Consider the following 144,179-nt stretch of genomic DNA (forward strand, 5'->3'; position numbering starts at 1 on the left):
AGAAACACTATCCCAGAGGACACCACTGCCAACCTGATAGCAGACCTATGTAACTTTGTTCTCACCCACAATTATTTCCAGTTTGAGAACAACTTATACCTCCAGATCAGAGGAACATGCATGGCCCCACAGTATGCTAATATCTTTATGGCTGACCTAGAACAACGCTTCCTCAACTCCCGTCCCCTTTTGCCCCTTCTCTACTTACGCTACATCCAGGACATCTTTATGATCTGGACGCATAGCCAAGAAACACTGGAGACATTCCACAGAGATTTCAACAACCTACACCCCACCATCAACCTCAACCTGGACCATTCTACACAGGAGATCCATTTCCTGGACACCACTGTACAAATCAACAATGGAAAATTAGACACCACCCTCTACAGAAAACCCACTGACTCATTGTGACGGCACGTTGGGGTCCCCCGTCTCCTGCACCCCGAAATGGCACAAACAGACCGCACCAGCCGGTGGAGTAGAGGAAGTTTATTGCCTCTCCAGGATACAGCACAGCACAAATGTAATCTGGTCACAGAGCTGGGCTAGGATGCCTCAGGCCCCCTTGAGATGGGGGAGACTGGGCCCCTAAACTCCAGCCCCTTCCCTAGGCTGTCTCCTCCATGCTCCCAGACAGCCACCAACCAACTAACTAAATTCCCTTCCAGCCCTGCCCCCCAGCCAGGGCAGCATTCCACCTTCCTTTGTTCCTCTCCATGGGGGGTGTCTGGCCACTGGTTCAACAAGTTTGGCACTACCTTTGCATAGTGAGGTTTTCCCTGCTGGGTCTTGCTCCAGACAGCAGGGGTCACCACAGCCCAGCAAGTACCCCCACTACGTCACACTCATACAGTTACCTACATGCTCCCATCCAGCACACACCATATGATCCATCATCTATAGCCAAGCCCTTCGATACAACCACATCTGCTCTAATCCCACTGACAGAGACCAAAATCTTCAGGATCTCTTCCGAGCATTTATAAACTTCAACTGCCCACCCGGAGAAATAAAAAAGTAAATTGAAAGAGCCAGACGAATACCTAGAAACCATCTACTTCAAGACAGACCCAAGAAAACCAACAATAGAACACCACGTGTCATCACCTACAGCCCCCAACTTAAACCTGTCCAACACATTATCAATAAACTTCAGCCTATACTGGAACAGGATACTAAACTCCAAGAGGCTCTGGGAGACAGACCCATAGTCTCCTACAGCCAACCACCTATCCTCAAGATGATTCTTACCAACAACCACAGGACATACCACACTAATACCAACCCTGGTACCTTCCCTTGCAACAAACCCCGTTGCCAGCTTTGTCCACATATTCACTCTGCTGATACCATTATTGGACCTAACCAAGTGAGTTATAAGATCAAGAACACATATTCCTACGCATCCAGAAATATAATTTATGCTATCATGTGCCAAAAGTGTCCATCTGCTTTGTACATTGGACAAACGTCTCAGACACTTCGCCAAAGGATCAATGCCCACAAAACAGATATTAGACAGGAGCACAAAGAAAAAACAGTTTCTTGCCATTTCAACCAGAAAGGACACTGTCTCAACGACTTAATTACCTGCATCCTGCTTCAGAAGCCTTTTAAATCTGCACTTGAAAGGGAATCCTCTGAACTGTCATTCATGCTAAAATTCGACACTCTACATGGGGGTCTCAACAAAGACTCTAGCTATCTTACCCATTACAAAGATAGCTTCCCCAATTATCACCTCTAGTACCATTAGCTCACAGACATTTACCTTCCCCCCCACCCCCCCACCCCCCCGCATCCCCCTTCTGTTCTGAAATTTGATTTGTCCTTTTCACATGTGTTCATTTTTTTAAATTGTATCCTTTGGTATATATGGTTGTGACTATTTTCTTCCACTACTTGATCTGAGGAAGTGGGCCTGGCCCACGAAAGCTCATCATCTAATAAACCATCTTGTTAGTCTTTAAAGTGCTACATAGTCCTGTATTTTGTTTTAACTCTAAAATGGTGAGCAATAAATTAATACATAAGCTCTTAAATATGAATAAACTGCAACACCTGCTCAAAAGAATATGAACAGAACACCAGGCATTTAGATTTATTTCAAAATTAAAAGATTTGTATATTTCTAGCGTAAAACATACATGAGTTTAACATCACATTTTTATGTAAGTGATTGCTGGAACATGGATTAGAGCAGGGGTTCTCAAAATTTGTGATACCACCCCCTAAAATGCTAAATGAATTTGTGTGGCCACCCACCCTCACTGCCCTGGGTCGCTTCCTCCCCCCCTTCTCACCAGACTCCTTGCCCTCCTGGGGTTCCTTCATGGCACGCGCAGTCCTTAACGCCCTCCCCCCTGCAGGCTCCTTTCCCTATCTCTTTCTCCTCTGTGCCTCTTTTCTGCTCTGCATCCCTTTGCTTGGTTGGTCACTCTCCCGCTGCCTTGCCTCCTCCTGCAGCAGAGCCATGCTCCAGGAGTCCCTTGGTCCTGGCCACGCTGTGCGGCTTGCTGGCAGCTGCCTTCCGCCGCCCTGCCGCTCTTCACAACCTGGGGGAGAGGGGTCGCAAGTGAAAAGCCCAATCCAGCTGCAACCCCCCTCCCAAGTTGCTCACAACCCTCCTGGGGGTTGCGACCCAGTTTGAGAAACGCTGGATTATAGACTACAGTAAGAACTTCCAGTCCCCCTTAGTACTGGTGCCTGCAGGACTAAGTATTTGCTAGGTGATGCTTAGATATAAATTAAGGCAATAATGCAATGAGCCTGTAAGACAGTACTCGAGCCAAATAAAGACACAAGGCGTAAAAAGCCTTAAGCATATGTAGTAACTAAAAATAACCCTAGATAATACCGTCTTAAACAGTAAAATGCTGAAATGACTGAAGAGGTGACAGGGAGCCATGGGATGCTAGTTCAGAGCATCTGGAAATAAAAGAAAAAAAACAACAACAAATGGTCTGGTAGCACTTTATAGACTAACAAAACATGTAGATAGGATCGTGACCTTTCGTGGACTCATGATACCATCTACATAAGAATGGCCCTACTAGGTCAGACCAAAGGTTCATCTAGCCCAATAGCCTGTCTGCCAACAGTGGCCAGCACCAGATGCCCCAGAGAGGGCGGACCGAAGACAATGATCAAGCAATTTGTCTCCTGCCATCCTTCTCCAGCCTCTGACGAACAGAGGCCAGGGACACCATTTCTATCTCCTGGCTAATAGCCTTTTATGGACCTGACCTCCATGAAATTATCTACCTTCTCTTTAAACTCTGTTATAGTCCTAGCCTTCACAGCCTCCTCTGGCAAGGAGTTCCACAGGTTGACTACATGCTGTGTGAAGAACTTTCTTTTATTCGTTTTAAACCTGCTACCTCTTAATTTCATTTGGTGTCCTCTAGTTCTTCTATTATGGGAACTAATAAATAACTTTTCTTTTGGTGTCCTCTAATTCTTCTATTTAGGGAACTAATAAATAACTTTTCTGTATCTGCCCTCTCCACACCACTCATGATTTTATAGACCTCTATTATATCCCCCCTCGGTCTCCTCTTTTGTAAACTGAAAAGTCCCAGTCTCTTTAGCCTCTCCTCATATGGGACCCATTCCAAACCCCTAATCATTTTAGTTGCCCTTTTCTGAACCCTTTCCAAGGCCAAAATATCTTTTTTGAGGTGAGGAGACCACATCTGTACACAGTACTCAAGATGTGGGCGTACCATAGTTTTATACAGGGGCAGTAAGATATTCTGGGTCTTATTTTCTATCCCTTTCTTAATAATTCCTAGCATCCTATTTGCCTTTTTGACCGCCGCTGCACACTGCGTGGGAGTTTTCAGAGAACTGTCCACGATAACTCCAAGATCTCTTTCCTGATTTGTCAAATTAGCCCCCATCATACTGTACGTATAGTTGGGGTTATTTTTCCCAAAGTGCATTACTTTACACTTATCCACATTAAATTTCATTTGCCATTTTGTTGCCCAGTCACTCAGTTTGGAAGCACCAGGGGAGCGAAGCGGACAGGGGACTGCAGACAGGGGAGTTGACGAGGGAGTTGAGCAGAGGGAGTGACTGATGGTGATGAAGACCCGAAGCGCTTGTGCCAGTACTTCTCCTGTCTCCTCCACCTGTGCCTGTATCCAGACAGAGAACCTGAGCATGGATGCCTCTACCCAGGTCCTGGTGTGGTCTTGCTGTATTTGTGGCTTGCAATTCCCACTGAGTGATCTCCAGGCTGGGGGAGACAACCATTGTGAAAGGTGCCTGCTGGTGGAATCTCTCAGGCAGCAGGTGGGAGAGCTACAGGAGGAGGTGGCCAGGCTGAGGAGCATTCGAAGCCATGAGGAATTCCTGGACAGTATTCCTGTGGAGTCCACGGAGGTCACTGTCCTAGGATGTGGGACTGTTGACCAGCCACTTATGGAGGAGGCAGTGGTGCAGGGTGAGCACTGGCAGCTGGTTACTTCCGGCAGCAGGCAGTGTTCCACCCCTGCTCCTAACCCTCCCACTGTGTTGTTACATAACCGTTACACTTTACTTTCAGCAGGAGACAAGGAGTCACCCCCCACAGTGGAGGAGACCAGGCCTTGCACCACCAAGGTTGAGCAGTCTCCTGCCACCACTGCGAGGAGGAAACGTAGGGTAGTGGTGGTTGGAGACTCTCTTCTGAGGGGAACGGAGGCACCCATCTGTCGCCCTGACAGCTCATCTCGAGAGGTATGCTGTCTGCCAGGGGCCCGTATCCGAGATGTTACGGAGGCATTGTCGAGGATTATCCGGCCCTCTGACTACTACCCCATGCTACTCATCCACGTGGGCACAAATGATACTGCCAGGTGTGACACTGAGCGGATCAAGTGTGACTACAGGGCTTTGGGAGTACGGGTGAAGGAGTTTGGAGCGCAGGTGGTATTCTCTTCTATCCTTCCTGTCAAAGGTAGGGGCTCGGGCAGAGAGAGGTGCATCCTGGAGGTGAATGCCTGGCTGCGACGATGGTGTCACCAGGAGGGATTCGGCTTCCTTGATCACGGGGTGCTCTTCCAGGAAGGACTGCTTGGTGGAGATGGAGTTCACCTTTCCAGGAGCAGGAAGGCCTTGTTTGGACACAGACTGGCTAACCTTGTGAGGAGGGCTTTAAACTAGGTTTGTCGGGGGCAGGTGAGCAAAGCCCACAGGTAAGTGCTGCATGTGCGGGACTGGGAGATGGGTTGGAAATGGGGGGGACTATGGCCTATAATGGCAAGGAGAAAGGAGGGTCAGGGCACAACAGGGAGGCAAGATCAAATCAGTATCTTAGATGCCTATATACAAATGCGAGAAGTATGGGTAATAAGCAGGAAGAACTGGAATTGCTAACCAATAAATACAACTATGATATCATTGGTATTACAGAAACCTGGTGGGATGGGACGCATGATTGGAATGTTGGTATGGAAGGGTACGGCTTGCTCAGGAAGGACAGACAGGGAAAAAAGGGAGGAGGGGTTGCCTTGTATATTAAAAATGTACACACTTGGACTGAAGTGGAGATGAACGTAGGAGATAGCTGTGTAGAGAGTCTCTGGGTTAAGCTAAAAGGGGTAAAAAACGAGGGTGATATCATGCTAGGAGTCTACTACAGGCCACCTAGCCAGGTGGAAGAGGTGGATGAGGCCTTTTTTAAACAATTAACAAAACTATCCAAAGCCCAAGATTTGGTGGTGATGGGGGACTTCAACTATCCAGACATATGTTGGGAAACTAACACAGCGAGGCACAGGCTATCCAATAAGTTTCTGGACTGCATTGGAGACAACTTTCTGTTTCAGAAGGTTGAAAAAGCTACCAGAGGAGAAGCTGTTCTGGATTTGGTTTTAACAAATAGGGAGGAACTAGTTGAGAACTTGAAAGTGGAAGACAGCATAGGGGACAGTGATCATGAAATAATAGAGTTCATGATCTTAAGGAAAGGTAGAAGGGAGACCAGCACAATTGAGGTAATGGATTTCAGGAAGGCAGATTTTGATAAGCTCAGAGAACTTGTAGGTAAGGTCCCATGGGAAGCAAGACTGAAGGGAAAAACAACTGAGGAGAGTTGGAAGTATTTCAAAGGGACGTTGTTAAGGGCCCAAAAGCAAACAATTCCGCTGTGTAGGAAAGATAGAAAATATGGCAAAAGACCAGCTTGGCTTAACAAGGAGATCTTGCATGATCTCAAAATAAAAAAGGAGTCATATAAAAAATGGAAACTAGGACAACTAACAAAGGATGAATATAGGCAAGCAACACGGGAATGCAGGGGCAAGATTAGAAAGGCAAAGGCACAAAATGAGATCAAACTAGCTACAGGCATAAAGGGAAACAAGAAGACCTTTTATAAATACATTAAAAGCAAGAGGAAGACCAAGGACAGGGTAGGCCCACTGCTTAGTGAGGAGGGAGAAGCAGTAACAGGAAACTTGGAAATGGCGGAGATGCTCAATGACTTCTTTGTTTCGGTCTTCACCGAGAAGTCTGGAGGTGTGCCTAATGTAGTGAATACAAGCAGAGAGAGGGTAAGTTTAGAAGATAGGATACACAGAGAACAAGTTAAAAATCACTTAGGAAAGTTAGATGTCAGCAAGTCACCAGGTCCTGATGAAATGCATCCCAGGATACTCAAGGAGCTGATAGAGGAGGTATCTGAGCCTTTAGCTATCATCTTTGAAAAATCATGGCAGACAGGGGAGATTCCAGAAGACTGGAAAAGGGCAAATATTGTGCCCATCTATAAAAAGGGGAATAAGAACAACCCAGGAAACTATAGACCGGTCAGTTTAACGTCTGTCCCAGGGAAGATAATGGAGCAGGTAATTAAGGAAATCATATGCAAACACTTGGAAGGTAATAAAGTGATAGGGAATAGCCAGCATGGGTTTGTGAAGAACAAGTCATGCCAAACTAATCTGATAGCTTTCTTTGATAAGATAACGAGCCTTGTGGATAAGGGAGAAGCAGTGGATGTCATATACCTAGACTTTAGTAAGGCATTTGATACGGTCTCGCATGATATTCTTATTGGTAAACTAGGCAAATATAACTTAGATAGGGCCACGATAAGGTGGGTGCATAATTGGCTGGATAACCGTAGTCAGAGAGTTGTTGTTAACGGTTCTAAATCCTGCTGGAAAGGGATAACAAGTGGAGTTCCTCAAGGGTCTGTTTTGGGACCCGTACTGTTCAATATCTTCATCAATGATGTAGATATTGGGATAGAGAGTATGCTTATTAAGTTTGCAGATGATACCAAACTGGGTGGGGTTGCGACTTCTTTGGAGGATAGGGACATAATTCAAAATGACCTTAGCAAGTTAGAGAAATGGTCAGAGGTAAACAGGATGAGGTTTAATAAAGAGAAATGCAAAGTGCTCCACTTAGGAAGGAACAATCAGTTCCATACATACAAGATGGGAAGCGACTGTCTAGGAAGGAGCATGGCAGAAAGGGATCTAGGGGTCATAGTGGACCACAAGTTGAATATGAGTCAACAGTGTGATGCTGTTGCAAAAAAAGCAAATATGATTCTAGGTTGTATCAACAGGTGTGTTGTAAGCAAATCTCGTGAAGTCATTCTGCCGCTCTACTCTGCACTAGTTAGGCCTCAGCTGGAGTACTGTGTCCAGTTCTGGGCGCCACATTTCAAGAAAGATGTGGAGAAATTGGAAAGGGTACAGAGAAGAGCGACAAGAATGATTAAAGGTCTAGAGAACATGACCTATGAAGCCAGGCTTCATGAACTGGGCTTGTTTAGTTTGGAAAAAAGAAGATTAAGGGGGGACATGATAGCGGTTTTCAAATATCTAAAAGGGTGTCACAAGGAGGAAGGAGAAAATTTGTTCCTCTTGGTTTCTGAGGACAGGACAAGGAGTAATGGGCTTAAAGTGCAGCAGGGGAGGTTTAGATTGGACATTAGGAAAAAATTCCTAACTGTTAGGGTGGTCAAATATTGGAATAAATTGCCAAGGGAGGTGGTGGAATCTCCCTCTCTGGAGATATTTAAGAACAGGTTGGATAGACATCTGTCAGGGATGGTGTAGACGGAGCTTGGTCCTGCCTTGAGGGCGGGGGGCTGGACTCGATGACCTCTTGAGGTCCCTTCCAGTCCTATTATTCTATGATTCTATGATTAACCGTTGACAACAGAATTAGTCTGTCTCAAAAATTACTTTTTTTGGTGAAAAGTGAAAATATTAAAAAATACATTGATGAAAAGTTTCATCTTGGGAGCAACAGTCTCCATATATTTGGCATCTTTAAAAGAACTCATCCAAGACAAAGAACAACAGTTTTGTATCAAGCAATCCACACATTAAGATCCAAAGCCATTTTGCATAAACTTTATTTTGAAAAACAAGGAAATTAAAATATTGCTTCCATTCTCTTTTGGAGTTGATTAAGTTTCATATAAAATCCAAGAGCAAAAATATTTTGTACAAATATTCATAAAAGGGTAATGAAATCCACATGATATAGAACTATGAAATCTATCTACATTAGTCAGCAATTAAAAGAAATAAAGAGATTAAAAAGGATTTTTGGTCAAAAACATTGTTGTACATTGGGAATATTCATTCAGTTGTGTTATTAAACATTTAAATGCAGACAAAATAATTGTCACAGCATTTCTGAATTTTCAAAAGCTGCCAAGATCCTAAGTCAAAAAGACAAGTTCAGAAAAACCAAATCCTCTTCCTGAATTGAAGAGTTACAAAAAAGGAGAAGAGAGGTTTAACCAATAGAAAGCATAAGAAATGGCTCCATCCATAAAACCAAGCACACACATACTGTACCACAGAGATTAAGGAAAGAAGGCAGAGAAGAGCCTTTGAGTCCTTTTGACAGTTTGAAGGAGGCAGGGCTGTGGTTTCAGGGTACCCTATTTGTATCAGCTGCATTTGTTGCTACACATGAAAACAGCATGAGCAAGTATTCTCAGGTACAGATATAATCAGTTTGTCTTAATTTTACTGAGGTGACCAAGAAATGATGGAGGAACAATGTAGAGACAATGAGTCTGAAGGTGAGGTACAATCTCCTTCCCAGAGGGAGCTCTGAAGTCTGAACATTCTCAGTAAACATTTGACACTCATGTGCTCTCCTCAGATGATCTCAGTTGGTGTTTCTCTGAGGGAGAGGAAGGGTCTCATGAAGATACTTCATACTCCCATGCTCAGAGAAGTCAGAAACAACATGATTCTCCCCTTTCAGCAACCACTTTGTAGTTAATAGCCCCTCAATTCCTACTGGCCCACGGGCATGGATACGAGAAGTACTGATTCCAACCTCTGCACCTGCAACCAAGAGGGAGGTTTAGACATAAGATGATGAAAGGAAGTTTTGTGCAGTTAGCGCTTTGCTGGGACCATTTTCTACCATCAATTCTATCATTTAATTTCTTCTAAGAGGGAAACAGAAAAGCCAGTATCTTGTTTTCCCATGCCATTTTTGCAGGCCCCAGACCAGTATTGTTGAATTTACAGTTTAGAAATAACAGTCGTATTATTCTGCAGACATGTATCTTTATTCTTCCTACTTTTACCATCATGAAAGCATCGTTTCTTTAGTACTGTGGCAAGAACAATAGGAACATTTCATTTTCCAAAAAATGTCAAGTTCATAAATAGATCCCAAACTGGCTCTTAAGAAAAGAGAGAGAAACCCTAACTAGATAGAACAGACTAAGTTTGTGCTTTAGTATCTCTGCCATTCACAGTCTAGGGTAGCCTCAGCCAGGACATGAAGCAATGATTAGACCACAAAGCAGCAGTTGTGGCTAGGCAGTGTGACCAAGCAGCCAGGTAACAGAATTGGAGTGGCTCCAGAGGCAATCCTCTACAATTGTGCTCTAAACAAGAGTGCTTCCTTCACACTCTCTCTCTGCAAGTTCCAGAAGCTGCGTGGGAGGAGGCTGTTCTAAAGAACCTCTTTTTCTCTTCCCCTCACTGCATGCAGTTCTGACGTTTTAGTAGCTGGTAACAGTGCCTGCCAAAGTACAGGCAGTCCCCGACTTACGCGGATCCGACTTATGTCGGATCCGCAGTTACGAACGGGGCCGCCCCAGAGTACACGGACTGCGGGACCTCGCGGTCCTGCCGCCCGTGTACTCTGGGGCTTTCTCTGCGTCTCCCTGGTCTGCAGACCAGGAAGACGCAGAGCAAAGCCGCGGAGGGGCTCGGGCAGCGGGGCACCCCAGGCGCGCCTGGACTGCTCCGCTGCCGGCTTCCCCGCGGCTTTGCAAGACTGTGGGGGGGCTCGGGGAGCGAGGCAGCCCAGGCACGCCTGGACTGCTCCGCCGCCGGCTTCCCTGCGGCTTTGCAAAGCCGAGGGGGGGGGGGGCTCGGGCAGCGAGGCAGCCCAGGCGCGCCTGGACTGCTCCGCCGCTGGCTTCCCTGCGGCTTTGCAAAGCTGCGGGGGGGCTCGGGCAGCGGGGCACCCCAGGCGCGCCTGGGCTGCTCCGCTGCCGGCTTCCCTGAGGCTTTGCAAAGTCGCGGGGGAAGCCGGCAGCGGGACAGCCCAGATGCCCCGCGGCTGTCCCGCTGACGGCGTCCTCAGAGGCTTTGCTCCCCGTCTCCCTGGTCTGCTGGTCTCCAGGAGACCAGGGAGACTGGGAGCAAAGCCGCGGAGGACCCAGGCGGCGGGACCGCGGTGCGTCTCGGTCCGCCGCCCGTGTCTTCCTGGTCTGCTGGGGTGGGGGGAGCGCAGCTAGTCCCCCCCCCCCAGCAGACTAGGCTTTTCTCCGGACGCCTGTGGCAGAGCAGCTGGGGTGCTGCCGGTTGGTCCCGCAGCGCTGCTCTGGGCGCTACTGGTCCAACCCAGCAGCACCCCAGCTGCTCTGGTCCTGATTCAGCCGCTGCTGGTCAGTTTCAGCAGCGGCTGAATCAGGACGCCTGGGGCAGAGCAGATGGGGTGCTGCTGGCTTGGTCCAGTAGTGCCGAGGAGCGGCGCTACTGGAGCAACCCAGCAGCACCCCAGCTGCTCTGCCCCAGGCGTCCTGATTTAGCCGCTGCTGAAACTGACCTGCGCTGACTACAGGAAGCCCGAGGCAGAGTTGCTCTGACCCGGGCTTCCTGGAATCAGCTGCTGATCAGTTTCAGCAGCTGCTGACTTGGGGACGCTTGGGGTTCTTAAGTTGATTCTGTATGTAAGTCAGAACTGGCGGTCAGTTTCAGCAGCGGCTGAATCTGGACGCCAGTTCCGACTTACATACAGATTCAACTTAAGAACAAACCTACAGTCCCTATCTTGTACGTAACCCGGGGACTGCCTGTATGTGATGAGAATTGGGAGGGTGCAACACATTCACTTCTAGTTCTACCAACAGGATGGATAAAAATTGAGTTAAAAGTAAGATTTTGATTTAAAGAAGCTTCTTTTAAAAAGTATTTAAAATTAATGACAACCTGTGGTACTCGATTGTACTAAAGCCACTGAGCTTAGCAAATGACTTCCACTAGTTCCTGACACCAGAGTTCGTTGCAGTGCTCAACGAGCTATTGACAGCGGCAGCCTCTTCTGCAGATACTGAGAGAATATTTTCTATCTTTCTGTTTATTCAATCACTATAGCATAACAGCTATTTAATTCATAGTTAAAAAGCTAACAGGCAGATGAAAAGGCAGGAGACTGTTTTCTTCATTCAATCCATGAATAAAGAATGAGTTGTGAAGATTAGATTAACTATTTTTAAAATTTTCAAGGTCTTGATTACTAGAAACAATCAGTTCTATTCATTAACTATACACAACACTTGCTTTAATGAATGAGTTAGTTTTATATACAAAATATGTTTCGCTTTTTCTTCTGATGCAGCACATTTAAGATTGTTTTATTAAATAAACTAATTTTAAAAGGCTGTTTTTGTGCATTTTAATTCAATTCCAATTTCCATATCAATGGAATCTGACACAAATCATGAAAACTCATTCCGATTTCAAATCGGACTATAGCAATTCTTTAGAAAATGGCCAGTGAAACCATTCTGGAACTGAAACAAAGGAGAATGCAAAATGAAACCCAAATGTTGTGATTTTAGAATATGATCTCTCTTAGTATGTACATGTCCTGTGTTCAGAACAATGGAGCATCAATTTTGGTTGAAGGATCTAAATGCTACTGTAATTTAGCAACATTACATCTTATTTTATGATCTTGCTCCAGTTAATTCAACCCACCAGACTGTCTCCTAGTCCCATAGAGTAGAAGATCCAAGTTTCAACTTTTACTACAGTATGTTCTGTAAAACTTCTCTCATTGGCAGGCAGGCAATCAGAGACGGGACTATCCCATCCTACAGGATTCAGGTTGGCATTCTCTGTCATTCTTATGGGAAAACGTGAAAATCCCAAATTCAGATCCCCAGCTGCAAGCAGCACAAAATAATTCCACTCAACCCCTTACCAAGTCCAAACCGATATCCATCGGAGAATCGGGTGCTGGCATTCCAGAAGACACAGGCACTGTCCACATGCTGAAGAAAGAACTCTGCTGTTTTCTCTATAAGAAAGAGAAAAATCTGAATAGACACAGATGGAACAAGGCTCTCAAATCAAGTAATGGGTGCATTATGAAAACCTGAACAGATGTAATGCTATGTGAGACACTTAATTGAGCATCCATGACCAGAACAATGCTTACATGTCTCTTTCTCCACAGCACAGACTCAAAAATATAGATCTGCAAACAGAAGAATGAGACTAGGAGAAAGAGGAAAAACTACAAAGTTCCCCATTGCTTGTAAGGAGAAAAATTGTTCTCCTTGACCTCTGATGACTGGCCAAGAAGCAATGGACTTAAATTGCTGCAAAGAAGGTTTAGGTTGGACATTAGAAAAAACTTCCTACTTGTTTTGGTGTAATAAATTGCTAGGGAGATTGTGGAATCCCCATCACTGGAGATATTTAAGAGCAGGTTAGATAAACATTTATCAGGGATGATCTAGAATGGTGTTTGATCTTGCCGCAAGGGCAGGGGACTGGACTTGATGACCTCTTGAAGTCCCTTCCAGTTCTAGTGTTCTATGATTCTATGAGAGCAACTGGTGCAGGACAGGTAAAAGTACACTCTACATACTCAGGGTAGACTGAACAAAGCCATTCAGGTCACTAACCGTTCTCTGTGACGATAACATCTGTGTGTGAACTTCCGTACTTGTGGATATGATCAATTGCTTCCTGGACACTATCGACAACCTCAATGCAACACTCTAGATCACCATATTCTGTACGGAGAGATTTTACTTCTGAAGGACTGAAAGTCAAATATGAGGCAAATTTGGGACCAGCATGAATCTTCACCTGCAAGAACAGAGGATCTGATAACATCTATTTTCTATGCAGAATGGACACTTTTGAATTACATTCTTACTAGGCAGAAAGCCAGTTGCAGCATAAAGATCTTAGCTTATCTGGATTCCTGAATGGAGTTTTACATCATAAGATGTAGAAACAGTTTCAGGGAACTTGATGACAACTAGTAACAGGATACAGACTTAAGTCATGGTAGACCTGAATATCAACTCTCAGTATGACATTGTAGCTAAAAAGGGTTAAGACAATTAGACTCCTGTTCGCTTATCTCAAACAGGAGTAGGGAGGCAACATTACATCTAACACAACACTAGTGAAATCCTATTTGGGGTACTGTTCCCAGTTACATTGAAATCATGGAGTGGGAGTTCAGTGAAAAGCTACAAGGATCCGAAGTCTAGAAAGAGACACTGCACAAGAAACTTCAGGTACTAAGCCTATGTGGTTTACCAAAATGGAGATTAAAAGATTTCAAATCAGGGCCAGTGTCTCTCCGGAATATATGCTTTACGTCAAACATAAGTTACTAGGTTCACCACAGCAGTAAGTGAATGAAGTTCTCTGGCCTATATCGTAAAGGAGGTCAGACTGGATAATCTAATTATGCCTTCTCTCCTTAAGACTTAGTAGTTTAAGCACAACTTCCAACTACTTACAAAGAGAAACAAGAGAAGGTACTGGAGGACTAGTCCACAAACAGAGATGTGTGTCACGTTACTGGATTTTAAAGTGAGCAGACAGATCACTGTTGCACCCACAAGTGGTGTTTGCCCCAAATTCTGTACAAAGGGGGCCATGTGAGGTGTCAAATAAAAGCGTATGCTCTACGGATTCTATGTATGCTACTCATGTACTTGTATGATGTTTGTATATGAAGTTATGAATACGGGCTCTATTCTTGTACTGTAAATGTTCTGTCTGGGAAGGAGCAATGGACCTGGACTGCCTATTCTGAGGAATGATAGTTCAGTGAATACCTGTGCTAACTAGCTCTGCTTCTTGGACAATGGCTCTTGGGAGTGGCCAATACACACCTGAGAAATGTGTCTGGAAGCCTACCGACCGGCCAGTGCCTCATAGCTACTTGCATGTGAAACATAGATAGGTCACTTGATCATGTGACCAGTTTCAGTTTGGGAGACACCAGGAATATAAAAATCCCATGAGGCCATCTCCATCTTGTCTTCAGTCTTGCTACTGATTCCAGATGCATCCTTGCTAGGGACAGAGAGCCGGGAATGATTGCTGACCCATCCTAATACAGGATGTACACCAGAGACTTCTAAGCTAGCAGTTTGTAACATCTCTGCTAAAAGCCTGCATCAAGAACTTGGTGATTGATGTTTGTAATGTATTTTCCTTAACAATCTTACTCTCAACCTTTTATTAATAAACCTTCAGATTTTAGATTCTAAAGGATTGGCTCAGCACGCTCTTATGGGTAAGATCTAAAGTGTAAGTTGACCTGGGAGAGTGTGGCTCATTCTTTGGGACTGGGAGGATCTGTTCAGAGTAGGTGAGTTCGGGTTTTATAACCTCTCACCTGTGTGTAAGGTCCAGGGCTGATTGTGGCACACTGTGGGGTCTCTAAGGGTTTTTGCTCACGAGGCTTCCTGCTGGCCAGATTGGCAGCTGAAGTGCTCTGTGCAACTGGTTTGTGGCATATTTGGGAAAGGCCTCCAGTCAAGAGCTGTAAGTAGCCCAGGATTTGAGCAACTCGTCCTGAGCTAACGCCCTCAGTGGTGCTCAGACCCGACCAGGTCCGTCACTGGATGACACAATTCAAAGTCTGGAAGATGAAGCTACACAAATGTAAACGGAAAAGAACATTAACAAGAACCTGTGGCCAGACTGGGTTAAGGATATTAAATACCAGTTAATTTACTAGTTTAATAGTTGATGGAATTTCTAATACTCGACTAGTTGATAGGTACTCCTGCATTCCTCCTCTGAAATGTACAAGAGCCCTTGTACACTTCAAAGGAGGAATGCACAACTCCACGTGCAGCCCAGGGCCAGAGGGAAGTCCTGCTGACTCGGGGCACTATGAGAGCACTTCTGCTTTGAAATGCTTCCTGCTGGCTCCAGGCTGCACACAGTGTGACAGCTTTGAAATGTCCCCAGTGGGAGCTCTTGTACATTTCAAAGCAGAAGCGTCTGCATGGAGCCTGGGGTCAGAGTCCCTCACTGACCTTGGGTTCCATGCTGTGCTGCCGCTTTGAAATGCCACGTGGAGCCGGGGTCAAGCTCAGGACTCCTCAGCTGATCCTGGGCTCCATGGAAGTGCCGTGCAGAGGCCGGGGCGTTTCAAAGTGGCAGCACCACACGGAGGCTGGGGTATGGGCTCCGTGTGGCGCTGACGCTTTGAAGTATCCTCTCTTCCCGCCTCTTTGCTGTCTCTATCCAATAGAGGGAATGAACAGAATGGGGAATATCAAGTGATTCTTTCCCTGTCGCCTAGTCCCAGCTTCTAGCAAACAGAGGCTAGGGACACCATTCCTACTCATCCTAGCTAGTAGCCATTAATGGACCCAGCCTCCAGGAATTTATCTAGCTCTTTATCCTCTGGCAAGGAGTTCTGCAGGTGGACTGCACGCTGTGCGAAGAAAAACTTTCATTTGTTTATTTCAAACTTGCTACCTCTTCATTTCATTTGGTGACCCCTAGCTCTTCTGTTATGGAAACAAGTAAATAACTTTTCCTTATTCATTTTCTTCACACTAGTCATGATGTTATAGATCACTATCATTTCCCCCACCTTAATCTCCTCTTTTCTACTATGAAAAGTCCCAGTCTTCTTAATCTCTCTTCATGTGGGACCCCTTCCAAACCTCTCATCATTTTGTTGCCCTTTTCTGAACCTTTTCCAGTGCTAAGAGATTGTTTTTGACATGAGGCGACCACATCTGTACGCAGTATTTAAGATGTGAGCATCCCATTGATTTATACAGAGGCAATAAGTCAGCTATTCTCTGTCTTATTCACTATCCTTTTTAAATGATTCTTAACACTGCTTTTTTGACTGCTGCTGCCCATTCATTGGATATTTTCAGAGAACTATCAACAATGACTCCAAGATCTCCCTCGAGTGGTTATAGCTAAATTAGTCTCCATTTTATACGTATAGTTTGGATTTTTTTCCAATGTGCATTACTTTGCATTTATCGACATTAAAAATCATTAACTATTTTGTTACCCAGTCTCCTAGTTTTGTAAGATTCTTTTGAACCTCTTTACAGTGCACTTTGGTCTTAACTATCTTCAGCAGTTTAATATCATCTACAAATTTTGCCACCCATGTGTGTACCCATTTTTTCTAGATCGTTAATGAATATGTTGAATAGAACTGGTCCCAGTACTGGTCCTGAGGTGATGTGTACCCAGTTAATATCTGTTCTAGAAATTGTTCTAGATTTGATCCTAACAAATAGGGAGGAACTGATTGAGAATTTGAAAGTGGAAGGCAGCTTGGGTGAAAGTGATCATGAAATCATAGAGTTCATAATACTAAGGAAGGGTAGAAGGGAGAACAGCAAAATAGAGAAATGGATTTCAGGAAGGCGGATTTTAGTAAGCTCAGAGAGCTGATAGGTAAGGTCTCATGGGAATCAAGGCTGAGGGGAACAACAACTGAGAAGAGTTGGCAGTTTTTCAAAGGGACATTATTAAGGGCCCAAAAGCAAGCTATTCTGCTGTGTCGGAAAGATAGAAAATATGGCAAAAGATCGCCTCGGCTTAACCACGAGATCTTGCATGATCTAAAAATAAAAAAGGACCCTTCCCCTCCCCAGCTTCTGCCTTCCAGTTTGTGGGGCTGCCAGAGCCTTTTTGAATCTGGTGGTCGCTGGCCGTGACGTCACAACGCCACGTCACACCAGCATCCTGGCATCTGCTGGCATCCCGCCCTCCGGCTCACGCCCTGCCTCCTCGCGCTGGAGCTGCATGCAGGCAGCCCGACAGCGAGAATCACTGCATTTCCCCCTCCCCAGCAGCGTTCCGCTCCTCTGCCCAGCCGGAGGATGAGATGGGGCTGCGCTGCCCGTACTCGGCACGGGCCGCACAGTGAGCCCCTGCGGGCTGCATGCGGCCTTCGGGCCATATGTTGTGCAGGCCTGATCCAGAGTGTTCCCAGATGAGCTTGCTCCTGCACTCTACCTCCCACCCAGATTCTGCAACCCTAACCCTATCACACTCACTGGCAGCTCTGTCCCACACATTGGACTCCTCATTTTTGGCTCCACCCCAGAGCCTGGTGGGGGGGCCCACAAAATCCACTAACCTTGGAACCCCAGTCCTCCCTGTCCTTCCCCCTCCTCATGGCGCTGGAGTACCAGAGGAATGAGATGTCTCAGTTGGGAGCCACATCAGAGAGTGTTGAAGGGGCTGGTTTTTTTGCTTCTTACTTGTGTGGTCCCCAACTGATTTTTCTGTGGGTCAGTGGCCTGACCCACAAAAAAATTCCCACCCCTGCCACACAAAGACAATGTTGAAACCTTCTATGTTGGACATTAATATTTTACTTCCTTTAAAAATGAAGCCTAGCCAAAAAGCCCCCAATTGGGACCCAGCCCCCATCTGGCCTCAACATCATAACACTCCTGCAACTCCCCCCCCAACCCTAAGCCCTTCATACACCTGAACACTCTGCTCTGAGCATCTCATACCTCTACATCCCGAAACTCCTGCACCTCCACATCCCCTGTGCCATAAGATTGAGAGAAGGCAGCCTGAATGCATGCATGAAGCTGGATTTGACTAATTATGATGTAAACTTCAAAGAAATGTGCAAAAAGAAGTCCCATTAAATAAAGTCTGAGAGTACTTTTCATTTCTGCTATGATTAATCATGTCAATTATCAATAATATTACGTTATATATTTTCAGTCACACAAATGAGCACTCTTACACGGTTCTTTGTTAACCACTTGTTCTGAATTTTGATGTAATTTGGCTTTTTGGTTTCAAAAGGTTGCCAACGTAGAGGTAGTCATAGCCCTTGGCAGGCACCAATTATTTCCTTTCTGCTCTCTTGGAGATGAGCCGAATCAAAGAGGGTGTCTGCACAGCACCCTAGGGATCTTAGTCACCCCTTCATTCAAGGGTAAGGCCAAGGATTGTCAAGAGGGAGTCGCAGACCTCCTGGGACAGGTGGTGGGGCTACAATTGCCTCATCCCGCAATGCGGACCAAGAAGCAGTGGCCCCCCCCAATGGATAGTGGTTGATCCATTGACCTTTCCCTCAACCCGGGGGTGAGACAATCCCCCATCTCCAGTGCCGGAACCTGGCTTCCTGGAGGCACCGAGGATGGGTCCGAGGCTCCGGTTACTGAGCCTGCCACCTGCAGCCGAACCTGGAAGCCCCAGGGAGTCCAAGGGCACCACTGCACCTGCCATTGCTGAGGCCAGGGCTCTGAGAGGCCATCTGCGGAACCATGTAACATTTTGACCATGGGGCAGAGGGCTGCACCAGTGGCAGGGAGGCCGAGTCTGAGGCTGCACCTGTTGATCGGACACTGGCAGAATCCCAAGATCTGGAGCGTAATAAACACTCCTTACGGTGCTGAGAACGATCTCAGTGACCACGTGCAGGGCCTGCAGCGTTTAGTTGGCAGGCTCCTGTGGTCCCAAAAGGAGCTCTGAGAGCTCAAGTGACAGTGTTGAGACAGTGATCTCCAGCGCCGTGAGGCTGACTGCAACCTGCGGGAGTGGGCTCAGAGACCCGAGATACTTGATACTGGTGAGTATCAGGCTTGAGGAGAGCAGCAGTGTGGAGACAGTGAATAGTGCCTGGCGTGGTGCAAACTGTACGGAGCAGCACTCTCTCTACGGTACTGTTATGGCCACTGAGCGCATGCGTCCACAGGTCTGCGCTCCAATGTCCGGGGTGCCAGAGTCGATGACGTTGCATCAATACCTGTACTGACCTGGTGGGACTATGGCGAGCCCTCTGATCCGGGCACACCGGAGATTGTAAGTGTCGAATGCTTGGCAACTGGGTAGCGAGCGGCAGCTTTCCCCAATGCCTGGGCCCAGGCAGCCCCATCGATGATGGCACTGGCATACAGAGTATGTCCTGTGTCACTTAAAGGCCTCCTGTATGCGCATGTGGGGCAGAGGGGGGTGCTGAATGTCAACAGCCACGAGCGGCCACTGAGTTGGACTGGGGCTGGCCGCTTGCATTGGGGACTTGTCCTTGGCGCAGTCTGACGGACAATCCCCCTTGGCTTTCCCCTTACAGTCAGGAGAGCTGTCTTTGGCCAACTTCTTCAGCCCTGTTCGACTGGGCCAAAGACCCCCGGTGCTCCATAGGAGGTGCCAGCAGTGCACTTTGCACTGAGGCTGTGGTACTCAGCACTGAATTGGAGTGTAGCTCCTGCAGTGCTAATGGCAACTCCATTAGTAGCACCTTTAAATGAATTCCCCTTTCTTTTATGGTCCCAGGAGGGAAGAAGTGCAAACCCAGCGCTTAGCAGAGACATGGGATTCACCTAAGTCACGAAGACAGTCAGCACGAGAGTCGCTAATGCATAGGCCTGCGGCACACAGCACGGGGTTTAAAACCGGGAAAACGAGGCATGCTTGACCCCAGGTAAAGTCCCAGCAGGGACTAACTCACTGTTAATGACTTTATTACAGCACAAAAGAAACTATTGACAAGCGAGGGAATAAGAACACTAAGGCCAACGCTGGAGCAGCAAAAAGGAACTAAGGAGGGAGGGGCCTGGGAGTGTCCTATATAATGCAGCGTGTCTGCCATTCCAGAGGGTGTTGAGACCCAGGCCCCTATGGGTACTGCTCTGAGTAAAACTTCTGGCTTGGTCCTGCCTTGAGGGCGGGGGGCTGGACTCGATGACCTCTTGAGGTCCCTTCCAGTCCTATGATTCTATGAGTAGGGATACTAAATATCGGTTAACCTCATGAACTCTTACTGGTTAGTCAACTATTCTATAGTTTCTGGGGGTAGGGCCAGAAGCCAGCATACTTCAGTCGCACTCCCGGCAAGCCCCCTGCAACTCCACACTGCTGCCTCTGTATCAGACGGCAGCAGCCCTTATCCAGGGGAGGGGCTGAGCTCCCGGACCCGGCATGAGCCAGAACTGAACCAGGCTGCCTGCCTGCCTTGCTCCTAATACACTTTAAATGAAGAGACGTGGGGTTAGGTCCTGGACCTGGCATGAGCCAGGACTAAGCTGGGCTGCTGGCTAGCCTGCTAAAAAAGTTACTGGCAGGTGGAGGGGTGGGGAGAGGGAGGAGGAGAGAAATGTGTTTAGTCTATAGAATTAACATATAAGCATTTGCATATTGGTTAATCGACTACACTATTACATCCCTAGTGGTGAGCACGCCCCTAAGTTGAATGGACATGAATAAGCACTCAAAGAACTGCAAATATTGATCACCAACTAGCTATCCTGGTTCACATTATTGTTAACCACCAAGACTGATAGATCAGTTTTCTGTTTATTGTTTTCTTAATACTTATTTTGGAATTTGTTATCAGGAGACATGGCTCACTTTCTATTTAACCATGTATTTCTTGTGTTAATAACCACAGCCTGAACATACAACTAGCATAACAGGTCATATCATGTAATGTTCATCCATATGAAAGGTCTAACTTGGGTGTAAAAGCGACGAGGAGTCCTGGGGCACCTTATAGACTAACTGAAGTGTAGGAGCATAAGCTTTCGTGGGCAAAGACCCACTTCGTCAGATGCATGTAGTGGAAATTTCCAGAGGCAGGAAATTTCCACTACATGCATCTGACGAAGTGGGTCTTTGCCCACGAAAGCTTATGCTCCTACACTTCAGTTAGTCTATAAGGTGCCACAGGACTCCTCGTCGCTTTTGCAGATTCAGACTAACACGGCTACCCCTCTGATACTTAACTTGGGTGTAGAATCCTGCCTCTCTCTGCAACTCACAGGATTTTAACAACGTCCCTGTCCAGAGCCTATTCTAGTAGCAGACGCTGGAAGTGCAGTACCAGGTCTGAAATTTAGGAAATCATGTATTAGCATTGCTTTGTTGTTTTGGCTGAGATCCTAGAGGAGCAAGAAAGGAAGGAACAAAGGCATATTGTATGTGGAGGTCAAATGAATGAGAGAGCAGGTGCAAGAGGAAGGAATGGGAGTGTTGTAGAAGAAAACTGAAAAAATTGGGTGAGAATAAGACAAAGAAAAGGGACTCCAAAGAATTGGTGCTGATGGGAAAGTTCCCTCTAAGCAGCATGGCCATGCAGAATCCTATTCAGGCCTGCACACTGGCTATTAAGCTCTGTGTAGAGGCTCAAGGCTGCAGCAGGGAAGCTGCCATGGTTGGGGGAGCGTGGGCCCTTCCCCACCAGCCCCAGGATGGAACCACAATGGCTGGACAGCTCTGTGCTGGGGCTGGCAGGGAAGTGGCCAGCAACAGGTCCAGCTCCCAGACAGGTGCCAGAGGGCCACGAGCACTGCTCCCACCCTGAACACCAGCTCCGCACTTCCACTGGCCAGCTCCCAGTCAATCGGAGCTGGGCGGCAGTAGTGGTGGGCAACAGCAGCATGCAATGGCATGCCACAGACACTCCTGCACCCTCCAATCAGAAGCCAGACCTGCTGGCTACTTCCTGGGCTAAGTGCCATGCCCCAGGTCACACAGACATCAAACAACCTGCCTTTGTGTAGCTAACCAGAAGCAGCCAAGGTAAGCCCAAAATCCAACCCTTCCCCATCCTGAAACTCTCAAATCTAGATCCACCTCCTACACCACAAACTCCTCATTGCCAGCTCCTCTCCAGAGCCCACGCTTCCAGCTGGAGCCATCATCTCCCCTCCCTTACAGCCCTTACCACAGCTACCTGGCTCCACCTGCACCACACACTGTCCATATGCAGAAAGACAGCTGTCGTCTGATACATCACCTCCATATTGGTGCACATAACAAGTCTGTTCACACATTAACATAAAAAACTAGCGAGAACACTGCTGGTGGGCCAGCACAGCTTATGGAAGAGGTTAGGACAAAGAGGGTCCCTTGCTCCTAGTTCCAGGAGATGAAAAGAAGAGAACATATGTAGCCCAAGGGAAGGAACAAGATTCGTTATTCACAAGGGAACTCCTCAGGCTCAGCAGCAGCATGAGTTCAGAAGGAACTGCTTCTAGGGTCACTTCTCTGCAGCACCTTGGGTGGCAGGGAGCTCCAAAGCTTATATCTTAACATGGGATGGTATTTGCTATACTCACATTCGATTATTAGCTGCTGAAGAGAGGTTCTGCACATCACTGCTTCACACAGTCCCACTGTCTGCCAAGCTAAGTTACTAACTGAACATGATTCTCTTTATTAAGTGAGCCGTGCTTGACTAACCTGTTCGACTCTCAACATGTCGATGATCTGGTCAAATAAAGGGGTTCGCAGCAAGTCCCGGTGAATTAATAGCGTTTCCAGAGCATTACAGGCAGCAGGATATTCACATTTTGAATCTCTGACTGGGGTTAAAGAATGGACAATTGGTTACGTACCACTCCATATGAGAAGGTATTAAAAAGCAGAGGAGGTACAGATCTAAGAGAACATATCCAGTATTTCATATCAACCTCCGTCAACCTCTCAGAATGAAAAGGCCTCTCCCATCTTACCTATTCTGGTGACCTTCTCTACACTGGCGTCCGAATCCACATATACATGGCAGATCCCTTCACTGTGCCCCATAACCGGGATTCCTTTAGCAGCTTTTTGGATATCCCTAACCAGCTGAGAGGAGCCACGCGGAATGATCAGATCTATCAGCTTATCCAGACGGCAAAGATCTTCTACTTCCTCCCTGGTGTTCACCTGGAGCAATCAACCCAAGAAGCTATTACCGACTGTGATGGACTTAGAGCAAGGTGTTCTTCAGAAAGTCTTGTATGCGCAGTGCACGCATATGGCAACAAATCCTAGATTCACATCTAGGCACTCACCAGCTGCACTGCATCCTTGACCCCATGGATGGAAAGTGCTTCTTGTGTTAGATGGTGAAGGATTTGATTGCTATGCGCTGCCTCCTTCCCTCCTTTAAGTAACAAGCCATTTCCACTGGCAATAGCCAAAGCGGACACCTGTGAGAAAAAGAGAGAACCCATTAGTATCACAGAAATGATCTACTACATTTGCTGGCTATGGATATATTTCCAGGGGGACATTCTGCTCTCTTCCTGCCAGGCTGGCTATACTGCTATTTTGATCTTTAAGCCTAGATCTCCCTGGGTCCTTTGTCTGGCGTTAGACAAGATGGGTGAAGTAATCTCTTTCATTGGACCAACTTCTGTTAAGTCAAAGAGAAAACCTTTTGATCTACAAAAAGCTCTTCTGCTGGTATTGTGCATCAAGAGTATATTTATTAAATGTGTGGATGATACCAAGCTGGTAGGGGATTGCAACTATGGAAAAGGATGGGGGGAGGCAGGGCAGTCACAGCAGATCACAAGCTAAATACAAATCAATTGTGTAACATTATTGCAAAAAAAGCAAACATCATTTTATGATGTGTTATATTGTAGGTTGAACCTCTCTAGTCCAGCACCCTCAGGATATGACTAAGGACGTTAACATGCAGGTAATTAACTAACTGAGTTGGGGCGGGGGTACGCTCGCTACCCCCGCTGCTGCTCTGCAGTTTTAATGTAGTAGGAGTCGGACTGTCGCCTGGCTCCTACTACATTTGAACTACAGAACAGCAGTGGAGTTAGTCCCCAGAACAGCGTGAGCAGGGACTAAGCAGTCCCTGCTCGCACCATCCCAGGAGCTAACCCCGCTGTGGCTCTGCCTTTTAAATGTAGAAAGCCACCTGGCAAAGGTGCAGTGGGAGACTGGTCGTGAGGTGGGAATCAGTGGCTCTTTTTACATTTAAAAATCAGAAGTGCAGCGTCTGGGAATGGGTGAGAGCAGGGAATCAACTGATTCCTGGCTTGCGACCGGTCCCCCGCTACACCTCTGCCTTCTAACTCTAGTAAGAGCCAGGCAGCTCTTACTACATTTAAAAAAAGAGGCACAGCATCTGGGACCAGGTATGAGCTAGGACAGCTGATGCCCAACTTGTGCCTGGTCCCCCACTGTGTGTCTGCCTCCCTTGGCCGCCTGCAGAGATGGTGCTGGGGGTAACCAGCTTTTAAGATGGCTCCTGCTCCTCACCCTTTGCTAGAGGCAGCTGGGGGGGGGCAGAGGGGGGCGGGCAGCAGCACAGGGAAGCGACTAGCTGAATATTGACTTGACTAGTCACTTACATTCCCTAGACCAGACTGGTGCCAAAACAGAATTTGCCAAACCACGGGATGTCAATATTTTCTAGCAGCCTTACCAACACTTCCACTGCTTACTGGGCTCTTTGAACATATTTAGGGGTAAATTAGAGCTAAACAACAACACAGAACACAGAGCCAGGACTAGTGGCTGTAAAAAAACTTTATGGGACTGCGAGAAACTTGGCCACACCCACAAGTGGACATCCAGCTAACTAAAATTATGCTGGACCACGGATGTTGCCAGACCAGAGAGCTGGACTAGAGAGGTTAGAACGTAAGACCGTAAGCACAGCCATACTGGTCTAGCCCAGTACCCTGATTTCTGACAGTGGCCAATATCAGATGCCCCAGAGGGAGTGAGCAGAACAGGGAATCATCAAATGAGCCCTCCCCTATTCCCAGCCTCTGACAGGCTAGGTTCAACCTGTAGTAGAAGTAGTAATTCTTCCACTCTACTCCTTGCCCATTAGGCCTTATCTGGAATATTTTGTCCTGTTCTGGGAGCCACATTTTGGGATAACTGTGGACAAACAGGAAAGAATTCAGAGAACAAAAAAAAAAAAAAAAGATTAATGGTTTATGCCAGGGCTCCTAGCCTGACAATTGAAGAGGGGTCAATGGAACTGGCTTATCCTACCAGTGGTCACATGTGGGGAATGGCATCTAGATCCTTCCCTTGATGGCATTTGATACCGTTGGTATGGAGAGCCAATGGCACTAAGCATGGGCCTGCCCCTAGAGCGAGGAGTCACAGAGGCCTGGGTGACTGTCACTGGCAGAGTCATTATCTCTTGAGCAGCCTGCAGGGCCTCTGGCATGGAGGGCACCTGAATGAGGCTCAGGGTCCTACTCATGTCCAGGAAGGCAGGCACAGAGTGGGCTGAGGTGCACTGCTCTATCTGAGCTAGGCCCCATGAGCCCAAGGTGGACTGAGAGCTGTCCAATGTGGATCTATGCTCACCTGTAGATTTATCCTGATGTTTCCAGGATGGTGGTGAACAACCCCTTGCCATCCTCTTTGACTGTTTCGCTAAAGCCAGAGAGGGGAGCAATACAGGCTGATGGGCAGTACTACAGGGGAACTGTGCACTGAGGCCTTGGTGCTCGGCACAGGGTCTGATTGGTGTGCCGGTGCTGGAGTCAGGCCCAACTCTGTAAGGAAGGCCTGGCTCATTCAATTTGTGATACTCTAACTCCCAGATATTTTTGCTATACTTCTCCCTCACCAGTTAATCCCTATCTTGCATTTCATTTTTCTTTCTTAAGTCAATCACTTTGCATTTGTCTTCATTGAATTTCATCTTGTGGCTAAACTAGAGAACTGGTCTGAAATAAAGTCTTTTGAATTCTAATCCACTTCCAAAGTGCATGAAACTCCTTTCACTTTGGTTCTCATCCACAAATTTTATAAGCATGCTCTCTGCTCCATTATACAATTCATTAATAACAATACTGGGTAGCATCCAACTCAGGACAGACCCCTTGGGAGACCACACTATATACACTGTCAGACTCTGACATGTGTCTAAGGCTAGGAATAAGTAGTTAGAGGAGCATTTAATATTGGCATTAAATAGTGCTCAGATGTCCAACCAGGCCCCATTGTGCTCATTGAGCATCTATGTATCCGGTGTTCCCTCCAACGAAGAGCTAGCAACTTGAGCAAACATATCATATGGGAAAGTGCTCGGGGCTAGCCTGGCCCTGCACACGTGGCACATGCGCTGTGCCGGAGCCGGGCCCGGGAGCGCGGCGAAGTGGCCGCCCGTGCTCCAGGTGCGCAGCACACGGGGAGCGCCGACCCCGGGTGCACGGCTATCGGGGGTGGGGGCGCCGGCCCCAGGCGCGCAGTGAACTGGCCGCCCTCGCTCCAGGCGTGCGGCTATTTGGGGGGGTGTCGGTCCCGGGCGCGCGGCTATGGGAAGGGGGGGACGAGGGGTGCCAGCCCTGGGCGTGCGGCTATTGGGGGGGGTGTTGGTCCCGGGCGCGCGGCTATGGGAAGGGGAGGACGAGGGGTGCCAGCCCCGGGCGCGCGGCTATGGGAAGGGGGGGACGAGGGGTGCCAGCCCCGGGCGTGCGGCGAAGTGGCCGCTCGTGCTCCGGGAACGCAGCGCATGGGGCGCGCCGGTCCCGGGCACGCGGCTATGGGGAGGGAGGGGCGCTGTCCCTGGGCACGCGGCAAAGCGGCCGTCAGTGCTCCAGGCGCGCGGCGCATGGGGGGCGCTGGCCCCTGGTGTGCGGCTATGGGGGGCGCCGGCCCCAGGCTCGTGGGGGTGTGGCCTATACCCGGCCCTGCCCCCTGGTGAGCAAGTATCCCCGCCCTCTGGTGCCCGGCAGGCGAACGGCCACACCCCCTGGCGCCCGGCGACGTCAAATGGTTGGGGACCACTGGTCTAGACAGTACTTGGTCCTGCCATGAGGGCAGGAGACTGGACTCGATGACTCTCGAGGTCCCTTCCAGTCCTAGGATTCAATGATGCTGTGACTGTACATTCAAATAGGTACAATTCTTGAATACATTTGCAATTCATTAAGTGAAAAAACTCTCCCATCTGCGTATTAAGCCATCACAAACTAGCTGATTACCCTAAACAAAGTAGAAGCGAGAGGAGAAATCTGATGGAGAGGGTAGTATGCCAATAAAATCCAGTTTAAGACAAGACAGTCCTTTGGAAATTAAGAATTGAATGCAGTTTCACTTCGCACTGCACCAATAAGACTATTTTTCCTTTTGCTGCCTGCAGTGCAGAGGACTACACCCAAGAGGTCTCAAACAAACAAGTTTTATTTCCCCTCATCCCGTACCTGTGGGAGGCAATCAGGACGGGATTCGAAGATCACCAGCAGGACTCCAATAGGCACAGTCACCTGCTCCAGCTCTAAGTCTTTTGCTATTCGTGTTTTGCGAATGACCCGGCCAACACTCTCCTGTGAGGATGCTGCAATCTGACGAAGTCCTATGGCCAAGCTATTCAGCTTGGATGTAGACAGACTCAGTCGTTTCATCAAAGGAAGTGCCAATCTCCCTGAAATAAGAGATGATTACATCAGTGGTTTTCAAACAACAGGTCATGACCTAGTACCGGGTCATGGAATGTCAGGCCCTGGTATCACTGCTGCAGGGCAATCAGGTGACAGTGGGGGTGCTAAGACAGCTTCCTGCATTTCTTGGCATAGGCTTGGCTCCTAGATGGGGGACAGAGTGCACAGGGCTCTGTGCACTGCCCCTGTCCTGAGCCCTAGCTCCACACTTACCTTGACTGGGAACCTGCTGCTAGCTGCTTTTGGGGCACAGCATGGTCTGCAGTACCAGAAGTGGCATAAAGCTGCTTAGCATTCCCACTGCACTCGTGACCAGGAGCTGCTCAAGGTAAGCCCCTCTGCCCCAGCCCTGACTTCCACCCAAAGCTGGAGCTCCCTCCTGCGCCCCAAAGCTCTCACACTCAGCCCCGCTCCAGAGCTCACTAGTCAAATGATGCTGAGTCACAGGCAACAATTTTCTTCAACTGGGTCATAAGAAAAAAAAAAAGTGTGAAAACCACTGGATTATATCATAAGAACGGCCATAATGGGTCAGACCCACAGTTTATCCAGCCCAGTATCCTGTCAGCCGACAGTGGCCAATACCAGATGTTCCAGAGGGAGGGAACACAACAAGGAATCCTCACATGATCCTACTTCTGTTATCCATTTCCAGAGAAACCGAGGCTAGGGACATCATTCCTACCAATCCTGACTAATAGCCATTGATGGGCCTAATCCCCATGAATCTAGCTAGCTCTTTTTTGAACCCTGTTAAGTCCTGGTCTTCACCACATCCTCTGGCAAGGAGTTCCACAGGTTGACTGTGCTGGATGAAGAAAAACTTCTGTTTGTTTTAAAACTGCTGCCTATTAATTTAATTTGGTGATCCTTAGTTCTTATATTATGGGAATAAGTAAATAACTTTTCCTTATTCACTTTTTCCACACAAATCATGATTTTATAGACCTCTATCATATCCCCCATTAGTGTACTCTTCTCTAAGGTGAAAAGCCCCAGTCTTTTTAATCTCTTTTCATATGGGCCCATTTCAAACCCCTCATCATTTTTGTTGCCCTTTTCTGAACCTTTTCCAGTGGTTAGGTATCTTTTTTTAAATGAGGCAACCACACTTGTACACAGTATTCTAGATGTGGGTGTACCATGGTTTTATATAGAGGAAATAAGGTATTTTCTGGTCTTATTCTCTATCCCCTTTTTAATTACTCCTAACATTGTATTTGCTTTTTAGACTGCCGCTGCACACTGAGTGGATGTTTTCAGAGAACTATCCACAATGACTCCAAGAGCTGACAGTAAACCTTAAAGAAACCTTATTAAAGGCATAGGAAGAATCCATCCTGATGCACAGTAAGAAAAACAAATACGGTAGGCCACCAGATTGGCTTACTGGGGAAATCCTTGATGAGCTTAAACACAAAAAGGAAGCTGACAAGAAGTGGAAACTTGGACAGATGACTAGGGAGGAGTATAAATATATTGCTCAAGAATGTAGGAGAGTTATCAGGAAGGTGAAAGCGCAATTGGAATTGCAGCTGGCAAGGGATGTGAAGGGTAACAAGAAAGGTTTCTACTGGCATGTTAGCAATAAGAGGGTGATCAGAGAGGGTGTGGGGCACTTACTGGATGAGGGAGGTAACCTAGTGACAGATGATGTGGGAAAAGCTCAAGTACTCAATGCTTTCTTTGCCTGTCTTCACAGACAAGGTCAGCTCCCAGACTACTGCACTAGGCAATGCAGTATGGGAAGGAGGTGGGCAGCCCTTGGTGGAGAAAGAACAGGTTAGGGACTATTTAGAAAAGCTAAACATACACAAATCCATGGATCCAGATTTAAGGCATCCGAGGGTACTGAGGGAGTTGGCAAATGTTATTGTGGAGCCTTTGACTATTATCTTTGAAAACTTGTGGAGATCCCGGATGATTGTAAAAAGGCAAATGTAGTGCGCATCTTTAAAAAAAAAAAAAAAAAAAAAAAAAAGGGAAGAAAGACAATCCAGGGAATTACAGCCCAGTCAGTCTTACCTCAGTCCCCCCCAAAAAATGTAGGGGATCCTCAAGGAATCCATTTTGAAGCACTTGGAAGAGGAGAAAGTGATCAGGGTTAGTCAACATGGATTCACCAAGGACAAGTCCTTCCTGAGCAACCTGATTAGCTTCTACGATGAGGTAACTGGCTCTGTGGACATGGGAAAGTCAGTGGATGGGATAGACCTTGACTTTAGCAAAGCTTTTGATACGGTCTCCCACAATATTCTTGCCAGCAAGTTAAGGAAGTATGGATTGGATAAATAGACTAAGATTGATAGAAAGCTAGCTAGACTGTCAGGCCCAAAGGGTAATGATTAATGGCTCGATGTCAGGTTGGCAGTCGGTTTCTAGCGGAGTGCCCCAAGGATCGATTCTAGGGCCAGTTTTGTTCAACAGCTTTATTAATGATGAGGGGATGGATTTCACCCTCGGCAAGTTTGCGGATGACACTAAGCTAGGGGGAGAGGTAGATACGCTGGAGGGCAGGGATAGGGTCCAGAGTGACCTAGACAAATTGGAGGACTGGACCAAAAGATATCTGATGAGGTTCAACAAGCACAAGTGCAAAATCCTGCACTTGGGATGGAAGAATCCCAAGCACTGTTACACAGTGGATGAGAAGCTAGATATGAGTCAACACTGTGCCCTTGTAGCCAGAAAGCTAATATTCGGTTGCATTAGGAGGAGCATTGCCAGCAGATCTAGAGAAGTGATTATTCCCCTTTATTAAGCTCTGGTGAGGCCACACCTGGAGTATTGTGTACAGTTCTTGGCCCCCCACTATAGAAAGTATGTGGACGCATTGGAGAGGGTCCAGAGGAGGGTGACCAAATTGACTAGGGGGCTGGAGCACATGACCTATGAGGAGAGACTGAGGGATTTGGGTTTGTTTAGTCTGCAGAAGAGAAGAGTTGATAGCAGCCTTCAACCTACCTGAAGGGAGGTTCCAACGAGGATGGAGAGAGGCTGTTCTCAGTAGTGACGGATGGCAGAACAAGGAGCAATGGTCTCAAGTTATGGTGGGATATTAGGTCCAGGTTGGATATTAGGAAAAACTATTTCACTAGGAGGGTAGTGAAGCACTGGAATGGGTTACCTAGGAAAGTAGTGGAGTCTCCATCCCTAGAGGTGTTTAAGTCCCGGCTTGACAAAGCCCTGGCCGGGTTGATTTAGATGGGATTGGTCCTGCCTAGAGCAGGGGGCTGGACTTGATGACCTTCTGATGTCTCTTCCAGTTCTATGATTCTATGATAAGGGGATGGTTTGAGAACATGATCTTGGTAACTAATTGACCATTCATTATCAGTGGGAAATAGGTCAATGGAGGGATGATAGGAGTTACTATGGAGAACTTTCTGGGTGTCTGGCTGGTGAGTCTTGCCCACATGATCAGGGTTTAGCTGATCGCCATATTTGGGGTCAGGAAGGAATTTTCCTCCAGGGTAGATTGGCAGAGACCCTGGAGGTTTTTCGCCTTCCTCTATAGCATGGGGCACAGATCACAGCTGGAGGATTCTCTGCATCTTGGGGCCTTCAAAGTATTTGAAGGCTTCAATATCTGAGGCATAGGTGAGAGGATTATTCTAAGAGGGGTGGGTGAGATTCTGTGGCCTGCACTGTGCAGGGGGTCAGACTAGATGATCATAACGGTCCCTTCTGACCTTAAAGTCTATGGCTACGTCTACACTGGCACCTTTTTCCGGAAATGCTTAGAACGGAACAGTTTTCCGTTATAAGTATTTCCGGAAAAAGAGTGTCTACATTGGCAGGATGCTTTTCCAGAAAAGCCCTTTTTCCGGAAAAGCGTCCGTGGCCAATGTAGACGCGCTTTTCCGGAAAAAAGCCATGATCATCATTTTCGCGATTGGGGCTTTTTTGTGGAAAAGACTACTGGGCTGTCTTCACTGGTCCTTTTCCGGAACAGTTTTCCGGAAAAAGGACTTTTGCCCTAGAGGGAGCAGCATAATTTTTCCGGAAAAGCAGCTGATTTCTTACAGTAAATCGTCACTGCTTTTCCGGAAATTCAAGCGGCCAGTGTAGACAGCTCACAGCTTATTCCAGAAAAGCGGCTGCCTATGAGTCTATGAGTTAACTATCTTGAGCAGTTCGGTAGGATCTGTAAATTTTGTCACCTCACTGTTTACTCCGTTCTCTAGATCATTTATAAAGAAGTTGAATAGGATGGGTCCCAGGACAGATCCTTGGGGGATCCCACCAGTTACCTCTCTCCACTCTGAAAACTGACCCTTTATTCCTACCTATTGTTTCCTGTCTTTTGACCCGGTTAATCTATAAAAAGACTTTCCCTCTTATCATGCTGGAGATACTTCAGAGATGCTTGAGATTAGATATCGAGGCTCCATCCACCTCCTTACTTCAGCCTAAGGAATTATACAGGCACTGTTCCACTCAAAAAGATCTGCCCTGAAATGAACTATACAGGCAACCAGCCATAGCAAAGCTGTCTGGATCACATATGTAAAACCAATCATGTCACCTCATGTATGTTTTTCTTGGGCCAGAGCAACCGAAATGCTGACTAATCAGACATCTCTCCTTTGAATGAGGCATACTTGCAGCTCTTCTAATTAACAATGGCCATACTGATTCTGACCCGTGATCCATCTAGTCCAGTATCCTGTCCTCTGACAGCGACCAATGCCAGATACTTCAGAGAGAATGAACAGAACAAACAATCATGGAGTGAGCATTCCCAGCTTCTGGCAACCAGAGGCTAAGGATATCCAGATCATGGAGACACATCCCTGACAGTGCTGCCTCTAAGATTTTCCACCCATGAGCGGAGTAAGTTGTGTCTTCTGCACCAATATTGAGGTCATGCACACTTGTTCATATGTGCGCCTCTATGGCACCCAAGATATTCTCTCTCTCACACACACACACACACACACACACACACACACACACACACACACACACACACACACACGTTATGAAAGAAAGAACACTAAAACTAGGGGTAATTAACAAGGTTCATGACTTTAAATGTTTATTTAATATTAAGTCAAATAAAAAGAAAATTAATACTGCAAAGTTTTCAGTATGTTAGATTAGCCTCATTATTTTTCTATTCCACTCAGGCTCCACTGAAGTTTTCTTACTGGCTTTCTACACAGGAGCCTTTCCTGCTCCTGCAGAGTTCGTCCTCCGACTCCAGATCATTACAAACTCAGGAAAAACAACATGATTTCAGTTTCTGTCCTTCTACAGTAAGTTCTCAAAATCAATATTCTACTTTCATTATTCTGCTGTTTAGCTGTTGTTTTCAGTTGGACTGTTTATTATCCAGGAAGGGGGCTGAACTCTTTGACTAAGCTGGAGGGCTGAGCCTCTCAAAGCCTGACAAGAGACAAATAGTCAGTAAGAGGCTCCACAGAGCCTTCTAATATTCCCTACTAATATTGGTTACTTTGATTTGCTGACAAAATGGGAATTTTTGTGCGTTGTTAAAATCTGTTACAATTTTTCATAAAGTAGATGTAGGGCAGAGATGGAAGGTGGAGGGAGGAGAGTGGTGTAAGATAACCTGACAAAATTCCTCTGCTTTTTTGTGTATCTATTTGACATTTGCAGATTGTTCCGTATACATCCTTGTAGAACACACCCTCTGAATTGCTGACTATGCCAGATATACCCTAAAATTGTATAGCTTGTTCAATATTTCCCACTGTATTCAGTTATATTTGCCTTTTTCTGTTCAGAATTGTATGCAAATAAATGTCATCCTTCTCAATTTTTTTTGTTCACGATTTGCCATGTATTTTATAAATAAATACTTCTCTATCATCAGATCATTGACGAATGCATAACAAACATTTAGTGTTCAAAACATGCATTATAGGCTATTTTTGTTCCCTGATCAACCCTCTGTATAATTGCCCATTAAACCAAATTCTTCATGTCAGACTATAAAAGTAGAATATTGTTTTGAGAACTTAGTGTAGAAGGACAATTTACTGAAATCATGTTGTTTTTCTTGAGTTTGTAATGATCTGGAAGTCAGCTTGCTGTTCTTATGCAAAATATCTCTTGGATATGAAAAGTTTTGAAGGGATTCATTAGAGGAGCTCTATCAAAAGAGCACCAGCCTCTAAATTGGCAAGCCCTTGGAAAGGTCAATCAAAATTCAGTGAGTCTCTCACTCCTATCAATAGAACATAAACATTATCTTCAACAGATCTTGACATCTCATGAAAATGACACACCACTGATCTCATAGATACAACTGTACCCTTGGTATCCTGATACAATCAAGATAAACCCCAATCTTTAATAAAGTGGTTGCAAAACAGTTATTCAATACTATGGGTCCAACAGGATACAATTTCTTCAAAGATGTTATATAGGAGAGATTTAGACTTCAGATTACATGTGTAGACCAGCAAAACCATTGTCTCTAAAAATGCAGGGATTAATCCACATTAAAGGCTAACCTCTTGAAATTTGAAAAAACAAAATAAAATGGTTTTTAAAGCACAGAACTAAAGAAAGGGGTATTAAAGTATCAAGATGAAGTTTGTTTTTGTTTTCCTCTCTAATACCTAAATGGATATCTTTTTTTCCCAAAATCTGTAATATAATTTGTTGTTTCCCAAGTTCCAGCTAAAGCATTGCTATAACTCAGCTCTGTACGTTCTAGAATGCCTCCCTTTCCTCCCTTCAAATAATCTTTTCTTTGTTTAAAGGGGACATGTTATATATTTACTCTGTTTCAGCTTTGCTGACATATTACGAAGTTTTGTTGTTCTTAACTGATTATTGAAAGCAATTTTGTTTTTATATTTTTGGGGGTATAATAAAAATTGTTCTGTAAAGGAGTTTTGTGTTGAGGTTTTTTTTTAAACGGACTTCTCACATCCTAGAGAAGAGGAGAGGCTTGCACATGGCTTTGCAGTTTGTACTGATAATCTCTGGTGCTAGCTGTTCTAACCTGTGCTACAATGATACAGTTCAACCCGGAGGATCAGAAAAACACAACTCTCTAATACTTTTGGCAGGCAGAACTCAGCATAGGAAAGAGCCTTAGGGTTCCCTTTCTTATTCTTTATATGGGTCATTATTATTTTAAAATTAAGTGTGTCAAAGAAGAGATAATCATGTTGTAATTTACAATTTGAGAGCCAGGAGAATTAACAATGACATTAGAAAACCCTTGACAGCAGCCGTCCGCCTGCCAGCCTAAGGCCCCAACTCCCAGCAGCCTTCGTCTTCAGCAGCAACGACAGACACCTTCCACACAGCCCCAAAGCCTGGTGGCCTTGGCTCCCGGCGGCAGCGGCTGCTGCCTGCCAAACATGCCATGAGGCTGCAACTTTGGCTCCCAGTCACCTGCCGAGCCTGCCATAGGCTCATGGTGCAGTAAAAGTTGTGTTATCCGGCCTGTACCACCCAAAAAGCTCTATAAACCGGTATTTTTAATCTTTATGAAAAGTCAGTTTTATAGTCTGGTTGGCCCAAGAGCAGCAGGCTCCCTACCTGGCTCCACAGAAGCAGCGACCTGTCCCTCCTGCTCCTGGTGAGGGGAACCAAAGCCATTGAGAACTGTGGGGGCAGTACCAACAGGTAGAAGCAGTGTGCAAAGCTGCCTACCTGCACATTCTCCAAGAGCAGCAGGGTCTAGAGAGCAATCTGAGGTGAGCTCCTCCCTGATCTCACACCCCGAAACTCCCCCATATCCCAGCCCTCCCTCCACATCAAGCTCCCTCCCAGGGCTTGCATCCCGCACCATCCCATGTCCCTACATCTCCTCCCGCACCTCAACTCCATCTTTTAGTTAACCAGAATGTTTCAATTTCCCCAGCATGCCAACTAAAAACAGCATTTACTGTATGTACATATATGTAAGCTCTATTAGTATGTTACCTTTACTTTCAGCTTCTTCCAAGTCTTTTTTATTGGCCAACAGAATTTCTTCTCTCTGGTCAGTTAGTAGATCCGCTATGTGATAGATTATCTCTGCTCTCTACAGAGAGAGAAAAATCCTGTACTGTTATCATAGAAGCCAAGTGACTCGGGTATTCAGGCTCCGGGTCTCCTCAACCCCACTTCTTATCTACATACCTCTGGACCCTTTCTCCTCTGGCTCCTGAACTTGACTTCCAGCATACCTCAGACAGTTTACCCCTTGCAAGTAGTGGGACTACACAATTAAGCCTGCAGGCCCTGCTTCTGGCCTTTCCTGCATTTTGCCTGGTAGGTCTCTGTTCTTCCGTACCAACAAGGTGCAAGTGCCATGCTGTACACAGTGCCTTCCTGTACTCAGCCCAGCTGCAATGCAGTGGCACACTGAACAGTAGATTGCATGCAGCTGCTCCCTTTTGAGCAGTTTAAGGATCCTTTCAGTAAGAGCTATTGGGGCAGCTATTCTTTGGCATCCTCTACATGCAAATAGCTGCATTTGAAATAATTAGATCCATATAAAAATGCTGTTTCAAATGTACATAATTTCGTAATTACAGCTCGGTAGACCACATCCTTCTTCATCTCTCCCTCTCCCTCTCATGCAGGACATTATAATCTAAATGGTGGCCTTCAAAACAAGTGAGAATATGAGCTATTTGAGGCAGGGACCTGTCTTAAGTGTCTACTACTGTGACACGAGCAGTATACCCGTCAGTTCTAATAAATAAATGAAGCCACACTGGCATGTTACCTGGTCAGGCTGCAATGCTGCTAGGGACCTGCCTCCAGCTCGAGCCATTTCACCTTGTTGCTCTACCGTAGGGCCTGCGAAACACAAGAATTGGTGCTGTTCATAGCATGCATGTCTCAAGCTCAGAGAATGTTAAAGTCTCACACACACAGCCAAAAATATGAGAAAATAACTATCAAACTCCCCTCAGGAGCAGCCTGAGGCAGGCTGTGGCAGCTGGAGCCCCCGCCTGCACGGTGTCAGGCTCGTGGGGACAAAAGATCTATCTGGTTTCAAGATTAAACTAGATGGGTTTATGAAGGGGATGGTTTGATGAGATAACATGATCTTGGTAAATAATTGACCATTCATTATCAGTGGGAAATAGGTCAATGGAGGGATGATAGGAGTTACGATAGAGAACTTTCTGGGTGTCTGGCTGGTGAGTCTTGCCCACATGCTCAGGGTTTAGCTGATCGCCATATTTGGGGTCGGGAAGGAATTTTCCTCCAGGGTAGATTGGCAGAGGCCCTGGAGGTTTTTCGCCTTCCTGTGTAGCGTGGGGTACAGATCACAGCTGGAGGATTCTCTGCATCTTGGGGTCTTCAATGTATTTGAAGGCTTCAATATCTGAGATATAGGTGAGAGGATTATTCTAGGAGGGGTGGGTGAGATTCTGTGGCCTGCACTGTGCAGGGGGTCAGACTAGATGATCATAATGGTCCCTTCTGACCTTAAAGTCTATGAGTCAGTGGAGTGACATCATCATTGGGCACCCCGTGACATCATCGTCGGGTGCCCCATTGAAGGCGGTGCCCCAGACGACGGCTGAGTCGGCCTATAGTCACGGGCTGCCCCGACTCCTTTGCTTTATCTCACTACCCAGGAGATAGTAAGCATGTGATTCACACACGTTCAGGTAAAAATGCACATTCACAAAGCAAATTCATATTTCCATGAAAAACATTTCTATCAGGAAAGTACATTCCCCTTTCCCCCTACCCCAGATAAATCTGTGCAAAAATAAAAAGTCAGAAAATGATTTATAAGTAAATCCAGTACCAAAAGCCTAACCAAAACTCACAACAACCCAACAGCAGATATAACACAGTCATCCCGATCAATAACAGTTTCACAGCCCAGCAACCAACTTGCTCAGGAACTATATGTTCGAATACTGAAACTGTATTTTGCAACCTACCTAGTTAACCTTCTTTGCTCCACAAAGCACCTCTTTTCTTCACTTATGCTAATTTCTATAATTCCTAATCAGATGTAACAAACCAGATTGTGGAATGGAGGTTGGTGCAAGGAGACCATCAGGACTCCTGGAATTGATTCTCAGTACTAGGAGAGGAGCACGTTCTAGTGGCAGGCAATCTGGACTCCTGGTTTCTCTTGACAATTAGTGTAAGTTAAAAGTTAAGAAATGCAGGCAACGGTTGAGATGCTAAAGATACTGACCAACTGTTCCAGTCAACAGAGTGAAAAACAATAAGGAATTATATATATAAATTATAGAATTACAAAAAGGAATCTTAATCACAAGGTAAATCTAGTGGGAGATGGTAAAGTATTTGGTAAATACTTCTGCTCACATCTGGAACCAACCTGGATATATTTAATAGCAGAAGACTTATCCAGCCTTGCCCATTTCCTTCAGGGTAGGGGGCTAGTGGGGTGAGGGATGCAGGAGACAGGGCAGGACCCTGGAGATCTGGGTGGCAGGGCAGGCAGCTTGGGGTGGGAGACTGAGGGTCGGGGGGAGGAGCTCGGGGTGGGGGTCCCATCCAACGAGGCCTTCCCTCCCCCTCCCAGTCTCACCCCAGGCCACCGAGGCCTTCTCCCTCACTCACTCAGCCTCCAGGGGCCTTTTCTCGCCCCACAGCTCGAAGCCTTTTCTCTTCCCTCCCAGTGCTGTGGCTAAGGACCAGGGAGCAAAGGGGCAGGGGAGCTACTTACCCGGCCTGGTGGCAGGCAAGATGGTGAGCCCCAACCCTGCTGGCCACTCACTTGCTGGTGCAGCTGCTCCCAGTGGTCTCTCTACAGCAGAGGTGGGCAATAATTTCTGGAACCCCCTATCCTGAACCTCTCATCCCCAAACTCCTACATCCCCACATCCTCAGTCTTCTGCCACAACAGTCCTGCACCATCCACACACCGTAATCTGTGTCCTGAGCCCATCATACTCCCAACCTCTCTGCCCTGAGCCCTCACATACCCAACCCAAACTCCTGCACCCTCACATCCACAAGCCTGTGGCTTGTTCAATACCCTAACCCTACACCTGACCCCAACTCTCCCCAGCCAGGAGCCCCCTCCCCAAGCCAGCATCCCCTTCTCCACATCCTCCTGCATCCAAATTGCCTTGGTATAATATGCACCTCTCACCCTTTCCCACACCTGTGCTTGGTATAATATTCTTTACCTTAGTAAAGGAAATCATCTGCAAACACTTGGAAGATAAGAATGTGATAGGGAACAGCCAGCATGGATTTGTAAAGAACAAATCATGTCAAACCGATCTGATAGCTTTCGATAGGATAACGAGTCTTATGGATAAAGGGAGAAGCGGTGGATGTGGTATACCTAGACTTTAGTATGGCATTTGATATGATCTCGCATGATATTCTTATCAATAAACTAGGCAAATACAACTTAGATGGGGCTACTATAAGGTGGGTGCATAACTGGCTGGATAATAAATACTCTCTACGAATGGTTAACAGTTCACAATCCTGCTGGAAAGGTATAACAAGTGGGGTTCCACAGGGGTCTGTTTTGGGACCGGTTCTGTTCAATATCTTCATCAACAAATTTAGATATTGTCATAGAGAGTACACCTATTAAGTTTGCAGATGATACCAAGCTGGGAGGGGTTGCAACTAATCTGCAGGATAGGGTCATAATTCAAAATGATCTGGACAAATTGGAGAAATGGTCTGAGGTGAACAGGATGAAGTTTAATAAAGACAAATGCAAAGTGCTCCACTTAGGAAGGAACAATCAGTTTCACACATACAGAATGGGAAGTAACTGTCTAGGAAGGAGTACGGCAGAAAAGGATCTAGGTGTTATAGTGAACCACAAGGATCTAGGGGTTATAGTGAACCACAAGCTAAATATGAGTCAACAGTGTGACGCTGTTGCAAAAAAAAGCAAACATGATTCTAGGATGCATTAACAGATGTGTTGTAAGCAAGACACGAGAAGTCATTCTTCTGCTCTACTCTGCGCTGGTTAGGCCTCAGTTGGCGTAGTGTGTCCAGTTCTGGGCACCACATTTCAAGAAAGATGTGGAGGAGCTGGAGAAGATCCAGAGAAGAGCAACAAGAATGATTAAAGGTCTAGAGAAAGCGAAGTTACTCACCTCGGTGCAGTAACTGTCATTCTTCGAGATGATGTCCCCGTGGGTGCTCCACTGTTGGTGCTGGGCTTGACCCGGCGCTACAGAACGGAGATTTTTCCAGAAGCAGTACCCCGCTGGACCGCGCATGCGCCACGGTGTCTCATGGCATTAGTGCTCCTTTGACTAAATGCACGGTCTGGCCAGTTCCTTGAGGCCACCTCAGAATCTGTAACACAAGAGAAAAACGGACTCCGAAGCAGGGAGGAGGGCGAGTAGGGGAGCACCCATGGGGACACCATCTTGAAGAACGACAGTTACTGCACTGAGGTGAGTAACTTCGCTTTCTTCTTCGAGGATGTCCCCGTGGGTGCTCCACTCTTGGTGACTGAAGAGCAGTAGTTGCCAAATCGGAAGGCAGGAAAACAGAGTCACTATCTTTCTGTTGTGGAAAGCACTGCTGATGCCACCACAGAGTCCAACTGCCTCCTCAGAAGGAAGAAGTAGTGTTTAATAAAGGTGTCATGTGTGGACCACGTGGCTGCTCTACAAATATTTATCAGGGGAACTCCCTTAAGGAAGGCCACAGAGGTTGCCATAGCCCTAGTGCAAGGGTGCGCTGGGAGCGGAATATTCTTGGAGGCATAGGCCTCTGTTATGCAAGTAGTTATCAGTTTAGAAATTTGCTGCGATGATAAGGGCTGGCCTTTAGATCTATCAGCTAGGGATAGAATTAGCCGATCAGTTGGTCTAAAAGGTCTGGTATGGTCTAAATAGAAGGCCAAGGCTCTTCGGACGTTGAGTGTGTGAAAGGCCATGTCTCGCAGAGAGGCATGAGGTTTCGGGTAGAATACCGGAAGAATAATTGGTTCATTCATGTGAAAACTCGATACTATCTTAGGAATGAATCTGGGATAGAGTCTGAGGACTACCCCCTCTTTATTAAAAACGGTGTATGGGGGCATTGCCATTATGGCTGATAACTCGCCCACTCGACGTGCTGATGCAATGGCTAATAAAAAGACCATTTTCATCATCAAAATTCGTAGAGATATGGTGGCGAGTGATTCAAATGAGGGAGCCATCAAGGCTTCTAGGATGGTATCCAAGTTCCATACCGGAGGAGTGGGATTGCGTGGTGGGCTCACGTTTGTAAGGCTCCTGAAAAAATGTTTAATGGTTGGGTGGGCAAAGAGGGAGGTGTCATCAAACGGTTGCCTGAATGCAGAGATCGCTGCCTGGTGGACTCAGAGATGCTATCGAGAGTCCTGTTTGTTTTAGGTGGAATAAGTAATCAAGGATGTTTGGAAGAGCCATTGACTCAGGGAGCTGACGGTTGGCGGTACACCAGGATGCGAACCTGTGCCATTTGGAAAGGTAAGTTTTCCTGGTTGTTAGTCGTCTACTATGGATGAAGATACGTTTCACCTGCTCAGAGCGTAAGGATTTGGACGGATTCAGCCAGTTAGGAGCCATGCTGTAAGTTTGAGGGTGTGAATCTGGGGGTGTCGCAGAGAACTGTCATTCTGAGTAAGGAGATCCGGAAGTAATGGAAACTGGATCGGCCTGCGAACGACATGTGATGGAGGAATGGAAACCAATGCTGGCGAGCCCATGCTGGAGCTATCAATATGATCGTGGCTCTGTCTGATTTCAGTTTCTGTAGAACTTTGGGGATGAGGACTATGGGAGGAAAGGCGTATAGAAGAGATACTCTCCAGTTGGTAAGGAACGTGTCTCCTAGGGATCCGGGGCTTAGACTGGCTCTGGAACAGTATTTGGAGCACTTCCTGTTGCGGTAGGTCGCAAAGAGATCTATGGTGGGGAAATCCCCATTGTCGAAAGAGGTTGTGGAGAATGCTGTCGTGTAGTTCCCACTTGTGTTCCGTGGCAAAGTGACTGCTGAGAAAATCCGCAATGACATTCGTGGTCCCTGGTAAGTAGGACGCCACAGGTATTATGTCATGGTGAATGCACCATTTTCAAAATCGGACAGGAATATGCTCTCAGACTTCTGGGTGTAGCTCCTATTTGTGCTGTTGTGCAAAATGTCGCCTGAGCGTGTCTGCTGTCGTGTTGTCGTCCCCCGGGATATATGCCGCCATAATTATGATCAGGGCTTGACAAATAGTGTAATCTACTCGCCCATGCTGGAAGAGCCGGCGTGGAGCAATCTGTGCATGCCCAGAACGATCTGTGCATGCGCAGAACTGCACAGTTGGCCCTGATTATGATGTTGTGTCGAATGCACCAGTTCCACAGATGCACAGCTTCCCTGCGCAGAGTGCGGGAGCGGGCTCTGCCTTGTTTGTTTATATAATAGACTGTTGTCATATTGTCTGTAAGAATTTGTACCCTCTGGTTGCGTATCCAGGTGAGGAAGTGGTTGCAAGCATTGTACACGACTCATAACTTGAGCAGATTTGTATGGCAGAGCAATTCTTGTGGCGACGAATGGCCTTGCACTTGTTTGTCCTGCATATGGGCCCCCCAGCCAAGCAGGGAGGTGCCTGTAGTCACCTGGATGGTAGGCTGGGGGTGTGGAACGGGATACCCGCTAACATGTTGTGGGGGATTATACACCACTTCAAAGATCTCCTGACTGCTTTTGGTATGGTGCCCATTCTGTGCACATTGTGTTTGTCAGCTGTGTATACAGTCGATATCCATTGTTGCAGGCTTCTGAAATGTAGGCGTGCATGGGCGATGACATAAGTTGCGGCTGCCATATGCCCTATCAGTTGCAGGCAGGTGAGCACCAGAACTGTAGGGCTTGTAGTAAGGACCTGAACAAGATCTTGGATCATGCTGAGTCTGGCGTTGGGAAGGTAGACGTGTTCCGTAACAGAGTAGAGATGAATGCCTATAAAGTCTATAATCTGTTGAGGGATGATTTCTGGACATTGATTATCAGGCCTAGGTTGTTGTGGAGACTGCGATCGGGCCTCGTTGAAGGATCGGGCTCTGAGGAGGCAATCATCCAGTTAAGGGAAGATTATGATTCCTAGACGACGCAGGAAGGCCGCTACTACAGCAAGTGTCTTGGAAAACACCCTTGGGGATGAAAGGCCGAATGGCAGTACTTTGTATTGGTAATGTTCGGAGCCTACCAGGAAGCGGAGAAAGCGCCTGTGGGCAGGGTGCACTGTGATGTGAAAGTAAGTATCTTGTAAATCGAGGGATGCAAACCAGTCTTCTTGCTGCAACGCCGGTATGATGGTGGCGAGAGTAACCATCTTGAATCGTTGCCTTCGCACGTATCGGTTAAGACCACGGAGGTCCAGTATGGGTCTCCAACCACTGGACTTTTTCCTGTGTCAGAAAATAGCAGGAGTAATACCTCTCCACTGAAAGGGTTGCGGCACTCTCTCTCTGTGGCTCCTATACTGAGGAGGTGTTCTATCTCTTACTTGAGGAGGAGCTCATGAGATAGGTCCCTGAAAAGGGATGGGAAGGGAGGGGTGTTCGTGGGACAGGATGTGAAGGGGATAACATAGCCCGTTGTTATTGTGGCCCAATGGTGTTGGAAGGGCCACAGGTGGTGGTGAAAGTGTGGTATCGGCATTTGAGGCAGAAAGAGTTGGCAATCCCTCGAGCAACACAGCAAACTTGTTGTTTGGATTGTGGCTGAATTGTAGGTCTGGAGGCCTGTGGGTATTGTCTTTGAGGACATTGTTTAGGGCATTGTTGTTTGTACTGTTGTTGCTGTGCATAAGGGGACGGTCTGTCTCTGATAGGGTGTATACTTTTTGCGTCTATAAGGCGGCATAAACATATCTAAGGTTCTTAAGGTGGTACGCGAGTCCTTGCCAGAATGGAGTAGCTGGTCTGTTTTCTCTACAAACAGGCCTTGTGTCAAAGGGCAAGTCCTCTACCTTAGACTGAAGTTCCCTGGGGACCGCCAACATATGGAGCCACAAGGTACTGTGCATAATGACAGTTGTTGCTGTCGTTCTAGCCTCAGCGTCGGCCGTGTCAAGGGCGATGTTCAACGCTGAACGGGAAGCGGTATAGCCCTCACGAATAATGGCCTTGAGCAACTGGCATTGTGTGTCCGGCAGGTGTTCGAGTAGCTGGACTAACTTCGCACAATTGTTGAAGTTATGGTTGGCTAGCAATGCAGAGTAGTTGGCCATTCGAAGTATGGACGTGGTCGAGGAGTAAACTTTTCGTCCGAGCAGGTCAAGACGTTTGTTATCCTTTTCCCCAGCAGTTTTGTACTGGGGGGCTTTTGCGCGTTGCTGTGATGCGTCAATGACCAGCGAATTCAGCTGGGGATGGGTGAACAGGAACTCCACCCCCGTAGCCGGGACGTAATATTTCTTATCGGCCTTTTTATTTGTTGGCGGGGCCATGGCAGGAGTTTGCCAGATGGCGCTGGCGATCTCAAATATAGCCTCATCCAGAAACAGCGCAACTTTGGAAGCATGGGAAGAAGGATGTAGCTTTCGCAACAGATGGTGCTGTTTCTGTTGGATTTCCGTGAGCTTCACGTTCGGCGTATCAACTACCCGGCGAAAGAGGTCTTGGAATTCCTTAAGGTCATCGGAAGGTAACATCTCCGGTGAGGATGGCATCATCCAGAGAAGAGGAAGCTACAACTGTGGGAGAGGCTTGGTGTGGTGCCTCTATCTCTACGACTTGTGGTAGTTCTACGATGGGTTGTTCCACAGAAGGTACGTCAGTGGACGGAGTCGGTGGTCTGGCTGCTGCCGGAGTGGAGGATCCACTCCTGCCATGAGTGAACCGTGATGGAGCTGGTGATGGTGAAGAGCGGATCGATCGGGAGTAACGGTCTCAATAGTCATGATGTGCTTGCCAGCGGTCATCATAATGAGAGTGGTATGAGTGCCTGTAGTTGTATCTATACCTGGAACCTCGAAAATAGGAGGGAGACGTTGGTGACCTGGCTCTACGGTGAGAGCAGCAAGAAAATGGCGATAGTTATATCTGTGGTAATAGGGTCTTGGTGGAGGCATTTACTTTCTCCACGCCACTCATGATTTTATATACCTCTATCATATCCCCCCTTAGTCTCCTCTTTTCCAAGCTGAAAAGTCCCAGTCTCTTTAATCTTTCCTCATATGGGACCCCGTTCCAAACTCCTAATCATTTTAGTTGCCCTTCTCTGAACCTTTTCTAATGCTAGTATATCTTTTTGAGATGAGGAGACCACATCAGTACACAGTATTAAAGATGTGGGCATACCATGGATTTATATAAGGGCAATAAGATATTCTCCTTCTTATTCTCTATCCCTTTTTTAATGATTCCTAACATCCTGTTTGCTTTTTTGACTGCCACTGCACACTGCGTGGACATCGTCAGAGAACTATCCACAATGACTCCAAGATCTCTTTCCTGATTAGTTGTAGCTAAATTAGCCCCCATCATATTATATGTATAGTTGTAAGTAATGGCTCTAGGCATTTCTTAAAGCCGGATGAACCCGGCATTGCGCCTTCTGTCAGGGTCACAGTGAGAGTTCTATTAGTGGTTGTCCCTGTGACCGTTACTGCTATTAAAGCTCTGTTATAATTGTTTTTCTGGTTTTCTTACCTTTTTTTATTATTATTATTATTATTAAAAGGAGTGGCTGGCTTAGTAGCTGTGGGCAGGTGCCCGCCAAAGTGAGGACTCCATGAGACGCTGACAGAAATTATTTAGTTAGTTAGTTAGAGAAACAGGATGAAGCAAAGTGTCAACACATGGCGAAGAGATAGGGAAAGCAAAACCGGACGGTTTCTCACTCTCCCTCAGAAGAAGCTGAGAAGAACGAAGAGCTCTGTCCGTAACAGAGGACGGTAAAATAGGAACTGAAGGGGGGGGGCGCCAAGCTGAGCACAGCGTTGAGAGGAGCCTCGTGCATGTGCAGCTCACAGACACTGCCTGAAAAGCTCTACTCCATGACTCCAGGACATCCCTACACCTTGCATGGAGCACCCACTGGGACATCACTGGAAGAAGAAATGCTGACTTGCACTTGGAGCAGAAAGAAATGAGGTTTCTGAGGGTCCTTAGTTTCTGGAGAAATTCATTCCACAGAATCAAATCATCCTGCAGAAAGTTGTCTTCTGCACAGATGAGCTTTACTCTTATTAAGGAGAGAGTAAGTACTAGGACCTTAAACCTGATTTGCTAGAATACGAGAAATGACAATAGGGAGTGAAAAACAGGTTTGATATGCTCCCAGTAGCCTGAGGCAATGCACTGCAGTTTTCTGTACAAGTTGGAGTTTTTTAAATGCTGAAGGCTTTATGCCCAGGAATGCTGCACTGCTGTAATCCAGCCAAGAGGTGATGAGGGCATGAATAAACGAGGCAAGGTTTTTGTTCACCAGCGTGAGAGTCTCCTAACCAAGGATAAATTTTAGAAAACTACTTGTGGATGATGCTGTGTGAGACCACAGCTTCAGCAAGGAGTCCAAGATTACTCCTAAACTACAGCATAAATTGCTTACTGTTGATGAGTGCCATTGTGTCTCAGAAGCCCACAGGTGTTCACTTCTCTGTGTCAGCAACTTTAGTAAGGCTTGACATAGTCAGTGAACCCCCAAACTCCCTGTAGTCTAAATCTGTACCACAAGGTGTTGTGTGAAGTATTCTACACACACTGGCAACAAGCTAGTCTCATTCATTGTGCGGTGTATGACTCGAATGTGTAAAAAAGGTAATAAATATGTGCTAGAATTATTTTTTTCCTGTGTTTGGCAAGCCTGTACCAGGCAATGGAATGTGGCTCTGCCTAACTGTATTGCTGATGTTTGTCTGTTTGGTTGAAGGAGTGTATGCTGTGCCCAGCAGTTGCAAGCTGTGAGCTTCTAAACAAGGTTTGAAATCCAGAAGCCTCTGTTCACTGACTGAGCCTTAATCAGAGGGCAGGGCTATCGGGAAGAACAGGGCTTTATAAAGCAGTGAGTCAGTCATCAGGGAGCTTTGCGGCCAGGGAACTTTGAAAACAGGGAGTTTCAAGAGGGAATTTAGAAGGGTAGTGGGAAGGAGATGAGGCACACTCACCATTGTTCAAAATCTTTAAACTAAACTATAATCAAAACTTCCTGATTTAAATAAAAACCCTATCAATAACCTAGGTAGCTGTAGGAGACAATGCAGGCAGAAGCCCACCACCAGAGTGGGGGCTATCCTGTTTATTGCACTCAGTGTAGCACGTATGATTATCTGCCCTGTGGGCGGCTGGCGTACGTGTGCATTCAGTGCAAGGAGCTCCTCGCCCTCAGACACTGTGTACGGGCTTTGGAGGCCAGGGTGGCTGAACTGCAGGAGCTAAGTGAGGCAGAGAGGTATGTTGACGAGGCTTTCTGGGACACTGTAGAATTGTCTGACCTCCAGTCAGCCAGCCCCTGCACTGTTAAGGAGGATGAAAGGCTAGGGAAGGAGAACAGTCAACAAGAGCAGAGGAAAACCTTCCCATAGTTGGACTCTCCTTCCAGATGATGTTAGGGTATCCTCTCGCACTGAGGTTACCTCTCCAGGGAAGGAAACACCAGTCATTAGGAAAAGGCAGGTGTTAGTAATGGGGGATTTGATCATTAGAAACCTAGAAAGCTGGGTTTGCGATGACTGGGAGAATAATATGGTGATTTGCCTGCCTGGTGTGAAGGTTTCAGATTTCTCGAGGCATCTAGATAGACTTATGTGCTGTGCTAGGGAGAAGCCGGTGGTTGTGGTATATGTAGGTACCAATGACATAGGGAAGGATAGGAGAAACATTCTGGAGGCCAAATTTAGGCTGCTAGGAAAGAGACTGAAATCCAGGACCTCTATGGTGGCTCTCTCAGAAATGCTTCCAGTTCCATGTACAGGGCCAGGTAGACAGGCAGAGCTTTAGAGTCTCAATGCATGGATGAGATGATGGTGTAGAGAGGAAGGGTTTCGATTTATAAGGAACTGGGGAAACTTTTGGGATGGGGAGCCTACACAGGAAGGATGGACTCCACCTAAACCGAAGTGGATCCAGACTGCTGGCACTTAGTTTAAAAACTGCTCTGCGACCTTTTTAATGTTAAGGGAGGAGGGAAAGCAGAGGAGCAAATGGATCGGACAGAGACATCTCTTAGAGGAGAGTCTATTGATAGAGATTCTCTACGTTTTAGTCAGGAGAAGAGGGTGGAATAGGATAAAGTATGGGCCAGATCAGACGAGAAACATTCACAGAAAGAATCTGACGCTTCAGAAAAGGGCAGACAAATAAACAGTGACAAGGTTTTAAAGTGCTTGTACACAAATGCTAGAAGTCTAAATAATAAGATGGGTGAACTAGAGTACCTCGTGTTAAAGGAGGATATTGATATAATAAACATCACATAAACCTGGTGCAGTGAGGACAATCAATGGGACACATTCATACCGGGGTACAAAATATATCGGAAGGACAGAACAGGTCATGCGGGGGGTAGAGTGGCACTATATGTGAAAGAAAATATAGAATCAAATGAAGTAAAAATCTTAAATGAATCAACATGTTCCACAGAATCTCTATGGATAATAATTCCATGCACTAATAAGAATGCAACAGTAGGGATCTATTATCGACCACCTGACCAGGACAACAATAGTGATTATTAAATGCTAAGGGAGATTAGAGAGGCTATCAAAATAAAAAAAACTCAATAACAGTAGGGGATTTCAATTATCCCCATATTGACCGGGCACATGTCGCCTCAGGATGAAATGCAGAGACAAAATTTCTCAATATTGTACCTTAAATGACTGCTTCTTGGAGCAGCTGGTACAGGAACCCACAAGGGGAGAGGTGATTCTCGATTTAGTCCTGAGTGGCGCACAGGATCTGGTCCAAGAGGTAACTATAACAGGACTGCTGGGAAATAGTGACCATAATATAACAACATTTAACATTCCTGTGGTGGGAAGAACACCTCAGCAGCCCAACCTATGGCATTTAATTTCAGAAAGAGAAACTATACAAAAATGAGGAGATTAGTCAAACAGAAATTAAAAGGTACAGTGACTAAAGTAAAATCCTTGTAAGCTGCATGGACACTTTTCAAAGGCACCATAATAGATGCCCAACTTAAATGTATAGCCCAAATTAACACACACAGTAAAAGAACTAAAATAGAGCCATCGCGGCTTAACAACCATGCAAAAGAAGCAGTGACAGATAAAAAGGCATCTTTTAAAAAGTAGAAGTCAAATCCTAGTGAGGAAAATAGAAAGAAGCATAAACACTGCTGTGACGGGGTGGGCTGCCTCCACCCCGCGGACGCGGACCCACCCCGCATTGAACCCGCGGTCACCCTAACACTCCTCGGGACGGCGCGAAAGGTCTGCTGCCGGCAGGGAGCTGGGGGACGAGGGAAGAGGCCGAGCTAACGTGCGCGGCGGCTGACGTCACCACGTCGGAATGCCGGCGCGGACATTTAAATCTAGCTGGGCCAGGAGTGCGGGAGGAGGTAGGCGGAGGATGCCGGAGTGGAGGAGGTAGAGGAAACAGACTAGGGAGGAGAGAAGATGGACTCACGCGGCTGGGACCGAGACTGGTAGGGGAGTCACGGGGGAGACGGAGGGTCTGAACGGGGAGAGGGAAATAGGAAGCAGCCCAGGGCAGGGCAAGGAGCTTGCGTGCTGGTGAGTTTTGGGCAAGCGCCCCACCAGCAGGACAGGACCCAGTGATCCTATCCTTAGGGCCCTGGGCTGGGGTCCGGGAGAGAGGGTGGGCCCGGACCCCCCTATTCCCCATTTGGCGAGGAAATCGAGAGTGCCACAATGAACAAAGGGGAGCGGTGGAGAAACAGAGAAACGGAGGGTGGGCTAGCCACCTCCATTACAACTGCCAACTGAAGTGTAAAAATGTAATAAGAAAAGCCAAAGAGGAGTTTGAAGAACAGCTAGCCAAAAACTGAAAAGATAATAACAAAATGTTTTTTAAGTACATCAGAAGTAAGAAGCCTGCTAAAGAGCCAGTGGGGCCCCTGGACAATCGAGATATAAAAGGAGCACTTAAAGATGATAAAGTCATTGCGGAGAAACTAACTGATTTCTTTGCTTCAGTCTTCACAGCTGAGGATGTTAGAGAGATTCCCAAACCTGAGCTGTCCTTCGTAGGTGACAAATCTGAGGACTTATCACAGACTGAAGTGTCATTAGAGGAGGTTTTGGAATGAATTGATAAACTTAACAGTAACAAGTCACCGGGACCAGATGGCATTCACCCAAGAGTTCTGAAAGAGCTCAAATGGGAAACTGCGGAACTATTAACTATGGTTTGTAACCTATCCTTTAAATCAGCTTCTGTACCCAATGACTGGAAGATAGTTAACATAACGCCAATATTTAAAAAGGGCTCTAGAAGCAATCCTGGCAATTACAGACTGGTAAGTCTAACGTCAGTACCGGGGAAATTAGTAGAAACAATAGTAAAGAATAAAATTGTCAGACACATAGAAGAACGTAATTTGCTGGGCAAAAGTCAACATGGTTTCTGTAAAGAAATCATATCTTACTATTTATTACAGTTCTTTGAAGGGGTCAGCAAACATGTGGACAAGAGGGATCCAGTAGATATAGGGTACTTAGATTTCCAGAAAGCCTTTGACAAGGTCCCTCACCAAAGGCTCTTACGTAAATTAAGTTGTCATGGGATAAGAGGGAAGATCCTTCCATGGATTGAGAACTGGTTAAAAGACAGGAAACAAAGGGTAGGACTAAATGGTACATGGAGAGGAGTAACTAGCGGTGTTCCCCAAGGGTCAGTCCTAGGACCAATCCTATTCAACTTATTCATAAATGATCTATAGAAAGGGGTAAACAGTGAGGTGGCAAAGTTTGCAGATGATACTAAACTGCTCAAGGTAGTTAAGACCAAAGCAGACTGTGAAGAACTTCAAAAATATCTCACCAAACTAAGTGATTGGGCAACAAAATGGCAAATGAAATGTAATGTGGATAAATGTAAATAATGCACATTGGAAAAAATAACCCCAACTATACATACAATGAAGGGAACTAATTTAGCTACAACTAATCAGCGATAAAACTTCTTACAGGGTTTGAAGCCCTGATGGCCAGGCATGCCCTGCTGCAGGCGAGTGGAGCACTGCATCGGGGTGAAAGGGAGGAGCACAAAGGAGAGTCTTTAAAGTATGTTTGCAGGTACTTAACTGAAGCACAGAGATAACCAGACAAGGAATTAGCAAGTGAAAAACACAACTTGAAGGGAGCAGAAGGCTGTTCCAACGACTGTCACGGTGGTAAGAAGGAACTGAGTGGGGAAGGGGCCAGCAAGGGTATATATGCACTAATATACTGGCACCACTGCAGGGGGCTCCCTGCTGGCCCTAAGGGTACTGCTGAGGGACAATCTTCCAACAATGCATGCACGCTGTGCGCACACACCTATATTGGAATGCACATGAACAATCACATGAAGACGACGCCTACCTTACTATTATCCTTCATCCAGTTCCCATCTCAAATTTTCAAATACTAACTTACCTGCAGGTTTTACCTCTGAAAAAAAAGTGCCAACTTTTTTCCCCTCCACAATATCTGTGATGACGTGTCCGGAGATCTTTGGATGGGTTCCATTTGCGATCACTACAGAGGTGCCACCTTGGAGGGCCCATAAAGCTGCCTTCACCTACAAGGGAGGATAAAAGCTAGTCTTGAGGAAAAATCTCAATGCTTCATAAGCATTCTCCTGGCTCTCGAACTCTGTTCTTAGTAATCACCTCTATCTTACTTGCCTTTGGTCTTTTAGATTGTAAATTGTAAGTAGGGACCATCTTCACTTAATATGTTTGGAAACACATGAGAGCTACTCCAATCTAAGTAATTAATTTTGAAACAAGACTTATTCCTGCTTTGTATTCTGTTCTTTGGCTAGTTTCTAACTCATGGCTATATTTTAAGCTTCCTTAACAGTTGACTGTGAGAAATTTTGTCAAAGGCTTTTTGAAAATACAAAAATAGGCATATTGTATTCTCCCGCATCCACTCTTATTACCATGCTTAAAGTATTCTAGTAGATTGAAGAGCTTAGTTTTCATTGGCTAAAACTATCCTGGCTTGTCTCTATTATGTCATGATCTAGATTTTTATAAGTTTTCTAATTTATAAATATGTTTTCATATGATAGTTTCAACTAGTTTTCCTGGTACTGGTAAGAGAATCATTTGTATTTAATTCTCAGAAATGCTGCTTGTGCATTTTTAATGGAAAAGGCAAAAAACCTGCTATTTTCCAGTACGTTATTTTAAAGAGAGATTACACATTTGTGAACCAGCTCAGCCACTTCATTCTTGAACTTCTTAAGGAGTCTTGAATATTTACCATCTTGGCACCTTATAGTTGGAAAGCTTATTTCATCTCTACAGCCATGAATGGCAAGCTTTTTTGGACAATGACCACTACTCTGTTTGCCTAGAACAACTGAGGTCTGGTTCTTGGTTGGGCCCCAGTGTAGTTCAGTGTATCCAACAATTCTCTCATGGGCCTCCAGCTTCAAAATTTCCTGCTGTTTCTATGCCTTTGGTAATTGCTATTCAAAATGTGTTATGGCCCTTAGATTTTTATACTGTGTTTCACCTGTTGTAGGTTCATGCTGTTTGTCCCACTAGTGCTAAGTTTTCATTTTTTTCTTGCCCTCCTCCTCCCTTTTCTGCTCAGAGGGATGCATGCGGTTTGATATACGGTCTGCTTAAGAAGGTGCCAATGCTAAGTCTGAAGACTTCCAATTTCCTCACTTTTTAAAGGCTATTCTGATGTGGTTCCTAAATTTGTGTTTTGTTTTAAGTTCCCTTTCTGAAGTTAGTGTCACTGTGCTGGATTTTGTATGATCCCTCTCAAGTAATTAATTTAGTCATACAGAAGTCAATGTTAAATTATGGGTCAATTATAATTTCTACTTGTACCTGCTCCTGCCTTCTGCTTAGGACTAAGCCAAGAATAGCCTCTCCTCAGGTTCTCGAGAGAGTCGGGATATACATTCCCATTTAATTAGTTAACCAGTTTAACGTTCAGTTTAACCAGTTAACTGATTAAATGGGGCAGGCAGGGAAGTCACCATCTGCCATGACCAGGATGGAACAGCCCAGCTGCTTCTGAACCCAAACTGGGCTGAGAGCTGGCACATGGCCGGAAACCACTCGTTTACCTGTTCACATCCCTACTAGACAGCAATCATTTAAGTTATCAAAAAAATTGATTCTCAATCCACAGTGCACTGTCACATTTGACCTGTTCACCTATGGCAAAAAATCCAAAGAGCCGCACCAGAATGGTCAAGGGGGAAAAAAAAAATGGAGGCTGCCCCTTTAAGAAACAAGCGTAGGCTTTTTGGCCATATCAGGCTCCCATTGACAGCCACCAACTTGGGCGACATTTTGAATTGCACCCCAGTGAGCTGCACTTTTGGGGGAGAAGAGCAGCATGCGACTCGCAAGTCGTGGGTTGGTCACCCCGACCTATGGTATCTGAATCACCTATTATTCTTTTATACTCAGTTGCCGCTGATTGTCCTCTTTCTCTTCCTGATTAGAATACAAGTAGCATAAAGGTACCAGTATGTTTGTACTATTACTTGGTATTTGCAGCCCAACAGATTGTGATGTATGGCCAGGGCTTGACAAATTAGCCAATCTACTCACCCATGGCGAGTAGATTTTAGCCTGATGGGGCTGTGCAGCGTGGTCAGTGCATGCGCAGCGTGCGCTTCAGCACGGCTGGCAAGCAGGGCTCACCACCGCTTGGCAAGCCCTATGTATGGTCATCCTCATTGAAGAAACTCTGATTTTATGGAATCTTTCAGAGACAGGGTTGCTTTCTTCCTCTGTCACTTTCCTGAATAATTTACAGGCCAGGATTACAGTGCCCCCTTTGACTTGGATTCCACAGTTCAGATATGCCTATGTCAAGTTCCTTTTCCACTTTCCAGCCTGTCTAATTTGCTTATTTTTGTTTTTAAGCTTTTCACATTACTATACCAACATGTATAATGTTGTTTTGATCGTCTACTTTTATTTAACCCATCTGTCTGGCACGATATAGCTTTCCCAGAATATACCTCTGATCTCTATTCATCTAGTCGTTTTAGGTATAAAGTCCAATCCTGTACTAGGAGATTCAGACTTTCCTTTTTAAATAAAATATCCTCAACTGGTGCTCTTGTACTCCAGGGCTGTGTCTACATTGGCACCCCTTTCCGGAAAAGGGATGCTAATGTAGCACTTTGGAATAGGCAAATCCGCGGGGGATTTAAATATCCCCCGCGGTATTTGCATTAACATGGCTGCCGCTTTTTTCCGGCTTGGAGATAAGCCGGAGAAAAGCGCCAGTCTAGACGTGATTCTCCGGAAAATAAAGTCTTTTCCGGAGGATCTCTTATTCCTACTTGAAAGGAATAAGATATTTAAATCCCCCGCGGATTTGCCTATTCCAAAGTGCTATATTAGCATCCCTTTTCCAGAAGGGATGCCAGTGTAGACACAGCCCTGGAGTGCTTCTTTGCACCTGCGAGCTTTCTCCATGCTACTAATTTAAATTCTATGCAAGGGGACACAGCTTCACTTTAGTTAAAGATCTAATTCATTTTTGTATAAGCTCTCATTTCTCCCCAAAGTTTGCATTAAAGTTGAAACCCTCCTCTCTACATGCCATGAGACACTGAACTTCATCGTATTTAGCCAGCCCTTCATATGGAACTGTACCATTTTAGACAGTGATACTGTAGAAGCATTGCCTCTTTCCCAATAATCAACATTTATGGTAGATTTTAAGTCATCTTCCCCAACAATTAACTAGCTAGTATTAATATAAACCACAACAGTGGACTCCCTTCCCACATTCATTCTAAGTTTGTCCAGATGTCTTATGAAAACCATCACTTTCATACATTAATAATAATGGATATTTTAGTGTCATGTGTGTATGGCACTCAGAAGCAAAAACAAGTCCCTGCCCCAAGGATCCTGCAATACACTTATTTCCAGTGCAGGGGCAGGAAGGTGGCTTAGGAGGTGGTCCTCACCCCCAGCAAGGGCAAGATGTGGGTAGGTATTTAATCCCTCTGAACTATAATATAAATATGTATAAACAAACTAAAACTCCCAATTTATTTCTTCAGGAGCAGGCAATATGCACACTCCCCCTTCCCCTCCCCCCCAAAAGACTGGGGCACATGTAATTGGACAAATTTAATATATGATGCAAGAGAACAGAGTAAAATACATTTTTATTCAAATGTGCCAAAAACAACAGGGCTCAAGAAAAAGGCATACGGAGCCTCATATTATTGCAGACCACTGACTTCTCCCTATGATGGACAAAGCATCACAGGCTCCAAACTTCTCCTACCTTGGCCTCCATTCCTCCCATCCCTACACGGGATTTGGTTCCAAATGTCACAGACTGCTGATCTCCAGGGTAAAATATGTCAATGAGCTTCGCATCATCTGACCCTGGGGGGCTGTCAAAGAGCCCTGAAATGGAAATTTGTTAAGTTAGTTCCATATATTCTGGGATTCTGAAATTCAGGAGAAAGGAACTCAGGAGAAGTTGGAAATACTTCCTTAGATTTGGGCAATGAACATTCTCCACCGCAAGGGAGCATTTGTGTGCTTCCCAATTAACTCATCTTATAAAGCTGTATGCTTTAATTAATAGTAGTGTTATTCCCAAGAATGCCAATACATAGGAGTTAAACACGACAAAGTTAAACTTAAGGAAGAGCCAGCATAAATTTGTAAAGAACAATTCATGTCAAACCAATCTGATAGCTTTCTTTGATAAGATAAGTCTTGTGCATAAAGGAGAAGTGGTGGATGTGGTATACTTAGACTTTAGTAAAGCATTTGATAAGGTCTTGCATGACCTTCTTATCAGTGAACTAGAGAAATACAACCTAGATGGGGCTACTGTAAAGATGGGTGCATAACTGACTGGATAACCATACTCAGAGAGTAGTTACTAATGGTTCAGAGTCATACAGCAAGGACATAATAAATGGGAGTTCCGCAGGGGTCTGTTCTGGGACTGGTTCTGTTCAATATCTTCATCAACGATTTAGACACTGGCATAGAGAGTACGCTTATTGGCTAAGTCTACACTGGCATGATTTTCCGGAAATGCTTTTAACGGAAAAGTTTTCCGTTAAAAGCGTTTTCGGAAAAGCGCGTCTAGATTGGCAGGACGCTTTTCCGGAAAAGCACTTTTTCCGGAAAAGCGTCCGTGGCCAATCTAGACGCGCTTTTCCACAAAAAAGCCCTGATCGTCATTTTCGCGATCGGGGCTTTTTTGTGGAAAACACTACTGTGCTGTCTACACTGGCCCTTTTCCGGAACAGTTTTCCAGAAAAAGACTTTTGCCCAAACGGGAGCAGCATAGTTTTTCCGGAAAAGCACTGATGATTTTACATGAGATTGTCAGTGCTTTTCCGGAAATTCAAGCGGCCAGTGTAGACAGCAAGCAAGTTTTTCTGGAAAAGCTGATGATTTTCCAGAATAACTTGCCAGTGTAGACACAGCCATTAAGTTTGCAGATGATACCAAGCTGGGAGGGGTTGCAAGTGCTTTGGAGGATAGGGTCATAATCCAAAATGAACTGAACAAACTGGAGAAATGGTCTGAGGTAAATAGGACGAAGTTTAATAAGGACAAAATGCAAAGTGCTCCATTTAAGAAGGAACAATCCTTTTCACACATACAGAATGGAAAGCAACTGTCTAGGAAGGAGTCCTGCAGAAAGGGATCTAGGGGTCAGAGTGGACTGCAAGGTAAATATGAGTCAACAGTGTGATGCTGTTGCAAATAAGCAAACATGATTCTGGGATGCATTAACAGGAATGTTTGTGAACAAGACACAAGAAGTCATTTTTCCGCTCTACTCTGTGCTGATTAGGCCTCGATTGGCGTAGTGTGTCCAGTTCTGGGCACCACATTTCAAGAAAGATGTGTAGAAATTGGAGAAAGTCCAGAGAAGAGCAACAAAAATGATTAAAGGGCTGGAAAACATGACCTGTGAGGGAAGCCTGAAACAACTGGGCTCGTTTAGTTTAGAAAAAAGAGAAGGCTGAGAAGGGACATGATAGCTGTTTTCAAGTATCTAAAAAGGTGCTACAAGGAAGAGGGAGAAAAATTGTTCTCCTTGGCTTCTGAGGATAGGACAAGAAGCAATGGGCTTAAACTGCAGCAAGGGAGTTTGAGGTTGGATATTAGGACAAACTTCCTAACTTTCGGGGATGTTAAATACTGGAATACATTGCCTAAGGAAGTTGTGGAATCTCCATCATTGGAGAGATTTAAGAGCAGGTTAGACAGACATCTGTCAGGGATGATATAAATGGTGCTTGGTTCTGCCGAGAGGGCAGGGGACTGGACTTGATGATCTCTCAAGGTCCCCTCCAGTTCTAGTATTCTAGGATTCTATGACCGTGTTAACAGTGCCTGAGAGCCTCACTGCCCCTGATTTTCTAGGTCAGTCTGTACTGCACAACAGAGCTGGGAGGGGGAAAGAGACCCTTCTAGGTACCGTGATTCACAGCTTCCTGCTGGTTCTGCGGTAAGCAGTCATGCCGAGGTTGCAGCTCTGGGGAAACCCCTCTGGCTGCTAATCACTCAGTGCCAAGGTGGCAATTCTGGGAACACGCCACTGGCAGGCCAGCCACTCGGAGTTGGCTTTTCTGTTGGTGACAAGGTGGCTGCTCTGGGGAAACCCCTTTGGCTGCTAATGACTTGCAGCTTGCAGGAGGAGTCTGCTGTGGATTTTTAACAACTCTACCCTCGTTGAAGTTAAAGGCGCGGGGGATAATCCATCAGCCGTCTCCAGGAGATGGAAGTGCCTTCACTCTAAGGGTACATCTAGACTACATGCCTCTGTCGCCAGAGGCATGTAGATTAGGCTACCTGTAGTCGGTTTGCCTGTCCGGAGGGGTTCCCCACTGCGCTGCCCCTTTAAGGCCAGCCCCGTTAGTTCACCGGGCGCAGTCCAGCCCTTAGTTCAGGGTGTGACAGTAACAAACCACTGTCCGTTTATAAGGGGTGGTCAGGCCCTTGATGCTGGGTGTGGCAGTAACCCAACACAGTCAGTTTATACCCGGTGGCCAGGCCCTTAGTTCAGGGCGTGGCAACAGACACTCGGTTTGTAGAGAGAGCCGCCAGGCCCTCAGTTCAGGGCGTGGCAGCAAACAAACACAGTCAGTTTGTAAAGAGTGGCCAGGCCCTCAGTTCAGGGCGTGACAACCAACAACCACAGTCAGTTTATAAAGCCGGGGCCAGACCCTCAGTTCAGGGCGTGGCCACAAACCCAGTCAGGGAGCTCCTTGTTCAGGAGGGGTGCAGGCGGATCGCCTGTGGCAGTGGTGAAGGGGGAGGCTGCCACCCAATACGTGGGTGACAGGGGGGGCGCAGGCCCACCCACTCCACTGCGCCCCGGCCCAGGGCCCTAGGGCAGCAGTGCAGGCTGCTTTGGCTCGGCGGGGGCTCCAGCCCGAAACGCGCCAGCCTGGGGGCCTTTAACAGCCCCCCACTATCCCTGGGCCACTTCCGTTCTCCCCCTCGGGCGGTACCTGGGTGTCCAGCGGTGGAGGCAGGGAGTCCAGGAGAGTCTCGTCCCATCGGGGCGGTCCGGTCCAGTCTGTGGCCGCTTGCAGGTCACTGGGACTCAACTGGGCTCCAGGTGCGGGCAGGGTTGGGCGGTTGAGGCAGGCCTATGGTTCAGGGTCTGTGGAACTCCCCGGCGGCACCTCCGGTTGAGGTAGCTGAGGCCGTGGCTGGGGCCGCTTCTCCCGGTCCCGGGGCAGGTGCTGGGGCACAGGTTCGGGCTGGCCCTGTGGCTCCGCCGTTGCGTCCGGGCGGGTAGGCTGGCTGTGCGGGGCCTCCGCTTCCCAGGCAGGGAGCCAGTAGTCTGCCTCTGGGCCCCGGCAGGTAGGAGGCCCAGGCCAGGCCTCAGTCCCCACTCCCCAGGCTGGGAGTCCCGGAGAGGCCTTTAGCCGCTTGGCAGGCTCAGCCCTGAGTGAGGCTGATGCCTGGGCTTTTATAGCCCTGGGCCCGCCCCTTGGCTTCCGGTCAGGTGACAGGGCGGGGTTAGCCTCAGCCCAACATGGCGTCCGGAGGGGTTTCTCCTCCTCCGGCTCAGTGGGCGGCCAGTCCGCCCCACTACACTACCCAACACAGTAAAATGAAGCGGCGATTTAAATAATCGCCGCTTCATTTAAATATACATGGCTGCCGCGCTGAGCCGACAAACAGCTGATCAGCTGTTTGTTGGCTCAGCGCGATAGTCTGGACGCTCCCCTGCTGACATCAAAGGTATTTGTCGACCACCCAGGTAAACTTCATCCTGGGAGCGCGGCAGCCATGTAAATTTAAATGAAGCGGAGATTATTTAAATCGCCGCTTCATTTTACTGTGTCGGGTAGCCTAATCTACATGCCTCTGGTGACAGAGGCATGTAGTCTAGACGTACCCCAAGTGTTTTAAATTTCAGCTCCCAGTTCCTGCCAGGCATCAGACACCATGAGAGTGCCTGGCGGTTTTAGAAACTGCTTACAGAAGAGGCACCCCTCCAAGCTGGTAGACCCAAGAATGCCCGAGTGGGGGTTGGAAGCAGATCAATCTCTAGCAATGAGGAATGCAGAAATAAGTAGATCATCTTTACTCCCCTTCTTTTCCTTTCTTTACTTTTACCAGAAGGGGGGAAATTGAGGTGGGGGGAGTTTCCCGCAAACAAGATTTTTTTTTAAAAGGCATTTCTTCTCCTTTTTTAAGGGAGTTTAAAAAAAGGTAACACTATTAGGGAGAACACAAGAAACAAAACAGCTACTAATTATGGTAATGATACACATATGGAGGAGACCACTGCTCTCGCCATGTGAGGCCAAAGGCAACTGAGTAGGTGGTGAGAGGCTCTCACTAGCACAGCACTAGATAGCATCCTCAAGGTACATCATGTACATCATGAGCAACGGAGAGCACAAGTGAGGGCTCAACAGGCGCAGGAGAGCATATACACCTATAGTGGAGCACCCATAAGGACACTGCTTGTAGAAGAAGAGCGAGTTACTCACCTTGTGCAGTAACGTCTGTTCTTCGAGATGTGTCCCCCCCATAGGTGCTCCACTCGAGGTGCTGGGCTCGTCCTGGTGCTGTAAACCGGAGGATTTTCAGTAGCAGTAGCCCCCCCGCACTGGACCACGCATGTGCGACTGCTGCTTCGCGCCTCTCAGCTGAGCGCGGTCTGGCTAGTCAGCTTCCTCCCAACCGGAAGCATCTGAAAAATACAAACAGAAAACTCCAAAGCAGGGAGGAGGGTGGGATGTGGAGCACCCACGGGGACACACATCTCGAAGAACAGACATTACTGCACATGGTGAGTAACTCGCTCTTCTTCATCGAGTAGTGTCCCCGAGGGTGCTCCACTCAAGGTGAGTCCACAGCAGTGGCCCAATGGTAGACGTGTGCTTCAGACTCATCGTTTCTGCGCTGCAGACAAGACCGCCCGGGCTACCGCTGAGTCGGTCTTTAGTGTATTCGCAAGAGTGTAATGTCTAGCAAAAGTAAGAGTAGAGGACCAGGTCACTGCACGGCATATGTCCTGCAATGGTACCCAGCGAAAATAGGCAGTGGAAGCCGCCATGCCCCTGGTAGAGTGGGCCCAAGGTCGGCCTGGAAGTGGTTTGTTACATAGAGTGTAACAACATCTGATGCAAGCGACGATCAAGTGGAGATGTGCTGTGCAGAGAGCTGTTTGCCTTTGGAGCATTCGGCTGTAGACAGGAACAGTCGTTGAGACTTTCGAAAGACATATGTTCTTTCAAGATAAAATGCCAGCACTCGTCTGACATCTAGGGTGTGCAAACGGGACTCTTCCAGCAAGGAATGAGGCTTTGGGTAGAACGTCGTCAAACACATGGGTTTGTTTATATGAAAAGCAGAGTTGATCTTTGGTAGAAAGGCCGGGTGTACACGAAGTACCACAGCACCGTTGGAGAACTGTGTGTACGGCGGGTCCGCCGACAGAGCCGCTAATTCGCTTACTTGACGCGCAGACGTAATGGCAAGCAGGAACACCACCTTCATCGTAAGCATCTGTAAATCACACGTTGCTAGTGGTTCGAAGAGAGGGTGAATGATAGTGTCCAATACTAAAAGCAAGTCCCAAGGCTCCGGTGGGATCCTGTGAGCTGGATATAGGCTGTCGAGCCCCTTCAAAAACCTTTTGTTGAGGGGGTGTGCACATATTGAATGGTTGTTAATAGGTGGACGGAAAGCGGAAATTGCCGCTAAATGTACTCTGAGGAAAGAAATTGCCAATCCCACCGTCTTTAGGTGCATAATATAATCCAGCACCTGCTGGACAGGCACCGAGAGAGAGTCGAGATTTCTTGCTGCGTACCATGACTGAAAGCGATGCCACTTCTGAAGGTAAGTCTTGCGTGTGGTATGCCGCCTTCTGTTAATCAGTACGTGTCTCACCTCCTGAGAACAAAACTGCGACGCTTGGAGCCAGCTAGGATCCACACTGTCAGGTGAATGTGCTTGATGCACAGATGGATCATTGTACCGTGCTGCTGAGATAGTAAATTGAACAGTTCCGGTAGTCATCGTGGTTTGGCAACCGACATCCTCAACAACTGTGTTAGCCACGTCTGCTGAGGCCAAAAGGGTGCTATAAAAATTATTGTTGCACGCTCTATCTTCTCCAGCACCCTTGGGATGAGCGGGAGAGGGGGAAAGGCATACAGCAATTTGTGACGACTCCAGTCCAGTAGGAAGGCATCCCCCAAGGAGCCTGTGCCGACGCCCTCTCATGAACAGTATTGATGGCACTTCCTGTTGCGGCGAGTGGCCTACCCCAGCATTGGAAGAGGTTGCAGACGACTTTGGTGTGCAACTCCCATTCGTGTTGGGAGAAGAACTGCCTGCTAAGGGCGTCAGTAATCACATTATCCTTGCCAGGAAGGTAAGCTGCAGTCAGGGTGATACCATGCTGGATCGCCCAATTCCAGAGACGAACTGCCTCTGCACAAAGTGGGCGGGAACGCGCACCTCCTTGTCAGTTGACATAATACACCGTGCAAATGTTGTCGGTGAGAATCTGTATTGACTGACCTCAAATGATGTGGAGGAAATTCCTGCAAGCACTGAAAACCATTTGAAGTTCAAGAAAGTTTATGTGTTGCAGCGATTCTTGGGGTGTCCAGACCTTGAGCTCAGCTGTCCTGTAGATGGGTGCCCCAGCCGAGCAGGGAGGCATCTGTCATGATCTGCAATGATGGCCTCTGGGCTTGGACTCCCAATTAACGTGTTTTTGGGGTTGCCCGGACATGCTTGGGAATAGAAACTGTCCTGTTTGTGCTGTGTACACAGTGAATAGCCAATGCTGAAGACTGCGCAGATGAAGCCTCGAATGCAGAACCACATATGTGGAAGCCGCCATATATTCCAGGAGCTGCAGACAGGTAAGTATGCGGGATTTGGGAGAAATTGATACAGTCTGTACCAAATCCCAGATTAGATGGAACCTTTTTATGGGTAAGTATGCTCTTGGGGTTGCGGAATCGAGCCTCACCCTGATGAACTCTAGGTCATGAGTCAGTGTGAGAAAAGACTTCTCGAAACTGATTACGAGACCAAGGGCTTTGAATATCGTGGTAGTAGTGGTAACTGCCCACATAGCTTCATCAAGGGTAGGGGCCTTTAGTAGACAATCGTCCAGGTAGGGGAAGATGGTAATGTCGAGGCGCCGAAGGTAGGCCGCCACCACCGCGAGGGTCTTGGAAAAAACTCGGGGAGCCACCAAAGTCCGAAAGGTAGTATCTGGTATTGATAATGGTCGGCTCCCACTACGAACCGAAGGAATCTCCTGTGAGCAGGATGTATCGTTATATGGAAGTAGGCATCCTGTAGGTCAAGGGACACGAACCAATCCCCTTTGTCGAGAGCCAGAATGATGGAAGACAACGTGACCATTTTAAATTTCTGCTTTTGCAGGTAATGGTTGAGCCGACGTAGGTCCAGGATAGGCCTCCAACCCCCTGACTCCTTCTGGGTGAGGAATTAATGAGAATAAAACCCTCTCCTCCAAAACTGGGTTGGTACCCTCTCTACCACTCCTATGGTGAGCAGATGGGAAACCTCTTGTTGTAGAAGGGTCTTGTGAGGGGGGTCCCTGAAAAGGGATGGGAAAGGAGGGAAGGAAGAGAGTTGAAGGGAATGGCGTATCCTGAAGTGACTATGTCGAGGACCAACCAGTTGGTGGATATACAAGACCAGCGATGTTGATGAGGTCTCTGGTGATGATGGAACAAGGCTTGCACATTGTTCAGAGCCTTTGTCAAGGGGGTGGCACACAGTCCCTCTTGTGTAACTGCCTTCAAAATTTGATGTTTAGAGTCCGACAAGTGCTCAAATAGAGGGACCAGTTTCGAATAATTATCGAAATCATGGTTTGCTAATTGCGCCACATAATTGCACATCCTTAGAGTCAAATATACCTTCCTGCCTAGGACATCGAGGTGCTTGGCTTCCTTGTCACTCACGGTGTTTTTGGCCTGAGACATCTTCGTTCTCTGCTGCGCAGCGTCTATAATAAGGGAGTTGGGCTGAGGGTGTGTAAATAAAAAGTCCATACCCTTCTGGCTTATGAAGTACTTCTTGTCTGACCTCTTATTAGTTGTCAACGAAGTGGCTGGAGGCTGCCAGATGTCATCGGCAATCTCCAAGATAGCTTCATCAAATGGGAATGCCAGCTTCGATTTCTGGGAAGGTTGCAGGTTCTTTAACAACCGATGTTGTTTTTGCTGCACATCCGTCGTCTGAATCTCTTGGGATTGGGCAACCCTCTTGAAGAGCTCCTGGAACTGCTTGTGGTCTTCCGTGGGAGACAAGTCACCAGGGACCACCGCGTCATCTGGTGAGGAAGAAGAGTGATGAGTCAACGAATCAGGGCTCTGATGTTCTTGGTGAGGAGTGCGTTCATCCTCCTGATAGATGGAGGCTGTGTCCTCCGCAGGAGCTAGTGGAGCAGCAGAAGGTGGAGATTGCACTGGTACATGTGGAGATAGGGTCTGACTGGACCGCGGCGATCGCGGACGTCCTCTATCGAGAGGAGAAGGGTGGTCATAACAACATCGTTCATAATGATGTCTGCAGTATGGACTCGGGGAACATCTGGAAGAGTGCCTCCTCAGGATGTCATACTGACGAGAATATCCCAAGGGTCTTGGGGACCTTGGTGAAAAGGATCTCCTGGAATGGTGAGAGGGAGATCAAGAGTTACGCTCTCGGTGATACCGTCTTGGCGGTGAGTGGCGAAATGATTGGTAGTAATGGTCTCTGGCCGATGCATAATGATGAGGAGTGTGGTGACGACCACCAGAATAAAACAAGGCAGGTGACATCAGTCCTGGTGAAAACATGACATGGTCCAGTGTCAAAGATGGTGTCCGGACTCGTGCAGACTTGTGCTGTGCTTTGGTCAGCACCGAGGAGTTGAGGGTAGGCAACGGTGCGGAGCATAGCGGGCTGACAATGAAGTAACCTCCACAGCCTGGCTGCTTATTGGCTGACCCAGTGCCGTTGGCTGCAGGACAAGTGCTGATAATGCCGGTGCCAAGGGCTCTGAACTGAAAGCTCCGTCCTGCGGCGCCAATCCCGGTGCCGCTGACTTCGGCACCTGGGAGAATGAAGTCGCAACAGCTGGGGAAAACACCGGCACTGCTGCTGTTACGGCTGCGCTCATCCACGGGAAAAGCTGGTGCCGGGGTGTCCGTTGCTGGCCTCAGAGCGGCCGTTGGAGCCGTTGCCGGCACCGACTCTGCCCGTGAGCCTTCAGCTTGTGCCGAGATAGGGTCCTTGCCATGGAATCGGGTGGAGACCGAGGAGCTTCGGCCTTTGCCTGTCTTGTCCGCGGGATACCTCGGTGAACAGCCAGAGGCTCCCGGTCTGTCCCTGCTGCTCACCCTGCCTGCCGTGCAGTGGGGGGTTCTCGACCCAGTCAATCCTCAAGCTGCCCCGAGGGGAGCGACTCCCACATCTCCAGAGCCTGGAGAGCTTTATTGAACAGAAGAACTCTCAGTCGGAGTTCTCGGTCCCACCTGGCGCGCGCCATTAATTTAGCGCAGTAGCTGCACTTCACTGGGACATGTCCGTCCCCGAGGCACTTTCGGCACTGAGTGCGCCCATCTGATGCCGGCATGGCATCCTGGCACTGGGTGCACTTTTTAAAACCAGGTGATCCTGGCATTGTTATTGCAACCAGAGGCGTGACAGAACAAGCACAGGAAAAACATTTTTTTTTAAAACTTATCGGGAACTATAACAACTACACTAACACTAATAACTTTTGAAAGAAACACAAGAACTAGCTAAACTAGCTAATCTCCCTCACTCCTCAGACAGGAGTGGGGAGCATAAGCTAACTCCATCTGCGGCAGCGGACGGCTGGAAGGAAAGTGACTAGCCAGGCCGTGCTCAGCTGAGAGGCGTGAAGCAGCAGTCACGCATGCGTGGTCCAGTGGGGGTGCTACTGCTACTGAAAATCCTCCGGTTTGCGGCGCCGGGACGAGCCCAGCACCTCGAGTGGAGCACCCACAGGGACACTACTCGACGAAGAAATAACAGTATGCGAAGAACCTGAACATTACAAAGCAAACTTGTGTGTGTTAAGGCTGTCAGTTAAGTTTGCATGATTTCCAAGCTCTAACTACACAATCACCTCATTCACTGCTCAGTGGACAGTGGATAATGAACAGTCTATAGCAGCCTTCTGCTAGTCTGTAACAACAAACTGTTTAAATATAGCAAATTCACTGAAGTCAATGGAATGATATAAAGTTTGAGGGGTAGCCATGTTAGTCTAACTGAAACAAAATTAAAAATCAGTGAATAGTCCTGCAGCACCTTAGAAACTAACAAAAAAATGTAGATGGTATCGTGAGCATAAACCAATTCTTCAGATGAATGGAGTTAAGGGGTCCAGGGTACCAATAAATAGCAGAGAAAGAGGTGATGGGAAAGGAAAGAGAAAGGGAAAAATATTGTCTGAGTGTCCATGCTAAATGAGACTAATAGAGTGGCTCTAAGTATCTGGTGCTTGGCTTTTTATGTCATTAGGGTGTGGAATGCAGCAGCTCATCCAGGTCAGGTCTTTGTTTAAACCTCTATTCAAGGTTTCAGAGCCAAGTTGGTATGCAAGTAGAAAAAGTTAAAAAACAATGAATAGTGTTGCAACACATTTAGAGACTAACAGTTTTTCCTCTATTCAGGGTGTCAGCTTGAGGACACTTGAGGAATAGAGGTTTAAACAAAGACCTGACCTGGATAAGCTGCTACATTCCACACCCTAATGAAATAACTTAACCTAGGAGGGCACAGGCTAGTAGATTGTGTGTGCTCCAACCCCACAGGGAAATGATGAGGGGACTGGAGCACGAGTGTGGGCTACCCAATGCTGGGGGAAAAGGGGAGGAAGAGTTCCGGCCCCCTGAGGCTCAGATCCAGGCAAGCCAGGAGCCACACCCGGCCCCCAGGCCTTAGGTCCCTTGCCCCGCCTTAGAACATTAAGAACTAAGTTGAGGTCCCATTGTGGGGCTGGATCTTTAGCAGGATAGAAGCAGATCTGCTCTAGGATACAGACTCATCAAGTAGCCACGCCTGGAATGTGAAGTGGCAACAGACTTCGATGGGCGACTGATCCCAACTCCTGGATGAAGAGAGTCAGAGTCAGGGAAGACAGAACTGAGAATGCAGAGACATGCAAACCAACTCTGGGAGCCACACCCCTCAGCCACAAATCGCTACAAAGAGGGGTACTAGTTCCTCTTTAACAACTCAAGCAGTAAAATTCAGAGGGGTAGCCAAGTTAGTCTGTAACTGGAAAAACTTGAAACACAACGAATAGTCTAGTGGCACCTTAGAGACTAACAACATGTAGATGGTATCATGAGCTTTCATGGGTACCACCCACTTCAGATGACATTTGTGGGTTGTGGCTGCGAAAGCTCATGATACCATCTACATGTTTTGTTAGTCTTTAAAGTTCTGCCAGACAATTAATTGTTTTTTAAGTTTTTCCAGTTACAGACTTACTCGGCTACCTCTTGTAGTAAGTTGAGGGTCGGTAACCACAGGCCTGGAATCTAGTGAGCAAGACTTTGGTTCAGTAACACGGCAGCCAGGAAAGAGGCCCTATTGATAACTGTGTAAGTTAGGTGGAGCATGGACGGAATAGGGAGGCACCAGGTACAGATTGTAAGCCAGAGGGGAGTAGTGAAACATCTTAATAAGAAACGTCTTGGTACCAAAGACTCCCCAAAAACTAATGTACGTACCAACCTAGGTTCAGGACCAGGTCGAAGTTGACAGCATGAAGGACAGTAAGTAAGCCCTCCTGTAAGGTGAGGGGTGGTAACTAGGTAACAGAGGGTGGCAACCTGGTACATAAAGAAGCAATGTAAGTTGTTTGTACATGTCTATAAAAGGGCACTGGAAACAGCGAGCCCTGATGGACTATGGAGGGTTGCATTAGGCACCTGTAACGGCAGGTGTCATTGCCGAGACTTACAGAATGCACAGTGGCTTAGCATTGAGACTTTCTGCTGACAACTGTTAATGCATAGCATTTGGCAATAAACCTGCTTTGGTTTCATCCTGTTGTATCCTGGGGCTCTCAGAGATCTACTGTGATGGCCCAAGTGCATGGGGTTTAACGCTTTAGATAAAGAGAGCACACACACACATGCAGGCGAAAGTTTATCATCACTGACGGAGTAGAGGACCTCTCAGGAACCCACCGAGACAACCCAGAAACCCTGACTGATGATACCCCTCTGAACCTAATGAAATAAAAAGCCAAGCACCAGGTACATCGAGTACTTAGAGCCCACCCTATTAGCTTCATTTAGCATGGACACTAACAGACAATATTTTTTCTCAATTTTTTCCCCTTCTTTCCCTCCCCATCTCTTCTCTTTCTCTGCTATTTATTGGTACCCTGGACTCCTTAACTCCATTCATCTGAAGAAGGGGGTTGAGCTCACGAAAGCTCATACCACCATCTATATTTTTTGTTCGTCTCCAAGGGGCTACAGGACACGGATATAAAGGTATACAGCAACAGAAAAATGCATCCCTCACGCTAGAGGCTAAACAACATGCAGTGAATGAGACAGAAGCTAGGGTTGAGTACAGCGACGTGCAGCAGATGACATAAAGGATGTTATTTTTAATTTTAGTTGATTGACAGAAATGTTAACAACCCTACCTCTTCTGTTTACTTCTAGTCTCACGAGCACAGAACTCAATGCTGGGTCAAGCAGCTCCTTATGAAGGCAGCAGAAGTCTGAAATCCCACTCCTTTTTCATTCTAGGCCAAAACCCTTTTCAAATCCTGAACCTGTCCATCTGATGCACTTCCCCAGACACTTTAGACAAGTGCCCATTGGCACAGGCTTCTTGCAGGTTTTGAACACCTGGAACTTAGGCATGCTCTGAGACCCCCACAGAGAATGTAGTCAGAGGGAATGGGGAAACCACTCACTATCAACATTAAAATACACTAATAATAAACGTAACTAACTAGGGAAGACAAACACTAATGTATACAGCAGTTAAGCAACCTGGAGAGCTTGCTAAGCAAGACACCACAGTTCCAACAACTGTCACTGGCAATAGGAATGAACTGAGGGGGTGCTGTGTCTGCAGGGTCATATATGGAGTGCCATGGAGACACACTCGAGGGGATTTCACAGCCAACCCAATGGATGCTGCTAGGGAAAAAAACTTTCTGACTATGCATGAGGCATCCCCCCCAATGCAACTGGAGACAATAAAAGCAATCACTTGAAGAATCCACCATATGAGGCACAATAGTCCAAAGATGATAAATATGAGCTATGTAAGCATACAGTGGGCCCTGTTGCATCAGAGCTCCCATTCGATCTTCAGCTGCTTCTGCATTCATGGACAGAACATGGAGCCAAAAGTGCCACTCATCTAAACTTGGAAAGTACAGTCACGTACAACTAAGTACTAACCCATTTAAGAGAAATCGCTAAACCTCTATAGCAGGAGTGGGGGCGAACCTCAGGCCCAGGGGCCAAATGCAGACCCTGGCTTGCCTGGATCCAGTCCTCAAGGCTTAGGGCTCTCCCACACCATTAGGGAGCTTGTGCTGTAGCTCCAGTCTCCACCCCCGACATCCCAACCTGGGACTAGAACACACAAAATCTACTTGCCTGTGGCCCCCATGCTCTGGTGTGCAAGGCGAATGCAGGAAGGAGTGTCTTTCTGCTTCTCAGTCAGGCGACACATCAATGAGGGTGTGGTGTTTTGGGGTTGTTGGGGTTTTTTTTTTTTTTTTTTGCTTTTCACTTGTGTGTGGCCCCTGATTCATTTTTCTGGGGGGTCAGCAGCCCCCGACCCAAAAAAGGTTCCCTACCCCTGCTCTACAAGATGATAGAATGATAAATGACAGGAAGTAGTGGGGACTTACTAAAAATGTCTTGCTACATTTGATTGCTATTTCAGAGTTACAAAATTAGAATGTAGGTTGGCACCACTGTCTGTGACACATGAAGATGGAAAAACAAAAATTAAAAAATTGTATCCAGTGCCTACGTTTTATTTTGCAGCTCCTGTAAGTTTTTGTCTTAACTCTGAAGAGTTTACACTCTAAATGAGACCATATGCAGCCAAAATAAGATGGAAAAATATGATATGCAAGTAAGGTAAATGAGTAGGTCTTAGGCAGGACTGCTGGTACATTTTGCAGGGTCCTGCGCAAGGTTGGGTGGCACCTGGCTCTGGACCCACAGAAGGGGGGAGGCCTCAGGCAGAAGAGATGATGCTGGGGCTAGCCCTCCCTAGCCCAGTGTTTCTCAAGCAGTGGTACGAGTACCCTTGGGGCACTTAAGAGAAGTCTGCCGAGTACGTCAACACAACTGAAATTTGGAGAAAACTGAATTTTTGTTTTAAGTTTTACAGCGCTTTATTATTTTTGTATTTTTTACACCCCAAAGTTTCATTGCCCGCCCAGCTACAATTAAGTTGTTTAAACAAATGTGTTGCAATGGTAGAAAAAAACATTGTGTGTCTGAAAACGGTAGGTAGAAGGGGTACTTATAATTTTTTAAGAGGTACTTTATATAAAATGGTTGAGAAACACTGCCCTAGCCAGTGCTTTAGTGCTGCCCGGGGCTCCAACCATGGCTGAAAGAGCATGAGTCTCTGGCCACTGCAGCAGCAACCAGTAAACATGAGGCAGCCGTCCCTTTTGTGCCTCCTCCCATTGGCGGGCCTCGTCTTGGACATTTTCCTCACTGGCTTTAGGGGGATAGAAATTGTTAATGTAACCACAGGCAAAGAAGTCAGTCACATACCTTCTACATCTGAAAGAATAATCAGGAGATCAGTTTTCATTTCTACAGCCAGACGTGCTGCCAGACTATCATTATCCTTAACGCTAATAACCTGAAATATAGAGAGTCAGCAACACAGCAGAGAAGAGAAGGCAGCAAACACTGACTGCACCATACAGCAAACAATAAATGTAAGTATACCATTTCGCTCTGCACTGCTTTGTCCATACTATACTGTGTGCTGTGTGTTGAACTGAGCCTAATGTTAGCATTCGGTAAATAAGTAGCAATATCCTATCCAAATCAATCTGTGCCCTGCAAAAAGCAAGCCATGCAAATATTTGCTCCCCATCCAAATCACAACCTCTTGTCAAAAGCGAGCCATGTCAGTACCCATTCCCCAATATCTCTGTCCATATCATATCTCTTAACTGCATTTCTCTTTTAGCTTCCAGCATTACTGTGGCTGTTCTGTTCTTACATATCCCATTCCCCTTCTGCTCACTCCAGGATATCCAGACTATTACAGTGTTAGTCATGCATTCATGCTTTAGCAAGTCCAATAGCAGGATCCACCCACTGCAATACTTTACCCACATTTACCCCCTGAAGATCACTGTTTGGTTCTGGAGGTGGAACAACCGCATCATTGGTGTTAATAATAGGGACAATATTCATCCGCAGCAGCTCATGCAATGTTCCATTTAAATTCCGACGCTTCTGCTCATCGTGGAAATCCAAATTGGTAACTAAAATCTGAAAAGGAGAAAGACTGAACAGGAATTTGATCTGCACCCACCAAGCATACAAATAAAGAGACATTGAAAGCAGGTCAGTCATGGCCCTCTAGGCCACCAGGGCAGCAAGACGGATTAGTAAAGGGTGCAAGGATAGCTGAGAAAGCCCATGTTCTGATTATTTTGTGAAAAGGCCTGGCTAAATCTCTACGAAACAAGCTGAGAAATTCAAGTGCACATTATGGTTGTGATTTTTAAAAATCACACTTCCTTTCATCCCATACAATACCTCCACAACTACAATACACAGACAGCATCCTTAGATTTAGAGCATCCTTCCTCTAAACACTACTGTAAAGCTGACAAGTTATTTATTCTCTGTTCCTTCAGCTCCAAAATTCTCTCTCCTCCATCTGCCAGAACCTAGCTCAACTCAACCTGGAGATGCTGCAAACAGCATCTTTTCTTTCTGACATTTGGGGAGGCAGACAGTTAAAGAAAGTGATGGGAGTTATCCATGGCTGGGGAAGCTATTTTTCCCCATCTCTATTTTGCCATTGGGTATTTATATGAACTGAGTACAATTGAGTCCTCTGTGCAGCACTGGAACAATTTTTGACTGTTAATTTAGGATCCCAATGATTTTAACAGTTTAATTTAATCCTTATAAATACACAGTGGAACAATTGTGTTCATATTCACGATAGATTAGAATCCAGTTCACTCTTTTGTAGCCTTACTAGTGCTACAGAGTAAAGATGAGTATATTTTAATCAGTGAATTCAGTAGATATTGTATGATGGAACGCATACAGGAAACAGTTATACTGAGACAGCGACCTGAAGCTCTCTGGTACCATGGTGAGGAATAAGAAACGAGAGAGGGGTTTATAGGCAGAATATAATTGCACTTCAGAGCAAGATCTTCTTCACGTATCTTTGAGTACAACCATTAAAACAATAATGCTATCACGAGTTTAAAAAAAGACTCATGGCTAAGTGTATACATTATCAATGGTCCACATTTGAGGACTCACTTTTTACATTTCTCTTTCTTGTAAGCTTTATATTCAGTATGACCATTCTAATTTTCAGAGAGGTAGCTGAATTAGTCTGTAACTGGAAACACTTAAAAAACATGACGATATGTAAAGAAGTGAATTTTTCCCACAAAAGCTCACGATACCATTTACACGTTTTGTTAGTCTTTAAGGTGCAGTTAAGACTATTAGTTGTTTTTAAATTTTCCACTCTAATTTTGTTTGCAGTAGAGCAGCAAAACTATTAAAAAGTTACATGCAACTAATTGGGACATTAAAAAAATACTTGTGATAAATCGAAGTTTAATCACACTGTTTTATAACAGAATGCCATTTATTTAAAAATTCTGGATAGTTATACATTTTCAACTATATTGTTTTCAATAAAAACACAGACACATACAGTGTTCACTATTTTATAACGTTTCCACTGTAAAAAACCAAAAGAACTGTATTTTTTATAGTACAGGTTGGACCTTCCAAAACTGGGACTCCCTCATCCAATGTCATCTGTGGTTCGGCAGGTGTTCCTGGACCAGGGAATCAGTGGCAAGAGGACGGACGACTCGGAGACCGGTGGGGCTAAAGCTGGGACTGGCACCAGAGCCCCAGTAGCAGAGCAGGGGCTGCAGCAGCCCCAGTATCAGGGCCGGGGATGTGGCAGTCCTGGAAGCCGCAGTAGTGGGGCTGAAGCCGGGGCCATAGCAGCCCGGCAGGGAGGGTGACTGGGGCCAGCAGCAGGGAGGGAAGGTAGTCTGGGGAGCCAGTAGCAGGGGACATCCTCTGGTCTAGCAAATTCCCTCATTTGGGACCAGTCAGGTCCCAAGGGTGCTGGACCGGAGAGATCCAATTTGTACTTGTATGCATCTCTATCATGAAAGTGCAACTTAAATGTAGAATTATTTTTACATACCTGCCCTGCTCTCAAAAATAAAACCATGTCAAACTTTAGTGCTCAATCCTACTCTTGTTCAGCCAATCAGAAGTAAGGGTTACATGATATATGGTGTATTGCTACTTTACCTCTGCTGCAGCTCATGGTGCCTAGCACTTGGTCTGCAGCTCAAGATGGATTCTATTCTATCATGTGGGGGCCGCCTCCCGCTGGAGCCCTTAGGCAGCTCCTGGCTCATCTTGGGTTCTATTTCAGATTTTTGTTTGAGTGTGAGCGTGTAGCACTGTCTCTTCAAGCTGAGCGCTCAGGAGCCTGAACACTTTTTCAGCGAACAGCACTTGCTGTTGGCAGCAGTGACCCCCGACTTCAGCTCAGCAGCGACTGCATACACCAGTGGTCTTCAACCTTTTTTTGCCCAAGATAACTTTTTAAATGTCAGAACAAGCCAAGGTCTACCCCATCCTGCCTCCAAGACTCCACTCCTTCCCTGAAGCCCCGCCCTCTCTGTTCTCCTCCTCTCCATCACTTGCTATCCCCAGCCCTTATCAACTCTCAGGGCATGGCTATGCTGCCGCCTTTTTTTCAATTCTTCTATAGGAAGAGGTTTTTCCAAAATTTGGCCTGTCTAGACTGGGCCAAATGTCAGAAAAAAACCCTTCTTTCGGAAGCCCCCTTATTCCTCGTGCAATGAGGAATACAGGGGTTGCCGAAAGAGCATGTTTGCTCTTCCGCTAAAAAAAAAGCGGAAGAACAATCCCATCCCTGGACACAGAAGAGTTTTTTCCAGGATACCTCTGGTATCCCAGGAAAAACTCTTGTAGTCTAGCCATACTCTCACTGGGCTGAGACAGGATGTGTGGGCTCTGAGGTGGGAATGAAGGATTTGGGTGTGGGAAGGGGTGAGAGGTGCAAGCTCTGGGAGGGAATTTGGATGCAGGAAAATGTGGAGAAGGGGATGCTGGCTTGGGGAGGGGGCTCCAAGCTGGGGAGTGTTGGGGTGTTGAGCAATCCACAGGCTTGTGGATGTGAGGGTGCAGGAGTTTGGGTTGGGCTGTGTGAGCAGCTCAGGGCAGGGAGATTGGGAGTATGATGGGCTCAGGACACAGATTTGCAGTGTATAGGTGGTGCAGAAGTGTTGGACAGAAGAATGAGGATGTGGAAGTGCAGGAGTTGGGGGTCGAGAGGCTCAGGACAGGGAGTTCCAATGTATGATAGACTCAGTTTTGGGGTCGGGGGATGGTACAGGAGTGTCATGATGCTGCAGCCAGATAGGGGATTGGTTCCAATTGGGGGTTTGTTGGCCAGGCTTCATTTTTAAATAAAATACTATATCCAACCCAAAAAGTTTCCGCATTGTCTTTATTTATGAGAAGGGCAAGGAACCTGTTTTGAGTCAGGAGTCACTGACCCTCAGAAAAGTCAGCTGGGGCAACACACGTGAAATGCAAAAAACAAACAAACAAAAACCACCACCTCCTCTAAAACCCCCCAAGCCTCACTAATGTGGCCCCAACTGTTCTGGTGGGAGCAGGGCTCATGGTACTGGGGAAGGGGGCTAGTGGGTGCTGGAGTGGGGACAGGGTGCCAGAGGGTACTAGAGCAGGGAACAGGGTGCTGTGGCAGGAGACAGGGTGTTGGTGGGGGTAGGGGACGGGGTGATGGGGCAGGTGGCAGGCTTATGGGGGCAGGAAGCAGGCTGCCGGTGAGTGCTGGGGCAGGGAACAGGGAGTCCCCAGCACACGCCTCCTCCGGGAACTCTTACCCCCCTTCCCCTCCTGCAGGGGAAGGATGTCTCGGCACACACCTCCTCCAGGGACTCCTACTCTCTCCCCTCCCCCGCAGAGGAGGAAAGTCCGCGCACACCTCCTCCAGGGACTTCTATCCGCCCAGCAGGGGAAGGACGTTCCAGCAAGAACCTCCTCCAGGGACTCCTACCCTGTCCCCCACCTCGCAGAGGAGGGAAGTCTGCATGCGCCTCCTCTGGGGTCTCCTACTCCCCGCAGGGGAAGGATGTCCCCGGCACGCCACAGACATGGCCTTTCAGATACCGCGCTGGCTGTTTGGGGGAGGGGGAGCAGCCAGTGCACTTCCTGAAACCCCGGAAGTGGCACGCAGCTGCCAGACTTTCATCCACCCCGCAGAAAGCCGGCACTACCTGCGACGGCGAGTTGGGGTTCCCCTGTCTCCTGCACCCCCAAAATGGCACGAACAGACTCCACCAGCCGGTGGAATAGAGGGAGTTTATTGCCTCTCCAGGATACAGCACAGCACAGATGTCATCTGGTTCCAGGGCAGGCCTAGGATGCCTCAGCCCCCCTTGATATGGGGGGAGGGGAGGTCTCAGCTCCTAAACCCCAGCCTGTTGCCTAGGCTGCTTCCTCCATGATACCAGACAGAGACTGACTAACTCTCTTCCAGCCCTGCTCCCAGCCAAGGGCGGCATCCACCTTCCTTTGTTTCTCTCCCTGGGGGTTAGGTGGTCAGACAGGCTTGGAGCCCCCTTTGCATAATGACTCACCCCCTGCCCTGCTGGGTCCTGCTACAGACAGCAGAGGTCGCTCCCAGCCCCAGCCAGGTACCCCCACTACGTCACAGTTCTCCCCCCTCGGAGAGCGAACTGAGCAGGGTCACTCCGCTCGTGACCTAGGGAAGTTCGGGTCCTCTGCGAGGGAACCCGCCCTGGGGACATGGGTTTTCCCCGAGCAGTTTTCCTCTTGTCTTGGGCCTTCCCGCCCCTCTGGCAGGAGTCACATGACCGGCAGTACCGCTGCACGGTTGCAAATATCCCCGGCCAGTAGAAGTGTTGGAGCAGCCTCAGCTGGGTGCTCCAGATCCCCCGGTGGCCCGCAACAGGGACATCGTGGGCCAAATACAGCAGCTTGAGGCGATGCTTTTGGGGGACTACCAGCTGCCGCAGGACCCCCCCAAGCCCTTACCTTCCTGGGGGGAAGCCATTCCCGGAACAGGAATCCCCACTTCCACAGGAATCTCTCCTGGCCACCTCTCCCCAGGGGCTGAGCTGCACGGAGACCAGCCTGGTCCCTCAGCCTCTGCAAGGAGGGGTCTGCCTGCACCTCAGCCTGGAATTCAGCCGCTGAGGCAGGGATCGGGACCTGTTCCCCACCTTTGCCTAGGTCCAGCGTCCCAGCCTGGCTGGATCCTGTGTCCACTGGGATGGGACCCTGAGGACTCTGCCGGGAGTCCTTCTCTGGATCCAGGTTGCCGGCCCCTCGTTGGCTCTGGCTCCGGGTAGTGACTAGAGCCCGCTGGGATTCATGGGGCCACTCCTCTAGGTCATTCCCCATCAGCACCCCACTTCCTTGAGACCTTCCTTGTCTCCCCATTTCAGATGCACCCTGGCTACAGGCACCTTAAACGGGGACCCGTCTATGCCCTTCAGGGTCAGCTGGGTATGGGGTAGTATCCGCTCTGGGGCCACTATGTCTGATCGGGCCAGCGTCACCTCCGCCCCCGTGTCCCAGAAACCCATCACCTTCCTACCATCCGCCTCCAGAGGTATGAGGCAGTCGCTCCGCAGGGGCCGTCCTGCCCCCACCCGGTACATGGAGAAATCCGCCTCCCCAGGATCAGACATCCCAGGGGTGGTGCACTGAGCATCCTTCCCCCCCAACTCTGAGCTGAGGTTTGCCGGCCAGCCCCTGCCTCTGGGGCAGCCTGCCCTTCCTCCAGCCCCAGCCAGTTAACCCTGGAACGTCCCAGGTCATGGGACCTGGTGCACTGAGCCTTCTTGTGGCCTTTTTGCCCACAGCGATGGTAAGTTAGGCTTTGGGCTCTCTCTGTCCAGGCCCTGGCTGGTTCTCTGGGGCGCAGATGACTCGTCTCTAGGGCTCGCCTCATAGGTGACTCTCTCCGTCGCTCAGCTGAGAACCGGTCTCTGCGCGATTCCTTTTCTCTCCGGGACTCCCATTCACACCCGGACCGGCTCTCCGTGAACTCATCCGCCAGTCTCCCGGCCTCCTGGGGGTTCTCTGGTCTTCGGTCCCTGAGCCACAGCCTCAGTCTGGGTGGGCATGCTTCACAGAACTGCTCCATCATGACCAGCTTGAGCAGCTCCTCTGGGCTCCGACTCCAGACACCCACTTGCGGCAGTATTGCACCAGGCAGGAGGCCAGGTCCACATAGGTCTCCCGTGGCTCCTTCTGTACCCCCAGAACTTCTTCCTGTACATCTTGGGGGTCAGCCCAAACTTGTGCAGCATAGCCTCGACTCGGTTGTAATCCCCTGGCTGGAGGTCCTCCAGCTGACTGAGCACTCCGGCCGCCTCCTGGTTCAGTGCGGGGATGAGCTCCTGCAGCCAGTCAGCTGGGGGGACCCGTTGCAGTCCACAGGCCCTCTCAAAGGAGCTGAGGAACCCGTCTATGTCGCCTATGTCCTTCAATTGGGCCACCATGAGCCTCTGCAAGCGTCTGGCAGTCCCGGGACCCTGGGGCCCATCCACTCTTGGCGCAGCCGGTGCCCCGCCGGTTCTCCGCTCTGCCATGGCCAACTCATGCTGTCGCTGCCTCTCTCGGTCCTGGCGGTCCCTCTCTCGGTCCTCTACTTCCAATTCCTTCATCCGCGGCTGGATCTCCAGGCGCCGCAGCTCTGCTGGGCTGGCCCCTGCCCTAGGTGGGCTACGGCTTGCAGACCCGGGGGAAGCTGTCCCGTCTCTTCGGCAGGCTCCAGTGCTCTGCCCACCCTCAGCGCCTGACACGCTCCCAGGGGAGGTCTGGCTGCTTCCCCTGTGGACAGATTCCTGGCCCTGTGGCTGGTCATTCTCTTCCAGCTGGGCAATCAGCTGGGCCTTGGTTGCTTTCCGCACAGGCAAGCCCCTCTCTCTACACAGCTTCACCAGCTCTGCCTTCAAGAGTCGGGCATAGGCCATCTGCCCGCTGGTCCCCTCGGTGCAGACTCACCAGTCTAGCGCTGCAGCGGCCCACAATTCCCAGGAACCGCTTCGCTCTGTCCCCAGCATGCCTGGCTCCAGGGCTCTTGCTTCTACTGCGCCTTGTTGCTCGCCGCTGGAAGCTCCATCCACAGGGTACAGTGCATCCCACTCCTGACACCTGTGTGATGGCGCGTTGGGGTTCCCCCGTCTCCTGCACCCCCGTAATGGCATGAACAGACTCCACCAGCCAGTAGAATAGAGGGAATTTATTGCCTTTCCAGGATACAGCACAGCACAGATGTAATCTGGTTCCAGGGCAGGCCTAAGATGCCTCAGCCCCCCTTGATATGGGGGGGGGGGTCTCGGCTCCTAAACCCAAGCCTATGGCCTAGGCTGCTTCCTCCAGGATACCAGACAGAGACTAACCAACTCTCTTCAAGCCCTGCCCCCAGCCAGGGGCGGCATCCACCTTCCTTTGTTTCTCTCCCTGGGGGTTAGGTGGTCAGACAGGTTTGGAGCCCCCTTTGCATAATGACTCACCCCATGCCCTGCTGGGTCGTGCTACAGACAGCAGAGGTCGCTCCCAGCCCCAGCAAGGTCCCAACACTACGTCACACTACCTCCACTGTCGCTGGAGGTAAGTAGTGGGGCTTCTTGGGGGGGGAGGGAGGAAATTGGGGGGGGGGCCCTGAATGCCTCGTGATCGACTGGTCGGGCCCTCCCGATCGACCAGTCAATCGCGACTGATGGGTTGGTGATCACGGGCATACACTGTCAGGGATAGGGAGACACCCTGACATCAGCCTCCCCAGTCCCGACTCGGCATAGTAGGTAAGAGTAAGGATCCTAGTTGAGAGCAGCTCCATGGCCTGGGCAGGGACAGCCGTGATGGAGCAGGGCAGCAAAAGGAGGGGCACCCATACCTGAGCACAGCGCCCTGAGCAATTGCCTTCCCTTGCCACTATTACATCTAGCCCTGTCCAGAAGTGAGTGGATGGTCAAGGCAGTGGGGGAGGCTGGTCTCCCCTCTCTCCCAGAACTTGTGGAAGGGGGTGAAGGGAAACTGCTGGAATCACCTAGAGCAGTGGTTCCCAACCTTTTTTATACAAGGGACCAGACCAGCAAACCCAGTCACAAACTTTTGGAGGACCGGTAACATTTCCCCCTCAGTGCCAGCCTCCCGCCCTCAGAGCTCCCCAGTGCAAGTCCCTCATCCCAAACGCCTCAGTACCAGCCCCCTGCCCCTTAGAGCCCCATACCAGACTGCCCCAGTGCCAGCCTCCTGTTTTCAGAGCCCTACTGCACCCAATTCCCCAGAGTCTCCCACCAGCGCCAGCCCCCAATATTAGCCCCATTCAGAGCCCCTCACAATGCCAGCCCTGCCCCTATAGCCCCCCCACTCCCAAAGCCACCCAGACCCAGATCCCCACCCCAGTACTCCTCAGTGTCAGGCCCACGCCTCTTAGAACCCCCCATTCCCAGAGCCCCTTAGCATCTGCCCCACACCCCTCACCTAGCCCGGCGCTGCCTCCCAGCTGCCAGCTAAGTGCTGCTGCCCATGTTATGGCTGCTCTACACATGCCAGGCTCCGTGTGGCTCTCCTGCTGCACAGCAAAGCACTCTTCCGCGTCCAGGAAGAGACCCCACCCCTGGCCAGCTCTGCTTGGCTGAGAGGTGGAGCAGACCATGCCCCTCTCAATAACCGCAACAGGAGGGGAGGCACTGGGCTGTGTATCCCAGTCCCGACCCGCACCGTCACCACAGCCAGAGGTCTGCACCCCAGCAGTTGAGAACCGCTGACCTAGAGGGTGGGGGCTTGCAGCAGCAGTGGCTCTTGCATCATCATGGCTGCTGGCAATTGCCTTTACCCTTCCTCTCACATAAAACCAATCAATAGATTATTGAGGGAGTGGGGGCAGGAGACTGGCATTTCTGGACTCTGTACATCTGAGGTGGATATTCCAGAACCTCTTGTCCCCAGCCGCCCCGTTTCCTACAGCCCTTCCTACCCGGGCATTGCTGAGTCCCATCTCCTGAGGTGCATGATTAATGCTCATAAAGAACAATAATGATGTGTTTGGTTTTTTAACTTAATCGCATGCATTAACTGCAATCGACAGCCCTAGTTCACTGTTCTCAGAGATTCGCTCCTGATCATCAGCCCCATCTCTGTGGCCTATCCTAGGGCCATTTACCTGGAGTACACAATTGTTTAAAAGAATGTCCAAAGCCAGCCAAAAGGTATGTTTGTTCTTTAACTAGAACATAAAAATCTAGTTAAGTGACATTTACCAGAACAATTTCCTTTGTGGGATATCACTCACACCAGGTTCTAAACCCTTTGGAAAAGGAATTACAATGGCAATAGGAAGTCAGTGAACAGAATGGAACAGGGCCCTCTAGAATTAATAAGACACGTAACAAGAGATGGACTGAAGTACTGAATCCCACCCAAGTGCAAATGCAATTCCTTACCTGAGCTGCACAAATGCTGTACTGTGTAAACATGGCCTCATAAAGAGCCATCAGTCCACTCTGCCCAGCTGCTGCACACGCTCGTGCCTCCAAGACTGGAATAGCCTTCAAAAATTAGAGAACATAGCTCTCAGCTAATTGACAGGCAGGAATATAAGCAGCCTCAGCCCAACGTCTAAGAGAACAGCAGTGGACTACCTCAGCCACTCACCATGTCCTTTAGCTGGTTCTGTCCTGAATGGAGGGCCTGCCTCACACTTTGAGAGAGTAGGATCTCATGGCGTAATCGCTGTTTTCCAAAAGCTACAGCACCACTGGTAACTATCATCATTTCCCGACCTTGATTCTGCAGCATTGACACCTACAGGTATGGAGAATAAAAATCAGGCCCTAAAGCAGGAAAGTTATGAGCTTACTGATTCCATTCCCCCTCAAACTCATCAAGTACACACTAGATCTGTCCTCGTTACAGGTATGGCTGTCCTCTCTATAGCCTCTACACTCCATTTCATTTTAGGCAACACAAGCAAACTACTATATGGCTTCCATTCATTCCTGGAGCATGTAAAAAAACCAAAACGGTTACTTATCTCATAGCTGTCGTTCTTCAAGATGTGTTGCTCATGTCCATTCCAATTAGGTGTGCCTAAGCCGTGTGCATAGATTTCCCTTAGCAGTATCTGTTGGGCCAGCCACGGAGCCCACTGGAGTGGTGCCACTATATTGGCACATAATGCTGGCCCTCCACCCCCAGTTCCTTCTTGCTGGAATCCTCCAACTAAGGAGGGGTGGGCGGGATTTGGAATGGACATGGGCAACACATCTCGAAGAACAACAGTTATGAGGTAAGTAACCGTTTTTCTTCTTTGAGTGCTTGCTCATGTCCAGTCCAATTCCATAGCAGTATCCTAGAATGTGGGGTCGGAGTCCATCATCACCTACTTCACAATAGACTGCTGCATAGCCCTCCCAAAGGCCGTATCTCCCCTGGCCTGCTGAACAATCACGTAGTGATTGGAAAACGTGTGCACAGAGGATCACATCACTGCTGTGCAAATGTCAAGAATGGGCACCTATGCAACAAACATTCTGGACAACTCATGTGCTCTCGTGGAATGAGCCATCAGCAGGGGCACGGCCTACCCGCAAGGTGGTAAAATAACAGAATTCATAGAATCCTAAGGCTGGAAGAGACCTCAGGAGTCATCGAGTCCAGCCCCCTGCCCAAAGCAGGACCAATCCCAACTAGATCATCCCAGCCAGGGCTTTGTCAAGCCAAGACTTAAAAGCCTCTAGGGATGGAGATTCCACCACCTCCCTAGGTAACCCATCTCAGTGCTTCCCCACCCTCCGAGGGCAATAGTTTTTCCTAATATCCAAACTAGATCTCCCACTCTAACTTGAGACCATTGCTCCTTGTTCTGCCACCTGCTACCACTGAGAACAGCCTCTCTCCATCCTCTTTGGAACCTCCCTTCAGGAAGTTGAAGACTGGTATCAAATCTCCCCTCTCTCTTCTCTTCTGCAGAATAAATAAGCGCAAATCCCTCAGACTGTCCTTGTAGGTCATGTGGTACAGCCCCCTTATCATTTTGGCTGCCCTCCACTGGGCCCTTTCCAATGTGTCCACATTCTTTCTGTATTTGTGGGCCCCAGAATTGGACGCAATACTCCAGATGTGGCCTCACCAGTGCCAAATAAAGAGGAAATCAGCTCTAATGGAGGAAGTGGTCCAGGAGAATAAGCACTGGGCCGATACTGGAGAGCCCTTCATCCTCTTGTCTACTGAAATAAAAAGTTGTGGAGATCTACGGAACGCTCTTGTTCTTTCTATATAAAATGCTAGAGCCTATCTAACATCTAGAGAGTGTATGGATGGCTCTCTAGGCGTGGGGTGGGGTTTCGGGAAGAAAATTGGTAGGTAAATGTCCTGAGACATATGAAAAAGTGAGACTACCTTGGGGAGGAATGCTGGGTGGGACTCCTGGGGCAGGGCTTGAACCTGCCACCCTTGGCTCCCCAGGCAAATGCCCTATCCTCTGAGCCATGCTGGAACCCAGCCCATTACCCTGCCTTCAGGACAACACTTATACACTGGAACCCACCACACCTCCCCATCTTCAGCCCAACCTTGTTCTTAAAGAAAACCGTATGGGGGTTCTGATGTGAGGGCGCTCAACGCCAAAACTCTCTTGGCTGAGGTAATTGCAATCAATGAAGCTGATGGAACACTATTCATTGGGATTATATTCCACAGGTATTCTTCAACATATGAAGTGGAAACAGGAGATACTCACTTCTGACTTCAGCCTAGGCCCTAGGGCAAAATATTTCCCTTTTATTCCCTGAGGGTTCTTCCTCCTCCAACTGAAGACAGAACTCCCACTAGATTATTTCTGCGTACTACATGTTCTCCTCTTGCACCACTCTTTACATAGATTAGGCCACACGTCTGCCTCATTACAGCTTGCTCTTCTGTACACATCTCAGTTTTGCCACAGTATGATAGAAATGGCAGTTCAAGTCTCCTGCTACATTTTAATGTACACATTTTAAGGAGACACTGACTAGCCAGTTTGCAAGAGCACTTAATTTTAGAGCCATAAAGTTACCTGCTCAACAATAGATGCCAACCGCCCAAGAGCCAATCCACACTCATCTCCTCGAGTCACAACAGCGCTCCCCAGCTTCACCACAATTCGTTTAGCATGCTTCAGCTCACTGCGATGTGCAAATGACTTGCCATGGGTTCGACTGAGGGGCACGGTGATAAATGGGATGTTGCTCCAGCAACGGATAGATTCATTCCTTAATACGAGGTTATGGACAGGGAAGCCTGTGGTTAAAAACAAACAAAAATATGAGAGACAGGAACAAATCCCACAATCCCAAATGTTAAACTCATAACTTTGAACACTTACTTCAGACTTTCCAACCCCATATCTGTCAGGATTACCCCACCGTGAACCTAAAATGCCACAATGGGCACTCTTTATTATGACTTCCCAGCCCCTGAAATGTATCCAGTTTCCAAGTGACTAAAAAAGCAATAATGTAAGCCATTGCTGGGCCTGATACACACCACAGTATGTAAGACCCAGACCAATGGCCCATTTAACCCAGTAGGCAGACCACTGACAACTCCCGGTACTTCAGAGAGAATGAAAAGAACAAAGGAATCATTCAGTTCTAGCATATGGAAGTGAGAGGCTTAGGGACACCCACAGCACTGGAACTGCATCCCTTACTACTTTGTCTAATAGTCATTGAAGGACCTATCCTCTACCAACTTTATCTAGCTCTTTGTTGAACCCAGTTACATTTTTGTCCCTCAAAACATCCTCTGGTAGCCAGGCAATAGTACCACAGGTTGAGTATGCATTGTGTGAAGTACTTCCTTTTGTTATTTTAAACCACCGGCCTATTAATTTTATTGGGTGACTGCTAGTTTGTGTGTTATGGAAGGGTGAACAAGGGTGAACAAACATTTCCTTATTCACTTTCTCCACACCAGTCACAAGGCTCATGGATAAAATTCCAGTAAGTGAACCTCTTGATTAACATGGAACTTGGAAAAACCTTCAGGCAGACAGGAAAAGTGTCAATCACAGAATCATTGAATACTAGGACTGGAAGGGACCTCAAGAGGTCATCGAGTCCAGTCCCCTGCCCTCATGGCAGGACCAAATACTGTCTAGAACATCCCTGATAGACATTTATCTAACCTACTCTTAAATATCTCCACAGATGGAGATTCCACAACCTCCCTGGGCAATTTATTCCTGTGTTTGACTACCCTGACAGTTAGGAACTTTTTCCTAATGTCCAACCTAAGCCTCCCTTGCTGCAGTTTAAGCCCATTGCTTCTTGTTCTATCACCAGATGCCAAGATGAACAAGTTTTCTTCCTCCTCCTTATGACACTCTTAGATATCTGAAAACTGCTATCAGGCCCCCCTCAATCTTCTCTTTTCTAAACTAAACAAACCCAATTCCTTCAGCCTTCCCTCATAGGTCATGTTCTCTAGACCTTTCATCATTCTCGTTGCTCTTCTCTGGACCCTCTCCAATTTCTCCACATTTCTTGAAATGCGGTGCCCAGAACTGAACATAATACTCCAATTGAGGCCTAACCAGCGCAGAGTAGAGCAGAAGAATGACTTCTCGTGTCTTGCTCACAAATGACTTCTCGTGCCTTAGGGCAAAGAACACCATGTACAATGGATCAACCATCAAGACTCCTAACCCCCATATTTTCTCAGCTGAAGTAATGGATATGAGGAATGAGGTTTTTAGGGACAAATGACTCAAACAACTCCTCCCCATTGGCTTAAATTGGAGTTCCCTTTAGAGCAGGGGTGGGAGAACCATTTTTGGGTCAGGGTTGCTGACCTACAGAAAAAAAAATAATTTGGAGAATGCACATAAGCGGGAAACAAAAAACCCCAAATTGTCACTGACATGGCCCCCAATTGAGGAGAACGACACTCCCCACATGCCCCTTGCACACCATAACCTAGGAGGGCACAGGCTAGTAGATTTTGTGTGCTTACAAGACTGGGATACAGCTGTGACGGAGTGTGGTGAGAAGAGGAGGTATCGTCCAGCAGAGAGGAAGGAGGTTCTCAGAGCAGCTCGACACAACATTGTGCAATATTTGGGAAGGTAAAAGATACCTGAAAGGAAAAAAAATTCTCATCAGTCTAAATCAACTTGCCTCCCTATTCCCACCACTAAAGTACACACACAGTTCTGCACACTAGGATACCCAGCAGTACATGCCCTTCTCAAATCCTCTGTGGTATTAAGCAGACTTCACTTCCTCCAAGAGCACAATTGCCAGCTGCACTCACAGCAGGCCTTCTGTGGCACACACCACCACCACACCCTGCAATGCAGAACTGATCACAAAAGAGTTATGGTCTGACACATGGGCATCTATGGCTGTACATAAAGCATTTAGCATGCCACATCTTATCAAGGTGGTAAGGTCCCAACTAGGGATGTTAAATTTAGTTTAATCAACTAATTGATTAGTCAATTAGTCAATAAGCAGGGAGCCACATTAGGGTTAGCTGTGCTGGTGCTCAGCGAGGAGGGGTGTGCAGCAGTGGGGAGAGGGACCCTGCAAGAGCCAGGAATCAGGTCCCCCTGCTGTGCTTTAGCCTTTTAAATGTGTTGAGCCAGCAGGCTCTTCATACATTTAAAAAACAGAGGCGCATCTGCAACTAGGCGCAAGCCATGAATCAGCTGATTCCCAGGTCACACCCAGTCCCTGCTACCCTCCTGCCTCCCCTGCCCACAACGGAGATGGTGTAGGGGGAACCAACTTTTAAGCTGACTCCCCCTAGCACCAGCTCCTGCTCCCCCCAACTTGCTGCCTCCGATAGTCGATTAGTCCTCCCCCCGATAAGCTTTTGCTTATCGGATAGTCAACAATCGTTACTGCACAAAGTGAGTAACTTCTCCTTCTTCGAGTGATGTTCCCGTGGGTACTCCACTGTTGGTGACTGTATAGCACTGGAGTATCCATTTAGATGGAAGGTGGGCTTCGGTTAATTGTTACAGACTGCGGAGAGGCCTGCAGTGGCTACTGCAGTATCTGTTGTGAAGCATGGTAGAAGCACGTAATGCTTCATGCAAGTGTGATTGGACAACCATGTTGCTGCACTGCGTATTTCTTGGAGCGAGATTCCCTTGAGGGGGGAGGGACTTGCCGGACAGTGGCACATGCTGCATGGGAGCTCGTAGCTCTGAACACTCTGTGCCCTGGCTGCCGCGCTAGCACTGGGTATCTTTAAATCCGGGACTGTCCCGGAAAGAAAGGGACATATGGTTGCCATATCTCTGCAGCATATCTCGGACTGCCTTGCTGCATACCGGTGTGCCTCAGAACAGTTTAAGAAACGCTGGTGTACATGGTGGGTGAAGGTTTTGCAGGCCCTTCCAGAATCTTTTAGACATGAGGTGGGCAAATATGGAGGACCCATCAATGGGGGGGGGGGAGGGAAGACTGTAATGGCGGCCACGTGCACTCGGAGTGATGAAAGCGATACATTTTGTTGTTTCAGGTACATAATGTATTCCAGTATCAGTGGAGCGGAGCCATAGGTGGTTGGACTCCCCTGTGTGCGCACCACTGTTAAACCATTGCCATTTGTACAGGCAAGTCTTGTGTGTCATTTGTCTCCTGCTACGCAGTAGGACATTTTTCACTTGTTGGGAGCACTGCTGCTCTGCTTCCGAGAACCAGATAGGTACCATGCCATCAGGTGCAAGGAGGTAAAGATTTTTGGAAGGGGCGAAACGTGCCTGTGGACATGGTGGCTGGCCAGTGTATAAACTAAAGAAATCCCGTGTTGGAAACATCAAAAGCACAGTCTGGCATATGGGACAACATATGTGGTGGCTGCCATATGCCCCATGAGTTTGAGGCAAGTTAGGATAGGGACAGTTGGGCTGGTGGTTATAATCGTGATGCGGCTTCTTACATTGGTCGAATTGGTGATTCAGGAGATAGGCATGTGCTGCTGTTGAATCTATGTGAGCCCCTATGAACTCTAGGAACTGTGTGGATTTTTAGTCATTAATAATGAAGTCTAGAAACTGAAGAGAGGCCTTTATGAAACTGATTGTGTCCTTTGTGGTCTGCTGGGAGGGACCTCGGATAAGACAATCATCCAGATAAGGGAAGACTGTGATACCATTGCATCTGAGATGTGCTGCTGTAACCGCCAGAGTCTTGGAGGAGACTCTGGGGGCAGAGGAGAGTCCGAATGAAAGGACTCTGTACTGAAAACAGTCTTGAGGCTATGGTGAAGCATAGGAAACATCTGTACAAGGGATGTATTGTGATGTGGAAATATACATCTTGGAGGTTGAGGGGTTGCAAGCCAGTCCCTCCTGTCCAGTGCCAGAAATATTGTGGTGAGTTACCATTTTGAAACATTGCTTGTGAATGTATTTGTTTAACTGATGTAGGTCCAAGATAGGCCTTCAACCCCTGTTCAGGCCTTCAACTCGTTCTCTTTTCAGTGAGAAAGTAGTTGGACTAAAAACCTCTCCTTTCGTATTGTTTGGAGTAAGGATGTAAAAGACTAGTCAACTATCCGATAAGCCATGGATACCAGGCTCCCTGGCTTTAAAATGCACAAGAGACCCTGCATTTCAAAGCAGGCACCCGTGTGCAGCCCGGAGTCAGTGGGACTTCCCGCTGGCCCCGGGCTGTATGCAGAGTTCCACATTCCTCCTTTGAAATGTACAGGAGCCCCAGCGGAGGCTCTTGTACATTTCAAAGGAGGAATGTGGAAGTGCCTATCGACTAGTCGACGGAAATTCCATCGACTAGTCAATTAACCACATTTTAACATCCTTAGTTTGGAGACTTGTTCGATAGCTCCTATATTGAAAAGGCGTTGAACTGCTTGGTGGAGCAATGTTTTGTGAGAGGGGTCCCTGAAGAGGGAGGGAGAAGGTGGGGAGATTTGAGGGGATTTCTGTGAAAGGGATAAAATATCCACGGATGATGATTTCTAAGATCCAACAATCTGTAGTGATTGCTGGCCATTGATTATAAAAGGGGCACAAGTGGTGGTGAAATATGTTGGCCTTGCCTGGTACTGATGTGGAAGGGAGGTTGAGTAGACCTGCGACCAAATTATCAAATGTGCAGTCTAGAGGCCTGAGTCGCAGAAGAGCAGTTGTTTCGAGCTCTTCTGCGTTGGTTCCATGGTCGAAAGCAGTTTTGTTCAAAAGGTCGATATTGTTGTTGTCTGCTAAAGGCTGTATCCCTGTAGTTTGACAGGAAGTGCTACACACCCTTCGGTGGGGGGAGTGTACATCCCCAATGTGCGCCAGGTGGTGCGCGAATCTTTGCTAGAGTGCAAGCCTTTGTCGGTCCCTGCAGCAATTTGGCTTTATCTAATGGCAGGTCCTCTACTTTGGCCTGGAGATCCTTAGGGACTCTGGCTGCTTGAAGCCAAGATGCATGCCTCATTACTACAGACGCTGCAGTAGCTCTTGCCACAGTATCTGCAGCACTGAGGACCATTTGTAGAGCTGTACAGCATATAGTACCCTCTTTAATGACCGCTTTAAGGATTGGTCTCTTGTCCTCTGCGAGATGCTGCATGAGCTCTGTTAGTTTTGCATAATTATCAAAATCATGACTGGCAAGTAGTGCTGTGGAATTGGCTATGCAAAGCTGAAGGGTTGAGAAGGAGTACATTTTCTTCCCAAAGACATCCAGGTGTTTGTGGTCTTTGTCCAGTGTATGTGCTTTGTGTTGAGGGTTTTTGGATCTTCACAGAAAAGGGTTGAGGGAGGAAGGAAGTATAGAAAGTCCATGCCTCTTCATGGGACAAAGTACTTTCTATCAGCCCTTTTGTTGGTTGGAGGGGTGGGGGTAGGGGAGCCGTGGCTGGTGTTTGCAATATTTCAACAGCTGCCTCAAGTATTGCTTCATCTTGAGGCAGAGCAATTTTGGATTTTGCAGAGGGCTGCAGGTTCTTTAAAAGCCTGTGGTGTTTTTCCTGCACCTCTGATAAGACGACCTCCTGACTGAGTGCCACTCTTTTGAATAAGTCCTGGAATTGTTTGAGGTCGTCATTAGGTGTTGGATCATTTGAGATAACCGCTTCATCAGGAGTAGAGAGGAGTTACAGTTTGGTGGCATCTCTGACTGTGGGATCATTCTCAATCTGCCCTTCCTTGAATCCGAGCCCTCAGATGGGGAATGCAATGGATCTGAGTGTATAGAGGGCTGTGACCTCTGTGCAGGTGTAGGAGGGGCAGCTGGAGGTGTGTCGTGGTGCCCAGTAGCGATAGGGGGACCATCGGCTATTATGCCTGGAATAGTGCTGCCAATCAGGGTGCCACGGGGATATGGAGAAGGCGGTAGCCTGTATGCCCCATATGATGCATGTGCTCTATCAGGGGAGGAGTGTTGCAAGGAGAAAATACTCCTCATATCCCCGCAGTAGGCACTGACTAGTGATAAAGCAGGTGAGCGTGGTGCAGCTAGCAAGCCCTTTATTGACAATGGGGAAAGTGAACGGTGTCATGCCTAAGGCTCAGTGGTGGATCTGGTTCTACTTCTCCTGTCAGGTATTGGTGGAGCTTGTGTTTTGCACACTGGGGAATGGCGGTGGAATGATGATTTATGTCCCGTGGCTGAGTCCGCTGGCACCTGCAGTGGTGGCATGGTAGCAGTTGATACCCCAGGGGATCTAGGGTTAGTGTGAGGTACTGAAAGGAAGCTGCAGCTACCCCATCACTTCTCAGCGCCAGTGCTGAAGGTTGCGCTGGGGGTTCACACTGTGCCGGGGATAGCGAGTGTGCCCACAGCATCCCAGGTGCCATTAGTGACAGTGATGCCTCTGTTACATGAGGGCCCTTAGTAGGTGCCCTTTTTGATGGCTGGGCAGCTGGTTTCACTGCTTGTTTAGAGAGTGCTTGTGAGCCTGTTAGTGAGGAGGCTCAAGATTTTGCCATGCCTGGTTCATCTCCCTTACTCATTCTATGGAAAGCACATTGGAAAAAATAATCCCAACTATACATATAATATGATGGGGACTAATTTAGCTATAACTATGCAAGAGAGAGATCTTGGAGTCATTGTAGATAGTCTATAAGGTGCCACAGGACTCCTCGCCGCTACTGCACACTGAGTGGATGTTTTCAGAGAACTAACTGAAGTATAGGAGCATAAGTTTTCGAGGGCAAAGACCCACTTCGTCAGATGCATGCATCTGACGAAGTGGGTCTTTGCCCTCGAAAGCTTATGCTCCTATACTTCAGTTAGTCTATAAGGTGCCACAGGACTTCTCGCCACTTTTGCAGATTCAGACTAACACGGCTACCCTTCTGATTAGTGTGCAGTGGCAGTCAAAAAAGCAAACAACGTTAGGAATCATTAAAAAAGGGATAGAGAATCTCTTAATGCCTCTATATAAAACCATGGGATGCCCACACCTTGAATACTATGTACTGATGGGATCACCTCATCTAAAAAAAAAAAAAGATATCTTTGCATTAGAAAAGGGCAACAAAAACGATTAGGGGTTTGGAATGGGGCCCATATGAAGGACTTGGTCTTTTCAGCTTAGAAAAGACGAGACTAAGGAGGAATATGAAAGAGGTCTATAAAATCATGACTTACGGAAAAAGTGAATGAGGAAAAGTTATTTACTGATTCCCACAATAGAAGAACTAGGGGTCACCAAGTGAAATTAATAGATAGCGGGTTTAAAACAAACAGAAGGAAGTTTTTCTTCACTTAGCACACAGTCAGCCTGTGGAACTCCTTGCCAGATGATGTTGTGAAGACCAGGACTTTAACAGGGTTCAAAAAAGAGCTAGAAAGAGTCATGGAGGTTAGGTCCATCAATAACTATTAGACAAGATGGGTAGGAATGGTGTGCCTAGCCTCTGTTTCTCTGAAGGTGGATGACAGGGGAGGGATCATGTAAGGATTATCTGTTGTGTTCCCTCCCTCTGGTGCATCCAATATTGGCCACTGTCGGCAGACAGGATACTGGGTTGAATGGACTGTTGGCGTGACCCAGCATGGCCGTTATGTTCTTATTCTTGACAGGAGGGAGTGGGCTGGTGAGGGTCTGGTTTCGAGCACGCTTTTAAAGGACTGGAGGGGTTGCCCTGAGGGGATGTCGCAGCCAAGCCCTTACTGCCCCCTTTATAGTTATGGGGGGGGGGGGGGGGGAGTCTAGAGCGTTGTCAATGGACAGTATGTGTATTGTGAGCTCTCTTTCCCTGTGAGCTCTTGCTGTCAGGCTGCAACAGTGGACACATTTTTGTGGTACATGCGTGTCCCCCAAACAGCATATACATTTGTTGTGACCATCAGAAGCTGGCACAGAGTCTTGGCATTTGTCACATCTTTTGTCTTTAGGAGAGCCTGGCGTGTCTCCCAATGGCGGACTATGATGCTTATAGTTGTATAAGCAGAGCCGTCTGTGCTTGGTTGCTTTGTGGGATTTTCTTTTTTTTTGTAATCCTGGGTGCTTCTAACTAAACTACTATGTCTTTGCTTTCCAGAAGTGCACTGAGGAGTGGGTTTGAGCACTGTCCATAGCTGAGGGCGGCGAAAAAGGAACTGAGGAAAAGGTAGGAATGTCGCTCTCTGCTTGCGCATCTGCAGCCTGCCTGCATGTCTCTGATCTGTGGCGCCAGGACAAGCCCAATACCAACCGTGGAGCACCCATGGGGACTTCACTCAAAGAAGAACTAAGTTTGCTTTTGTAAATTTAATGCATACCTACAGAGGGAGGAATTATGTTATGGTTTTCAGTTTCACGATCACATGCTGGCCCTTCACTACTCCCTAAAGCAGCTAGCAAACTATCCCAAGTCCTATTGTGCCCCCTCTCTGCTCTATGGAGATAGGATACAGGGTGGGAGAGTGGGCACCCTGACATCAGCAATCTCTTCTCCCTTGCACAGAAAGCAGGAGGTTCCTGAGGAGACAGCTCTAAGGCAAAGGGCAGGCGATGTGCAGCAGTGGAGGGAGGGGCAGCTGAAGTGCAGGCACTTGGTAGCCTCTTGGCCAAACTAGTCAGGATCATCTGTCAGAGGCTCCAAGATCTACCAGCAGATTCTGATCTACTGGTTGATAACAATGATGAATAGGATTTAAGAATCAACTCAAACCACTTTCTGTTCCAAATACAAGGCACTTTTTAAAAAACATTCCCTTCAATAACAAGTATAATGCAGCAAGCCATTTTTTTAAAACTTCACCTGTTTTTCAAGGAAGGAATAAGCATGCTACATGTGCTATACAGATTGCTTAATGCATGCCCAGAAGACACTGATATTAAGAGTAAGGATAAGAACCTGCATAGACCAGATTAGTAGGACTGGTAGTCAAAAACTAAACGCTAAAGAAATTTCCCACTAAATATTGGAAACCCTCATTTAAAAGAAGAAATATGGGAGAGAAGGGCAAAGCCACTCTTGTGTTATTTTTCCAGAAAGAAAATGTTACTCACTGTTGAGAGATTATATCTATCCATGGTACATATATGGCCCACACCACCATAGTATCTGAGCATCTCAATCTTTCACCACATCTTCCCTTAACACCATTAGGGTAGGGCGGTATAGTATCCCCCATTTTATAGATAGCGAACAGAATGAAGAAAGTGGTTTTCCTAACACCACACATGAAGCCTGCGGCGGAACAAGGAATGAACCCAGGCCTCCCAATTCCTAAGTGACCACCTTTACCACTGGACCATCTACTATATACAATGGGCAATGAAGTAGAGTCTATGCTTCCTGGGAATTTAACTTGGCTTTTTCTGGTGGATTGAGAATTCTAACCTTAATGTTACAATTTTTTGTATTTAATTTCCTTAGAATTTAAATTTAAAAAACAGAATCAAAAGCATATAAACAAATTGTTAAGAACTTGCATTTCTCTCAATGCCCAATTTTGAAATACATAAGATATGTTACCTGAAAAGGGCCCCCACACACAATCTTTTATTTAAGCGATTCTGTGCTAAGCCAAGGAGGATGAGAAAATTCATGCTCAAAAAAGGCAATTGTATAAAAACAGCTATGATTCACATCAAGTAGTACTCAGAATAAAGCACGGTTTTGCCCACAGACAGCAAATAAATTCACTCATGCTTTATAACAGTTTACAATATTCAGACGGCAACAATGCAGAATACAAGATCTATCCCAAGTTTTACCCTCCTTTGTCAGGAATCCATTCCAGCGACATAAAAATGGCCAAAGGTCTATCCAACCCAGTATCCCGTCTTCTGACTGGTCAATGCCAGGAGCCCCAGCGGGAATGAACAGAACAGGCAATCATCAAGTGATCTCGCCCCCTGTCACCCATTCCCAGCCTCTGACAAACAGAGGCTAGGGACACCATTCCTATCCATTCTGGCAAATAAGCATTGATGGACCTCACCTTCACGAATCTATCTAGTTCTTTTTTGAACTCTGTGAAAGTCTTGGTCTTCACAACATCAAGCAACAAGTTGTATCAGAAAAATCTGCATCCAAAAGCATCAGGGATCCCTATGAAGAAGAAAAGCCTGTATTTCCTCTCAATAAGAGAGTAAGTATAAAACTCTTCTAAAGTGCTGAGTATCTCAACTATAAAATGCAATTCTACAAGTTAAGTGACTTGCCCAGATGATTCAGACAATCTGCAGCAAAGTTCGGAATAGACTCCCAGGCCCATACTCTAAACTGTTCTTCAAACTGCATGGGTTAGTTTGCCCCTTCGTCAATGTTATCGTCAGGCCCAATGGTCACTCAAGCACAAACAGGAAATTAATCTTACTCAAAACAGACTGCAAAATGCAATCTCCGGATATACAAAAATCCTATCACCTGCAAATATCAGTCCACGTGCAGAGGTCAGAACAGTTAGAAAATTTGTTTCTGTACCTGACACGTCCTGCTGTGATACGAGAAAAATTTCTGACAGCAGCAGCAGTGAAGCCAGCAGGAGCTACAGAGACGTCAGGAAACAAGACTACATTTCTGTAGAATCAACTGAAGACAGACACAGCTCATCTGCAACAGCCAATCCCAGAGCTTCCAGCACTACAAGCCAAATCAGCTCCACCAGGGCATTCCAAGAGCTATTCCAGAAGCTGACGTATCCTCAGTCCAAGCTCTTCCCTCCCATCAGAACACACCTCTCCCACCCTGTCCCAGAAGCTGATGTAACTCTACTCCACGTTGCAGCACAAAATCCAGAGTTTTAAGACTATAGCATCAATAAATGGTTTATGAGTGGCAAGCCCCAGCATAAACCAGACAGACCAACTCCCACGCTTAGCACAAAGCATGCTGGTTTCCCCCATCCTGCACCCTCATTTCTCCAAGCCTACTAGTTTTCTAATAATATATGCAGACTGGCTGCAGATGCCCTCCTCTCTACTTTCAGGGACAGGCTGGTCCTCAATTCTACCTTTACTCCAACCTCTTTGCCCCCCTCACCCCCTGCTTTTCTGTAACCTCACAGGTCTTTTCACTATGGGGAGAGAGAAATTGCTCTTTGCTGACTTCCTCTTCAATGACAGTGAAGGGAAAGCCATTGTAGGTCTGGGGTTTTTTGGGTTTTTTTTTTTTATAACAGCGTTTGTAATTTCTATATTCCTTTCATCTTCAGAGACATTACAAAATGCAAGCTGACTTCTCTGCTTTATTCAGACATTTTGGCTCTAGTCCTATTTTCCTAGTGCAATTCCAAACAAATTCAGCAATGCACACTATTAAGATTGGCATAATCTTAATATTTGGTGTTATTAAATCTCTGGCTACTTAGGTTGCATTACCCAAGAATTTTAACTTTCGTATTTTTTTAATGAAGTAAATTTCTAAGCCCTCATGGCTGCAGGGAACAACTTTAAAATCTGTAGTCGTTTTATTATTACTAGTTGTATCAGTTTGTAGTTTCAAACTGCTTGGCTGCTAAATGTGCTCAGGCTGCACGAGTGTGTCTACCAGCCAGCCAGTTTGCAGCTACTCCAGGGGGTGGCAGTGGGGCACAATAGAATCCCCAAGCCGGACTCACTCGTGTTTTGGGGGGGCAGCGCCCCAAGATCGACATATGGCCAGGTCAGTCCCGCTCCACCCCCCCGTGCCTCTAGCCAGCCCCACTTCTCCCAACCCCCTCTCGGACAGCCAGTTCTCCCCCACTTCTCCTCCCAATCTCCCTTGGCCAGCCCCGCTGCCCGCGTCCAGCCCTGCTTCCGGCTGCCGCTTCTCTCTCCCCTCCCCCCTCCCCCCACATCTTCCCTGGGCAGCTCCCTACCCCCGACCTCACGCCCCCCGGCAGCCCTGCTTCTGCCGGCCCCCCCATTCTCTCCCGGCCAACTCCGATACCCCAGGCAAGCCTTGCTTCCGGCAGCCGCTTCTCCCCTACTCCTCCTCCCGATCAGCCCCCTGCGCAGCTCTACTTCCGCTGGCTGCTCCCCGCCCCCAAAATCTCCAAAGTCCACCCTGATTCCCATGTCCACTGCTGCTTCCACTGGCGGCTCTCCCCTCCTCCTTCCCTCCCGACTGCAAATGACCAAAAAAAAAAAAATGGGGGAGTGGTAAAATAGGAAAAGGACATGTTGCTGATCCAGAATGATCTGGCTTGGTTGGTAAACTTGGTGAAAACATATAGGCTGCGTCTACACTGACATGATTTTGCGCAAATACTTTTAAAGGAAAAGTTTTTCCGTTAAAAGTATTTGCGCAAGAGAGCATCTATACTGGCATGTGCCTTTGTGCAAAAGCATCCATGCCAGTGTAGACGCTCTCTTGAGCAAGAAAGCTCCGAAGGCCATTTTAGCCATTGGGCTTTTTTGCGCAAGAAATTGATGTTACCTGTCTACACTGGCCTCTTGCGCAAGAGGACGTATCCCTGAGCGGGAGCATCAGAGTACTTGCACAAGAAGCACTGATATTGTACATTACAATGTCTGTGTTCTTGCGCAAATACTCGCAGCCAGTGTAGACATGTGGCAAGATTTTGTGCAAAAACAGCTGCTTTTGTGCAAAATCTTGACAATGTAGACACAGCCATACTGGACTTTAATATGGCTACATCTAAAATTTATAAATCTAGGAACAGAGAATGTGTCCCATGCTTACAGCATGGCAGGGTCTGTCCTGGGAAGCAGCAAGTCTGAAAAAGGGCTGCAGCAGGGAGAAAGAGCTCTCGCCTCAAGCCCTGAAGCTGCCGCAGCCAGTGGGAGGAAGGATAGACACAGAGCTGCAGGCCTTAGCACTAAGCTGCCATTGCCAGAAGAATGGAACACCTCTACAGCAGGGAGCAGCCCCACACCAGAGCCTGCACCCCCTGCCAGAGCCCTTGCACCCTCTCTGTTGCAGTCCCACCCAAAAGCCTGCATCCCCAGCCAGATCCCTCACACTCCTGAACTCAAACCCTCTGCCCCAGTCCTGAGTCCCCTTCCACACTCAGAAGCCAGTGGCTCCAATGCCACCACATGAATGTTAGGTGCACCAATATGAAGGTGATGTGCAACTCGGAGTTGAGGTGTCACACATCTCCTCCACACTTGGTGCACGTAAGAAAATTCATTCTGCTCAGGGGTGGAAAAAAAAAACCAGAGGGAACACTGGTGGATAGTCAGCTGAACATGAGCTCTCAGTGTGATGATGTGGCCAAAAGCAGAAATGAGATTTTAGGATACAGAAACATAATCTTGAGTAGCAGAGAAATTATTTTATTTCAACATTTGACACTGGTATACCACTGCTGGAATACTGTGTCTACTTTTGGCCTCCACAATTCAAGGAGGCTTTTGATATACTGGCAAAGATTCAGAGAAGAGCTACAAGAATGATTAGAGGATTAAAAAACATGCCTTTTAATAATAGATTCAAGGAGGTCAAATTATTTATCTTAGCAAAGAGAAAGTTAAGGAGTGATTTCCCTACATGCGGAAAAATCTGATAATGGGCTCTTCATTCAAACAAAGGTTTACCAGGATCCAATGGTTGGAAGTTAAAACTTGACAAATTAGCGTTAGAAACAAGGTGTATTTTTTTAAACAGAGCAATTAACCATTGAAATAATTTACCACATGCTGTAGTGGATTATCCACCACAGACAAGCTTTAAAACGACAATTCAACGTTTTTCTGAAAGGAACTGCTCTGGGAATTATTGTGAGGAAGTTCTCTGTCTTGTATGATAAAGGTCAGACTAGATGATCACCTTCTGGCCTTAGAATTTATGAAAAGAAGTCAGCATTTGGAAAGTGGAACATCTCCACACAGGACACACAGATGGAAACGACAAAGCAGTGATTTAAGGAGGACTCATGAATGAAGGATTTGGAGGCGCAGAGAGGATATTTTAGGCAGATGAGATGAAGATAGAATCATGCTTCTGTAATGGGGACCCAGTTTAACTGACAGACCAACTAAGATTAAAGCAGCCTCATTTAACGGAGGTGGGAGGGGACGGAGGGAAGGGGGAAAGGGAGAGTGTGTCAGACTCCAGGTTTAGAAATCAAGCCGTAAGCTGCAGCAGAAAGATCCTGGACATCCCCAGAGAATCCTGACCTCAACCCAACAAGTGTTATAAAGGGTGAGGAAACTGACAAAAGGAACTATATAATGGGGCTCATGGGGTACATCTAGACTACGCTAGACTTTCGAAAGAGGATATGCAAATGCTGCAGGAATTTGCATATCTTCTTAGAGCTCACTTTCAAAAACGACACTTTCAAAAGTGAAAGTAATCTAGACACAATTTTGTCAGCCAACACTCCCATTTGTCGACAAGCCACTTTTCCTTAAAAAATTAGGTTTACGTGGCTTGTCGACACACAGGGGTTTGCCAACAAAACCGCGTCTAGATTACTTTCAGTTTTGAAAGTGCCGCTTTCGAAAGTGAGCTTGAAAGAAGCATATCCTTTTCTGAAAGTCTAGCATAGTCTGGACATAGCCATGATTTTTGTATATGTCTGTTTCTTGTGCAATTAAGTAAAGAGCAATAACTTTTTAGAATCCTGGGCAAAGTCTGCATTCACTAGGTAATAAACATCACATGCCTTGGAGAGTTATCCTGTGAACGCAGTTTCCATAACATTGGAGTTTTGCGAGGGGGATGCTTATGATAAAAAGGAGTCAGCACTCGTCCCAGAGGCTAGGCAGTTGGGACCATCAGGTCACAACTTTCAGTACCGTGGAGTGCAGATCTTGTGTCTAGCACCAGTGTGCCTAGAGACCCCAAGCCAAAGGCAGTGCCTGGGCTCCCTTCAGATTTCAAAGGCTTAAAGTACATAGTCTTCAGCATTTGGCTATCCTACAGCAGTCTGGTCCGTATCTGATAGGGGGAACTCCAGATACTCTGGGTGGAGATACTCAGGGGTTTTTCGACCGCTACTTCCTTATCCCCAAGGCCAAAGGGGGACTACAGTCCCATTCTAGACCTAAGGAACTTAACCTTGTTTGTAAAGAAAGCAAAATTCCAGATGGTCACCTCAGCATCTATCATCCCTTCCCTACAGAAAGGAGACTGGTACACTGCCCTCGATTTGAGGGATGCATATTTTCACAACTCAGCGATCCCTGCCTACAGGGGGTTTCTGAGGTTTACAGTGGGTCGGGCTCACTTTCAGTTTGCGGTGCTACCATTTGGCCTCTCCACTGGGTAAAACTGCATGGCAGAAACCAGTCAATGGAAGCTGTGATGACTGTGTTGGGAGCCAGCTACTTTGAGCACCCTCGGACTGAAGCAGGCAGGGAGCCTGCCTGAGGGTCCTGCTGGGCTGCTGGCCAGAAGCCACTTAGGTAAGAACCTCCCAACCACAGTCTGGCTATGGCACCCCATCTCCTCCCACACCCTCCCTGCCCCAGGTCACCACCCAAGATCTCTGTATCCCCTCTCCTCCAGGTCACAACCCCTTCCTGGACTCTGTACCCCCTTCTACAGTCCTCCTTCAGGCCAGAATCCTCTCCTACACCATACCCCCTTCCCATTCCTGCATCCCAATCACCTGCCCCAGGTAACCACCAAAACTCTCTGCACCCTCCCCTGTGTCCCAGCTCTCCTCCCACACCCGGCACCACCTCCTACACACCTCTCCCACATCAGAATCTTCTCCTGCACCCATATCCCCTCCTGGACCCTGCATCACAATCCCTTATTTCAAGTTCCCTTCTGCACACAATTTCTGTCCCAGACACTGTACCTCAAACATAGAAAAGTGTGGCCATGATCAATTACCAAAATCTTGAAGTGGGCTCCCATCAAAAATTATTGGCCACCTCTGGCATGCACCCATTATCAATGTACTTAGGTTGATGCAGTGCGAGTGCAGATACTGTATTACTCAAATTAACCCTATCTGTACCCCAGCAGCAGTCCCACAATGCTCCACATTGACCACTCTGCTCAAAATTGGCAATTCCCCTGCCAGGGGTCATGGCTCCCTTTCAAAACTGTGGGTAAATCTACACTTGCTCCCTAGTTCAAGCTAGGGATGCAAATGTAGGCGACCAAAATTGCTAATGAAGAGGGGATTTAAATATCCCATACTTCATTAGCATGATCTCGCCACTGCATTGTTCGAACCCCTTGGTTCGAACCAACATTAATCCTCAAACAGGATCCTCAAAGAGGAGTAATGTTAGTTCAGGGGGTAGCCAAGTTAGTCTGTACAGGAAAAAAAACAACAAATGGTCTTGTAACACTTTATAGACTAACAAAACACGAAGATGGTATCATGAGCTTTCATGGGCACAGCCCACTTCTTCAGATGACTGGTCAAATAGGGAATGCCATTTTTGACAAAGTGTCACTCCCCTTTCCCCCCAAACAATGCTTCCTAAATAGGAAATGAGGAAAGAAACTGAAGAAGAGATTACAAGGAGAGATTAATAAAACCGGGACTTTTCAGTTTAGAAAAAAGATGACTAAGGAGAGATACACTAGAAGTCTATAAAGTCATGGTCTGGAGAAAGTATATAAGGAAGAAGTATTTACTCCTCATTAACACAAAAAATAAGGATTACCAAATGAAATTAACAAGCAGCAGATTTAAAAACACATAAAAGGAAGTATTTCTTCCCACAACACCATCAGCCAGGGCAAAAGCTTGCCAGAGAATGTTGTGAAGGATAAGACTATATCAAGGTTCAAAAAAGAATTAGATAAATTCAAGGAAGACAGATCCATCAATGGCTATTAGCCAAGATGTCAGGGATGGTGTCCCTGGCCTGTTTTACAGAAATTTGGAAGGGGTAATAGGGAATGAATTACCTGTTCTGTTAATTCTCCCTGGAGCACCTGAAATTGGCCACTGCTGGCAGACATGGCCGACATGGACATGATCTGGCTGTTCTTATGTAATAACCATTGATTTGTAACGTTGCATGTGATGTACATGAAGTATGCCAGATCTCCACACTATAGTCTTAGCATTGTGTTTAGTGCATCCCCTATGATGCCTATCGTACCATACCAGCTTTCAGAAAGGGTACTGGAAAAACCTTTCAGGGTGCTGCTTCTGGGTCTTGTTCAGCAGCTGCTCTTTTATTTAAATTATTACTTTAAAGTCAGCTTCATCCTATTAGGTATAATAAGTATCAAGTTCACCAGAAAGAAAAGGAGCCCCGCCCCCCAGCATCGCCACACAAGGAAACTGCCCCCCCATCCCCGCAAGCCCCACTCCCCAGCATCCCCACACAAGGTAACTGCCCCCCCATCCCCGCCCCCCAGCATCCCCACACAAGAAAACTGCCCCCCCATCCCCGCAAGCCCCGCCCCCCAGCATCCCCACACAAGGTAACTGCCCCCCCATCCCCGCAAGCCCCGCCCCCCAGCATCCCCACGCAAGGGAACTGCCCCCCGTCCCCACAAGCCCCGCCCCCAGCATCCCCACGCAAGGGAACTGCCCCCCCATCCCCACAAGCCCCGCCCCCAGCATCCCCACGCAAGGGAACTGCCCCCAGCATCCCCACGCAAGCCCCGCCCCCAGCATCCCCACGCAAGGGAACTGCCCCCCATCCCCGCCCCCCAGCATCCCCATGCAAGGGAACTGCCCCCAGCATCCCCACGCAAGCCCCGCCCCCAGCATCCCCACGCAAGGGAACTGCCCCCCATCCCCGCCCCCCAGCATCCCCATGCAAGGGAACTGCCCCCCCATCCCCACAAGCCCCGCCCCCAGCATCCCCATGCAAGGGAACTGCCCCCCCATCCCCGCAAGCCCCGCCCCCAGCATCCCCATGCAAGGGAACTGCCCCCCATCCCCGCAAGCCCCGCCCCCCAGCATCCCCACGCAAGGGAACTGCCCCCCCATCCCCCCAAGCCCCGCCCCCCAGCATCCCCACGCAAGGGAACTGCCCCCCCATCCCCGCAAGCCCCGCCCCCCAGCATCCCCACGCAAGGGAACTGCCCCCCCATCCCCGCAAGCCCCGCCCCCAGCATCCCCACGCAAGGGAACTGCCCCCCACCCCGCAAGCCCCGCCCCCCCAGCATCCCCACGCAAGGGAACTGCCCCCCACCCCGCAAGCCCCGCCCCCCCAGCATCCCCACGCAAGGGAACTGCCCCCCACCCCGCAAGCCCCGCCCCCCAGCATCCCCACGCAAGGGAACTGCCCCCCACCCCGCAAGCCCCGCCCCCCAGCATCCCCACGCAAGGGAACTGCCCCCCCATCCCCGCAAGCCCCGCCCCCCAGCATCCCCACGCAAGGGAACTGCCCCCCAGCTCCTCACTTGCATGCCCGCGCCCCTCCCCCAGCGCTTCCCGCCCTGGTGCCCCGCCGCTCACGCGCTCTGCGGGCCCGGCCTGCGCGCGGCAGCCAGGGAGGCGGCAGGACCCGTCTGGGGCGAGAGCGAGGCCGGCTCCAGGAGCCCCGGGGCACTTCCGGTGCGCTCCGCCCCGTGTGGGAGGGGCCGCCCAGCTGCGCCAGACACGCGGGGGCGGGGGCGGGGGCGGGGGCGGGGCCTGGGCTGCCGGGCTCGGCTCCGCGGCCCTGGGGCGCGCATGTGCACACCCGCCACTGCGCTCTGGCACGTGCGCGGCCTTGGGCAGGACTGAGCGCAGGCCGGGCAGCTGGCACGCGCCACGGGCAGCACTGAGCGCAGGCCGGGCAGCGGGCACGCGCCACGGGCAGCGCTGAGCGCAGGCCGGGCAGCTGGCACGTGCCTTGGGCAGGACTGAGCGCAGGCCGGGCAGCTGGCACGCGCCACGGGCAGGACTGAGCGCAGGCCGGGCAGCAGGCACGTGCCACGGGCAGGACTGAGCGCAGGCCGGGCAGCTGGCACGTGCCACGGGCAGCACTGAGCGGAGGCTGGGCAGCTGGCACGTGCCACGGGCAGGACTGAGCGCAGGCCGGGCAGCTGGCACGTGCGCGGCCTTGGGCAGGACTGAGCGCAGGCCAGGCAGCTGGCACGTGCGCGGCCTTGGGCAGGACTGAGCGCAGGCCGGGCAGCTGGCACGTGCCACGGGCAGGACTGAGCGCAGGCCGGGCAGCTGGCACGTGCCACGGGCAGCACTGAGCGCAGGCCGGGCAGCTGGCACGCGCCACGGGCAGGACTGAGCGCAGGCCGGGCAGCTGGCACGCGCCACGGGCAGCACTGAGCGCAGCCCGGGCAGCTGGCACGCGCCACGGGCAGCACTGAGCGCAGGCCGGGCAGCTGGCACGTGCCACGGGCAGCACTGAGCGCAGGCCGGGCAGCTGGCACGCGCCACGGGCAGGACTGAGCGCAGGCCGGGCAGCTGGCACGCGCCACGGGCAGCACTGAGCGCAGGCCGGGCAGCTGGCACGCGCCACGGGCAGCACTGAGCGCAGGCCGGGCAGCACTGAGCGCAGGCCGGGCAGCTGGCACGCGCCACGGGCAGCACTGAGCGCAGGCTGGGCAGCTGGCACGCGCCACGGGCAGCACTGAGCGCAGACCGGGCAGCTGGCACGCGCCACGGGCAGGACTGAGCGCAGGCCGGGCAGCTGGCACGCGCCACGGGCAGGACTGAGCGCAGGCCGGGCAGCTGGCACGCGCCACGGGCAGGACTGAGCGCAGGCCGGGCAGCTGGCACGCGCCACGGGCAGGACTGAGCGCAGGCCGGGCAGCTGGCACGCGCCACGGGCAGGACTGAGCGCAGGCCGGGCAGCTGGCACGCGCCACGGGCAGGACTGAGCGCAGGCCGGGCAGGTGGCACGTGCCACGGGCAGGACTGAGCGGAGGCCGGGCAGCACTGAGCGCAGGCCGGGCAGCTGGCACGCGCCACGGGCAGCACTGAGCGCAGGCCGGGCAGCTGGCACGCGCCACGGGCAGCACTGAGCGCAGGCCGGGCAGCTGGCACGCGCCACGGGCAGGACTGAGCGCAGGCCGGGCAGCTGGCACGCGCCACGGGCAGGACTGAGCGCAGGCCGGGCAGCTGGCACGTGCCACGGGCAGCACTGAGCGCAGGCCGGGCAGCTGGCACGCGCCACGGGAAGGACTGAGCGCAGGCCGGGCAGCTGGCACGCGCCACGGGCAGGACTGAGCGCAGGCCGGGCAGCTGGCACGCGCCACGGGCAGCACTGAGCGCAGGCCGGGCAGCACTGAGCGCAGGCCGGGCAGCTGGCACGCGCCACGGGCAGCACTGAGCGCAGGCCGGGCAGCTGGCACGCGCCACGGACAGGACTGAGCGCAGGCCGGGCAGCTGGCACGCGCCACGGGCAGGGCTGAGCGCAGGCCGGGCAGCTGGCACGCGCCACGGGCAGGGCTGAGCGCAGGCCGGGCAGCTGGCACGCGCCACGGGCAGGGCTGAGCGCCGGCCGGGCAGCTGGCACGCGCCACGGGCAGGGCTGAGCGCCGGCCGGGCAGCTGGCACGCGCCACGGGCAGGGCTGAGCGCCGGCCGGGCAGCTGGCACGCGCCACGGGCAGGGCTGAGCGCCGGCCGGGCAGGTGGCACGCGCCACGGGCAGGGCTGAGCGCAGGCCGGGCAGCTGGCACGCGCCACGGGCAGGGCTGAGCGCAGGCCGGGCAGCTGGCACGCGCCACGGGCAGGGCTGAGCGCAGGCCGGGCAGCTGGCACGCGCCACGGGCAGGGCTGAGCGCAGGCCGGGCAGCTGGCACGCGCCACGGGCAGGGCTGAGCGCAGGCCGGGCAGCTGGCACGCGCCACGGGCAGGGCTGAGCGCAGGCCGGGCAGCTGGCACGCGCCACGGGCAGGGCTGAGCGCAGGCCGGGCAGCTGGCACGCGCCACGGGCAGGGCTGAGCGCAGGCCGGGCAGCTGGCACGCGCCACGGGCAGGGCTGAGCGCAGGCCGGGCAGCTGGCACGCGCCACGGGCAGGGCTGAGCGCAGGCCGGGCAGCTGGCACGCGCCACGGGCAGGGCTGAGCGCAGGCCGGGCAGCTGGCACGCGCCACGGGCAGGGCTGAGCGCAGGCCGGGCAGCTGGCACGCGCCACGGGCAGGGCTGAGCGCAGGCCGGGCAGCTGGCACGCGCCACGGGCAGGGCTGAGCGCAGGCCGGGCAGCTGGCACGCGCCACGGGCAGCGCTGAGCGCAGGCCGGGCAGCTGGCACGCGCCACGGGCAGCGCTGAGCGCAGGCCGGGCAGCTGGCACGCGCCACGGGCAGCGCTGAGCGCAGGCCGGGCAGCTGGCACGCGCCACGGGCAGGGCTGAGCGCAGGCCGGGCAGCTGGCACGCGCCACGGGCAGGGCTGAGCGCAGGCCGGGCAGCTGGCACGCGCCACGGGCAGGGCTGAGCGCAGGCCGGGCAGCTGGCACGCGCCACGGGCAGGGCTGAGCGCAGGCCGGGCAGCTGGCACGCGCCACGGGCAGGGCTGAGCGCAGGCCGGGCAGCTGGCACGCGCCACGGGCAGGGCTGAGCGCAGGCCGGGCAGCTGGCACGCGCCACGGGCAGGGCTGAGCGCAGGCCGGGCAGCTGGCACGCGCCACGGGCAGGGCTGAGCGCAGGCCGGGCAGCTGGCACGCGCCACGGGCAGGGCTGAGCGCAGGCCGGGCAGCTGGCACGCGCCACGGGCAGGGCTGAGCGCAGGCCGGGCAGCTGGCACGCGCCACGGGCAGCGCTGAGCGCAGGCCGGGCAGCTGGCACGCGCCACGGGCAGCGCTGAGCGCAGGCCGGGCAGCTGGCACGCGCCACGGGCAGCGCTGAGCGCAGGCCGGGCAGCTGGCACGCGCCACGGGCAGGGCTGAGCGCAGGCCGGGCAGCTGGCACGCGCCACGGGCAGGGCTGAGCGCAGGCCGGGCAGCTGGCACGCGCCACGGGCAGGGCTGAGCGCAGGCCGGGCAGCTGGCACGCGCCACGGGCAGGGCTGAGCGCAGGCCGGGCAGCTGGCACGCGCCACGGGCAGGGCTGAGCGCAGGCCGGGCAGCTGGCACGCGCCACGGGCAGGGCTGAGCGCAGGCCGGGCAGCTGGCACGCGCCACGGGCAGGGCTGAGCGCAGGCCGGGCAGCACTGAGCGCAGGCCGGGCAGCTGGCACGCGCCACGGGCAGCACTGAGCGCAGGCCGGGCAGCTGGCACGCGCCACGGGCAGCACTGAGCGCAGGCCGGGCAGCTGGCACGCGCCACGGGCAGGACTGAGCGCAGGCCGGGCAGCTGGCACGCGCCACGGGCAGGACTGAGCGCAGGCCGGGCAGCTGGCACGCGCCACGGGCAGGACTGAGCGCAGGCCGGGCAGCTGGCACGCGCCACGGGCAGGACTGAGCGCAGGCCGGGCAGCTGGCACGCGCCACGGGCAGGACTGAGCGCAGGCCGGGCAGCTGGCACGCGCCACGGGCAGGACTGAGCGCAGGCCGGGCAGCTGGCACGCGCCACGGGCAGGACTGAGCGCAGGCCGGGCAGCTGGCACGCGCCACGGGCAGCACTGAGCGCAGGCCGGGCAGCTGGCACGCGCCACGGGCAGCACTGAGCGCAGGCCGGGCAGCTGGCACGCGCCACGGGCAGCACTGAGCGCAGGCCGGGCAGCTGGCACGCGCCACGGGCAGGACTGAGCGCAGGCCGGGCAGCTGGCACGCGCCACGGGCAGGACTGAGCGCAGGCCGGGCAGCTGGCACGCGCCACGGGCAGCACTGAGCGCAGGCCGGGCAGCTGGCACGCGCCACGGGCAGCACTGAGCGCAGGCCGGGCAGCTGGCACGCGCCACGGGCAGCACTGAGCGCAGGCCGGGCAGCTGGCACGTGCCACGGGCAGCACTGAGCGCAGGCCGGGCAGCTGGCACGTGCCACGGCCTCATTCCCACCTGGGCAGCTGTGCTGCATCACCTTCGAGACCAGCCTGGCAGCTCGTGCCGGTCAGTCTGTGCCCGGATTGCAACGGGGCAATCTATACGGTGCTGGTCTAGAGCGCAGGGTGGGGTGTGCTACTGGGGCTGGACAAATGGATAATTGGAAAGTTATAGGATGGAATGGGGAAGGAGAAAGGAGAGCTGAAATCTTACAGGAGAATTTAAAAGAGGGGAAGGAGGATAAGGGAGTAGCAGCTACTGAGAGAAGAGTTTGTGGTGTAAGAATCCTGTTGGGGGAGGTGAGGTTGAGGAGGCTTTAAAAATCTGAAGAAAACTGAGAACCTAGAAGAGCAATTCAAGAGCTAGGTTCAAAAGAGACTCCTCAGTCACTGGAATTTACTCAGGGAAAACTTAAGTACCAGCTCTTTAAAACAAAAGACAGGACTATGTAGCACTTTAAAGACTAACAAGATGATTTATTAGGTGATGAGCTTTTGTGGGCCAGACCCACTTCCTCAGATCATCACCTAATAAACCATCTTGTTAGTCTTTAAAGTGCTACATAGTTCTGTCTTTTGTTTCAGCTACACCAGACTAACAGGGCCGCATCTCTAGCTCTTTAAAAGAATTTAAAAAATTGGTTACAAAGGGAGAAGCAGAACTGGAATTCATTTGCAAATTCAACCAGTGTTGTCAACATGTCACAATTAACTGATAAGCCTAGGCTTATCAATACTCCTATGACTACACGCCTTTTCCTCCCTCCCCCTCTTCCATCAGAGGTGGCAAACAGGGGAGGCAGGAGCCAGATCCCATGAAGCCGCCTGTCCCCCGTCCATCCCCATGCTGATGCTTCTGATAGGCTACCACAGATAAAGGCTGCTCCATGGGATGCTGGCGCAGCCTCTGTCTGTGAGGAGCTTGGGCCCCCTGCAGACAGGGGCTGCTGCCATCCCTGATACAGAGGCAGCAATACAGGGTGACAAGGGGCTCTGCAGGAGTGGGGCTGAGAGCACACTGGCTGCTGGCCCTGCCCTGGGGACTACTGAATAATGATTTAACCACTAAGATTTGATGCGGTTACACAGTTATTAAATTAATAACTAATATCCCTAAATTTAACACTTATCAGTTTAGGACTGCATAAGAATCTCAACTGGTTAACACATTAGAAAGGCAATTTCTCCTCTCTGGATATTCACATCTCCACACCAAATGCTGTTAATGCTCCACGTCTACCCTGACTGGATTAGCTTCATTAGTACAAATAACTTCTTCCTTATACATACCCTGGCTTCAGTAAATTCCACTCCAATTCATCCAATAAAATGGGTTTTACCCGTAAAAGTTAATTCCTTCATAAATCTGTTTGTCTCTAAGGTGCCACAGGATTCCTCGTTGTTTTTGCAGATCCAGAGTATAAATCATGAGCAGAAATGTAGAGCAGGATTGAGTTATGCAAGCCAGAAGCAAAGGACTTTGTACACAAGTGACAAAAGGTTTTCCCTCTCAGCACAGATTAAAGATTAATAATTCTCAGAGTCCCTCTCTATCCACAGAAGCTGTTCTTCACCACCTCTTCCTTCGCCCAACCCTGAACATAATGATCACACTAACCCACTTCTTTAGCCTTCCTGCCTCCTCCCCAAGTGGGCGGACATCTGCTATTGGCTGCCTCATTATTATATGTACCACTCAGAAGCAGAGTCATCCCTAGATGGGTGCAGAGCCACAGATAAACCCACTCTGCCCTGCCTATTGGTCAACCCTGTCCAAGCTCTACCCCAGAGCACCTCTTCTCCCAAGCCCCCACCCTTGAACAATGTGATTTGGGAGATTACTCCCTGCCTTGCACCACAGCAGGCCTCAGGCCCCCTGCACTCATCGCTGTGGCAGGAAGCGGAGAAACTCGTCACCTCCTGAGGTTCCACACAGCAAGAAGAGTCACCTCTTGTAGGGGTCAAGCATGGGCCTGATGCTTGAACCAAAGTAAGCAAGAGTTACACTATGGCTGCATCTAGACTGGCATGATTTTGCAGAAATACTTTTCACTGAAAAGTTTTTCTGTGAAAAGTATTTCCGCAAAAGCGTGTCTAGATTGGCACGGATGCTTTTGCGCAAAAAGTGCTTTTGCGCAAAAGCATCTGTGGCCAGTCTACACGCGATTTTGCGCAAGAAAGCCTCGATCACCACTTTAGCTATCGGGACTTTTTTGCGTAAAACAGTTCTTCCCTGTCTGTATTCTTGCGCAAGAGGGCTTTTTCCTGAGTGGGAGCATGAAAGTATTTGCGCAAGAAGCAATGATTTTGTACATTACAAAATCAGTGCTCTTGTGCAAATTCAAGCGGCCAGTGTAGACAGCTGGAAAGTTTTTGTGCAAAAGCAGCTGCTTTTGCGCAAAATCTTGCCAATCTAGATGCACCCTATGAGTAACAGACAGGCCATGTCAAAAGCAAATGTTTGCCTGCAACTCAGTGTCTCTTGGCACTAGAACTGCCAGCACTAATAAAAGCTCATGAAGTATGTAAATACATTCCATCAGGACAGTGCAAAGACACCCAGCTAAGTACATAACAAAATAATTTGAAACAAGAGTTTAATCATGACAACGGATAGTAAATGCTATGAAGAAAAGTACAAGGGAAGTTACCAAATGTGTCATTAATGCGTAAGATTATATGTACATTGTGTATCATAAATTGTTCACTTCTCTCTATAAATATTGGGTTACCTCAATTTAATTCTTTGGCTGGTCTAGGGCCAATAGTAAAATCCATACTATCGACTGAGCCAAGTCCATTGTGGCGGGTACATGTATGTAGGGGCTCAGAGGCCATCCACCACCTATTAATGGCTACAATCGTCTATTAATGTACTTTGTTCGACAATAAACCTGACTCGGGTGCCTTTGTATCTTATCTGAGTCTTTGGTCTTTGAAAGCTCCCGTGAAGTCCATTATGCTAGCTACCTGCACAGAGCTGGCATAATATATGGAAGGAGCATACAAAAATGCACACAGCTGAATGTTTATCATTATGATGCTGCGTAGGAAAGATAGAAAGTATGGCAAAAGATCACCTTGGCTTAACCAGGAGATCTTGCATGCAGGGGCGGCAGGTTTGTATAATTTTTGGTGGTGCCCCAGTAGCCACACCCCCTGACCCCTGTTAACCAGGCCTCTGGAGGTAACACACTCAGGGCAAGATGGACTCATGACCAGAAGTAAAAGCTGTCATGTCACCTCTCTCCAAGGACTTTACCCACCATCCTCCTACCAACAGGGATTAGTTTGGCCCCCACCAACCCCCCCTCATGCAACTATCCTGCAATTGCATTAACCCAATGTGTGTGACATTAACTCGGGAGCAGAGAGGCTGGGGGAAGTGTCTACACTAAGGCAATGTCTACACTCGTGGCTTCTTGTGCAAGAACCCACATAATATCCACACTGCCCACCTGCTCTTGCGCAAGGAAATTAACAGTACGGAGTGACGGAATGGTAAGAGAGGGCGTCTTGTGCAAGAGCTACGCTCTTTTCTAACATGTGTAAGCTCTCTTGCGCAACAGGGCAGTGTGGATGCTCACCAGGGACTTCTTGAATAGTGATAGAAATGTAGCCGTGTTAGTCTGGGGTAGTTGAAGCAAAATGCAGGACAATGTAGCACTTTAAAGACTAACAAGATGGTTTATTAGATGATGAGCTTTCGTGGGCCAGACCCACTTCCTCAGATCAAATAGTGCTACATTTGACTATTTGATCTGAGGAAGTGGGTCTGGCCCACGAAAGCTCATCATCTAATAAACCATCTTGTTAGTCTTTAAAGTGCTACATTGTCCTGCATTTTTCAGGGACTTCTTGTGCAAGAAACCCCTATGGCTAAAATGGCCATCGGAGCTTTCTTGAGCAAGAGAGCAGCCACACTGCCATGGATGCTCTTGTGCAAAAGCACAGCTCGCACATGGCAGTGTGGATGTGTTCTTGCACAAGAACCCTTGCACAAGATGTTCTTGCACAAGAAGTCGCCAGTGTAGACATAGCCTAAGAGTTTCCTCCCATGAGCAGAATGAATGTTGTGTTGTGCACCAGTACTGAGTTCATGTGGCTTGTTTGGATGTGCCACTGTAGCACCTATGTTATTAATAAATATTTTATAAACCTTTACCTTTTCTCTTAGCTGCTATGTCTCCTCCCCTTGCTCCATCAGCTCCCCTGGTGCCTGCTGCCCCCCAACTCTGCTGTCCTGACTCTTGCCCTTCTCACTGCCCTCAGCCCTCCACCAGCCCTTCTCTGCCCCCTGCCCACTCCTCTAGTAGCCCTACTCTAATCATGTGAGCTACCCCACTTCATCCCCTCTTCTAACACCTACCTCTATACACCTGCCCTGCCTCTCTCCTCTGGTGCTGGTCCCTTCCCTGCAAGTGTCTGCCCTTCTGCTTCACCCCCAGAATCCCTTGGCACCTACACTTCCCCTTAGCCCTGCACCCTCCTGGTGCCTCCCCCTTCCCTCACTGCCCCTGCCCCCTTTGCCCTCTTTTTCCCTGATGCCCACCCCCTCACCACTCTCTGCCCCCATTCCCCTCATGCCCCTCTGTGCTCTCACACATGACTTGCTCCATCCCCACCTTTCTCATGCCCACCCCTTCTTTCAAGCCTTCTCCCCGCACCTCCCCCTCATCCTTGTAGCCCCCAATACCCTTTCTCTCTCTTCTCTCCCAGCATCACCCTGTCCCCCTTCCCCTTGACACCTCCCCTCCTGCCCTTTTCCTCATTGTCTGCACTTGGCCCCCTGGCATTTGTCTCTCCTCCACCCTGTCCCTTGGTGGCTTCCCCTTTCTTCCCCCTCTGCACAAGCCCCCTCCTCTCCCACTATTTCCCCTATTTCCCCCTCCCGCTCCACACAAGCCCCTTCCTCTCCCACCCCTTCCCCTATTTTCCCCCTCCCTCTCCACACAAACCTCTTGCTCTCCCACCCCTTCCCCTGTTTTCCCCCTCTCACTCACCCTCTGCACAGGCCCCTTCATCCCCCGTCCCTTACCTTCTGCCTTCCACTTTGCAGGGCCGGAGTCTGCGCTTGGGCCCTAGAAGTCCCCGGACTCCGAACCCGGAGCTAGGCTGCACGGCGCAACCCTGCGCCAAGCAGTTTTAAAGTCCCGGCCCACGACATCATGTCACACCCAGGCATTTCCCCATTGACCTGTAAATGCCGCACATGGCAGCAGCAGCTGGCAGCATGCACTGGAAAGGGGGAGCCGGACTTAAAGCTGCGCACGGCAGGGCCGGGGGCCGGGGGGACATTCTTGCGTCGGGTGGGAGGACACGCGGGGGGGGGGCCGGCAGGTGGGGGCCAGGGCCCGCTCCAGGCACGGCCGGGGGAGAGACCCAGCTCCAAGTATTGCTGGAGCATGGGCACCATGAGCCCATATAATTCCTCGCCCATGCTTGCATGATATAAAAATTAAAAAGGAATAATTAAAAGTGGAAACTAGGACATATTACTAAGGATGAATATAAACAATATGGCTACGTTGTGGGAGAAAAATCCAATAACTCCAATTGTGTCAAAGGGGGGACTGTGCAGAAATCAAAACTCTCTGAAAGAAAACTGCTGGAAGGGTTAAAAAGTTTTCCAGGCCTCTCTTCCTGTAACAGAGAGAAATCAAATTAACTCTAATCAAAGACCCTTACAATGCCTCCTATCTCAAGTTCATGGATACTCCTAGTCTGTCACAATTTGTCATGTAAACCCTTATCTTTGTCACAGTTTGCCTTGTAGACTCCTCCACTCAAGTTCTCATGTGGCTTTGTGTACTGTAAAACTTACTTCTAGCTCTCCTGGGGTGAACAGAAGTCTCAGAGTACTTCTGCTGAGACTTTGAGATGTTAAAGAAGAACAATCCACAACTGAACTGTCTAAGCATTCTGTATATAGGATACCTGAATCTGTCTCTCATTGCTGCTGCTTCACTCTTGGTGTGACAGCCTGCATGCATGCATCATAAAGTTTTCTCTTCTAGGTTTCTCTCCTGCCTCACTGATTTGACCTCCGGCCTCGGACCCTTCTGGGGGCTCTTTACCCCAGGGGAGCAAGATTTCCCCCTCAATTTGGTGTCAGAAGTGGGATGGCTTGAAACTCCAGTTGGAAAGGCTGATGACGGGGAATGGGAACGGACTACAGCGTGCATCTGGAGGGTAAGGGATCCATTTAAAATCCCCCAGTCCGCCTCCCTGTTCTCGTCACCAGCTGGACCGGCTGGCGGTAAGAGTCATCTTTTACTTAAAAATTTTTGTTAAGAGGCTTGAGGGAAATTTAAAACGAAAACACTGGGTATAGCCAAATAGGGGTTGGATTTTGTTGTTGTTGTTGTTGCTGACTGATTGGTGGCGAGTCCAAGCGCATGGTTTTGAGTGAGTGAAGTCCGGAGTGGGACCGCAGCCGCACCAGTGCTGTCAGTGTCACTGCACAGCTGCTGAAAGCAAGGGCAGTTTCCCCCGGCACATAAGGAGTGTGAGTGAAGCTGACAGTTTGTGTGGACTCCCACACTATCCTTGGAGAGGGTAGTGTTGCTGGACGCCTGTACTATCCTTGGGGAGGGTAGTACTGTTGGGCTCCTGCACTGTCCTTGGACAAGACAGTGCTAACATGGATAAGATTGCTCCCTCAAGTCTGTCTCCGACTGAGGGGAAAGGTTTTTCACAGCCTGGGACTCCCTTGTCTCAGATGATCAGTCAGCTAGGTATTGCCTGCAGGTTTGAAACTAAGGAGACTTAAGGAATTATTGAGCATTTGGAATGGCTATACTCAGGGGAATTCCCAGAATAAATGGCAACTAGAGCTTTGACTTACAAAAGCTTTCTTATCTTAGAGTTTTCCTCGAGGAAAAACATCCTAACCAGATGAAATATTGGTGCCTCTGGGAAGATGTGGCAGTAAAAAAAAAAAAGAATCAGAGCACTATGGCTAGCCAAAAACATTCTATTGAAATGCTGCAGCAAAAATTGGCTACTCTAAAGAAACAGCTTGATTCCCCAGATGTGCCATCTGCATCCCCACCCCCTTTGGACCCTTGTCAGCTGAACATTCTTTCCTGTTATCTCCCTGTTCTCTTGTAAACCTTATGGGACCTGACTTGTTGTGTAAATTGGGTGCAAACCTTCTCTGCAGAGAGGAAGGGATATTTGTTGACCTTCCCCCCTATCAGGCTCCAAATTTGATGGCATTACTACTCTCAGAGGAATCTGATGAGACCTCAGGACATACACCCCTCCTGGACCTCTCAGATGTCCCAGAGACATTGTGGGCAGCCCATGTGAATGAAGTGGGGTTGCTAGCCTCTGCAACACCAGTGCAAATAACTGTTGCACCAGTGCAAACAACAAACCTTTTCCAAAGGTACCCATGAATCTATTGTCTAGGGAGGCACAAGAGGGCATTAAGCCTGTAATCTCTTCCCTCCTTGAACAAAGGATACTTGTTTATACAACTTCACCATGTAATACACCTATACTACCTGTGAAAAAGCAAATCTATAGATTTGTAGAAGACCTAAGAGCCATTAATAAGTTTGTAATCCCTAGATTTCCAGTAGTACCTAACCTGGTTTTCTGTAATAGATTTATGTTCTGCCTTCTTTTCTATTCCAGTGCATAAGAATTCCCAATTTCTCTTTGCCTTTTCCTTTCAGGGTCATCAATTAACCAGGACATGTTTTTGTAAAGTTATTGTAAAAGCCCTACTCTGTTTTCTCAGTTTTTAAAAAGCTGACCTTAATTCTCTCTCTCTTCCCTGCAGTTCTGTGTTAGTTCAGTATGTTAATGATGTACTAATTGCTAGTAAAACTAAGAAAAGATGTAAAACTGATACCTCATATGTGTTAAAGTGTCTTGCTAAAAAGAGTCACAAGGCTTCCAAAGCCAAATTGCAATTTATAAAACAAAAAGTTCAGTACTTGGAACATTTACTTTTAGGAGATGGCCGCCAGTTAACACCTGAGCAAATCTCAAGTTTTTTCCATTCCTCACCCTTTCACCAAAGTCAGGTACACAAATTTCTGGGTACTGCAGGATATTGCAGACAATGGATTCCTAATTTTTCTGGACTCACCAGACCCCTTACTATTCTACTCTTAGACTTAGCTCCTGACCCAGTGACCTGGTCCCCAGAATGTGAATCTGCTTTCCTTTCCCTTAAAACTCTTCTCTCACAGCCACCTGCTCTAGGCTTACCTAAATATAGCAAGCCTTTTACTCTGTTTTGTCATGAACAGGATGGAATTGCAGCTGGAGCTCTCTGTCAACCCCTTGGACCCACACCTCGTCCAGTAGCTTATTTCTCTGCAACACTGGACTCAGTAGCCCGTGGGTTCCCACTTTGTCTGAGGGCAGTTGCAGCTACTGCTGAATTACTTAAAAAGGCCCAACCTGTCACATTAGGCCACAGCATTATCTTAGAGGTCCCTCATGCTGTCTCTGCTCTCTTACAGCAACACTGCACCCAGCACCTGTCTGTTCAGAGACAAACCCTGTATGAGAATGTTACCCTCTCTTCCCCAAATGTGGTAATTCAAAGATGTAATGTACTTAACCCAGCTACTCTTTCTCCTTTACCCTCTAATGGTAAAGCACATACCCATAATTGTAAAGAATTGCTTGAGCACTGCGTAAAGCCTCCCCAAGATTTGTCTGCTCAACTGCTGGAAAATACAAATCTTGTATTGTATACTGATGGCTCATGTAAAAAAAATGCAGTTGGTAAACTAAAGGCTGGATATGCAGTGGTCTCAGATAATAATGTTTTAAAGGTTTTTTTCTCTTCCAGGAATCAAATCAGCTCAGGCTGCTGAGCTCATCGCTTTAATTCGTGCTTGCCTTTTAGCGTCCGGACAGTCTGCTGCCATTTATACTGATTCAAAGTATGCTTTCTCTGTCATACCACAGGACAAATTTGAAAACAACAAGGTTTCCTTACCTCTTCTGGCTCTGCTATCTCTCATGGTCCCCTTATCTCCCAACTCCTTGATGCTATTCAGCTACCCACATCCCTCTCTATTACCCATTGCCCGGCCCACACAGGTGCCACTGATCCCGTTTCTCTGGGTAATGGGAGTGCTAATGCAGCCGCCAGACATGCAGCAGAACATGGACCTCTGGCTCCCTTTCAGATTCTGGTCTCTCTTTCCCTCCCTGTTTCTTTGCAGGACCTGATAGAACTACAGCAAGCTGCTCAACCTGCAGAGAAAAACCTTTGGGAGAAAGCAGGCTGCTCCTTATCCCCAGCTGGGATAATGGTTGCACCTGATGGCTGCCCAGTCGCCCCAAAAATCTCTCACACGGCAGCTTGCTCAGGTGTCTCATCAAATGACACACATGAGCAAAAGGGGGGTGGCCTCACAAATCCCAAAACAATGGTACGCCCCAGGCGTGCACCTAGAAGCTGTCTCAAGAATATCTAATTCATGTGTAATTTGTAAGCAGTTTAATGTTGCAGGAGGCCCACAGGCTAGCAGCCACACAGAAAGAAGAAACCTAGACATAAAATGACAGTTAAAAAAGCTTGCACCTGCAGGTAAAGGAAGCCCTCCCAGTACCTACTGATGTACCGTGTCACAACATCCAACCAGGCGACTACGTGTTCATGAAGGAACATCGCAGAAAGAATTCCCTGACAGCCCGGTGGAAAGGACCGTTCCAATTGCTGTTCATCACCCACACAGCAGTAAAGGTGAAGGAGGGCCCCTCGTGGATCCACGCAAGTCATGTATGCCGAACTGCAGATCCAACAGAGCTGATTGACCCCGTCACCCAGGACCCCTCCCTGGAGGAATCACCTGAGGACGAGGTTCAGCGGACCGAGGTGGCAGACTCTCAAACCAGACTGTTACCAAACCGGCCTCCACCAGGAGCTTCGAGGTACAACCTGAGAGGTAGGACTGTACCAGCAAGACCTACAGGTGAGCCTGGCGCCCTGTAGCTCTCACAAAGGGGAATCCATTCCAGTATTGAGTGAACTAAGAGACTACGAAATCTCGACGAGTGCCTGCAGAGGCAAGCCAAACAATACTAACTGATTAAGTTTAGTTAAAAGACTGCCTTGCTAGTTGCTAGCTAATTACTATATTATTATTATTATTATCCTTTCTACTTTAGAGATTTAAGATACTATAATAGGATGGGGATTGTTCTCCTTCTTTTAGTAGTCAGAATAGCCTTAGTATATAACTTTCCCCACCCTTATTGGGAAGCCCTGCAGAAGGTTGTGTCCCTCACCAATACAAGTGACTGTTGGATATGTGAACAGCTTATCAAAGGTTCTGAAAGCCTTTTACACTGTGCCAGAAGTACATAGTCATGGGGGGGGGGGGGGGGGAACAGGCAGATTTGGCATAAAAATCTAATTGCCTCAGGAATTCCCCTAACTCAAGCATTACATCCATCAGGGACTATGTTTCCCTTATGTTTTAAAAACAAATTTGGCACTGGTAAAGATCTGGGTGGATCCCAGAAAATACCTGCTATCGTAAAGTAAGGTTAAATCCAGGGAATGGGCAATGGGTCATTTACCCAGCAGATAAAGAAAACCTTCCTCTAAGATAGAATTCATCCCAGCAAAAGAAGAATACCTAAGAATGTCCAGAATAACTTTGAGTAATACTCCAATAGGAGTATTAAAGGGGGGAATTGTGGGAGAAAAATCAAATAACTCCAATTGTGTCAAAGGGGGGACTGTGCAGAAATCAAAACTCTCTGAAAGAAAACTGCTGTAAGGGTTAAAAAGTTTTCCAGGCCTCTCTTCCTGTAACAGAGAGAAATCAAATTAACTCTAATCAAAGACCCTTACAATGCCTCCTATCTCAAGTTCATGGATACTCCTAGTCTGTCACAATTTGTCATGTAAACCCTTATCTTTGTCACAGTTTGCCTTGTAGACTCCTCCACTCAAGTTCTCATGTGGCTTTGTGTACTGTAAAACTTACTTCTAGCTCTCCTGGGGGAACAGAAGTCTCAGAGTGCTTCTGCTGAGACTTTGATATGTTAAAGAAGAACAATCCACAACTGAACTGTCTAAGCATTCTGTATATAGGATACCTGAATCTGTCTGTCAGGGCTGCTGCTTCACTCTTGGTGTGACAGCCTGCATGCATGCATCATAAAGTTTTCTCTTCTAGGTTTCTCTCCTGCCTCACTGATTTGACCTCCGGCCTCGGACCCTTCTGGAGGCTCTTTACCCCAGGGGAGCGAGATTTCCCCCTCAACGTCTACATTGGCACCTTTTTCCGGAAATGCTTAAAATGGAACAGTTTTCCGTTATAAGTATTTCCAGAAAAAGCGTGTCTACATTGGCAGAATGCTTTTCCGGAAAAGCACTTTTTCTGAAAAAGCGTCCGTGCCAATGTAGACGCGCTTTTTCGCAAAAAAGCCCCGATCGTCATTTTCGCGATCGGGGCTTTTTAGCGGAAAAGACTACTGGGCTGTCTACACTGGCCCTTTTCCGGAACAGTTTTTCTGGAAAAGGACTTTTGCCTGAACGGGAGCAGCATAGTTTTTCCGGAAAAACAATGACGATTTTACATTAGATCGTCATTGCTTTTCTGGAAAAGCAAGCGGCCAGTGTAGACAGCTGGCAAGTTATTCCAGAAAAGCGACTGCTTTTCCGGAATAAGTGGCCAGTGTAGACACAGCCTACATGTATGCAGGGGCAAGATTAGAAAGGCAAAGGCACAAAATGAGCTCAAACTAGCTAGAGACATAAAAGGTAACAAGAAGTCATCTATAACTATATTAGAAGCAAGAGGAAAACCAAGGACAGGGTGGGTCCATTGCTCAGTGAAGAAGGAGAAACAATAACAGAAAACTTGAAAATGGCAGAGGTGCTTAATGACTTCTTGGTTTCGGTCTTCTCCAAGAAGTCTGATGAAGGAATGCCTAACCTAGTGAATGCTAGTGAAATGGGGTAGGTTTAGAAGATAAAATTTTTAAAAAGTTAAAAATTACTTAGAAAAGTTAGATGTCTTCAAGTCACCAGAGCCTGATGAAATCCTAGATGCATCCTAGAATACCCAAATAGCTGATAGAGGAGGTATTTGAGCCTTCAGCTATCATCTTTGAAAAATCATGGGAGACAGGAGCGAAGACTGGAAAAGGGCAAATCTAGTACCCATCTATAAAAAAGGAAATAAGAACAATCCAGGAAACTACAGACCAGTCAGTTTAACTTCTGTGCCAGGGTAGATAACGAGCAAGTAATTAAGGAATTCATCTGCCAAGGAGAACAATTTTTCTCCCTCCTCCTTTTGACACCCTTTTAGATACCTGAAAACCTCTATCATGTCTCATCTCAGGCCACATCTAGACTACCCTAGGCTTCCAAATGAACATATGCAAACCTCATTTTTTGAGGAATAAGGGTTCTTTCAAAAAAGGGAAGGGTTGCACAAAAAACTCCATCTAGATGGTTTTTTCTTTTTGAAAAAACCTCTTCCGAAAAAGGGATCGGAAGAAGATATGCAAATTTGCACCTAATTTGCATATCTTCTTTTGGAAGCCGAGGGTAGTCTAGACGTGCCCTCAGTCTTCTTCTTTCCAGACTAAACAAGCCCAGTTCTTTCAGTCTTCCTTCATAGGTTATGTTCTCTAGACCTTTAATCATTCTTGTTGCTCTTCTCTGGACCTTCTCCAATTTCTCCACATCTTTCTTGAAATGTGGTGCCCAGAACGGGACACAATTGAGACCTAATCATCACAGAGTAGAGTGGAAGAATGACTACTCATGTCGTGTTCACAACACTCCTGTTAATGCATATCAGAATCATGTTTGCTTTTTTTACAAGAGTGTCACACAATTGACTCATATTTACCTTGTGGTCCACTACGACTAGATGAAGAACAGGGAGAAATGAAAAAAGGTGGCCCTAGCAAATTTTAAAAAATAAAATGGGGCCCACTGCATTGCAACCACAATCATATAAGGATCAAGCCCAAAAAAGCAAAGGATAAACTTAAAAAACAACCAATGGTCTGGTAGCACTTTACAGACTAACAAAACATGTAGATGGTATCATGAGCTTTCGTGGGCACAGCCCACTTCTTCAGATGGTCATGGTCTTCAGACTTCTCTTTACGGGCTGGGGAGGGTGGGGGGGGCATCCCCCAGGTACCTTTCTTAAGAGGAAGGGTGTGTGACAGGGTGTACCAGCCCCACACTGTGAAGGCTGAGCCTAATCAGGCCCACCTGGCTGAAGAAGCCCTGACCCCACAACCCTGCTGGGCATGCTTGGATTGCAGCCCAGGTATAAAAACTTGGATGGAGGCTCAGTCTGGGCTGACTGCCGGAGGAGAGGGGCCTAGGAGGAGAGCTCCTGACCAACCCCAGCCAGCTGCCCAATGAGGGGATTGCGGAGACTCTAGCATGATTTGGGGCACCTCCTCCGCTGACTCCGAGGGAGAAACAGTCCCTGAGGTACAAGAGGACCCTGAGAGCACGTGGGAAGCTACCCCGCTGGACCAGGTAGGAGGTGGCCCAGGGAGGGTGCAGGAGCAGCCTCTCCCACCCAGAGATCCCTGATGTGTTTTGGACAGATTCCCTGCCGAAGGAATGGTGGGCCATCCTGTAACTCACGGGGCCCTGGGCCAGGACCCAGTGGAGTAAGGAGGGCCCGAGGCCCCCTACTGGGGCACAGTCCCATCCCATGACTTGGCTCAGTGGGCCACCCAGCCCCACTTTAAAGGGCCAGTGAGCAACTTTGGGTTATTGCCTCTGGCCGTCCAGCCACCCAGCCCTGAGAATAGAGGCCAGTCTACAGATTGTTTATGGAGTATGTGGGGCAGGCCACAGGCCCGATAACCTTGCAACAGGGCTCAAAGGCCATCTGGCTACCAGCACTTATTAATGTACTTCGTTCAACAATAAACCTGACTCACGTGCCTTCATATCTTATCTGAGTCTGTGGTCTTTCAGGGCTCTCCTAAAGTCTATTAGGCATAATATACCAAGGGAGCATAGAAAAACACACACAAATAGAAGATTGGTATTGACCATGTCTTGCGTTTCTGGGAAGGATGTGCCTTTTATGAGACAATAGTCCAGGTATTGGAATATCATGACTTCCTGACAGTGTAGGAATGCAGCAACAACGTCTAGAGTCTTGAAAAAAACCTCTGGGAACTGTTGAAAGGCCAAAAGGGAGCACTCGATATTGATAATGTTGATTCCCCATTATAAATCATAGAAAAAGCCTGTGGACTGGATGAGAAAAAGCCTGTGGACTGGATGAATCATTATATGAAAATAAGCATCCTGACGGTCTAGAGCCGAAAGCCAGTCCCCTTGATCTAGTGCTGGAATAATTGTTGCTAATGTTACCATCTTGAACCATCGGTATGTGATGTACTTGTTGAGCCTCGTTAAATCCAAAATGGAGCTCCAGCAGCCATTCTTCTGAATTAAGACGTATGTTGAGTAAAACCCTCTCCCTTGGAAGGCCATTGGTACTGTTTCTATTGAACCTATTTGTAGAAGATGGAGGACCTCTTAATGAAGAAGGGTCTTGTGAGAGGGGTCCCTGAAGAGGGACGGGAAAGGAGGGTGGGTTAGGAGGAAGAGAAATGAAGGGGAAGGAGTGACCAACTTGGAGCTCCATTTCCCATTGGTCTGATGTTGTTTGTGTTCGTTGGTGTAAAAAGGGCCGGAGATGGTGAGTGAATTGATGGTGTGACAGCAGTGGGAATGGTTTTCTGGCTCCTGACCTAACATTCAAATCTGCTGCTTTGATGAAGAAGGTTGGGATGTTGAGAGTTGCTGTTGGTGCTGAGTTCTGCACCACTGAGGTATTTTTTTTGGCAGAAGTCCCATCTGGACTGTGGTAGGTATGTTTTTGGGGACCTTTGGTGGGTGTTATACCTTGTTTTCTTGAAGTATACCCCCAGAGTCCAGAGGGTCATGCAGGAGTCCTTCATTGAGTGAAAGACTTCATTTGTTTTGGCTGCAAATAAGATGGTCTTGTCGAAGGGGAGATCTTCAACTTTCTTCTGGAGGTCCCCAGGTACCCTAGATGCTTGGAGCCATGATGCTCTTCACATAATGGTAGCAGAGGCTATGATCTGGGCAGCAGTTTCAGGCAAGTCCATGGCAGATTGTAATGCCATGCGGGAGATGGTATGCCCTTCATGCATGACATTAAACAAAATCGACCTCTTGTGCTCCAGGAGAAATTGTAAGAGATCCTTGAGTTTAGAACAGTTTGAGTAATTGTAATCTGCCAGCATAGCAGTGTAATTTGCTGCTCTAAGAATAAAGGTAGCTGAAGAATAGACCTTGCGCCCCATGATGTCCATCCATTTATGGTTCTTGTCCTGTGGAATGGACCTCCTGTTGGGCTGTTTTGCCCTGTGTCTGACTGAGTCAACTACTAAGGAGTTTGGGGTGTGGGAGTGTAAAGAGAAAAATCCATGCCTTTAGTTGTTATAAAATATTTGTGGTCAGCCCCCTTGTTGGTGGGAGTAATGGATGCTGGGGTTTGCCAGATGTTATTGGCAGGGTCCATAATGGCTTCATCATTCAGGAGGGCAATCTTGGAGCGGGGGTGGGGTATGTAAGAGGCAATATTGTAAAGTATGTAAGAGGCAATATTGTTTCTCTTGCACTTCCTGCTGGTCCCATTCTTGTGCCAGGGCTACACTTTACAAAAAAAGTTATTGGAACTGTCTAGAATTGTTGGATGGAGGTGGGGTGGTAGAAATGATAGCCTCATCTTGTGAAGGGGAGGAGTTGTGTAGGGGGGAACCTGTCCTCCTCCTCAGAGTGTTGTCCAAGTCAGATTGAATGGGCTCTGAAGCATTCGGTGCTGTGGCTGATGGTGTGGGTCGAGGAGACTGAGGTGGTCTTTTTGATGTTGTTGATGGAGCAGTGTGATGGCGCCTAAGAGAAGACCAAGATTCCCAGGGACGTGTGGGGGGGAGAGATATGGCCAATGTGGAGGAGGATGAGAATGTCTGGAGGAGTGAGACTCCCAAGATAGGCACTGACGAGTTGGACTTGAATGCTGAGAAGGGAAGTGGCTGTGTGGCTCACTGCCGGCTTCACTGGGGGAGATTGATGGGCCTGGTGATCTCAGTGAGCGAATGGACCACACCGATGAGAACAGAGATGGCGGTGCTGAGAAGGCCCAGATGAAAGGGGGTGTACGATGCCGTGCACATTGCAGCAGCAGTGCCGAGGCTGAATGTGTGGTGCTCAGTGCCACAGGTGCGGTCATGGATGGTGCCTTGGGGGGAGACATCTCAGTGCAGGGTCTTTTCGGTGCCGCATCTGGTGCTGCATTTGGTGCCCGTCTGTGTCTGATCGATGTCACTGATTCAGCTGGTGCCACCAGTGCCAGTTCGGTCCCTTTTGTGAGGTGCCGATGACTTAGGTGGTGCTCCACCAGAGGGAATATGCTTATCACCAATACTCACCCTAAAAAAGCTTGTTATCAGGGGTATCAATCTGGCCAGGGAAACCTGGGTTTTCACCTTTGACTTGTCAGAAGAGGTAGAGGGATGAGTTTTGTCCATACATTTTGGCTTGTCTGACTGTTTAGGTCTGGGAGGCGAGTTGTCCCATAGTGGCTGAAGCGACTTCTTGTAAAGGTATTGAAATGATTGAGCGTGCTCTAGCTGTAATACTGGAGCTACGCACTCACTTCTGCATCAGATGGGCCTTTCCTAGACACTTAATGCATGATACGTGCCTATCAGAAATGGGCATAACCTCTCAGGAGGACTCACGCCATTTAAAGCCTGAAAATCCAGGCTTGAGAAAGAACAAAGTACAGGTGAAAGAAGAAAAGAATGGTTACTTACCTGTAACTGTTGTTCTTCAAGATGTATTGCTCATGTCCATTCGAATCAGGTGAGCGCACCGCGTGCACCGCGTCTTCCGGAGCGTTTTCCCTAGTGGTACCCATAACGCCGGCAGGGCGCCCCCTAGAGTGGCGCCGCCATGGTGGAGCATAAGTACGCCTGCCGGCGCTCCCCCACCTCAGTTCCTTCTTGCCAGACACTCCAATGAAGCGGAGGTGTGTGGGGGGGGGGAAATCGAATGGACATGAGCAACACATCTCAAAGAACCACAGTTACAGGTAAGTAACCGTTCTTTTCTTCTTCGAGTGGTTGCTCATGTCCATTCGAATCAGGTGACTTCCAAGCCAACCCCACTTATGGAGGAGGGGTTGGAGCACCCAGAAAGAGAAGTCCACGAAAGTTGAACAACCCAAACATATTTATTCAAGTAACAGAACACAGAGAACTGTTGAATAAAAGTGCAATGTGGTACAGAGAAAAAAACCAACACATTTACAACATAGAGCTGAGAACCGCAGAGCCCAACCCTGCGTCCTCTCTGGCCTGCTGTGTTAGCGCATAGTGCGCCGCAAAGGTATGCACTGACGACCACGTGGCCGCCCTGCAGATTTCAGTAATTGGAACTGAAAAGCTACAGAGGATGCCTGCGCCCTGGTGGAATGTGCTGTAACCCGGGGCGGGACCTTCCCGGCCAGGACATAACACTCCCTGATACACCCCGCGACCCAATTGGACAATCTCTGGGTCGAGATAGGGAGCCCTTTCATTCTGTCCGTGAAAGCAACGAACAGTTGTGTGGACTTACAAAAGGGTTTCTTTCTATCGACATAAAAAGCTAACACCCGCCTAGCATCTAGGGAGTGGAGCGCTTGCTCCCTAGGAGAGGCATGGGGCTTTGGAAAGAAAACTGGAAGGTAAATTTCTTGGGACAGATGGAACGGTGACACCAATTTGGGGAGAAAAGCCGGGTGAGGGCGGAATTGCACATTATTCTCCGAGAACACTAGGTAGGGCGGGTTTACAGTTAGCACCCTCAGCTCGGAAACCCTACGAGCCGATGCAATGGCTACAATGAACGCAACCTTCATAGAGAGGTGCTTCAAAGAGCACATGGCCAGAGGCTCAAAAGGGGGCGACACGAGTCTAGACAACACAAGGTTAAGGTCCCAAGCAGGGAGAGGGGGTCTAACCGAGGGGTACAACTTATCCCAACCCTTAAGGAACCTTTTGACCACAGGGTCAGAGAAAAGAGAGACTCCTGCCGATCCAACATGGAAGGTAGAGTGTGATGCCACATGAACTTTGATAGAAGAGGTAGAGAGGCCATCAGACCTAAGTTCAAAAAGGTAGTCCAGAATGGACGGGACAGGTGCACAGGATGGGTGCACTACCCTTCAGGACGCCCAAGACGAGAACCACCGCGACTTGGCTGTGTAGGACTGCCTGGTGGATGGCTTCCTGCTACTTAGGAGCACCATCTGCATCTCCTGGGAACATTCCTTTTCTGGTTGGGTCAGCCACGGATAAACCAGGCCATCAGGTGGACAGAGCTGAGATTCAGGTGAACCATGAACCCCCCTGTCCCAAGGTTGGGTGAGGAGATCCCAAACCGGCAGGAGTGTTATAGGCTCCTCGCTGAGCATACCCACCAGGATTGGGAACCAGAACTGCCTGGGCCACCAAGGGGCTATCAGGATGACTGTGGACCTGAAGGTCTTGACCCTGGTCAGAACCCTGGGAATTAGGGGAAATGGAGGGAATGCATAGAGGATGCCCGTTGGCCATGGTACGGTCATGGCATCTCCCCTGGAGGCAAACAGGTCTAGTAGGGGACAACCCCACCTGTGGAAGACCGGATGAAGGGCCTAATCCTTGAGGGACCATTCATGGGTCTCCGAAGGATCTGCTCAGAGCATCGGCCAGCAAGTTTTTGCACCTGGCAGGTACTCTGCCTGCAAAGCTATATCGTGCACTACGCACAGGTCCCACAGTCACAAAGCCTCGTGGCAGGCAGGAGGCGACCGGGCTCCACCCTGCCTGTTGAGGTAGAGCTGCCGTGTTGCCCAGGCGCACCAGGATGGAGCGGTGGGACAACTTTGACAGGAAGATCTCGCAAGCTCTCCTGACTGCCCTGAGCTCCTGGACATTTATGTGCAGGGCCCGCTCTGCAGGAGACCACAAACCCTGGGTCCTGTGACACCCCAAGTGCGCTCCCCAACCCAGGTCCGAAGCGTCTATCACCAGTGTGATCGAGGGAGGAAGCACAGTAAACGGAACCCCGCTGCATACTACAGCCTCCTGAGTCCACCACTGTAAGGAGGTGATTACCTCTGGAGGCACCATGAGAACCATGTCCCAGAGACCCCTGGACTGGTCGAATGACTTCGCTTACCAGGCCTGCAGGGGTCTGAGCCTCATTCGAGCATGGAGTACCACATATGTGCATGGCGCCATGTGGCCCAGCAGTCTCGAGCAGACTTGGGCGGTCGTAATGGAGAACCGGGCTAACTCGGAGACCAGCTCCACTATGGCCAGAAATCTGTTTCTGGGGAGGAATGCTCTCGCCACCATGGCGTCCAAGAGAGCACCCACGAATTCGAGCCACTGAGAGGGAGTCAACAATGACACTTCCTCGTTCAGCATGAGGCCCAGTCTTACGAAGAGACTCCTTGTAAGGGAAACATGAGCCTCCACTTGTTCGTAGGATCGACCACGAGTCAGCCAGCTGTGTAGGTACGGAAAGATGTGTACCCCTTTTTTGAGGAGGAAAGCTGCTACGACCGACATGCAAACTGGGAGTGACAGCGGGATACAATAAAGCGGAGAAACCTCCTGTGGTTGTGGGTCTCAGTGCCACATGGAAGTACGCATCCTTGAGATCGAGAGTTGCGTACCAGTCTCCTAACTGTAATACCGGGATCACAGAGGCCAAGGTTACCATTCTGAACTTGGATTTTACCACTGTTTTGTTGAGGTCCCTGAGGTCTAAGATGGGACGAATCCCGCCCTGGGGCTTGAGGACAATAAAATACTGGGAATAAAACCCCTTGCCCCTTAAGTGTGAAGGTCCCTCTCTACTGCTCCCTTTTGGAGGAGCGCTAACACCTCCTGACGGAGAATGCCTTCATGAGAAGTGTCCCTGAAAAGGGACGGGTGGGTTGGAAGGGGGCAAGCCAAGGAAAGGGATAGTATAGCCATCTCTGACTGTTCTGAGAACCCAGGCATCGGTGGTGATTCCTGCCCAGGAGCGGGAAAAATGGGATAACCTGGAACCAAACAGGGGACCGGGGGGGAAACTGGTGCACAACCCTCTAGAAGACCATCAAAACGGGTGCTTGGACTGTTGAGAGGGGCCCTGTCCAACCCCATGGGGGTTGTCCCCTCTCAGGCGGCGATGACGACCTCTGGCCGATGACGGGCCGCAGCCACCCCCGTATCCACACTGGGAGCATGAGGACGGCGTCTCCAGTAATCCCCACGGGGGACCTGGGACTGCGTTCTCCCCTGCTGTTTGTAGGGAAGCTGACGTCGCTGAGGAGCTGGCGTGTGGATCCCCAAGGACCGGAGAGTAGACCTTGTGTCCTTGAGCGTATGGAGCCTCGAGTCAGTATGCTCCGAGAATAATGCCTTGCCGTCAAAAGGTAGGTCCTGAATAGCAGTCTGGACATCAGGAGGTATTCCAGACACCTGCAGCCAGGCACCACGGCGCATAACTACACCCGACATCATGGTGAGGGCTGCAGAGTCAACAGTGTCCAGGGAAGCCTGAAGAGCTGTACGGGCGATAGTCCTGCCCTCTGTGGTCATAGCCGCAAACTCTTGACTTGCCTTGGCGGGAAGCCTATCTTTAAACTTACCCATCGCCTGCCATGTGTTATAGGTGTAATGACTCAGCATCGCCTGCTGGTTAGCAATGCAGAGCTGCACCCCACCAGTGGCATACACCTTACGCCCCATCAGGTCAAGGCTTTTGGGCTCCCTTGCCTTCGGGGACGGCGTGGTTTGAGTGACCTGCAGATCTTACAGGCGTCTGCTAGGTGGCCCTCACCCAAACACTTTGGGCTCGTCTACACTGGCCCCTTTTCCGGAAGGGGCATGTAAATTTCACCAGTCGTCGTAGGGAAATCCGCGGGGGATTTAAATATCCCCCGCGGCATTTAAATAAAAATGTCCGCCGCTTTTTTCCGGCTTTTAAAAAAGCCGGAAAAGAGCGTCTACACTGGCCCCGATCCTCCGGAAAAAGTGCCCTTTTCCGGAGGGTCTTATTCCTACTTCAAAGTAGGAATAAGACCCTCCGGAAAAGGGCACTTTTTCCGGAGGATCGGGGCCAGTGTAGACGCTCTTTTCCGGCTTTTTTAAAAGCCGGAAAAAAGCGGCGGACATTTTTATTTAAATGCCGCGGGGGATATTTAAATCCCCCGCGGATTTCCCTACGACGACTGGTGAAATTTACATGCCCCTTCCGGAAAAGGGGCCAGTGTAGACGTAGCCTTTAAATAGCTATCGTGAGGGTCTCCCTTGGGCATGAACTTAGCGCATACTGCGCAAGCTTTAAAGCCTTGCGGCCCAGGCATTCCTCACCCCGAAGGGGGAGAAGAAAAAAACAAAACTACTAGCTATCTAACTAATTTGAACTATTTACATCTATCTACAACACTAAGAGAAACGGGAACCATTAACTACTCTAAGAGAGAGACACGCTCCAATGACCATCATGGGCGGTAAGAAGGAACTGAGGTAGGGGAGCGCTGGCAGGGGTACTTATGCGCCGCCATAGCAGCACCACGCCAGGAGGCGCCCTGCCGGCGCTATGGGTACCACTAGGGAAAACGCTCCAGGAGACGCGGTACGCACACCTGATTCGAATGGACATGAGCAACCACTCGAAGAAGAAATTTTTTTTTAAGGTAGCAGGTTGGGAGAGATTCAAAATATGGAAAGATGAGGAAAACTGAGGAGAATTAACTTTATTTATTTTTATTTTTTTTTATTTTTTTGTGACAAGGGGCAAGAGAACAGAGTTCCATCTACTGCTGAGGATGATAGAGAAGGAACTAAGGGGGCCATGCCACGCGCTTGCCTAACAGACACTAACAGCATGAGGAGGCACCAGGGTGCATGCACAGCAGGGCACTGCTAGAAAAAAATCTCCAATCACCAGCACAAGGACGCACCAGCACCCAGAGTGGAGAAGCCACAGGGACATCACTTGAAGAAGAACCTGCTTTCATGCTCTTCGCACAGGTATTCCAACAGAGAATGGTTATCTGAGGGTAGGGATTCAAAGAAGACCCCATCAAACAAAAGGCATGGGATGCATTGTCTTGGGATGGTATTTCATGACCAACATTCCCAAGAGAAGGAGACAGGTGGTTGTGGCCAGGGACTCCCTCTTAAGGAGGACAAAGTCATCCATTTGCCATCCAGAATGGGAAACGCGAAGTGTGCTGCTTGCCTGGAGCTAAAATTCAGTATGTGATGAAGTGTTGGCTGTGACTGATGAAGCTATTGGACCACTGCCCTTTCCTACTTCTCCATGTGGGCACCAATGGTACTGCCAAGAATGATCTTGAGCGGGTCACTGTAGATTACATGGCTCTGGGAGAAGAGAAAGGAGTTAGAGGCACAAGTTGTGTTCTCATGCATCCTCCCTGGTGAAGTAAGAGGCCAAGGTAGGAGCCATGAAACTGTGGGAGTAAATATGTGGTTGAGCAAGTGGTGTCTTTTCTTCACACAGGCTTTGGATTCTTTGATCATGGGATATTGTTCCAAGAAGGATTGCTAGGAAGAAATGTGATCCACCTAACAAAGAAAGAAGAGCACCTTTCCAGGCAGGCTTACTAAGCTAGTGAGGAGAACTTTAAACTAGTATCACCAGGGGATGGTGGTGTAATGCTCTGAGGTGAGTAAGGAACTGGGAAAAAACACAAGGAGGAAAGGGCAACAGCGGAAGCTTTCTGATTAATACTGAGAAAATAGGGCAATTGGCTAAGTATCTTAGGTGCTTGTACACAAACGCAAGAAGACTGGGAAACAAACAAGAAGAATTGGAAATCATGGCACAGTTAAGGAACTATGATGTGATTGCAATAACAGAGTCTTGGTGGGGTAACTCACATGACTGGAATTCTGTCATGTATGGGTATAAACTGCTGAGGTAGGGGGAGAAAAGGTGGAGGAGTTGCACTGTATGTAAGAGAGCAGTATGACTGCTTAGAGCTCCAGTATGAAACTGTAGAAAAGTCTGTTGAGTCTTTGGTTAAGATTAGAGGGGAAAGCAACAAGAGTGATGTCATGGTGGGCATCTGCTATAGATCACCAGACCAAGAGGATGAGGTAGAAGAGGCTTTCTTTGGACAACTAACAGAAGTTTCCAGATCACAGGCCCTAAATCACATGGGAGACAACCCTGACATCTGCTGCCAGAGCAATACAACAGGGCACAGATAATTAAGGAAGTTTTTGAAGAGTGCTGGAGACAACTTCCTGGTGCAGGGGTTCCCAAACTTTTTGACACGGAGACCAGTAAATCCATTCATGAGCTTTTGGAGGACCGGTAACATTCATCTGCATATTCATTAAGCAAATGATGAATATTCTAATAAGTTTTTTCTGGTCCTCCCAAAGCCCCCAGTGCCAGCGTTAACAAAGCTTTTGATACAGTCACCCACAATATTCTTGCCAGCAAGTTAAGGGAGTATGGATTGGATAAATGGACTGTAAGATGGATAGAAAGCTGGCTAGACCAGAGTTTCCCAAACGTTTTACTTTAGTTGGAACCTGGTTTTTTTCAGTACTGTTTTTTGCAGCCCAAAAATATAAACGCATATAAAAAAAGAATTAAAAATGAATAAATTTTCAGTGTTTCATCAGCTGCATCCTCTGCCCCGCCTGGGCCAGGGTTTGGGGGACCCGGCGCCGCATGGGCACTCCGGGGCTATGTCTAGACTGCAGGCTTCTTTCGAAAGAGGCTCTTTCGAAAGATCGCGTCTAGACTGCAGGCGGATCTTTCGAAAGAGCAATCCGCTTTTTCGAAAGAGAGTACCCAGCGAGTCTGGATGCTCTCTTTCGAGGAAGCCCTATTTACATTGAAGAACGCCTTCTTTCAAAAGAGGAACTTTCGAAAGAAGGCGTTCTTCCTCGTGAAACGAGGTTTACCGCCATCGAAAGAAAAGCCGCGTTCTTTCGAAATTATTTCGAAAGAATGCGGCTTGAGTCTGGACGCAGGGGAAGTTTTTTCGGGAAAAGGCTACTTTTCCCGAAAAAACCCCTGAGTCTGGACACAGCCCAGGAGGCAGGAGCAGGAGCAGATTGGGGGTAGGGTATCTGGCTAGGAGGGAGGGTGCAAGGAGGGGTAGGGTTGCCAGGTGTCCAGTTTTGTACCGGACAGTCCAGTATTTGAGGGTTTTCTCCGGGAAACAAATTGAGAAAATACCAGACATATAAAATGTCTGGTATTTTCTAATTAGGTAAGTTTTATTATTATTAGGTGTATCAGTCCATAGCTGCAAACTGCCTGGCTGGTAGATGTGCTCATGCTGCATGAGTGTGTCTACCAGCTAGGCAGTTCGCAACTACTCGAGGAAAGGTATGGGGGGGGGGGGCATAGTAGAATCCCCGGGGCTGGACTCACTCATGTGCCCGGGTCAGTCCCACTTCCCGCCGGGCGATTCACTCCCCCTCTCCCCGCTTCTCCTCCATCTCCCCCGTCCAGCCCTGCTTCCAGTGGCTGGTTTCCCCCTGCCCCCCACCAATCTCCCCCGGTCAGCCCTGCTCCCCCTGACCAGCCCCGCTGCCCCCGTCCAGCCCTGCTTCCAGAGACTAGTTCTCCCATCCTCCTCCTCCTGATCTCCCCCAGCCAGCCTGCTGCCCCCGTCCAGCCCTGCTTCTGGAGGCTGGTTCTCCTGTCCTCCTTCCGACCTCCCCCGGCCAGTCTGCTGCCCCCATCCAGCCCTGCTTCTGGAGGCTGGTTCTCCCGTCCTCCTCCCGATCTCCCCTGGCCAGCCCTGCTTCTGGAGGCTGGTTCTCCCGTCCTCCTCCTCCCGATCTCCCCTGGCCAGCCCTGCTTCTGGAGGCTGGTTCTCCCATCCTCCTCCTCCTGAGCTCCCCTAGCCAGCCCCCCATCCAGCCCTGGTTCCGCCACCCGCCTGCCTGCCCTGCTCTCCACCAGACAGCCCCACCGCCCCCAACTCTGCTTCTGCTGGCCGCCTGCCCTGCTTTTCACCTGACAGCCCCACTGCCCCCAACCCTGCTTCCGCTGGCCGCCCGCCTGCCCGCCCTGCTTTTCACTGGACAGCCCCGGTGCCCCCACCCCGGATCTCCATGGGACAACCCTGCTTTCGCTGCCTGCCTGCCTCTCCCACCCCGCCCCGGACAGCCCTGCTAACCCCCAACCCTGTTTCCGCCGTCCGCCCCCCAGATCTCTGCGGGACAGCCCTGCTGCCCGCAACCCTGCTGCCCGGTGGCGGGTTTCCCCTACACACACACCTCCTCCAAGCCTGCCCCATCCTGCTCCCCTCCCGGCAGCCACGCTGAAGCCCAGTATTTTTTTCCCACGGCCTGTTACCGGGCTGCGGCTCATAGTTTGGAAAACACTGTCCAGGTGCAAGTGCTGGAGGAACAAAGTAATGGTCATGCTCCTCCTGACTTGCTTCTCACGAAGAGGGAAGAATCTATATGGAAAGTAGAAGTAGGTGATAGGAATGTCAATGTGCAGAAGATTACATGATTAAGCAATAAATTTAGGTTTATCAGTTAATCCTGTCAACTACACGCATTCCCCTTGCTGCTTCTGTTTCCGTAGAATGCAAAACAGCCTCTGTTTGCAGCGAGCTCAGACCCGCTCTGGACAGCGTCTACTGCCATCCCACGCTGCTGCCTCTGTATCCACATAGCAGGCAGGTCCCTAGGAATTGGGCTGGACCACAGTGGCTGCCAGCCCCACTCCTGGGGATTACTGAATAGTTGTGTAACAATTAAAAGTTGATGTGGTTACATGACTATTCAATTGAACGCTATCTAACATCCCCAGTAGGCACTGGGCAGCAGTTACCATGAAGTTGTCCTGATGAAAGAAAGGAAATCAGCAGAACACAGATTTTTATTCGAGGCATAATCCTGTGAGTGCTACACGGTAGATGACTATGGAATAAGTACCCTAAGCCTCTGGATGGGGGGGCTTAGGACCTGACTGGTGGACAGCGGCGAGGACTGCCACCCCGCATGTGGTACACTATGAAGTCTAAGTGTCTATAGCATAGTGCTTTGTAAACGTGTGTAGAGGCCCATGTTGCTGCTCTACAAATGTCCTTGAAGGGCATGTTATGTCAGAAGGCCGTAGAGGTGACCATCACTCTGGTGGAGTGTGCCTGCAATTGGACTGGTAATGGCACATTATTGATTATATAGCAATCTTTAATACAGTTTGTTATCCATTTTGAAACTTTCTGTTTTGAGATGGCGTGGCCTTTGGAGTGATCGTCTATGGAAATGAACAGTCTGGAAGAGCGTCTGAATTACTTTGTTCTATCAAGGTGTGATGGCATGTTGGGGTTCCCCCCCATCCTGCAGCCCTGTAGCAGCAAGAACAGGCTCTGCCAGCCAGTAGAATAGAGGGGGTTTATTGCTTCTCCAGGATACAGCACAGCACAGACATGATGTGGCTACAGGAGTCAGGGCCAGGATGCTCAGACCCCATGAGATGGGGTGCCTGGGCCCCTAGACTCCCAGCCTCTTCCTTAGTCTATCGCCTTCATGGTTCCAGCCAAAGACTGACCCTTCTCCCAACACTCACTTCCTTTGTTCTGTCCCTTCCCTTAACTGGTAGGACCGGTTCTGTCACTGTCATGAGGGCCCTCAAGGCGCCCCTCGCTGGGCTATGCTTACAGACAGAGGCCAGTAGGGGTCATCCACAGCCTAAGCACAGCAACCAGCAACGTACTGACACTATATCACACAAGGTAAAAGGCAGATCACCCAGCGAACATCCAAGGAGTGGAGCTGTGCCGCATTAGCATCAGGATGAGGCTTTCGGTGGAAAACAGGTAAGCATATAGGTTCATTGAGGTGGAAGTATGAAAATATTTATGGGAGACATTTGGGATGTGGCCTTAACACAATTTAGTCTTTGTAGAAGGTGCTAAATGGCAGATATGCCATGAGTGCTGCCAATTTGCTGACCCTCCTTGCTGTCATGATAGCTAGTAAGAAAACAACTTTTCTGGAAAGGTGGGTCAGGGAGCATGTTACCATTAACTCAAATGGAGGGTGAGTCAAGCTGTTAAGGATGAGGTTAAGATCTCAAGGTTGCACTGTCAGCTTTATTGGGGGAAAGATATTATTGAGACCTTTTAAAAAGTCTTCATTGTCGGATGTGAGCATATACTGTGACCATCCACAACACCATGCTTGTTCAAAATAGCCAGTAGGTGGACCTTTATTGATGAGTTGAAGACATTCTGTTTCTTTAAAGAAAAAAGATATTCCAGGACTATCATCAGCTGTGTTGAACTAGGCTGCAGTGTTCTGTGATTTGCCCATTTAGAGAAACAGCGCCATTTCTGTAAATAGGTTCTTCTTGTTCTCTGCGACAATTCAGGATTATAGTGCGAACTTCCTCCAAACAGGTCTGATCTTGTTTACTCATCCCTGGAGGAGCCAGGCCTTGAGATGGAGCTTGTGTATGTCAGGATGAAGAACTCAATCCTGGTCCTGAGATAGTATGTCTGGCCATTGTAGAAGAGGAATCAGAGGAGCTGCTTACAGATATGACAGTAAGGGAACCATGTCTGACTGGGTCACGCGGGTGCTGTCAAGATGACCCTGGCCCTGTTCTGTTTCATCTTTTGTATGACTTTGCTGAGGTGAGGAAGAGGTGGAAAGGCATATAGAAGATTGTGAGACCGGCTGATCATCGTCACATACCCATGAAGCCCCTGCCCAGCTTCACCTTGGAACAATACTTGAGGTATTTGGCATTGTGTAATGTGGCGAATAAGTCTATTTCCACACAGTCCCACCTGAGGAAGACAGTACATAGGGGCGGAGGATGTATCTCCCATTGATACTTGTGATGAAATATGCAGTCTGTGGTGACATTTTGTTTGCCAGGGAGATATACTGCTGATATGGTGATCTGGTAGTAAATGTACCACTACCACAGGGTTGTTGCCTCTTTGCAGAGGTGGTATGATTTACCCCCACCTTGGCTATTTATGTAGCACATTCAGGCAGTGCTGTCCATGAGTATTCCCACAGATTTGCCTTGAATTAGGAGTTGCCAGATGTCACTGCAGTGCCTTTGGCTATTATCTTTGAAAACTCGTGATGTTCAGGAAAGGTCCCAGATGACTGGCAAAGGGCAAATGTACTGCCCATCTTTAAACAAGGGAAGGAGGACAATTCAGGGAACTAAGGACAGGTCCACCTCACCTCAGTCCCCAGAAAAATTATGGAGGGAATTCTCAAAGAATCAATTTTGAAGCACTTGGAAGAGGAAAGTGATCAGGAACAGTCAACATGGATTCACCAAGGGCAAGTCATGTCTGACCAACCTGATTGCATTCTATGATGAGGTAACTGGCTCTGTGGACATGGGCAAGTCGGTGGATGTAATATACTTTGATTTTAGCAAAGCTTTTGATACAGTCTCCGACAATTCTTGCCAGCAAGTTAAAGTATGGATTGGATAAATGGATAGATAGAAAGCTGGCTAGATGGTCAGGCTCAACTAGTAGCAATCAACGGCTTAATGTCTGGTTAACAGTCGGTTTCAACATCTTTATTAATGACTTGGATGAGGGGATGGATTGTACCATCAGCAAGTTTGCGGATGATATTAAGCTAGAGGGAAAGATAGATACATTGGAGGGCAGGGATAGGGTCCAGAGTGACCTAGACAAATTGGAGGACTGGATCAAAAGAAATCTGATGAGGTTCAACAAGGACAAGTGCACTTGGGATGGAAGAATCCCAAGCACTGTTACACGCTGGGGACTGACTGGCTTAACTGCAGTTTGGCAGAAAAGTTCTGATTACAGTGGATGAGAAGCTGAATATGAATCAACAGTGTGTCCTTGTAGCCAAGAAGGCTAATGGCATATTAGAGTGCATTAGGAGGAGCATTTCCAGCAGATCTAGAGAAATGATTATTCCCCTTTATTCAGCACTGGTAAGGCCACATTTGGAGTACTGCGTCCAGTTCTGCCCCCCCCCCCCACTACAGAAAGGATGTATACGCATTGGGGAGGGTCCAGCAGAGGGCAACCAAAATGATTAGGGGGATGGAGCACATGACCTACAAGTAGAGGCAAAAGGATTTGGGCTTATTTAGTGTGCAGAAGAGTGGGGATTTCATAGCAGTCTTCAACTACCTGAAGGGAGGTTCTAACGAGGATGGAGAGAAGCTGTTCTCAGTAGGGACAGATGGCAGAATGAGGAGCAATGGTCTCAAATTGCAGTGTGGGAGGTATAGGTTGGATATTAGGAAAAACTAATTTCACTAGGAGGTGGTGAAGTACTGGAATGGGTACCTACGGAGGTGGTAGAATCTCTATCCCTAGAGGTTTTTAAGTCCCGGCTTGACAAAGTTCTGGCTGGGATGATATAGTTGGAGTTGGTCCTGCTTTGGGCAGGGGGCTGGATTCTATATGAGCTCCTGAGGTCTCTTCCAGCCCTAGGATTCTATGAAGGGGAGAAAGTACTCACATGCTCTTCTTACTGCGCAATGTTCCAGGATGTTGATGTGCAGGATTGACTCTGCAGGAGTCAATCTTCCCTGTGTGTTGTGGTGATTGGTGTATGCACCCCACCCCTCCAATGAAGCATCTGTAGTTATGTGTATGGAGGGGGGCGTTTGTTGGAAGGGGACTCAACAGAGGTTGGTGGCCTGCAACCACCGTATGAGGGATTTTCTGACCTTCTTTGTAGGGCTTAGTTGTTTGCTGCCTCACAAGCACCATTTATACAAGCATGTGTGAAGCTAAGTTTGTAGATATCTCATGCGCAGCCTGGCATAAGCAATCACATATGTGGTTGCAGACATGTGAACGAGAAGCTAGAGGCACTGTTTGGCAGATAATGTGAGGCTGTTTATAACGGTCCTTGTTTGGAACCTCTGCAGCAGTAGTCACACCTTTGCACGTGCACAGTCCAATTCAGCGCCTATGATCTCCAACTCCTGGGATGGAGTAAGGTATGAGCTTTTTGTGTGTGTTTATCTGATGTCCCGGAGTTCTGAACAGTTGGATTGTCTTCATAGTGGATTGTATGACATCTTGTTCTATAGGCACTACAATCAGACAATTGTCTAAGTAAGGAAAGATTACTATGCCTAGTTTTCATAGGTGGACAACTGCTATGGCAAGAATCTTGGAATAAAACTCTGGGTGCCAAGGTGCTGAATGGTAGGACACAGTACTGATAATGTTGCTCCTTTAATGTGATTCTCAGGAGCTTTCTGTGAGAAGGCTGAATTGTTATGTGAAAATAAGCATCCTGCAGGTCGATGGACGACATCCAGTTTCCTTTTTCTAGGGCTGTAACTATCTTTGCTAGAGTTATGATGGTGAATCGTGGGAGGGTTTTTTGATTGTTTTTTTAAAGATACTTTTTCAGTCTGTGCAAGTCCAAGATGAGTCGCCAATCCTCCGATTTCTTTGGGGTGAGGAAAAATCGTGAGTAAAAACCCTTTCTACTGTCATGTGGTGGTATGGTCTCTATTGCCCCCCATTTGGAGAAGTCTGAGAATCTAGTGTTGTAGCAGGGACTCATGAGAGGGGTTCCTAAAGAGGGACGGTGAAGGGGGTTGGGTGGGAGGAAAGATCAGCTAGGATATCCTGAGACCTTCTGCTATGACTTCCAAGGCCCAACTGTCTGTTGTGATGGTGGCCCATGCATGATAAAAGGGCTGCAGACTGAACGGGTACTGAACAGCTGTTGGAAATGATGCCAAACTCTCGACCAGGTGATCAAAATGTCTGCTGGCTGCTGGAGGACTGGGATGTGGCAGGTTGTTCTTATGGCTGCCTACATTTTTGTTGCCTCTGTTGCCTCCTAAGGTTATAGCTTCTCTGGGAGGAGTATGAGGATGATGCTGTGCCCTGAGGCGTGAACAGCCGGTTCAATTTCTTTTTGGGCTAGGGAACATACATGCCCATGGTCTTTAATGTCACTTGCAAGTCTTTGAGCGAGTGTAGTGAAGCATCTGTGGAAAACAGCTTCTGACTCCTTGAAAGGCAGATCTTCAAACATGTTCTGCACTTCCCTAGGAAATCCCAACAAGTGCAGCCAGGAGACACGATGCATGACCACTGATATGGCCAAGGCACGTGAGGCAGTGTCCACTGCGTTGAGAGACATTTGCAATGTTGTTTTCACTATGAGGACACCTTCATCTATACTGGACTGGAAGGAACATTTACAGCTGTTAGGCAACTGCTTAATAAAGGTTTTCATTTTTTCAAAATGATGGTATGTGCCGCATAGTTCACTATCCTTATCTGAAGGGATGCAGAAGAGTATGATTTCCTGCCCAGAATGTCAAGTCTTCTATTCTTTGTCGTAAGGGGTGAATTTGTATTGTGTTTGCTTACCCCTATTGTGGGCTCCATCAACCACCAACAGATTTGGTGTTGGGTGGGTGAACAAAGTCAGCCCGTTAACAGGGGGGCTGTAGACTGTAATGGAGTTCTGAATTTGCAATACCATGTACCATAGGACTTAATAGACAGGGACAGGACACTATATTGTTCTGATTACTTTCATGTCATATCACAAACAGCTGTAAAGCTGTAAATCAACCCCACTCCCATTTGGACTTTGGGATTCATTTTCCTGGCATTATCCTTGTAGATTTGACTACATCAAAGTTCACTGCTTTTCACCTCACCCACTCCATGATTACAGGGAGGCAGGGCAATGAGGACTAAAGGGGACACCTGAGGTGAAAATAGTACAGTGGGAAATGAATCTATAAGAGTGATGGGTATACGAGTGATAGAGGACATCTGAGGGTTTGCTATGGAAAATGTGCCTCTTGCAGAGTATACTGAAAGATTAGCACAGGTGAATGGAAGGGGCCCTCTGAAGGCACTGGAGCAGACTATCCAACTCTTTCTTCCCCTTCACTCTTCTCCCAAGCCCCGACAGAGCTATACCCAAGCTTAGTGCTGCTGGAGTTCAATTTAACCTTGTATTTTTCAAGTATTTATGCAGCTATCCTCTAGTTATTATTCATGATTCAAGGGTGCTCCACTATGACAACTATACGCCACTGAGGGGCAGCTGACAGCAACTGCAGTGTACTACTGAAGGGCAGGAGCGGGAAGGCCTTGTTTGGACACAGACTGGCTAACCTTGTGAGGAGGGCTTTAAACTAGGTTCGACAGGGACAGGTGAGCAAAGCCCACAGGTAAGTGCTGAATGTGCGGGACTGGGAGATGGGTTGGAAATGGGGGGGGGACTACGGCCTATAATGGCAAGGAGAAAGGAGGGTCAGGGCACAACAGGGAGGCAAGATCAAATCAGTATCTTAGATGCCTATATACAAATGCAAGAAGTATGGGTAATAAGCAGGAAGAACTGGAATTGCTAACCAATAAATACAACTATGATATCATTGGTATTACAGAAACCTGGTGGGATGGGACGCATGATTGGAATGTTGGTATGGAAGGGTACGGCTTGCTCAGCAAGGACAGACAGGGAAAAAAGGGAGGAGGGGTTGCCTTGTATATTAAAAATGTTGTCACCGAGTGTTCCCAAGTCTTGGGCGGCCACCCCAAGTTCGGGTGTACGCCCTAAGTCTCGTGCTCGACCGCCTGCTCGCGGTCCCAACCGTATGCGTTGTCGGCCCACGCTCCGACAGGCCTGAAGGGGGCCGGGAAGGGGGCTCGGGCCCTCCCACACTCCGAGCCCCGACCCAGGGCCCTAGGACAGGGACGGTAGTCCCTGGATAGTGGAGGGGGACGAGTTTCCCCCAAACCCTCCACTCGCGGGGACCACGGCCCCGCCCTGGGTCCCTTCTTCCCGGCTCAGCCCCGGGAGTTTCCCCAGCTGGGGAATAAGCTTACCCCCCGGTCTCTGCCTCCTTCGCGGGTTCACACCTCGAGGTCCCCTGGAGTCCTCCTGTTCCGGTGCGGGGTTGTCCGTCGCCTCGTTCCCCCCTTGCTGGCCGGAGATTCTGCCCTTTTGAATCCCCCGCTGGGGCCGTAAGGGGGCCCCGCCCCTGACGTCCGTGGTCGCGTCCTTTAGTCCTGCCTCCCTGGCGCGCCCAGTGACATCATCCGGTTGCGCCGGAGCGTCCTGGTGCCCGCCGGTCTTCGGTTCTTCGGCTCGGCCTCCCGGGCCTCGCTCAGCCGGATCTCCCCCGATACCCTGCTCTCCCGGTGGCGCCGTGAGGATGGCCCCTGCTTCGCTCCCCCCGGTTCCGGGCTCCGTGCGGGGAAGCGCAGAAGCGGCGCCTGCCCCATCACAGCGGGGAAGCGCCGCTGCGGCGCTTGCCCCGTCACAAATGTACACACTTGGACTGAAGTGGAGATGAACGTAGGAGATAGCTGTGTAGAGAGTCTCTGGGTTAAGCTAAAAGGGGTAAAAAACGAGGGTGATATCATGCTAGGAGTCTACTACAGGCCACCTAGCCAGGTGGAAGAGGTGGATGAGGCCTTTTTTAAACAATTAACAAAACTATCCAAAGCCCAAGATTTGGTGGTGATGGGGGACTTCAACTATCCAGACATATGTTAGGAAACTAACACAGCGGGGCGCAGGCTATCCAATAAGTTTCTGGACTGCATTGGAGACAACTTTCTGTTTCAGAAGGTTGAAAAAGCTACCAGAGGAGAAGCTGTTCTGGATTTGGTTTTAACAAATAGGGAGGAACTAGTTGAGAACTTGAAAGTGGAAGACAGTATAGGGGACAGTGATCATGAAATAATAGAGTTCATGATCTTAAGGAAAGGTAGAAGGGAGACCAGCACAATTGAAGTAATGGATTTCAGGAAGGCAGATTTTGATAAGCTCAGAGAACTTGTAGGTAAGGTCCCATGGGAAGCAAGACTGAAGGGAAAAACAACTGAGGAGAGTTGGAAGTATTTCAAAGGGACGTTGTTAAGGGCCCAAAAGCAAACAATTCCGCTGTGTAGGAAAGATAGAAAATATGGCAAAAGACCAGCTTGGCTTAACAAGGAGATCTTGCATGATCTCAAAATAAAAAAAGGAGTCATATAAAAAATGGAAACTAGGACAAATAACAAAGGAAGAATATAGGCAAGCAACACGGGAATGCAGGGGCAAGATTAGAAAGGCAAAGGCACAAAATGAGATCAAACTAGCTACAGGCATAAAGGGAAACAAGAAGACCTTTTATAAATACATTAAAAGCAAGAGGAAGACCAAGGACAGGGTAGTCCCACTGCTTAGTGAGGAGGGAGAAGCAGTAACAGGAAACTTGGAAATGGCGGAGATGCTCAATGACTTCTTTGTTTCGGTCTTCACCGAGAAGTCTGGAGGTGTGCCTAACGTAGTGAATACAAGCAGAAAGAGGGTAAGTTTAGAAGATAGGATACACAAAGAACAAGTTAAAAATCACTTAGGAAAGTTAGATGTCAGCAAGTCACCAGGTCCTGATGAAATGCATCCCAGGATACTTAAGGAGCTGATAGAGGAGGTATCTGAGCCTTTAGCTATGATTTTTTTAAAATCATGGCAGACAGGGGAGATTCCAGAAGACTGGAAAAGGGCAAATATTGTGCCCATCTATAAAAAGGGGAATAAGAACAACCCAGGAAACTACAGACCGGTCAGTTTAACGTCTGTCCCAGGGAAGATAATGGAGCAGGTAATTAAGGAAATCATATGCAAGCACTTGGAAGGTAATAAAGTGATAGGGAATAGCCAGCATGGGTTTGTGAAGAACAAGTCATGCCAAACTAATCTGATAGCTTTCTTTGATAAGATAACGAGCCTTGTGGATAAGGGAGAAGCGGTGGATGTCATATACCTAGACTTTAGTAAGGCATTTGATACGGTCTCACATGATATTCTTATGGATAAACTAGGCAAATATAACTTAGATAGGGCCACAATAAGGTGGGTGCATAATTGGCTGGATAACCGTAGTCAGAGAGTTGTTGTTAACGGTGCTAAATCCTGCTGGAAAGGGATAACAAGTGGAGTTCTGCAAGGGTCTGTTTTGGGACCCGTACTGTTCAATATCTTCATCAATGATGTAGATATTGGGATAGAGAGTATGCTTATTAAGTTTGCAGATGATACCAAACTGGATGGGGTTGCAACTTCTTTGGAGGATAGGGACATAATTCAAAATGACCTTAGCAAGTTAGAGAAATGGTCAGAGGTAAACAGGATGAGGTTTAATAAAGAGAAATGCAAAGTGCTCCACTTAGGAAGGAACAATCAGTTCCATACATACAAGATGGAAAGCGACTGTCTAGGAAGGAGCATGGCGGAAAGGGATCTAGGGGTCATAGTGGACCACATGGTGAATATGAGTCAACAATGTGATGCTGTTGCAAAAAAAGCAAATATGATTCTAGGTTGTATCAACAGGGGTGTTGTAAGCAAAACTCGTGAAGTCATTCTGCTGCTCTTCTCTGCACTAGTTAGGCCTCAGCTGGAGTACTGTGTCCAGTTCTGGGCGCCACATTTCAAGAAAGATGTGGAGAAATTGGAAAGGGTACAGAGAAGAGCGACAAGAATGATTAAAGGTCTAGAGAACATGACCTATGAAGCCAGGCTTCATGAACTAGGCTTGTTTAGTTTGGAAAAAAGAAGATTAAGGGGGGACATGATAGCGGTTTTCAAATATCTAAAAGGGTGTCACAAGGAGGAAGGAGAAAATTTGTTCCTCTTGGTTTCTGAGGACAGGACAAGGAGTAATGGGCTTAAAGTGCAGCAGGGGAGGTTTAGATTGGACATTAGGAAAAAATTCCTAACTGTCAGGGTGGTCAAATATTGGAATAAATTGCCAAGGGAGGTGGTGGAATCTCCCTCTTTGGAGATATTTAAGAACAGGTTAGATAGACATCTGTCAGGGATGGTGTAGATGGAGCTTGGTCCTGCCTTGAGGGCGGGGGGCTGGACTCGATGACCTCTCAAGGTCCCTTCCAGTCCTATTATTCTATGATTCGATGATTCTATGAACTGTCAAGCAAATTATACCGAAGTATCAGCTCTGATATAGCTAAGATTGAGAAGTACTAAGTAAATCCAGAGACTCAGGTAGTCGACATTTGCTCTTATTGCTTTTAGCATTACTTGCCACTTATCCTACATTCACTGAGGTTACTCCACATAAATTATCCCACACTTGCTAAATGTCACCATTCCTTCACTTGTGCTTAGAGGATTCCTTTGAGGAACTGCCTTCACTTACCGTTTTCTAGGCCTTGGAAACCATCACTTTCTGTGCTGGTATCTTGTTATCTAATTTGATAAGACTCAGGGCTTTTTTGCTGTGCTTTGGAATCTAGCTTTGGTTGCTGATTGTCTGGGATAAGATGCCCTGGAACTGTCTGATTTCTAGCAGGGCCTTTGAAATGAGAGCAACACAGTTATTTGACTGGGTAGGCCAGGGATCAGTGGCAGCTGAGTGAGAAGGGTTAAGTCACTCATTCCAGCTGTGTGTGGGGCCAGACCTTAAACACACAGGGTCCCTAGTGGCAAGTAAGATTTGTGGCTAGTGAGCAAAGACAACTGTGAAACTAAGGGAATTAACCTGTATAGTTCAGGAACTATAATTCTTCATGAATGAAGTTTTTCCAATGAATTTTTAATGAGGGCATAGACAATTAGTACAACATACCATGCTGAGTGGTTAAAGGACTCAGCAACAATCCTACAAGGTGCAGATTAGAGTCTCACTTGATCTTAAGCAAATAGGCAACCTTCAGTTCACCAAAATACAAAATGGGTACCTGATCCATTGGGTTAGAGCAGTAAAAAACAAGCAGACCTGATGTTGGCCATGTAACTGCATTAGTTGTGGTGTGTGTTAACCTGATATACCACTGGTTTTGATAATCATGGTTCTGGGAATCAAGCATCCATTGTTGATCACACTAGGGTTTATAAGAAAGGCAGAGCCAGGATCTCAACTTCTACAAGTCTTCATATCTGACCTGAATATCCATCAAATAGAACCTGTCATTTATTTCTGTAGTCCCTAGGTTCTAGATCTTCTATTCAGAGAATGTGTTTACCCTACTTTTGAAATAGGGAACGTTACTGAAGTTTCTTGGCATTATGTCTCTTTTCAGAAATTTTAACTTGTTCTGGAAGGGAACGTTACTGACGTTTCTTGGCATTATGTCTCTTTTCAGAAATTTTAACTTGTTCTGGAAGGGAACGTTACTGACGTTTCTTGGCATTATGTCTCTTTTCAGAAATTTTAACTTGTTCTGGAAGCTAAACACTGAGTAAGGACAGAAATAATCTCCTTCCTTTGTATTGCCAAGTTCATCTGCAAACTTGGACTTGTATTGCCTGCTGCATAATATGAGTAAAAAAAAAAAAATCAGATCCTACATCCATTGCTCATCTTCCCATTGAAGATAAGGAAAAAGTCCTATCTATAATAAGGAAAGCGCTGATAGGCTCCAACAGTTCTACAAATCTATTTAAGACCTTGGTGGTTGATAACCATCTCACAATTCAGTAACAAGAACAGTCTTCATGTTCTAACTCTTCAATAAAATTTCTCAGCTGTTGATGAGTCGTCCCATTTGAGTAGAAGAAATTCACAATTTCTAAGACCATTTTTGTAACATTTTCATAGTCGAAGTATCTGGTATGATATGTTCATGATGAATTATGCAACGAACAGGGAGAAATTATGCAACGAACAGGGAGAAATTACAGAAATTTGGAATAACTTTTCAAGAGTCTGAAAAGACCTACTTTTCTCCCCACCACTGCAGGTACTCCATCTGTTGCTACACTGACAAGCTTATCCAGTGGTACACTGGCATTTGTCAATGCTTTGTCAAGTGCATTCTTCACAAGAACACTGAATTGTTTCTTTTAGTTCCACTAAGTCCATGTAGTCAGCTTGGCTTCCTGGAGGGGTTCCTTCTCCTCCGTGACAGTAGGTGGCCACTCCACCCCACTACACTGTCCCTTTAAGCCATGCCCCACATCTATGCTCAGCCTTCCTTCAGGCAGGCAGCACACGACAAAGTCTGCTTTTATATATATATATATATATACACACACACACACAGACCCAGCCCTGGTTCAGGGTGGATGGCAAGTCCACACAGTCCCCTTTTGGGGATAGGCCAAGCCCTGGTTCAGGGTGTGGCCACAGACAAACACAGAGTCAGTTTAAGTCTAGTCCAGGCCCTGGTTCGGGGTGTGGCAACAAACAATACCAGAGTCAGTTTATAGCTAGGCCAGGCCCTGGTTCAGGACATGGCCACACACAAGCAAAGTCAGGTTATACAGAAAGGCCAGGCCCTGGTTCAGGGGATGGCAATAACAAACACAGTCAGTTTATGGGTAGGCCAGGCCCTTGGTTCACGGCATGGCAGCAACAAACACAGTCAGTTTATGGGTAGGCCAGGCCCTTGGTTCACGGCATGGCAGCAACAAACAC

At 48.7% G+C, this 144,179-nt stretch overlaps 1 protein-coding gene across 7 annotated transcripts; it reads right to left on the reverse strand.

Annotated features, from left to right (window-relative positions):
- Window positions 1-8,350: 8,350 nt before the first annotated feature.
- Window positions 8,351-107,288, reverse strand: ALDH18A1 (aldehyde dehydrogenase 18 family member A1). Of its 7 annotated transcripts, none has more exons than XM_006129393.4 (18): window positions 107,021-107,288; window positions 84,589-84,711; window positions 82,649-82,872; window positions 80,248-80,397; window positions 80,037-80,141; window positions 70,600-70,758; window positions 70,024-70,114; window positions 55,002-55,126; window positions 51,144-51,288; window positions 36,345-36,418; window positions 35,555-35,654; window positions 27,404-27,624; window positions 23,279-23,416; window positions 22,955-23,150; window positions 22,683-22,804; window positions 13,136-13,322; window positions 12,427-12,522; window positions 8,351-9,320 (listed from the first exon to the last, which is right to left on the reverse strand). In XM_006129393.4, exons 2-18 carry the CDS (start codon window positions 84,680-84,682, stop codon window positions 9,139-9,141), a joined length of 2,409 nt encoding a protein of 802 aa, XP_006129455.2. In that variant the 5' UTR covers window positions 84,683-84,711; window positions 107,021-107,288; the 3' UTR covers window positions 8,351-9,138. The 7 variants fall into 7 exon arrangements, 6 of the variants coding, with proteins under 6 accessions (XP_006129455.2, XP_075790544.1, XP_075790541.1 ...); XM_075934429.1 differs by lacking the exon at window positions 107,021-107,288 and adding an exon at window positions 101,322-101,453 and having other exon boundaries at window positions 70,606-70,758; XM_075934426.1 differs by lacking the exon at window positions 107,021-107,288 and adding an exon at window positions 101,322-101,453.
- Between the last annotated feature and the right edge of the window lie 36,891 nt (window positions 107,289-144,179).

The sequence above is a fragment of the Pelodiscus sinensis genome, chromosome 8, assembly GCF_049634645.1.
Source record: "Pelodiscus sinensis isolate JC-2024 chromosome 8, ASM4963464v1, whole genome shotgun sequence".
Classification (NCBI taxonomy): domain Eukaryota; kingdom Metazoa; phylum Chordata; order Testudines; family Trionychidae; genus Pelodiscus; species Pelodiscus sinensis.

What these genes read in the sequence shown, in the direction of transcription:
- ALDH18A1 (XM_006129393.4), bottom strand. Translation starts at nt 84,682, where the DNA reads ATGTTGTGTCGAGCTGCTCTGAGAACCTCCTTCCTCTCTGCTGGACGA. An exon ending in GTGATCTTCAGGGGGTAAAT is followed by an intron (nt 70,115 to 70,599) that starts GTGGGTAAAGTA and finishes TCTATATTTCAG; the next exon opens with GTTATTAGCGTTAAGGATAA. An exon ending in TGGATATCGGTTTGGACTTG is followed by an intron (nt 9,321 to 12,426) that starts GTAAGGGGTTGA and finishes TCTTGGTTGCAG; the next exon opens with GTGCAGAGGTTGGAATCAGT.